This window comes from Sciurus carolinensis, unplaced genomic scaffold, assembly GCF_902686445.1.
Source record: "Sciurus carolinensis unplaced genomic scaffold, mSciCar1.2, whole genome shotgun sequence".
NCBI classification, from domain to species: Eukaryota; Metazoa; Chordata; class Mammalia; order Rodentia; family Sciuridae; genus Sciurus; species Sciurus carolinensis.
In genome coordinates, this window is record NW_025920240.1 from 1 (window position 1) to 144,179 (window position 144,179).

General features: G+C 36.8%; 1 protein-coding gene, 1 non-coding gene and 3 pseudogenes across 2 annotated transcripts; 3 read left to right on the top strand and 2 right to left on the bottom strand.

Annotated features, from left to right (window-relative positions):
• Window positions 1-2,216: 2,216 nt before the first annotated feature.
• Window positions 2,217-66,828, top strand: LOC124975285 (coiled-coil domain-containing protein 138-like; annotated as a pseudogene).
• Window positions 51,032-51,669, bottom strand: LOC124975286 (THAP domain-containing protein 1-like; annotated as a pseudogene).
• Window positions 66,829-74,471: 7,643 nt separating the features above from the next.
• LOC124975294 (U6 spliceosomal RNA) lies at window positions 74,472-74,574 on the top strand. Its single transcript, XR_007106884.1, has one exon. It is a non-coding gene; the product is annotated as a U6 spliceosomal RNA (small nuclear RNA).
• A 32,100-nt stretch (window positions 74,575-106,674) lies between these two features.
• Window positions 106,675-120,888, bottom strand: LOC124975288 (DNA-directed RNA polymerase II subunit RPB2-like; annotated as a pseudogene).
• Window positions 107,532-107,846, top strand: LOC124975287 (renal cancer differentiation gene 1 protein-like). Its single transcript, XM_047538064.1, has one exon. It carries the CDS (start codon window positions 107,532-107,534, stop codon window positions 107,844-107,846), a length of 315 nt encoding a protein of 104 aa, XP_047394020.1.
• Window positions 120,889-144,179: the final 23,291 nt, after the last annotated feature.

A 144,179-nucleotide genomic window follows, 5' to 3' on the forward strand; every position in this document is an offset into this window, starting at 1 on the left:
GCTAGGGCCCTTAAGAGTGGCATAGTAACAAGAGTCATGTTATTTCTCTGTTGTTTCTCAGGGGCTGTAGTAGTCTTCAGTCCACCCCTGTCATCTATGCATACTTGCAGCCAGGTTGTCTGCTGGGTGGTTTTCTCCACCCTATTTTATGTTGAAGGATCCATCAAGGTTTGAGGAAGACTCAGTCCTGGATAGACTATGGTACAATATCTCTCAGTTGGGTCAGGGATAAAGCTCAGTGTCATAACACACCACCATGTTCTAGGTGCTGGACTTAATCCATAGTTCTAGTTTGAGAGGAGAAAATGACCACCAGTAACAACAAACAAATTGAAATCAAATCAGGTCAACATACATAAAAACATAAAAAAAGAACCTCTACAACCCCAATAACCAGAGAGAAGAAAGGGGTACTCATAATATAGAATAGGTTAAAATTAGACCTTAATGAAAGTAAAATTAATATTGAAATAGCTGGGCACATTGACTCACACCTATAATCCCATACTCTGGAGTCTGAGGCAGGACTCTTTCAAGTTTGATATTAGCCTGGTTGTTTAATGATACTCTATATTTCTTTGTTTCTTTCTTTGTTTGTTTGTTTATTTCTTTCTTTCTTCCTTGCTGTACATTGACAGAATTCCTTTATTTTATTTATTTAATTTATGTGGTGCTAAATATCAAACTCAGTGCCTCACACATGTTAGGCAAGCTCTCTGCCACTTAGCTACAGTCCCAGCCCAGATACTCTGTCTTAAAGTAAAAAATGAAAGACTTGTAGTTCAGTGGAAGAGCAACATTTGGTTTGATCTTCAGAACTGTGCAAAAAAAAGTACTTGATAAAATTTTAAAGGGAGGAAACAGAAGAAAGAAGAAAAGTGAAAAGACAGAAAAGGAAATAAAATGAGAAAGTAGAGATAAGAGCAAAACTACAATTAAATAATTAAAACATTAATAAAGTTGGATAAAAGTATTTAAAAATGGAAACAAAACAGTAAAGAACAAAATTAAAATGAAAGTAACACCAAAGAATATCATATTTCTCCATGTCAAGATATTTAAGATGGAGGCACTTCTTTCCAAGACCTCAAATTTTTGTCATTTGCCAGGTATAGGGATGTTGTGGGTGCTGGTGGCAGTATGATGTGTTCCTTTTCAGCTCCAGCTCAAGTAGGCCAAACCAGTTAGGGCAGTGTGGACTGAGCTCAGCCTTCCCTTGCCCCCAACCTAGACTAAGGCAAAGTTACCTACAGCAGGGCTAAATTTATGCCCAGGTCTCTGATTTGCATCAAGAATGGGGTTGCAGTGACAGTTGTAGCCATCCCCCAGCCTCTCAGTCTCCATGCCTGTGAATCAGTCTGGTTTGCTCACCCATGGTCCCAAGATCTTCAGTATGTACACTTGGGCATGTGACAAATATCCAAACTGTAGTGGTTTGTTGTTTGCCTTGAGTGTGGAAGACCAAATCAGGGGAATCTGCACTGGGGTAGGGAGCCTCTTGAATGAACAGATTTACCAGTAGAAAACATGGTCCTCCTGGACCCAGCCCTCTTGTAAGTCCACTCACAGCTGCTGTCCCTCCTTTTCAAGAGATTCAACCATACATTTTATGTAGAAGTGTCTTGTTGCTTCTCTCTGCCTCATAGACCATATTTATCACTGCCTAGAATCTCAGCAGTCAATTCCAGGGCCCAAACTAACTCTCAGAGTAGACACCTGCTGGAACAGAGAAGAAGAGAGGACATTGGATCTTGGAGTTATAAAAAATGCAGGGGTTTCAGATCTCCCATGCAAAATTCAGACATTTGCACCCATCTTTAGATGGCTCCTCAGGACATTGATGAACTTCTTGCAATGTTCAGGGAATCTCTTCTCTCTTGATAGCTTGCTATATAGATTCTGAGCTTTTTTTATATAAAGCACCATATTTGGGTTTTGCCTGATCACTGGCTCCCTGTGTTCACACTCCGGTACTTTTCTATGGCCCCTACATGAACATGCAGCTGCACAGCTTCCATTTTGGTTCAGTCACATAAAGCAGTAGGTAAGCCTTGACTGCCTCTAACCTACCATATTCAGGAGTTCTTGATTTCTGTTTTCTCTAAAATTGCATTTAGGTGACATACAAATAAGATATCATTTGGTGGATGGAGTCTTATTGTAGGAGGATAGGATTAGATAATTAGTATGTAATGTATATATCTTTTTATTGACAGATAATTTAGATATCCACTTCTCTACAGATAAAGTTGGTTACTTGAAATTATCCTGATGAAAGAAAACTTTGTACAACACCTTTTTGCAGTTCATTCAAGCACTTAAATGTGAATTGCTTAAGTATTCTGAATTATTACTGTTATTTTTCACTCAGTAATTCAAGAAACTGATAAAGGAAAAGGGCAAATTGTTCTTGTGTTTGCTTTTCCCTTGAGTATGAATAAGCAGTCTGGGGCACACTGAATAGTTGAAGAGACTAATTTATTAATTTTTGCTGAGAATTTCTTATAAGCATAGACAACTTGTGTTTAATGGCAAAATGGAAAGGTAAATTATTTGCCTAATTTAAGAGATAAAATTACTTATGTATGATTCATCCACACAGAAAATGAAAATGTTCTCTTTCTTTAAAAAAGGAACTCAGAAAAAAACTGCAGTATAGGATTTTGGGGTGGTGACATTCAAGCTAGTGTCTATTGAAGATCCAATAATATTAAGCACTGTACATGAAGTAGTTGGGAGAACCATTGAAGGGATGTAGTAACCAAAAATGTATCATCCAATACTGTGCTAAACAGGGTTATAGTTTTATAAAGGAGATAATGGTGAAAATGAGTGTGCAATTGAATATTTAATGATAACAGTTTGTAGGTAGAAGAAATACAGTAGGTATCAAGAAGAAAAAACATTTTGAAATAATGTAAAACTATAAATATGGTGCATAAACAAAATAAAAGTTGAAATAACAATTGTGCTTAATATCTCTATAATTAACATAACTCTATTTGGAGGTTGAATATTTTAAATAAATTGCCTCATTTTCTCCTTAAATCAGTTGATTCACATAAAGCACTGTGAACATTGCTGGATACATAGTAAAATACTCAATATTAACTGTTTTCATTATTGATAGTACTTTTTTATTTGTCATTCACAAAATAATCAATTCAAGATCAGGACATGAGGTAGATTGAATGTAGAATAAAAAGTGGAAAAATAATATAATAATAAGCTTCATAGAAATTATGGTCTTGTGTTTAACTGATATTTTAGTCATTTTATGTTTATATAAGTGACATGGGTATTTCCAAGTTCTAATTTGAAGGTTTTGGATTATGAAGGTTTCCATCATTGGACCTTTTCACAGTTCCTGTCTATAATCTATCTAGAAGTACCCTGTCCAGCACAGTGGCTACAGACCACATGTAGCTATGAGAACTTGAAATGTGGCTGGTCTGAATTGAGATACTGTAAGTCTAAAATACACATTGGGAGGACTGTAGAGGGAAAAGAGGGGTGGGAGGGGGGGGGGAAGGAAAAATAACAGAATGAATCAAAAATATACCCTATGTAAATTTATGATTACACAAATGGTATGCCTTGACTCCATGTACAAATAGAAAAAAAGTATACCATTTGTTTAATAAAAAAAGCAAAAAATAAAATAAAATAAAATACAAATTGGATCTGAAAGATTTAGCATGGATAAAAGAAAGTAAAATATCTTCTTATAATTTTTATATTGATTTATTTTAAAGTGGTAACATTGTAGTTAAACCAAATTAAACAGAAATATTGTTAAAATTTGCCTCTTTCTTTGTTTTTAGTGTTCTGTTAGAAATGTTAAATGACCTATGTGTCTTGCATTGTACTTCTTTTGAACAGTGCTGCTCTAGAAATTTCTGGTCTAAGATGATCTTTTAAGAGAACCTGGGATTCTAGTTTCATTTCAGTCTTTACTAGTCATGTCACTGTCAGTTACTTCACTTCACTAGAGTTCAGTTTCATCAGGGTAAACTTTATTTCTTACCTAACATACATAATAGTGCTGTATCTCTCTCACTGAAATTATTGGTGGGTAGCAGAAAGAATTTAGCAGTTCTAGAACATTCTACATATATGTCATTTCTAATAAGGCAATGTAATGACTAGAAAAGGTCGAAAGGATGCTAGTGGGTCATCAAAATGAATAATGGTTCATTTAACTTTTTTGTATTTTACATGTTTATTTTTGCATTAAAAATGTTTGCTTTTCATATTTTTTCTCATTGTTATGCTGTTAATATTTATATAGAAATTTTATTCTTTCAAATACTATAGTAAACTTCCAGGTTTCTGTGATAGACTTTTTTAAACCTAGATGATGAACTGGATTTTTTTCATGATTTCAAGAATCAGCAAACAGAAGAAGTGATTGAGAATGATCATAGAGTTAGTACCTCCAAAATAACCAGTCTTTTAAAAAAATGGAAATGTAAGATATAAATATATACATATATTTATTGTATGTGGTGTGTGTGTGTGTGTGTGTGTGTGTGTGTATTTGTTATGTATTTTTCATTTAAATAGTAATTTTGGGGCTGGGGCGGGGCTCATGGCAGAAGCTTTGCCTAGCTGTGTGAGGCACTGGGTTTGTTCCGTAGCACTACATAAAAATAAATAAAATAAGGTATTTTATCCAATCTACAGGTACAAAAATAATTTTTAAAATAGTAATATTTTAGCACATATAAAACTTGCCTCTTAACACTTGTCATTAGGAGTATTTCTGTTTTCTGGGTATTTCTATGTTCTGAATTTTTGTGAACCATGAGATGATTACTGTGCTTGTTATTAACTAGAGAAGAGAAAAGTGAACTTCATTATTTTCCAGTTGTATGCCTGTGCTTTCAACACCTTCTCAAGATAAGTTAGTCCACAATACTTCTGTGATGCCTATCAATTCTTTTTCATGTCAGTGTTTGTTAGAAAGTGAGGAAATGATTGTGGTAGTGTTTTCCTAACCCTGATATTTTGAGAGAATAGTACAGATTACTTATAGTATGGCTTCCTTGACACTGAACTAGTAGCAACTCACTGTGTACCTTCTTCCTTCATAGTTTGTCAGTATTTCATGCAAACAGGCAACCAGTGATGAAGACTTTTGCCTTTTTGGCTATAAGGATTCCAGCACTGTTGTTGATTATCTTTTTTCCTGAAAATAGGTTGCCTGCCCACAATAAATACTCATTTTCCCCCTTTCTCCCATATCCTTCATCCCCTTTGTCATATGGATCTCAGTGTTTGAAGACAATGAAGATTCCTTCAGCTTGGACTTAGTCTTCCCACTAAAAACATAGGTTAAACTATTTTAAAAGCTAAATGTATGTGAAAAATGACCAAAAATGTAAGGAGTGCTCAGACCAGAAATTGGTGAGGTGGAAACTTGGAGAGGCAAGCAAAATACTGAACTGGTGTTACTTTTAGTTTATTTACTGAACTGGTTGATGTGAAACATTTCTTTCTTAAAAATTAATTCAGGTTCTGTCTAGGATGCTGGGCTCCTTTAAGCTAATGCAAGTAAAACCACTGCTAGAGAGCATTTTATGCTCTAATTATTAGAAGAAAATGAATTCTGATGGTATAGTGTTGGCAGGGACCTGAACTAAAAGCAACTTACTTATCCACTGCCTTTGGGAGTAAATTAATGTAACCACTTTGGAAGAAATAGCATCAATAGTAAAATTGAACCTGTGCATATAGCATAGTACATGTATGCTACAGTCATATGCCCCAGAAAAATCTTGAACTTGTGTATCAGATGCATGACTGTGTAGCATCTGTATAGCCAAAGCAGCTCAAATACCTCTCTGTGGGAGAAAGTTTTCATGTATTTATTAAATAGGATAAAGTAGTGAAAGTTTTTGAGCCCATCATTCTGAAATCATCATGGGTAGATTTCAGAGAACTTATTACTACTTAAATAAGGAGGTTATAGAAATTATTATAGACATATAGTTGAAATTGGGAAAAGCAAACAAGTATTGTGTGTGTGGGTATGTGTTAAAATTGTTTTAATATTCTTTTACATTGAACAACTTTTGTTACAAATATTAACCATTAATTTTTTTAAATTTATGGGTTTCACTGACTTTTCCATACATGCATATATCATGTTTTAATTGTGTGCATCCTCCCAACTACTTTCTCTTACCCTGCTCTTTCTATCACTGCCTGCTTTTCTTCTCCTTCCCTAAAATACCTTCTCTACTTCATTTTATCTTTTTTCCTAAAAGTTTCCATGTATGAGGGAAAACATGTGACACTTGTCTTTCTGAGTTTGGCTTATTTCACTTAACATGAGAAACACCAGTACCATCTGCTTTCCTGCAAATGACATGTTTTTTCTTTTCTATGACTGAATAATATTCCATATGTGTATATGTCTTATTTTCTTTACCTATACATCTATTGACAGCACCTAGGGTGATTCCTTAAGTTGGTTCTTGTTAGTAATGCCACAATAAAAATAGGTATGCAAATATCTTTTTTGCATGCTGATGTCATTTTCTCCAGAAATATAGCCAGGAATGGTATATAGTTTCATTATATGGTAATTCTGTTTTTAATTTTTTGAGGAACTTGCTTGTTGTTTTCCATTATGGTTGTACTAATTTACATTCACACCAACAATACGTAAGTGTTCCTTTTTCGCATCCTTGTCAGCATTTGTTAGTTTGGTTTTCTGACTATCTGTTTTGAGTAGGTGGGAGTGGAATCTCAGTGTAGTATTTATTTGCATTTCCCTGATAGCCAAATATGTTGAGAACTTTTTCAGATATTTATTGGCCATTTGTACTTGCTTTTGAAAAGTGTCTGTGCAGGCTCTTTGCCAATTTTTTGGTTGGATTACTTGCTGTTTTGTTAATAACTTTTTGTGTATATAATTCTGAATGTTAATATTCTGTCAGATGAATAGTTGGCAAATATTTCCTGTCATTCTGTAGAATCTCTCCTAACTCTCTTCTTTCTTTTGCTGTGTGGAAGCTTTAAAATTTTGTGTAATCCCATTTGTCAATTCTTGCTACCATTTCCTGAACTATTAGGATTCATTTTGAGTTCATTCATGTACAGGCTGAGAAATAGAGGTCTAGTTTCAATTGTCTACATTTGAATATTCAATTTTCCCAGTACCATTTGTTGAAGAGCCTATCTTCTTTCCAATGTGTTTTTGGCTACTTTGTTGAGAATCAGATAACTATAGAGGCTATGAGTTTATTTTTGAGTCCTCTAATTCCATTGTTTTTTGTATTTTTAAGTTAATACCATGATATTTTTGTTACCATCAAAATGCATTGTAGCATATTTGAAATCAGGAATCATGCTGCCTCTAGCCTTGCTCTATAATTTTTCCTCAGGATTGCTTTGGCAACTTTGGGTCTTTATGCTTTCTTCTGAATTTTAGAATTTTTCCCCCTATTTCTGTGAAGAATATTATTGGTATTTTGATGGGAATTGTCTTGAATTTGTAGATTGCCTTTTGATAGTTTGGCCATTTTAACAATGTTAATTCTCCTAGTATTTGAACGTGGGATGTCTTTTCATCTTTATCTTTTAGTGTCTTCAGTTTCTTAAGCATTTTATAATTTTTACTGTAGAGGTTTTTATTGACTCATAAATAAGGACTTTTTAGATATAAGTGATAGAAATTAAAAAGAAAAATAGGGAATAATTAACATTGCATTTGGACTTGTTAGTTTAGTTACAGAGAAGGGAATGTGTTAAGCTTCTGAAGTAATATTCCATTTCATACTCTAGGCAGTTAATACATATTGTTCTCATGAATTTGAAAATAATTAAATCTGAAATAATTTCATACTTAGAGAAAGTTGCATGAAGGATTCCTGTATACTTTTAACCCAAAATTTCTAGATGTTAACATTTTACTGTATTTGTTATAACATTCTTTCTTTCTTTTCTGAAATTTTTCACAATACAGTAATTTTATACTTAAAATAATTTTTCTGGAAGGTTATTCTGAGACTATTTGGAGCTATAATAAAGTTTAAAATAAAAAATTTATTACTTTGCATTTGACCTGCCAACAGATAGGGCCTCATCAAGACCTCAGACTGAATGTTGCAATGTCAGTGACTCTTCTTTGATAAGTGTCAGCTGTTCAAATCCAAAATGTCAAACAAGCAGACTTTACTCCACATCAGATAAATCATGTATATGATGAGTTATTTCAAATACATCTGAAACTGCAGGTAAGATATAAATACTGATTTGAGAATTCAGAAATATTTATATTCTAGGCACTAAGTATTTGCAAAATTTGAATACAATTTTAATTAGTATAGATAATTGGGTTAAGGGAAGGTCAGAAGGGAACAAACTCAATTTGTAGGAACTGTTCAGTGAGAAAATATAGAGAATGAAAGAAAAATATTGGTAGTAGTGATTTTTTTCTGTGGGCATGTGTCTTAGTCTTCAGATTATCCTATGTTCTACGTTTACCCTCATCCCATTCCATTATTCACAAACAAATATGCAGGTAAAGTGTGCTTTTTGAACTAGGTGTTTGAGATTCATTGTTTTAAGTATTACATAGTAAGAAGTTTCCTTGCCAACTCTAACTAAAATGTATTTTTGAACCTTCTTGCAGTTTATCTTTTCTTTGGTACTAGTTTCTAAAGGGTGTAATTTATATATTTATCACATTTCCACTAGGAGTACAGAAAGAAACACATGTAATAGTTTCTGTTTGCTATTGTTTTCATTGGAAACAATTTATACACTTGAAATATTCCAAATATTTTAAAAACCAGTAGTTCATTTTGTTAAATTAATTCATGTTGTAATAATGTAGCATTTCAGAAAAAAGTTTTTCTTAATCTGAATAACTAGGAAAAAAATTAGAGAAAGACAAAATCTGGTCCTTGACCCAGAGGTACAATTTAGAGAGGAGAACAATGGAAAGATCAATCCAGGTACAAGGAATTAAGAGATGAGAGTCATTTGGAAAGGAGTGATTGTCATATTGTGAATTTAGCTTCCTCTCTGGGAAATAAAATAGTGAAAACTGAGGCTAGCTGTTTTATAGTTTTTTTTAATCAAAGAAGTGACAGTAGAAAGACTTTTGATAATACTCTATACAATGAAAAAGAAGGAAGCTTGCAAGGATAGATCATCTGTAGTAAACAATAAAGAAAAATATTTTTTAAAAAGTAAAGTACAAGGGATTAATCTGATTTCTTTAATCTTTAGACTGACTTTAAAATTTGCTTTGTAGTGTTAAGAGTTGTTAAGCATGTGCTTTTTATGCTTTTACTATTAAAAAGGAGTTTTTTGACAAAAGTTTAATAGGAACATATACATGATCCAATTTTTATGCCATGGTAGAATAGACATCAAACAGGCACCTTTAGAGAGGGTACATGGATTTCTCTGAACAGTCATTATTCATACTCATTCAAGGCTTCTAACTTGACAGTATTTTTCCTCAAGTTGTCACCATTTCATTCTTGTTCTTTTGCCCACTAATTGTCATCTCCCCACATTCATCCCAATATTTAAGGGACCACAGGCCTGCATTAGTTCTTGATCATGTCTGTCACCATTTAATTTTAGTGATAATTTCCTGACTATACATTTTTCAGCTTGATGTCTATTCAACAGACTCAGAAATGCTTTGAAGTGGAATTGGTGGCCTCCAAGCATATACATTTTGTTACACTATTGATTTAATGTATTCAGTAAATATTTGAGTACCTATTAATATGCATTTGTGTTGAGTAAAATATATATACCTGTTGCTACATGTAGCTTATTAGAAGCAGTCATAAGTACCCATATAATTATAATTTTATAAACTTAAATGAAGGAATAATAGATGTATACTGTAAGCACCTGATGAGAGAGATTTTGATTGAGATTGGAGGAGATTGAGGTAAGATTTTTCTGAGAAATTAACATTTAATTTAAATCCTGAAAAATGAGTAAATGTTAGCCCAGTGAAAGATTTAGATTCTACACTGAGACATTCCAGTATGAGAAGTTCCTGAGGCATGGTACATTAACATATTTATTCAAAGAAAATGTAGTAAGTAGCTCTGAAGATTTTTAAAGCATGAAAGTTGCAAAATCTAATGAGTGTTTACTTAAATGTCTTAGAGAGGGACAGGGGTATAAATTGAGATACCAGAGAGCATTCTACTGCAGAATCCCAGGTAAGAAATAAGGGTGACTTGGACTGAGTTGGTAGCAGAAGAGTAGAATAAAGTTTATTGTAGAGGTAAAATATTCTGGACTTGGCATGATGAATTCAATAAAGAATAGGAAGATTAAAGTAAGTAAGTTTATTCTCACATCTCTAGTTTTGCACATTGTGGAGAAAGAATGGATTTCAGGAAGAAGAGCAATATTTCTGTTTGAAATGAGTCAGGTTTGGTAGTAAAACACATTAACCTGGCTATTAGAAAGTAGATAGTGGGTGATTATCTAATTTGGGAGTCATCTATGTGCTACTGTTTTATCACTGTTACACAATACCAGAGATAATCAACTTATAAAGGGAAAAAGTTTATTTTGGCTCATAGTTTTAGAGATTTCAGTTCATGATTGATTGGCTTCATTGCTTTGGGTTGGTAGCAAGACAGTACATTTGGCAGGAACATGGGACAAAAAACACTGTTCACCTCATGGCCAGGAATCAAAGGACAGAGGCATCAGGTTCCCACTCTCCCCTTCAGTGACACATACCCAGTGATCTAAAGATCTTTCTTTAGGACCCAGCTTATAAAGATTCCACAACCTCCCACTTAGTGTCATTCTGTGGACCATGCCTTTAATACATGGGCCTTTGGGGGACAGTAAGCATCCAAATGTGTTAGTGTTTAACATTGTCATCAGTGTGAGAGGTTAGAGAAGTTGGTGTGAAATAATGTTACTAGTCTGAAGTATCTTGTATTAGACTGGGCACCTCAAGGATACAGAAAAGTGGTTGAATTCTGGAGATATTTAAAAGGTGGGTTACATAGGACATAGAGATTATTTGGATGTAGGAGATAGGCTAGAAGTTTTATCAAAGGCAAAATGCAAGTTTAATTTTTGGACAGTTGGATAAATCATGCTGCTTTTTGCATATATAGAAAACTGGAGGAAGAAACTAGTTTATTCCTTTTTAATTCATAACTTAAAAATTAATTTTAGTGTCTAGATAAATTAATTTTTACTATATTCACAGAGTTGTACTATTGTCACTGTAAATTATTTTAGAATATTTCATTATCCCAAAAAGAAACCCCAACACATTAGAGGTTATTCTTCATGTTCTCCAAATTCCCCTCAGCCCTAGGCAACCACTAATCTACTTTCTGTTTCTGTATGTTTGCCTATTCTGAACCGTTCATAATACTGGAATCATATAATATGTGATATTTTAAAATAACTGACTTCTTAGCATGCTATTTTTAAGGTTAATTCATATTATACCGTGTATCAGCCCAAGCTTTTTATTCTTTTCCTTTTAGTACTGGGGGATTGAACCCAGAGGAGTTACATCACTGAGCTACATTCCCAACTTGTTTATTTTTACTTCAAGGCAAGTTCTTGCAAAATTACCAGGTTGACTTTAAATTTACAATCCTTCTTCCTCAACTTTCTTAGTGGCTATAATTATGTGTATGTTCCCTGGTGCCTGGCTAGCACATGCTTTTTATTACTAAGTAATATTCCATTATATAGATATATCCCATTTCTTATTTTACTCTTTAATTTCTGGACATTTGTGTTTATTTCCACTATTTGGCTATCATGAGTAATGCTGCTATGAACGTTTGTATTTACATTTTGTGTGGACATGTACTCCATTTCTTTTGGGTGTATATCTACAGTGAAATGGCTAAGTCATAGAATTAACTGTGTTTAACTTCTTTGAGGAACTTGCATACTGTTTTACATTTCCACTAGGCAGTATACAAGACTTCAATTTTCCCCACATCTTTTCCATCAGTTATTTTTCTGTTTTTGAGAAACACATCCTTTATTTTTCTGGGTCTTTTGTGGCTTTGTTTTGTATGTTTCTGTGATGTCTAGCTGAATTCAGATTTGGAAATGTTTATTTTGTGCTACCTGAAAGTATATAGGTAGAGATGTTAAATAAGCTGTTTAGACTTGAGTTTGGCACTTGAGACAATCAAATGAACAGTTGCAGGTTGGGAACATATGGTAATTTTAGCCATTGAATGGATATAATCAAGCAGAGAATGTAAAGAATGAGAAGAAAAGTAACTTAAACCCAAATCCTGAGCAACCATAGTAGTTACAGGATGGTGGAGACATGGAGCCTACAAAGGGGACTGAGAATTAATGACTAGTGAAGGTGGTAGAAAACCAGGAGGACATGATATCATGTAAGCCATTGGAAGTATTTTAAGTTGAAGGAAAGAGATAGTCATATAACATGCTGCTGAGAGATTCAGTAAAATAAGAACTGAGAAGTTATCTTTAAATTTCATAAGAGGTAAGTCATTTTAGTAGGGCAGTGTGGGCTGAAGGCAGATTAAATTCAATTGAGGAATGACTTGGAGGTAAAGAAGTTTCAGCAAATGTAGAAAATATTTTAGGAGGTTTGGTTGGGGAGGTAATATGGGAAAGAGAAAATATTTTATTTCAGATGTAAAAAGAGAGATTGAAAATGTTTAGAGATAATCAGAGCAGTCTTCACAAAGGGACTTAAGGCAATAAGATCCTGAAGCTATCTGTGTACAAAAGAGAAGGGCATGAAACTGATGTTCCCTTCTGTGGTCTTCCCTATGAATTTACCAGGCCATCCACAGACAATGTTCAAGGTGTTGTGTTTAAAATTAGGAAAGAGTAAAAAGGTTTGAAATAGACATGTGGAGAACAGAATAAAGAGATGACCATGAAAATGTAGCAAGTTTTCTGAATAGCATTGATAACTTAATAGAGGATTGAGACCATGAACAAAAAACAAAATCACTTTACATGGTGTGTGGATTTTCTCTGATGGTTTTTAATCGGTGTTATCCTCAGGACAGGGAAGATGGTAAGTGTGTTAACCCAGGCCTGGAGTCTTTCAGCCCTTGGTGATAGAAGAACAACAAAGTAAGGGAGTGGAGGATATAGGTAAAATAATGGACCATGTGTAGCAACTACTGTAATCCCTGTTTTACATACCAATGCATTTTCAAAAACCACTTGGTTAAACCAGTGTCAGTGGATAAAAATGTAATTTGCAGATTTTGTGAATGTTCTGTTTAAAAGTCATTCATATCTGGTATTTTTATCAGTGTTAAACTGCAGCACAACAGAATTTTGCTGAAGAACTTCAAAAGCAAGAATTTTTTTTAGTTGAAAGAGAACAACTGCTTTTCAGACTTGAAAATCCCTTAAATAAAATTAAAGGTGTTGAAGAAGAGATTCTTAAAAGATTTCAAATTCTAAAGGAGGTACACATAAAGTCATAATTTTTAGAGTAATATAACATCTTTTTTCCTTGATTTGTGTAATAATTAACATTTTGTCACATTTTCTCATTTAACCTTCTCCCTCCTTTTCTCACACGCACACACCCACACAGATCTACACACAACTTATTTTCTGAACGATTTGAAACTACCTTGAAAAATCAATATATAGTATCCCTAAATACTTAGGCATGTGTCTCTTAAGAATAAGTACATTCTGTATAGCATTATATATCATAAAATTAATGCTAATTGAAAAATAAAATTTAATATATAGTCCATATTCACTTTCCCATTTGGTCTCCAACATGACTTTTATTACTTTTTTTTGTTTTGTTTTGTTGTTTTTAATCAAGGACCTACACAAACTCTATGCATTATCTTAGACTTCTTTGAATCTAACATAGTTAACCATTACTATTTTTATTGTTCATGGGACTTTTCTTTGGAGTCTAGGTCAGCAGTGTTGATGAATATATTGCATCCTAGATTTGCCTGAATGTTTCCTAACAATGATACTTGGATCAAATACTTTTGGCAAGAATTTTATATAGTTAGTACAATTTGACAACTATTATACTAACTATAGTTAGTATAATTTATCTTTGCTTAGTATTCATATGTACTATAATATCTCTTGGTGTCATATAGCTTATCTCTTATACACATAATTTACACAGTAAAATTCAATGTTGTACATTTATATTAGTTTTGAAAAATGCTTTTAATTTTGTAATTGCGACCATCCTCACAATAAAATGTAATTCCAGCATTCAGAAAATTTTATTGTATTCTTTTGAAATATTTCTTTTCCCATCCTTAGCCTTTAACAACCATGTGTCTATTTCCTGTCCCTAGTTCTGCATTTTCTGGAATATTCTGTAAATAAGTTCATTTCAAGCTTTTTCTTTAACTTGTGATTTTTAGCAGCAGCTCATTTAGGATGTCAACTTGGCATCATTTTCTTTGACTTTATTCAACTTGTGGTTTATTATTTTTCTTGAATTTGTAAATTTATGTCTTTTGCCACATTTGGGAAATTTGCAGCAACTATTTCTTCAAATATTTTTTATGCTTCAATTCTCTTCTCTTCTCTGTGTCTCCAGACACATATGTTCGTTCTTTTACTGTTAGCCAGAAGATTTCTGAGGCTATGTTCAGTTTTCCTCATTATATTTTTTCTTTTGTGTTCTTTGGACTGGATAATTTCTATTAATATGTCTTTTAGTTCACTGTTTTTCTTTTTCATCTCCATGTTGCTATTGAACCTTGTTATGGTTTAAATATGAGGTGTCTCCTAAAAACTCATATCTGAGACAGTGTAAGAAAGTTTAGAGGTAAAATCATTGAGTTACAAAAACATTAACTTAATCAGCATATTAATCCATTGATAGTTTTTAACTGGGTAGTAACTATAGACAGGTATGGTGTGGCTGGTGAAGAAACATAGTTGGGTTTGATCTTTCATTGCTTCCTGGTATCAGGTGCTGTGATGCTTTCCTCTGCCACTCCTTTCCACCATGATGTTCTGCCTCACCTCAGGTCCAGCAAAGAAGTCAGCCAACTATGGACTGAGACCTCTGAAACCAGGAGCCGCAAACACATTTTGGCTCTGAAATTGTTCTTGTCAGGTCTTTTGATCACAGCTGTGAAATACCTGACTAAATCAAGCTCATTTAGTGATTATTTATTTCTGACATTTTGAAGTTCTAAAACTGCCAATTATTTTCTTTAATTTATTTGCTCATAACAATTTCTGTCTTTACATTTACTTTCACATTTACATTTACCTCATAGAATATGCTTAAAAATTGAGCATCTGGATCATCTCAGGATTGGCATCTGTTGATTGTACTTTTTCTTGAAACCTCATTACATTTCTCAGGTCTTTGCATGTCCAGTGACATTTGGATTGTATTTGAAACATGTTGTATAGATTCTGTGCCTTTTAGAATCCTCTGGAGAATATTGTTTACTTAAAGCATTTATTCAGCCCAGTGACATTAAGGCCTTAGCTCTTCCTGATCTTCTATAGGCTATGATTCTCATTTCAGTTTGTTTTTCAGAGCCTTTGCAGTTTTGCTTCATAATTGTCTTGTGCACATGCCACTTAGAGGATAGTTTGAGACTTGGCAACAGTTTAAAATCTTACTTCAGCACTACAAGCCTTTGGCCTGCTGTGCTTGTTTTGTCCTGTGTCTGGACAACTCAGAGATGAACCCAATTTGTACATCTTAATGTACACCAAATTGAGAGGATGTTTTGAGATTTCTTCTCCAATATTTTCCCCACAATCCAGATCACAAGGTCCCATCTTCCTGATTTCTTTGACTGTCTTTAGCTCAGAGCTCTTAGGAAAGTAGAAAGCTCTACTTCCATCCAGTTTTCCACCCTGGGGCAGAAGTTTGAGAGAAAAAGTAGAAACAAACCAATGAAACAGGAAACTTCACCCCTTTAACATTGTTTCTCCAAATTTTTAATCCCTCTTCTAATTCCTGACTCTTATTTACTTTTCATAGCCATCAGTAGCTGCTATCTGCTATGTCTAGGGTTTTTAGTGAACATCAGTAGGAAAAAGAGAGTGTAGTGGGTTTACTCTGGCATATCTTATTTGGATGTGAAAAAATTAGATAATGGAAATATTAAACTAGTTTTAAAGTAGCTACATATGACTGTATCCTCAGTTATTTAAGGGATCACTTAATATAGTAATAAAATTACATGAAAGTAATTTTTTTTGGATTTTTTCATAGGGCTAAGGAAAAAATGTTTAAATTCACAGATCTCTCCATGCTAACTTTATTCTTGTTTCTCTCTTTAGATTTTTCTACTATTTTTTAAATTATAAACATAATTGCTTTATTTTAATCATATTTATATAATTACTTAGAAGGAAATTTATCTTCTAGATTTCCTGTAGATAATTGCTTGTTTTGATATTTTATGAATAAATGAAAGAATTTTATATCTTAAACCTAAAACATTTTATCCTATTTAAATTTAATTACAGGAAAGTTGATTTTTATCATTTCTGAAACTGATTCAGGAGAGAAATAGGGCTCAAAGAAAATATGTATTTAACATTGAAGTGTAAAACTGACATAAAATTTTAGCTACTTTATGGTAACACACTAGGTAAAATTTACATGTTAATCTATAAAGCTAAGAATTGCCTGTTAGTCTCCTGAAAAAAATCACAAATACTTTGTTGTTTTGCTATTCTTTGATATGAAAAAGAATATACATTGATGACTTTGGGTGAATTTCTCTTAGCAGAATAAAAAAATAGACTTATTTCTACTTAATTTATATGATAATATGTTTGGGTCTTTCACAAATATTTTTGATATTTTACTGTTAATTTGGCTTATTTCACAATTTTTATAAATTATTTGCCACAATATTTATCTATGCTTAAATCCACTGATTAACATTTTTTGTGACTTGATGTGTTCTACTTTTAGTTAATTTATGTTCAGTAGCATTAGTGATATGAGTTCCTTATCTGATTATTAGATTGTATTTTTTCCTTCTTAGCAACATGATGCAGAAGTTGAATACATAAGTGAAATTCTTAAGAAAAGGAATAATGAAAGCAAGAGACTAAGATCCTTTAGATGCATTGAAATAATTGAATGATAACTTAAGAAAAACAAGTAACATCTATTTTAATATATTTTAGTAATAAGACCTTCTAAAAATTATATTTTTATATAATAAATAAGTCAATATTAGAACATTTTGGCTAGAGAAAATTTTGATTGGATTTATGTTAATTTTATTTTGAAACACTTACAAATATAAATAAAATAGTCTTAAACTGCTCTTGTATCCCTTTCTTCTTTATTTGAAAGCAAGTTATACACTTGAAAATTTAAATTTTTTCTTTATTCTTTATGACAGAAGTCTTCCTGTTTCCCAGATTAGTCTGAAATTCATGATCTGCTTGTCTCAACCTTCTGAGTGAGCTGGGACTGCCACTGTGTCCAGCTCTAAAATTTTATTAAAATTTTGAATTTTTTTGTAGTTACTACATCACTAGATTAAAAATACGTGAAAGAAAAAATCCTGATAAGCTGAAATAATTAAATTTTAGACACTGTTAAATTTTAGACACAGTTAAATCTTACTATTTAACTGTAATTACACACCTAATAGATGAGACACAGATGTAGGTAGGATTAGGGAACAGGAACCTTTTCACAAAAAGACTTCAAATTGAAGCATTAAGTAAAGAAAGAATAGAAAATTTGAATGGACATATACGGGACATAGTTAAGTTTAACATATGAGAATTCTAGGAAGAGAAGTACAAGAGAATAGGGCAAAAGCTAAATATGATATTCCAGAATTTTCCAAAACTGGTGAAAGATTCAAGAAACTGTTACTACTGACAAGGATAAATTTTAAAGAAATCATACATAGGCACACTACTTTAAAACTGCTGGAAACTTTAGATGTAGGTTAGAGGGGAAAGAATTAAAAAGCTGTAAAACCAAAGTTTGGCTTTTAAGGAAGAAATACCACTTATCTTAAACCTAGAATAATAAGAGAGACAATTTTCCTTAATTATAAAGCCAGCACAGCCTTCAATCTAAATCTTGACATTATAAGAAGGAAAGAAAATGGAACTAATCTCTTAAGAATATACACACAGGCCTGGGGATATAACTCAGTTGGTAGAGTGCTTGCCTGGCAAGCACAAGGCCCTGGGTTTTTTAAATTAGCAAAGCTTAATCCAGTCATACAAAGAATAATACAGTTAAATGGTATTTAGTTCAAGAATACATGGGTGGTTTAACACTTGAAAATTAACATCTGATTAAAGGAGAAAAATCATATGATAATTTCAATTGATATGAAATTCAGCAACATCAAATGGTAATAGAAGGGAATTTCTTAAATTCTCACACAGTGCCTACAAAAAATCCAACAACAAAATAATACCCAATGGTAAATTATTATTGAAATCTTGTTTTATGAAATGAGAATAAAACAAAGGTGATTGCTGTTAACACTTTGTTGAACACTTTATGATGTTCTTGTTGAACCAGTAAAGAGGAGAAGGGATTGGAAAGAAAAAAAAAATTAGTGATTCACAGATGATATGATTATATACTTACATACATTACATAGATATCCAAAGAAGTATATAGACAAACTCTGAAAGAATAAGAAAATTTATCAGACTCTAGAAGTAAGATTACCATATGAAAATCAAGTGTATTTCTATGTGCCAACAGCAAGAATGAAATATTAAGTGCTATTTACTGAAAGGTCCCATATGTAGTATCATAAAAAAAGAATTGACTACCCAGGAATAAAGCTAAAGAAAGATGTGTAGGACATCTATCCTCAAAGCTACAAACAGTAAATTAAAAAATAAAACCTAATTTGAAGGGTATGTTATGTTCATTAATGAAAGAGTCATTGTTGTATACATTTCAGTTCTTCCCTTTTATTAGATACATGTTATAATCTGGTTATTCATGGTATATAGTTGTTCAATATAAATTTTACTTGAAAAACATTTCTAATTACAATAAATGCCTTTAAGATGTTAGGGACCTTGCAAATTTTTCATAGAATGAAGGAAACTTTTCTGGACAGTACTAATGTTTAGGAGAATATGGTGATTTTTAGCTGTGACCTACTTAATCATGAATGCTGCCTCTGTTTTGCTACATTGTTTGGTTAAGTACACCAGATTGAGAAACTTTTTTTAATATGAAAAAGGTTTTAGTTTTATATTTGAAATATTTAGCTTTTTTCTCCCTAGTTAAATAAAGTAAGTGAAGAAAACAGGAAGACAAAACTTCAGGCAAAAAGAGTTCAAGCTCATCTCAAAAACTTACAGGTAGATTGCTCCTCACAAAATAATTACATTTGGATTTGTTTACTTTTCATACACCATTCTTTAATATGTGGAGATGTACTATTGCAGAGGAAGTATGAATTTATGACATCAAGAGATTGAAAGAAGATTCCCATGCTGCTCATGAAATGAAAAGCATAAAATAAGAAAAAGTACCAGTTTCTAAAACTTCTAAGGTATGATGTGACTGAAAATTTCCTCAGAGAAAAATTTATTTTGTCCTCAAGTCTTTTTCTTTCATTTGGCAAGCATTCTTTTTGGTATTCTTTTAGAGACAGATATCTCTAGAACATTTTTATTTGCAAAAACAAAGTATTTTAGCAGTGTTTCAGGTACAGTAACTCAAATCATAAGATCTTATTGTTAATAATGACCTTATAATTTTGCATATCATGTTAATAGAATTTATAGTATAAAGACAGAAACTTTGTTGGAAAGAAGAAAATATGAATTCCTATAGTGAAATTTCTTTACCTTTGAAAACCTTCAGATTTTTTAGAGTCTCTTAGATATATGATGATTTATACTGTAGAGTTAAAGCCAATTTTACATTTCTGTCTTATCAAACTTGAATCAAGAACATTCATGAAAATTCCTTATTTTGTTAATAAAGTTCAGTTTTTTACCTTCATTTTTATGAGTTTCTTGCTTATCTTAGCCAGCATTAATGTTTTCAATATTAGTTGGCCAGATTTGATTTGGAATTTTTTTACTTGTTTGGAGAAGCTCTGTCCTTAAAAAAATATCTAAAATATGCTAAAAGCATATTAGGTGAATTCTTCTATAACTTTGATGAGATTATAAATTGACATAATTGTTTGATTTAATTTTCACATATAGGTATCACTTAATTGGCAGTATATGAATTTCTAATGGTCTTCATGGACTGGATTTCACACCATCATCTTAGCAAAGTAAAATATGAAGAATTTGATATGGATGGTGAAAAGCCATTACTCAAATCTTCTTCTCAGCAAAATGATATTAAATTGTGTAAAGTTTTGATGATTAAATTTGAAATATATGGTTCAGTAGATTTGAATTGGATAAGGAAAAGCCTTGGATATCATATAAGTGAAAAATATTGAAAGTAGATTTGATAGAAAAATGACCATAGTAATAGTCACCTCAAAAAGTTTCATTTTGGACCCTATCAAACTAATTCACACTTATATTTTTTTGAATGTGATAGGAATTTATCTTTTCAAAAGTAGAGATTAGGCATTAATGGTGAAATAATTATATATTAGATTTATAAATATACAGTTGTGTGGATAATTATTCCTTTCCAAAATTTTAGAATTCAGAAGCTACTAGAACCTACCTGGTCTTTTGTCATGAAGGGCTATAAAGATTTATTTTCAAGAGGATTCTAAAATCAAGGAGAAAGAACTCCTTTTTAATTAAATTCATTTTTATAGTAAAAATATGGGATACTTCTTGTTTCTCTGTACATGAAGTAGAGGCATACCATTTGTGTAATCATACATTTACCTAGGGTAATAATTTTTGATTCATTCTGATATTGTATTCTCCCCCCATCCATCCCACACTTCTTATCCCTCTATAGAGTTCCTCCTTTCTCCATTCCTGTACCCTTCACACCCCCTATATGTGTCATCATCTGCTTATCAGTGAGATCATTCATCCTTTAGTTATTTGAGATTGGCTTATCTCAATTAGCATATTCTCCAACATCCATTTGCCTGCAAATGCCATAATTTTATTATTCTTTATGGCTGAGTAACCACAGTTTCTTTATCCATTCATAAATCGAGGGGCATCTAGGTTGGTTCCACAATCTGGCTATTGTGAATTGAGCAGCTATGAACATTGTTGTGGCTGTATCTCTGTAGTATGCTGATTTTAAATCCTTTGGGTATTGGCCGAGGAGTGGGAGAGCTGGGTCAAATGATGGTTCCATTCCAACTTTACTAAGGCATTTCCACAAAGCTTTCCGGAATGGCTGCACTAATTTGAAGCCCCACCAGCAATGCATGAGTGTACATTTTTTCCCATATCCTCTCCAACATATATTGTTGCTTGTATTCTTGATAATCACCATTCTAATTGGGGTGAGATGGAATCTTAGGGTAGTTTTGATTTGCATTTCTCTTATTACTAGAGATGTTGAACATTCTTTCATATTTTGTTGATTGCTTTTAGATCTTCTTCTTTGAAGTGTCTGTTCATATCCTTAGCCCATTTGTTGATTCGGTTATTTGTATTCTTGGTGTAGAGTTTGTTGTGTTCTTTATATATTCTGGAAATTAGTGCTCTATCTGAAGTATGAATGGAAAAGATATTCTCCCACTCTGTAGGCTCTCTCTTCACATTGCTGATAGTTTCCTTTGCTGAGAGAAAGCTATTTAGTTTGAATCTGTCAAGTTATTGATTCTTGCTTTTATTTCTTCAGCTATGGGTGACCTGTTAAGGAAGTCTGATCCTAAGCCAACAATTTGAAGATTTGGACCTACTTTTTCTTCTATAAGATGCAGGGTCTCTGGTTTGATTTCAAGGTACTTGATCCATTGTGAGTTCAATTTTTTGCAGAGTGAATAATAGGGGTTTAATTTTTTTCTGTTGCATATGGATTTCCAGTTTTCCCAGTATCATTTGTTGAAGAGACTATCTTTTCTCCATTGCATATTTTTGGAATCTTTGTCTAGTATGAGAAAATTGTATTTCCTTGGGTTTGTGTCCATGTCCTCTATTCTGTACCATTGATCTACCTGTCTATTTTGGTGCCAATACCATGCCATTTTTGTTACTAATGATTTGTAGTATAGTTGAAGTTCTGGTATTGAAAAAGTCCCTGCTTCACTCTTTCTGCTAAGGATGACTTTAGATATTCTTGGTTTCTTATTCTTCCAGATGAATTTCATGATCACTTGCTCTATTTCTGTATGGTACATCATTGGGATTTTAATTGGAATAGCATTGAATCTGTATAGCACTTTTGGTAGTATGGCCACTTTGAGAATATTAGTTCTGCCTATCCAAGAACATGGGAGATCTTTCCATCTTCTAAGTTTTTCTTTAATTTCTTTCTTTAGTGTGTTTTAATTCTCATTGTGGAGGTCTTTCACCTCTTTTGTTAGATTGATTCCCAAGTAGTTTATTTTTTTTAAAGCTATTGTGAATGGGGTAGTTTTCCTAACTTCTATTTCTGAAGATTCATCAATTATGTATAAAAATGCATTGGTTTTATGAGCATTAATCTTATACCCTGCTACTTTACTGAATTCACTTATGAGTTCTAAAAGTTTTCTGCTGGACGTTTCTGGTTCCTCTAAATATATATTCATGTCATCAGCAAACAGGGATAGTTTGAGTTCTTCTTTTCCTATTCATATCACTTTAATTTCCTTGGTCTGTCTAGTTGCTCTGGGTAGAGTTTCAGGAACAATCTTGAAAACAAGTGGAGAGAGAAGGCATCCCTGCCTTTTTCCAGTTTTGGGGGGGAATGCTTTCAGTTTTTCACCATTTAGAACGATATCGGCCATGGGCTTAGCATAGATGACCTTTACAATGTTAAGGAATGTTCCTACTATTACTATTTTTCCAGTGTTTTGAGCATGAAGGAATGCAGTATTTTATGAAATGCTTTCTCTGCATCTATCAAAATAATCATGTGATTCTTGAATTTAAGTCTGTTGATATGGTGAATTACATTTATTGATTTCGAGATGTTGAACCCACCTTGCATCCCTGGGATAAAACTCACTTGAACGTGGTGCACTATCTTTTTAATATATTTTTGCATGCAATTTGCTAAGATTTTGTTGAGAATTTTTGCATCAATGTTCATTAAGGATATTGGTCTGAAATTTTCTTTCCTCAATGTGTCTCTGTCTGGTTTAGGTATCAGGGTGATATTGGCATCATAGAATGAGTTTGGGAGGGTTCCCTCTTCTTCTGTTTCATGAAATACTTTGAAAAGTATTGGAATGAGCTCTTCTATAAAGGTTTTGTAGAACTCAGCTGATAACCCATCTGGTCCCAGACTTTTCTTTGTTGTTAGGCTTTTGATGACTTCTTCTATTTCATTACTTGAAATTGATCTATTTAAATTGTGTATGACCTCCTCGTTCAGTTTAGGTAATTCATATGTCTCTAGAAAGCTGGTGATGTCTTCAAGATTTTCTATTTTTTTGGAGTATAGGTTTTCAAAATAGCTTTTAATTATGTTTTGTATTTCAATAGTGTCTGTTGTGATATTTCCTTGTTCATTCTGAATTTTAGTAATTTGGGTTTCTCTCTTCTTCTTTTGTTAGTGTGGCTAAGGGTATATCAATTTAGTTTACTTTTTCAAAGAACCAACTATTTATTTTGTCAATTTTTTGTATTGTTTCTTTTGCTTCAATTTCATTGATTTCAGGTCTGATTTTAACTATTTCCTGTCTTCTGCTACTTTTGGTGTTGCTCTGTTCTTCTTTTTCTAGGGCTTTGAGCCATAGTGTTAGGGCATTTAATTGTTGAATTTTTTCTTCTTTTATTGAATGTACTCCATGTAATAAATTTTCCTCTAAGAACTACTTTCATAGTGTCCCAGAGATTTTGATATGTTGTATCTTGCTTCTCATTTACCTCTAAGAATTTTTTTATATTTCCTTCCTGATATCTTCTGTTATCCATTCGTCATACAATAGCATATTATTTATCCTCTAGGTTTTTGAGTAGTTTCTGTTTTTTACTCTGTCATTTATTTCTAATTTCAGTCCATTATGATCTGATAGAATACAAGATACTATCTCTATCTTCATGTATTTGTTAACAGTAGTTTTGTGGCATAATATATGGTCTATTTTAGAGAAAGATCCATGTGCTGCTGAGAAGAAAGTGTATTCGCTCTTTTTTGGATGGTATATTCTATAAATGTCCATTAAGTCTAAATTATTGATTGTTTTTGAGATCTATGGTTTCTTTGTTCAATTTTTGTTTGGAGGATCAGTCCTGTGGTGAGAGAGATGTATTAAAATCACATAGTATTATTGTTTTGTGGTCTATTTGACTTGTGGCATTGAGAAAGATTTCTTTAATATACATGGATGAGCCACTCTTTGGGGCATAGTTATTTATGACTGCTATGTCTTGCTGATTTATGCTTCCCTTAAGCAGTATGAAATGTCCTTCTTTATCCCTTCTGACTAACTTTGGCTTGAAGTCCACATTATCTGATATGAGGATGGATACTCTGGCTTTTTTGCTGTGTCCATGTACATGGTATGTTTTACCTCATCCTTTCACCTTTAGTCTGTTGGAATCTCTTTTATGAGATGAGTCTTGTGCAGGCAGCAAATTGTTGGATCTTTCTTTTTAATATAATCTGTCAGTCTATGTCTTTTGATTGATGAATTCAGGCCATTAACATTCAGTGTTATTATTGAGATATGATTTGTATTCCAGGTCATTTGGCTCATTTTTTTTTGACAAGACTTGATTTCTCCTTTATTTGGATGTTCCTTTAGGGTAGTTCCTCTCTTTGCTGATTTACATTGTTGTTTTTTTATATTTTCTCATGGAATATTTTGCTGAGAATGTTCTGTAATGCCAGTTTTCTTTTTGTAAATTCTTTAACTTTTGTTTATCATGGAAGGATTTTATTTCATCATCATATTTGAAGGTAAGTTTTGCAGGGTATAAGATTCTTGGTTGGCATCCATTTTCTTTCAGAGCTTGAAAAATGTTGTTCCAGTCCCTTCTAACTTTAAGGTTTGGATTGAAAAATCTGCTGATATACTTGTTGGTTTCCCCCTGAATGTAATTTGATTCTTTTCTCTTGAGCCTTTAAAATTCTGTCTTTATTTTGTATATTAGTTATTTTCATTATAATGTGCCTTGTGGTGGGTCTATTGTAATTTTGTGTATTTGGAGTCCTATAAGCCTCTTGTACTTGATTTTGCATTTCATTCTTCAGATTTGGGAAATTTTATAATTTTATTTCATTGAATAGATTGTTCATTCCTTTCATTTGTTTCTCTAAGCCTTCCTCAATTCTGATAATTCTTAAATTTGGCCTTTTCATGATATCCCATAGTTCTTGTAGATTCCGTTCATGATTTCCTACCATCTTCTCTGTTTGGTCAACTCAACTTTGTTTCCAAGATTAAGTACTTTTTCTTCAATATCTAAGGTTCTGTCTTCCCAAGTGTTCTATCTTATTGGTTATGCTTTCTATGGAGTTTTTAATTTGGTTTATAGTTTTCTTCTTTTCAAGGATGTCAGTTTGGTATTTTTTCAATATTTCTAACTCTATTGAAATGATCTTTTGCTTCCTGTATTTTCTCTTTTATCTGTCGATTGGTGTAATCATTCAATGCCTTCATTTGCCCTTTCCTCTCATCCTTCAGTGTCTGCATTTGCTCTTTCACCTCCTCATATGCTTCCCTGATCATTTTGATTATTTACTTTCTGAACTCCCTTTCTGACATTTCTTCTTCTGCCATGCTGTCATAACATATAACTTGGAATTTTCTTGGTTATCTTTAAAGATATTCTTTTTTATTTATTTTCATTGAAAACAAATAGGAAACATGTTGTTTATCTGGTTCTACATGAAGTAAAGTTGTACCATTTGTGTAATCATACATTTACATAGGGTAATGGTGTTTGATTCATTCTGTTATTTTTTCCTTTGCCCCATGCCTCCCACCCCTCTTTTCCCTCTATACAGTCCCTCCTTCCTCCATTCTTGCCTCCCTCTCACCCCCCATTATGTGTCATCATCTGCTTATCAGCAAGATCATTTGTTCTTTGGTTGTTTGAGATTGGCTTATCTCCCTTATCATGATATTCTCCAATTTCATCCATTTAGCTGAAAATTCCATAATTATATTATTCTTTATGACTGAGTAATATTCCATTGTACATATTTACCACAGTTTCTTTATGTATTCATCAATTGAAGGACATCTAGGTTGTCTTGACTTCATTGGGATTTGTAATTTTTGCTGAGCATAGATTATTATATTTAAAAATATACCTGAATAGAAATACATATATATCTGAAACTAAATATATTGGACTGAGCCTTATCAAAATATTCTAAAAAAATTAAAAATAAAATTTTATGTAGATTTAACCAGTAAGTGCTATCTTTTATACCTTACACCTGGCATAGAGCAACACTGACATTTATAAAACTTACCTGTATCTGTCTGCTTTGACTAAGTCTAATTTGAATTATTAGCACTGTTCCCAAATGTATAAGAGATTTAAGGTTATCACTTATTTTTACTAGTACTGCTAAACTCTGCAAGGCTGTAAATATTTGTGGATTCTGAATTTTACTGTGAAAATTAAACCTAGTTAAGTTAAGAACATCTATATAATGGTGACACTAACTATTAGTTCTTTTTATATTAAGTATACTCATACTCATGTTCTTCTAAGATATACATTATAAATATAAAGATTGGAAGAGTACATTACCGAGCTGGTGTCCTCCAAACTGAAGTTGTCTAAATTGGTAATTTTAAATCATATAGAAATAAAAAAATTGGAAATTTATATCATTTAATATTCTGTAACTGAACCTGTTATCAATAAGATGTATGTAAAATTTTATGTTACTTTTTACACTGGGGTAAAATTTTAAATGTACTTTAAGAAGATAATGAGAGCCTGATCTATTTAAAGGGAGATTTTGTAAAATATGCAAACATTTTGCCACTTTCCAACAAAAAAGGATCTAAAATCTCTTTAGCATTTCTTTGATTCATGTTTCAGATGTAATGTTGTATTGTTATTTGTGAAGAGCCCAACCTAAACTGAGATAAGTCTTTGTCTTCCACCTTACTCCATGTTAGAATGGCTCCCAAATAGATTAGACTTGTGCTCATTTAAAAAAAAAAAAAAAAACCAATGTTTCACCTTACTAATTTGTTAATAAAGGTAAAGCAATCTTAAAGCTTAAGAAAAGTATTAATAGAATAAGAAAAGGGTAAATAGTACAAAATTAATGAATTAGTGAATTGAATACTTATGACCAACATCTGATTTTAAAATAATGCGATCATTTAAAAAAAAAAAAAACTTTTTTTCTTTGGTATGGGAATAACAAGAGTAAAGCATAAACCACTTTGGTGAGTCTTATATTTATTATAAGAATACTACTATAACTCAAAAGTAATTTCAAAGAGTAATCTTTTTTTTTTTTTTTTTTTTGCAGTACTGGTGATTGAACTCAGGGCCTTGTGATTGTGAGGCAAGCACTCTACCAGCTGATCCTTTGGATCCTTCTGACACATTTGGTTATGTATTTTACCACAGTTGTGACCCATTATCATTTAAGTATGGGTTTAATACATAAAAATACAAAAAGCCTCTGGGAACTAAATGTGGTCAATTAGATAGATGATCAGACTAGATATGTCTTACAAAGCTTAATTTTCTTGTGTGATTCAAAAATAGATGAGTGGGATATTTCCAAAGAAATTGAGAATGGAAAAATGTAGTAGCATGAATTAGAGTCTGAAAAGAATAGATGTATTACAACTAATGGTTACAAAATTGTGGTCATAGAACTATGCATCAAGATGTTAATCTAGGAATATCCAAACCCTTATAATCCCCTAGAAACACCAAATTAACTATAATATGTAGACCAGGACATGTTTGTGAGGACTCCAGAGACCAGTTAAAATGCTGTCACAAACAGGTCAATGTGCAGCCAAAAAAGGAACAGGAAAAAATTGTGGCATTTTGCATGTCCATGTCCCACCCCTCCCTATAGTACAAATGCAACCAGGAAGAATCTCCCATATCCCAGATCCTCCTTTGGAATGGAAGCAAAATTATGGACTGTGCAGTCAATGTTTTGACTTATCTGGAGGCTGCTCACAGTACTGGTGTCTTGTCTTGCTTGTTGGATTTTGTCTTGCTGAAAAAAATGATGGCATAGTTTGGAAGCTGCACAAAACAGGTGAATGCCATACCAAGTTAGAGCTTCAGAGATGTGTATTTTTGCACAAAGAAGTCAGAAGAATTATGGGCTTCTGAGAAGAAAAAAGAAAGACTGAGGAATTCAAGACAATATAAAGTATATAGGCCTAGTGAAGACACATCTCTCAGAAAAACCTGAGAGGTCTTACAGTCTCTAGTCAGGCTGATTGATGAAATTCTTCCCTGCATGAAGCTACTTGTATAGACTTGGAAAGGTGGTTGTTTTTCAAATGCCCAAACTGGTGGTAGTGCATTGGGGTTGGTGAGAATCACAAGTCATCCAAAGAAACAAGGACATTAGTTCAATCAATTGAACAAAAACCACATTCCAGATACTGACCTTGAGGAAATGCAGATCTCTGAAGTTTCTGAAGATTTTAAAACTGTCTTAAAGATACTCAGTGGATCAAAAGAGAACACAGACAAAACAAAATTGGGAAAATGATGTATGAGCAAAGTGAGTATCAGCAAAAGGATGGAAATTATAAGAAAGGATCTGTTTCAGTCAACTTTTTTACCACTGTGACCAAAAGTCCTGATGAACAATTTTAGAGGAGGAAAATTTTATTTGGTACTCAAAGTTTTCAGAGGTCTCGATTCACAGTTAGCTAACTTCATTATTCTGGGTCTGAGGTAAAGCAGAACATCATGGTGGAAGGGTGTGGAGTAGACAAACTGCTCAGTACATAACAATCAGAAAGCAGAGATAGCTCCACTCACTGGGGGGAAAATATACCCTAAAGAAAAACCACTAGTTACCTACCTCCTCCAGCCACATCCTAAGTGCCTACAATCACCACCCAGTTAATCCATTCAAGAGGATTAACATGTTGATTAGGTTAATGCTTTTAAAACCCATTGGTAAACTTACCTGTATTGCCTTACACATGATTTTTTTGGGGGGATACTGCATATCTGAACATAACAGAAATACAATGTCTGATCTGAAAAATTCACTATTAGCCTTGATCAAACAAAATAAAGCATCAGGAAACTTGAAGACAGGTCATTTAAAATCATTTAAGAACAGCAAAAGAAAAAACTGAAGAAAGAGAACTTAAAGGACTCATGGGATACCATCATGTGAACCAATGCACACATTATGGGAGTCACAAAAAAGAAGAGAGAGGAAGAAGGGGCAGAGAGCTTAGTTGTAGAACTAATGGCTGAGGAGTGCTTTTTCTGAGAAAAGAAATAGGCATCCAAATTCAAGAAGCTAAAGAAACTCTAGTTAAGAAATCCAGAGAACTATATCAAGACACAATACAATCAAATTTTCAAGTCAAAGACAAAAGAATCGTAAAAGTCAAAGACAAAGTTGCAGGAATAAAGCAGCTTGTCACACACAAAGAAATTTGGGTAAGGATTTTATCAGATTTTCAGCAAAGTCCTTGCAAGCCAGAATACAGTAGAATAGCACATTCAAAGTGAAAGTAAAAAAAAAAAAAAAAACTGTCAAACAAAGTGTACTTTATTCAATGAAGGTGTTTTGCAGAAATAAAGGAGAAAGTCTTTCTTGGATAAACAAAAACATTAGAACTGCCCTACAAGAAGTTCTAAAGGAAATCCTTCAAGTTGAAATGTAAGTACATTAGACATCAAATATAAAGCCATATGAAAACAAAATTCTCTGGTAAAGGTAAATATATGAACAAATATAGTAAGTAGCTGTATTGTAATTTTGGTGCAAAGCATGTACTCTGAAAACCATAGAGGATTATTAAAGAAATTAAACCTTATATGTAAGTTTTGAATTTATATTGTTTCATCCCATGTACAAGCTGTTTTTTTTTTCCTACAAATAATTTTTTTGTTTGCATTGGGAGGGGTGTAAAGGAAAGCAGAATGTTTTATGAGTTTTGCTTCAGTGACTTTAGGAAAAATTAAAAGTCCTAAACTCTGGTTAAAATAAAAAAAATATCTAAATAATGAACAGACATGATCAGGGAGACAATATTCTTAAGATGCCAGTACTCCTCAATTTAATCTACAGTATCATTATATTCTTTATCAAAATCCCAGCTAGCTTCTTTGCAGAAATTGAAAGGGCAGTCCTGAAATTCATATTGAATTGTTGTTGACCCAGAATATCAGCATCAAGTTTAGAAAAGAAGTATACTTTCTTCCTATTTTTAAAGTTAACTATAGCACAATAGTAGTGAATAGAGTGGTACTGGCTTGAAGTTGGACATACTGATCAGTGGACTAGAACCAAAGTCAGCAATGAACCTTCATGTTTACAAATTTATTTTTGCCATAGTACTAAAAGTGTTCAGTGAGAAGGGAATAGATTTTCAAATAATGCTGCTGAGACAGCTGGGTAACTGCATACAAAGAATGATGTTGCACTCCTGCCTTAAACCATATATTAAAAACCTACTGAAATTCATCAAATGTCTCAATGTGTAAAGAGGTTAATGTATAAAATTTGGAAGAAAACATGTAAGTAAATCTTTGTGACCTTGAATTTGGCAGTGTTTTCTTAAGTATAACTAAAAGCATAAGCAACTAAAGAAAAAACTAACAGAATAATGGGACCTTTGAAAATAAGAATTTTCTGTGTTTCAAAAGATATCAAGATCTGTGGTTGTAGCTCAGGGGAAGAGTGCCTAGCATGTGTGAGGCATTGGGTTCCATCCTCAGCATCACATATAGATAAATGAAGGTCCATCAATAACCAAAAAAATTAAAAAGTAAAAGATATCAAGAAAATTTAAAAAGACAACTCACTGAATATAAAAAATATTTTCAAATTACATATTGAACAAGGGACTTCCATTCTGAGTATTTAAAAAAACTGAGTAATAAAAATTCTCAATATGCCCAATAAATTTGAATAGACATTTATGTATAAGAGTTGTGTAAATGGTCAGTAAGCACATGAAATAGTACTCACCATTATTAGTCATCATGGAAATGTAAAAGGAAACCATGATATACCACTTTAAACTTACCAGGAATGGCTTATATAAAAAATCCAAATGATTATACATTTGAAGAAATTGAAACTCTTACAAAATGCTAATAAGATTATAAAATATTATAACTACATAGAGAGATAATTTGGCTGTTCATTCAAAAAAGGATTGTCATGTTACCTTATATCTCAGCAATTCTACTAGGTGTGTGGAAAAGAAAAATGAAGGCATTGGTAGCCATAAAAATGTGTACATGATTGTTCATAGTAACATGACTTATAATAACCAACAAATAGAACTAGCCCAAATATCAACCAAGTAATAATCAATAGATTTTTATATCTATTATAGTGGATTACTGTATTTATAATAATATTACTATTATTAAAATAATGATGTTTTATGCATGTTAAAACATAAATTTTAGCATTATGGAAATTCATCAGAAATCTTAGAATGAACCCACAATTTGACCCAGCTATCCCACTTCTCCATTTATATACAAAGTAGTTAAAATTAGCATGCTACAGTAACACAGTCACATCACCATTTATAACTGATCAATTCACAATAGCTAGATGGTGGAATCAAACTAGATGCCCTTCAATAGATGAATGTATAAAGAAATTGTGGTATATATACAAAATGGAATAGTATTCAGTCATAAAGAAGAATAAAATTTGTAGGTAAATGAATGGATTTGGAGAATATCATGCTAACTGAAATAAGCCAATCCCAAAAAAACAGGCCAAATGTTTTCTTTGATAAGTGGACTATGATATGTAATGGGGGGGTGGGGGGCCAATAAGAGAGGAATTAAGTAACTTTGTTGTGTAGAAGAAAATGGGGGGTTGAGGCAGGAAAGATAGTGAACTGAGACAGACATCATTACCCTATATACCTGTATGATTACATTAATGGTGTGAATCTACATTATGTACATAGATATGAAATGTTGTACTCCATTTGTGTACAATGAATCAAAATGCAGTCTGTTAAAAAAAAACATGAATTTTGAAAACATTATGATAAGTGAAATAATTCTTTCACAAAAGACCATATGATATATCGCATTCCCTGCCCGCAGAGAGACACGACACGTATCCTGGTTCAAAGCTTTATTGTTAAATGGAATCCATCTTGCTTCTTCTAAGTTTCTTTGTCTCCTCTCTTCTCTAAGAATAACAGCAAAGTATATGTATACAACAGCAGCCAATCAAAACACTGTCCATGAGGAAAAAGCATGGACAAGATAGTAAGTTAGCTGGGGCACATAGCAATCATGCACAGAGCACGCATAAGTGCAGACCAATCATAAAAGCTTCCGTATAAGATGCCATTTGTTTTTCACAAAAAAGTCTTATTGGCAAGTCGCCAGTCACCATCTTTAAAGAACAGCCTAAAAAGAGTCTGAGGTTCTGGATACCCTGACAGCTCCCCCTTTTTTCTTAAAGAAACGTCAAGGGACCTTGCCAGTCTTAGGTTGTCCATGGCAAATTACATCCTTACCCGTCATTGGAACTCTGACCTCTAGGCATCAGAGCCCTGTCTTAGGTTGGTATGCATTTCCACAGATCTTACCCATCATTGACTGCCGGTCCAGCATACTTAGCCAAATCGTAGGAGAACTGCCAGACTCTATGGCTGTCATGCCTTGCTTTACCATTTCCATATGTTGTTGATGGCGTTTATCAGATTGGCACAGCCTTTTATAAAGAATGGAAAAGCAAATTATGCATATTATACCAAGAGCTAGTGTACCCGCCCATTTTTTGCCCCAAGAGAGAAGTCTATCTGTGAAATTATTTATGGACGTAGCAATAGCAGGAATATATACTCTAGTCTTATTAATAGCAATAATCTGATTATGTAATGTTTGAGTTAAGTTATCAAATTCATGAGTCCATTGATTAGTTAACATATAAGACAATTGTTTAGGAAGATTCACGGTGTAAGAAAGGTTATCATAGGAAAGTTCTGTAATACAAAGTCCTATAGTAGAATAAGTACATCTCATCACTGTTACTTGTTCTACAATATCGAGTTGTTCTTGGAGAAGATCCACCTGCTGATTAAGTATCATAAGTCCAGTTTTGAGTTGTCATTCAGTTGATTTTGATTGTGTAGAGCTTGTGCAGTCACAGAAGAGAGATTATTAAGAGTTTGTGCTCTAGGAACTGAAGTAGCAAGAGCGATGGCAGTTGCAGTGGCCGCTGCAGCAGAAGCAGCTATAGCAATGATAATAGTAGCTGTATTTCAAAGTCTCTTTTTTGACGAACTGTCACTGCAGTATGAGGGGAACTGATGTCAACCAGAACTGGAATATACTGAGGAATCCGTAGTAAGGTTGCTGTATTGTACTTGGTGGCATTCCAGCATTGAGAAATAAAACAGGAACTAAGAGAACAATTTATACTGGAAACATTATCAGTGGAGCTAAGATTAAGACAAGGAATAAAAATGGAGGAATAACACAAACCGGTGTGGGAGCAAAGCTAATATTTTTCTGATCATCATTATCCCAATTAACTTTAACATGATCTTCCCATGATCCATTAGTGAAATTATAGCTAAAATTTGTATATCGTATTTGTCCTCCATATAAAAAGTCAAAGGTGCTAAATTGACACAGGCAGTACTGTCACATAAAGCCCAAATAGAAAAAGGATTTTGAGGGACAGTTAAAATATCAAAATTTTGGGTAGTGAAATTGTTGCCAAACCAGGTGGAATTTTCCTTAGTTCCAGGTCCTCTATAGGAGAAAGAGGACACACAACGTACTAGATACCAATCAATACAGGAAAACCATACATGAGGCCAATGTGGCTGCCGGCTCTCACAATGAAAAGACCAAGACTGCTGAGAGCATGTGCTTTCAGTAAGTCTAGGTGTAACACCTTGTAACACAAGTATATCTCCCCAACCAACATGATACTTGGTAGGTACCTCCTCTGGTCTTCTATTATCTCTATCGTTCATATGACCCACCATATGATTCTTTAAGAGGACACAAGGAGAGGGTCTGAAACATAAAGTTCCCTATAAATTTATAATAAAAGTCCAATTAACTGATTCTTCTGTAGATTCAAGTGGCACTGAGGGAAATCCTGTAGTTTCATTAGTAGAAAATATTACAGGATATATTTTAGAAGTATTGGTTAAAGGTAGAGTATATGGCCAAGCTTTAAGAATACCACATATGAATCATCCTGTGACTAATGGGATTAATAACAGAAGTATACTTACCTTACTTACCTCATATAGAGTCATCCTGAGGTTTTGCAGTTGGCGTTCTATCCTGAATTGGTGGGGAAGGTACTGGTTGACTCAATCACTCTGGCACCCACACAGGAACTTGTTGACCCTGCGGAAAAACACAAACCAAATCCCGGACCCATCGTGGGACAGGGTCTGGACCCTTCCATGTTCCTGTTAAGATATCTTTCCACATTACATATTGCTTTGGAGAAATATCAGGGGAACAATGGTGGTCAGCAGCTGAATGCCCATCATTGTCTAAGGTTAAAAAATTTAAAATAAAGAGGACTACGTTTAGTTTATCTTTAGGGTATCTAAAGGATGCCCCTATTCCCCCTTTTTTTTGTAAATAATTTTTGAGTGTCAAATGAGTCCTTTCAATGATTCCTTGTCCTTGTGGATTGTAAGGGATACCTGTCACCAATTGAATATTAAAGGTTTTGGCAAATTGCTGAAAGCTTTTAGAAGTGTATGCTGGACCATTATCAGTTTTTATGATTTTTGGAGTGCCCCAGGAGGAGAATGTTTTAAAGCAATGTTGTATAACATCTCAAACCTTTTCTCCGGTAAGTGGGGAGGCCATAATAACTCCCAAGAAGGTATCTACAGAAACATGGACATATTTAAGAGTACCAAATTCTGGTATATGGGTGACATCCATTTGCCAAATATGATTAGGTAACAAACCACGAGGATTTACTCCAAAAGATTGAACTGGAATTAGTGGTGCACAATGTTGACAATTTTTAACTATTTGTTGGGAAACTATCTTGGGTATTTGAAATTTTCTACTTAACATCATAGAATTAACAGGAAAATTATCATGAAATGTTTTTGCTTGTTCTTCTACAGAAAAAATGAATTTTGTATGTGTAATCAAATCTGTCAAATCATTTCCTTTTTGTTAATGGTCCAGGAAGGTTAGAATGTGCCCTTATATGTCCTATGAAAAAGGGATGCTGACATTTTAGGATGTAGGTTTGTAGGCTAATAAAATAAGGAGCAGCAGCAGAAGTGGTAGGGATATAAGGCACAGTTTCTATTATAGATACAGAATTAACAATGTAATTACTATCTGTTAGTAAGTTAAATGGGACATCAGAATATAACTCAAAAGCTAAAATTACTGCTGTTAGTTCAACTAGTTGAGCAGAAGAACCGGAGACAATGGTTGTATGTATTTTATCACCTGCTATAACAGCTTCTGTTCCTTCCTTGGAGCCATCCATAAAAATAGTAAGGCAACCTTCCAAAGGGGTGGTTCTAGTTACTTTAGGAAATATAATAGGAGCATTTTTACAAAATTGAATCCATGGATGTTGAGGATAGTGATTATCAAATTTAGCAGTAGTAGAACAGTAAATTATTGCCCAATCTGTATCATTATTAACAAGCCATTGTATCTGGGCTGCAGTATAAGGTGTGATGATGGTAGCAGGGTGCAACCCAAATACAGACACGCAGTTATTAATTCCTTTGAAAGTAAGTTGAGCCACCACCATAGGATAAGGCTGTAAAATTTTTGATGGCGAGCTGGCTAAATGAATACTTTGTAAGGGTCCCCCGTGCCATATTATACCTCATGGACTATGACTTTCAGGAAGTATAATAAGATATAAGGGATAATTAAGGTCACAACAGCTACCCTGGCATTTTTCTAGGCATTGTTGAACTAAAGAGATGGCTTGCCTAGCTTCAGCGGTTAGAGTTCTTGTAGAATTAAGGCTAGGGTCACCTTTAAGTATATCAAATAAAGTCTTTAGCTCTCCAGTAGAAAGTTTTAAATAAGGTCTAATCCAATTTGTCTCCTAATAATGTTTGAAAATCATTTAAAGTTAGTAAGTGATCTAATCTAATAGTTAATTTAAGAGGTCGGACTGTAGTATCAGAGAGCATAGTTCCTAAATAAGTCTTTAATTCTTCTGTTTGCATCTTTTCTGGAGCTATGATAAGATTTCAAGATTGTAACTCTTTGGTCATATATGTTAAAGCCTCTTTTACAATTGACTGATTAGGATGACATAATAAGATATCATCCATGTAATGGTAGATTAATAAGTCCTTGTATTTATTACGTGGAGTTAAGTGCTTTATCCACATAAATTTGACATAATGTAGGGCTATTGGTCATCCCTTGAGGCAAAACTGTCCACTCAAATCTTTTATCTGGTTTAGAATGATTAAGAGTAGGCAAGGTAAATGCAAACCTCCAGCAGTCATCTCTATGTAGTGGAATAGAGAAAATACAGTCTTTTAAGTCTATTATAATAGTAAACAAATTTTTTGGTAAGGCAGAAACCAATGGCAAACCACATTAAATGGGTCCCATGGGATACATTTGATTATTAACAGCTCTGAGATCATGCAATAATCTCCATTTACCTGACTTCTTTTTGATAACAAATATAGGAGTGTTCCAAGGGGAAGTAGAAGGTTGTAAGTGTCCTGCTTTAAATTGTTCTTGTACCAATTTATGGGCAGCCTCCAATTTTTTTTTAGTTAGGGGCCACTGCGGTATCCATCGAGGCTTATCATCTTTCCATTTTATAGGAATATAGTCTTTTTCAGTGGCCTCTAAGAAAAACCCAAACCTCTAGTATCATTTTTTGGAGCTGGAAGAGGAATAGGCTGTTTATACCCCTGTTGATTTTTTTCCCAATCCCTGATTTTTATTAAATCCCTTAGCGTGCATCATATTTTCTTACAGGAGAACCTTGATAAATTCTGTCTGTGGTTAGTTTGACATCCATTTGTTCCAATACATCCCTCCCCCATAGTGAAATGGGAAGTGTACAAACATATGTTTGAAAAGTCCCTGAGTGTCCTTTTTGATCTTTCTATTGTAGGGAAGCAGCACTTTGATTTGGACTAGTAGCTACTCCCAACCCTTGAAGTGTCTGATTAGCTGTAACTAATGAACAATCTTTTGGCCAATCAGAAAATCTTATTATACTTTTATCTGCCCTGGTATCTAAGAGACCTGAAAACTTTCTTTTTCCTATAAAAAGATCGAAAAGAGGTCTATTACCAAGTTCCATTGTGAAACATGCTAAAGGATCTCCAGAGGAACCAAAACCATTATCTCCTCTTTGTTTCTTTTTTGATGGCCAAAATTTATGTTCACTGGGCAGAATTAACATTTGAGCTATTCGATCCCCGGGGGAAATAACAGTAATTCCCTTTGGAGCTGAGACCAAAATTTTTACTTTCCCTGTGAAGTCTGGGTCGATAACTCCTGGATGTACTATAAGACCTTTTAAGGTAGAAGAGGTCCTTCCTAACAATAGTTCTACTGCATTAACTGGTATAGGTCCCTCCCAATCAGAGTCTACCGTTTGCACTCCCATTTCAGAAGTTAAGACCATTCTGGTGGTGGCACAGATGTCCAATCCTGCACTTCCTGTGGTAGCTCTTCGTTCCTTGTGCCCTGTTCTGTTGGAGGATACCATGTTCTTGGTACTTGTTGTATGACCCTGTACATTTGTTGTGGGTCCTGTGGTGGGCCCATTTTCCCATTTTTTGAGAGGCTAGGATTAGGACACAAATAGTTTCCATCCTTGTCCTTTACTGATTGACAAACACTGGACCAATGATTACCCTTTTTAGATCGGGGACACAGTCCCGGATTTTTATGTGTTTAACCTCCTGTTTTAGGATGATTAGCCCTTTTGTGGCCCATTTGACCACATGAGAAACAAGCCTCTGGCAGTGTTCTATTTGTAGGTGTTTTACCAGATCCCTGTAATAAGACTGAGGCCAAAACTTGACCTTGAATTACTGCATCATTAATATCCTTACAAACCTTAAGATAAGCAGACAAATCTTCATTTTTCCATGGCCTGATTGCCTCTTTACACCATTTGTTGGCTTGTTCATATGCCAATTGTTTAATTAAAGGCATTGCTTGCTCAGCATCTCCAAAAATACGAGAAGCTGTTTGAATAAGACGATAAACGAAATCAGCAAACGGTTCATTGGATCCTTGTATTACTTTAGATAATTGACCTTGCAAGTTGCCTGCTCCCTGTAAGGTCTTCCATGCTCTAGTGGCAGCAGCAGCAATCTTTGGATAAACTCCTGGTGGGTATTGGATTTGTGCCTGTATATTATCATAATTTCCTTGTCCCGTTAACATATCTACATTCCACCCAGGATTGCCTGCAGCTGCATTATGCCTGGCAGTATCTAGACAGTTTTCTTGCCAAGCTGTTTTCCACATCAAATATTGACCACCAGAAAGAGTAGCTCTTGCTAAACTTTCCCAATCATGAGGTACTAGATTAAGTCCTGCAACTGCTTCCACTAGGGATACAGTAAAGGCAGCTTGTGGGCCATAAGTACTAACTGCTTCTTTTAACTGTTTTATAATTTTAAAATATAAACTTTGATGGAATCTTTGTTGAGTTTGTTGATCCTCAAAGACAGGGAAGCATGAGGGGTCTGTATTATTTAATTCTTTCCATCCCTGGGATATGGGATTCTATGGACCCAGATTAACAGATTTATGATAATTAAGGTTTTAGGCAGGAGGTGGCGCTGTAGGTTTAGCTATCTCCCTCACATTCAATTGTTGCACCCTTTGTTCTAATTCTTCATCCGAAAGTTCCTCCCCTGAGTTATTCTCTGAATTATTCTCCGACTCATGAGATGATCGAGAAATAGATCTCAACTCTTTGACTTCCTCTAAAACCTTTTCCCCCTCCTCTAAAGATTGTTTAAATTTATCCTTAGAAGACATGAGACAACCTCTAACCAGCGTCCATATGGCCATGGTGCCAGTAGGTAATTTTGTTTATTCATGAGCTTGTTGCAAATCCTTTCCCAAATGATCCCATTGAGGGATATTTAATAATTCCTCATCTAAAAACCAAGGAGCTTTATCTTCTACAGTTTTTAAAAACTTCCTAGCTGAGGAAGCTTTTAGAGGTGTTCCATTAGCCTTTAATAAAGCCTTTAATAGGCCTTCCATGCGAACTCTAGACACCTCAGAACCCCTGATTAATTTACTGTGATCACCTTTCGCATACCAGTCTCAGTTCACTGGACCACCTTCTGCTTGGTCCGGGTTGATTGATGGCTGCCTTTCGCGCACCACTTTCAGTTTAATGGACCGCTTTTCGCTTGGTCCGGATAGTCACAAAACTGCGAACGTCAAGGCTGCCTTTTCTCCTTTTAATTTTCCCCCTTATTTACAATACTTACATAAACATTTCGATAATACTTACATATATACAAGAGGAAGGTTTCCGGGTTTCGGCACCACTTATCACGTTTCCCTGTCCGCTGAGAGACAAGACACGTATCCTGGTTCAAAGCTTTATTGTTAAATGGAATCCATCTTGCTTCTTCTAAGTTTCTTTGTCTCCTCTCTTCTCTAAGAATAACAGCGAAGTATATATATACAATAGCAGCCAATCAAAACACTGTCCATGAGGAAAAAGCATGAACAAGATAGTAAGTTAGCTGGGGCACATAGTGATCATGCACAGAGCATGCATAAGTGCAGACCAATCATAAAAGCTTCCGTATAAGATGCCATTTGTTTTTCACAAAAAAGTCTTATTGGCAAGTCGCCAGTCGCCATCTTTAAAGAACAGCCTAAAAAGAGTCTGGGGTTCCGGATACCCTGACAATGATATGATTTAATTTGTATGAAAAATCAAGAAAAATCTATAGACAGAAAGTAGTTAGTGGTTGACTGGGAGACTTGGGGTAAACTGTTGGGATGATGCTAATGGTAAGATTATTTTTGGAGTTGGAAAATGTTCTAAATCTGGTTGTGGTGATGGGTTGCACAATTTTATTAATATTCTAAAAATCACTGAATTATACAGTTTAAAAGTTTGGTTGTAGGTGAATCAGATACTGAACCCAAATCCATTTACTCACCTCTGGTAAAGAAGCTCAGTGAACCATGAACAAGTTATTGGAGTGAGGATAAAGATATATTCAGTAAGCCAGCAAAACTGAGAAGATGGTACTAATACCCCAAAAGATCATCTTAACACAAGTTTCAGACTCCATTTATCTTTAGACAAGGGGAAAAGAGGGAGTGGTGTGGTTAGGAATGGATCTATGACTGGGAACATCTAGGCACCCATTTAATGGTGTGGAGTTGGATTTTGCAAAATCTGGTAGTTGGAAATCTGTTCATCATGATGCCTCTGTAAAACTTAAAATATCTTAGATACCCTTTTCTTGTTGCCTTTAGTGTTGAAATGGGAGGAGAAACATTAGGGAAATTTTGGGCAAATCCAACTTTTAATACCAGTTCTGAACAAATATTCCTTAAGCTACTAATGTGTCTATATGTAGAGTTGAACAGAAACAATCTGACCCAAAAAATTAAGGTAGCAAAGGAGACAGATAAAATGCAAAGGCAAGGATGCCAGACTTTTCACCCTGTTTAATCACCCTTTGGATATCTGCATAGACCCAAGTGAACAGTTAGTGCTTTCCTTTTTTTTTTTTTTTTAGTCATAAATGGACACAATGCCTTTATTTATTTCTATGTGTTGCTGAGGCTAGGACCCCGTGCCTCACATGTGCTAGTCAAGTGCCTCACCACTGAGCCACAACCCTCGTCCAATAGTTATTTCTTTTGACAAAAGCAGTCTTCAAGTTCTTGAAAGGTAATATAGGCAACAGTTATCATCATAAACCCACATGTCAGAGGCACTTTCTGCAGCAGAGCTAGTGAAAGACTAATATAATAATATATTGATCAGCTGTGTGATTTGACCTTCAAAATTGGTGATTTTTAAAGTCACCTAGACGTAAGTGAAGCTGGAGAGTTTATTTAGATTTTCCTTCAGTTACAAATTATGTCTCAAAAAAGCTATCGCTAAAAATCCCACTATCACAACAAAAACAATATAACCAGGGATACATGGTGCTCTTGGTCTTTGTGTCTCCTGAGTCTCTATATTTTGGACACTTTACCATCTCCTTTCTCCCCCTTCTTATGTTTTATGTTATTAGGTTGAAGAGTCTGAATTTGTTGAATATCTTGTAATCTTAATTATTCTGAATGCTTACTTGTAGAGTTATGTAACCTGTTTCCTGGAAGGAATGCTTTATAGTTAGTCACATAAAAATGAGGTGGGAAAGTTTAACACATAAGATTTTACTGACATTTGGATCTTAACAGAGTATGTGATTATCAAATTGCATTTATTCATGAAAGTATCCATAAAAGTACTATTTGGATATTTTTCTAATTATGAAATGTCTGTAATTTGTTTTTTTCTGTTTCAGATTTTATTGTTTGAATTATAGGAAATGATACCTTAACACTAGTAGGAAGCCAGTGAAGTACATTGAGGGGGAAAATAGTATCAGGTTTATTCTTTCAAAGGATTGTGCTGTTACATGGAGGTAGGATTGGTGTCAATCACATGACTGTAGTGTGAGAATAATTAGGAAACTCTTATGTAATTAAGGTGAAATAAGGTATCAATTTGGATTGGGAGGTTGGGTATAGAATTAGAGCTGCACTATTTTGAAAGGAGATAAAATTGATCAGACTTGTTAATGGATTCCATGTAACAATTGAAGTGTCAAGGTTGACATTCAGGTTTAAGACTTTTGCAACTGTATGAGTATTGATAGCAGTAACTCAGAGTAGGGACTATTGGGGGAGGGAAATCTCAGTATGTAGGGTAATCTGAGAAGTTTCTTTTGGATATGTTGAGTTTGAGATGACTTTGAAAAAGTAAAGTGGATTGTGTCTAGAAGCTATTGCCATGAGAGACCAAAAACTCTTGGAGAGGTTTATATATATATATATATATATATATATACACACATATATATATATACACATATATATGTACATGTATATATATATGTGTGTGTATATGTACATATACACACATTAGTCATCAACTTATAGTAGCTAATATCAAATATTGAGAAATTCCAATATTTAACAGTCAGGCAAATGAGAATAAATAAGCAAAAGAGACTGGTAAGTTACTGGGGTCCAGCCCTAGCAGAAGTTCATGGGTTCCACAATGGTAATGGGGTGTGGGGAGACAGTGTTGGAGATGGATGGAGAATGAAAGACATAGACTCTAGTTCTGGTGCAATCACTCCCACTTTATTCTGGGGAAGGCTGGGCTTATATACATTTTTCTTCAGGCTATAATGGCAGTCTTGTGGTTCGTGAAATTAAAGAAGTTTCCCAAAGCATAGACAGGAATTGTTCTTAACAAGGAACTGAAAGATTATGAGAAAACAGCAACCTTACAGATTATCCTTATCTAATCACAATTGTTTTTAAAAATATCTAACTATGTCAATGAGCTAATACAATGCTTATTTCCTTAATATCTAAACTCTATGTGACCTAAGACTATTCTTATTATTCTCCCGGTTAAAGCGATGGACAAGTAATCTCATGTGACCATCTCTACTAAGTCCATCTGGTTAATATCTAAATTGCTGAGTTAAGGACTACAGGAGGGTAGCAGGTCACAGTGGTTATTGTGTACCAATGTTTATTATAGGGGTGAACTATTCTTTGTAGGAAGGAAGGTATGTTGTGAAACCTTATTCTTTTACCTCACCACCACACATAAACAAAATCATTATTAGAATTTAACCAGCCTGTTGGAGACAAAGGCAGATCTGTATCTATTTTCTCCAGAGGCTTTCAGGGACTCATTGTATGGTTGCAAAATTATTTTTGACTTTGTTAGTGGTAAAGACCCATCATACTATTAAATATACTTGTTTTTATATTATGAAACATTTGGGAGGCCAAATTATCTGCTGGAACAACCGAGAGATGAGCCTGACTTAACATTTTTATTTGTAGTTGTAAAGCATTGATATCTGGTGCTATATTAGTATTATTCCAAACTCCTTTAAGGTGAGTTTTAACTTGATCCCAATTAATATTATTTTCAACCTTTAAGGGAGTAATACAAATCCATTTGTAGTTAGCATGACATCTAGTGGTCATGCTAGTTTGAATATTTTAATCTCATATCCCATAAACAGAATAGCTTCTTCAAGAACATTAATTCTTGTTTTTAATTTTTTAACAATTTGTCTTTGTGCTGCTAAAGCCACAGAGACATTATGAGATAAATTGTTTACATGTGAAGCAGTATGAATTTCCTGTACAAGCGCTGTGGTCCAGAGAGCTAAAGAAGTGATTATACTGATTAAAGTTGTTATTTCTAGGATCAAAGCTGCAACAAATCTTTTTGGTCTTAAAAGTTCATTAACTGTTTTTAAAATTTCAACACCTGGGTCATCATACCAAAATTCTGTAAGATTAACTGGCAATATAACATAATTAGGCTGATGTACAATTAAAAACACCTTTAAATCTTTAGACATAGTTGAATTAATACAATTAGTAGAAACATAATCATGGCAATAAAAGTTATAAGCTTCCTTATTTTTAGTTATATTGAAATTATTTATGGTAGACATAAGAATAGCATGAGAAGCATTTATAGAAGCACGTACTGCAAAGTCATTAGGTTTACTTAACTTGGGTCTTTGTAATAATACTATATTAGTAGCTGCTAATAGTTTATACAAGTCAGGAAAGTAAGAGAATTTATCATTTATAAGGTCACTCCGATAGATGGGTGTTACCCACCTGGGAGTAAACCATCTATGAATAGACTCATTGGTAAGAAAAGGGTTAAAATTAAAATGTAACATTTTTAATGTCTTGTCTTTAACCAAAGTTTATAATCAAAATCAGGAGAAGACACAGAATAATCTGTAATAGTAGTAGCAGAGACTTGTGGCTTAAACTGTAGTGCAGTATGATGAAAACCACATTCAAACCTTTTTGGGAAATCTGTTTCTAAATTGAGTATATTGCAAGATCTGTCTTTATGACTGTTAACGACATCACACAGTTTAAAAGGAGGCAGTAAAGCCACTGAAATATTTGAATCATTATAGTTAGCATATCCAAGTGAGGTTATCTCTAGGGACCGTATATCTCTTCTGTTGTCTTCTTCTCCTGGAGAATCAGTAATGTAAGTCCTATAACTTAAAGGGAGACATCCCAATTGCACATGTAGATTATCTGTACTAAAGCACATTGGTGTCTCTTCAGTAATTCCATGAAATGTAATTGTAGATGCTATTTTATGTGGTATTAAAGAATCTGAAATCCCTCCAAGTAATTGAGGCTCATTAGTAAATACTTTTATATTAAATCTGCTCCAAGTATTTGGATGCAGTAATGGAGGATTTGGAAAACAGGTCCAGTAAACTTTCCCTTCATTATCAGAAGCATGAATAGGCAGTACCTGAGTCGAAATGAGAGCAATCAATGCAAAAAACAAAACCTCTGGGGTTTTAGGTTTTCCAGAGCCATTCACCATGTGTTCAGCAGTGGCAGTCAGGCGTTTCACTTGTCCCCAAGTGGCAGGTCTGAGTTGCGAGTTGCAGATGATTGTGCAAGATGTAACTTTTTATCTTAAATACTAGCCCATTTTTGTCTATCTGATTGGGTTGGTAAGGGATCCAATACTCCTTGTTCTTCCTCCTTTGAATAGGGCTCATTGTAGTGACGTATCAAACTGTTTAGAATCCACAATGATGTTTCAGTATCCTGTGGAAATACACAAGCATAACCTTGACCGGATGTCAGCAAGACATCAGGTCCTCTCCATTTACCAGATAATAAATCTTTCCATTTTACTAAACTTTGTTTTGACCTTTTACTTTCCCAATGTCTCATCATCGCAGTATTTCCCTCCTTGTCAGTATTTAGATGATTTAAAATGAATAAAGCATGTTGTAAAATATGATGTGAGTATTTAAGCTCTCCCTCTTTTAGCTTATTTATTTGTATTTTTAATCTTTGATGGCTCCTTTCTACTATTGCTTGTCCTTGTGGGTTATAAGGAATTCCTGTAGAATAAAAAATATTAAACCTGGAACAGAAATCTTTAAATGGTTTTGATGTATAGGCAGGAACATTATCAGTTTTTATTTTTTTAGACATTCCTAAAACAGAAAAACAAAGGAATAAATGTTGAATCACATACTTGTAGGTTTCCCAGTTCTGGCTGAGGCCACAATAACAAGAGAAAAGGTATCGACCATAAGATGAACATGAGACAATTTTCCAAATTCTGATATATGAGTTACATCCATTTGCCATAAGACATTAGGTAAAAGTCCTTGAGGATTAACTCCCATCTGTGGAGAAGAAATAAATTTAGGATAAACATGACAATTTTTAACAATAGTTCTAGCTTCTTCTCTAGAAATATGAAATTGTTTTTGTATGGCAGATGAATTTTGATGATGATTTTTGTGTGATATAATAGCTTCTTCTATAGCTGTTAAAATAAAATTTTTAGTTAAGTGATCAGCATGGGTATTCCCCTGAGCAAGGGGGCCAGGTAACCCAGAATGTCCCTGAATATGACCTATAAAGAAATGTGAAGTTCTGTTATGAATTAGATATTAATGTTCTTGTAGCCTACGTACAATTTTAGATGAAAAGGAGAGTGTTGCTGTTTCTATGGTTGGAAACAGTTTAACAATGTATAATGAGTGTGTACAAGTTAAAGGGTTGAGCAACAGTCTTGAAAGCATAGATGACTGCTTCTAATTCAGCTCTTTGTGCAGAAGTTTCTTGTGTCCATTGAACTGTGGGTTGAGAATTAATTATTGTAACTGCTTTTCCATTTGATGACCCATCTGTAAATATTAACATAGCATTGTTAATTGGAGTTGAGGAGCACCATTTAGGAAATATTATTTCTGTTTGAAGTAAAAAATGTAGTAAGTGATTATTGGGCAAGTGGAAAGAAATTATTCCTGTAAAATTTAGAAATGCAATAGCCCATTGATCATCAATTTGTAATAATTGGTCAAATTGTTCTCTTGTGTAAGGAATAATTATTTCATGCATTTCACAAGCAAACAATTCTTTACTTCTAAATCTGTCCTTTAATACCAAAGAAGTTACCATAGTAGGATAAGACATTAATATTTTCTTTCCTGATACTGGTAAGTGTATCCATTCAAGTGGATCTTTTTGCCATAAACAAACTGTTGGAGTATGTTTTGCTTTTAGCACAATAAAAACCCAAGGCAACTTATAATTAACTTGTTGTAAGTAATGTTTTTGAATTGCAGTTTCAACAACTTGTAAGGCTTGTTCTCCTTCTTTAGTTAATATTCTACTTGAGTTAGAATCTGAATCACCCTTTAGTATTTCAAACAAAGGTTTTAAATCTTTAGTTGAGAGTTTTAAATAAGGTCTAATCCAATTTATATCTCCCAATAATGTTTGAAAATCATTTAACGTTAATAGTTTGTCTTTTCAAATTTGTAACTTTTGAGAGCTGACACAATCTGTTTTTATAGTTCTTGCTAAATAATTATAAGGAGATTCCTGTTGAATTTTTTCAGGAGCCACTATCAGACCCCACCTCTGTAAATCTTTAATTAAATCCTGTAATATTATTTGTAACAAATGGCTTTGAGAATGTGCAATCAATATCTCATCCATATAATGAATCATATAGCATTCTGGATATTTTTGTCTACAATTAATTAAGGCTTGATCTACAAACTTTTGACATAATGTAGGACTATTTTTCATTCCTTGAGGTAATACTTTCCATTGAAATCTTTGATAAGGCCTTTGGAAGTTAGGCGATGGTAAACTAAAAGCAAAACACCATCTATCTTATTTAGCTAAAGGAAGAGTAAAGAAGCAATCTTGTAAATCAATGACTATAATATGATAGCCTTTAGGGATAGCCACAGGAGAAGGACATTTCCTACTAGCTTCAGAGTATAAGGGGAAGTATGTCCTAATCTTTTACAGCTGCTTTTAGTTCTTTAAACATTTTAAAAGAAAGAGGCTCTGAATGAGGCTCTCCTCCCTCATCTATAGCCCATACTATAGGGCAACAAATACTAACATCTCCCTGTTTTTGTGCCTCACTAACAGCACCTAGAAATCCTACCTTTTGGACTTTTCTTTTTATTTTATCTGGGGGTTTAGGAAGGGCCGGCACAACAGGCACCAAAGGTGGATCCTCATTATGATATCTGAAAGCGGCTTCTTCCAAGTCCTCCTCATCAGACGGGGAGAGCTGATCAGGTAGACCTTTCTCCTTTTTCCTGTCTTCATCATCATCTGATTCACTTTCACTTTCACTCTGAGTTTCTTCTGTGTATTTTTTAACCGAGTTTGTCAGCAAAGGCTCCTTTCCTGATGTTTTGTATGGTGATCTTACCCTTTTACTTAGCTGATTCACTTTCACGTCTAGGGTCTAAACAGTACCTAAAAAGATTCCACAATGCAAAAGCATCGGCAGGGACTCTTTCATTGCCATATAATCTATGATGCCCATGCATAGCATCGCCTACCTTTTTCCAGGTTTTAACATCTAAAGTACCCTGTTCAGGAAACCAAGGGCCACATTCTTGCACAAAATGAAAAATTCTTTTTAATTGAGCTGTTTCTACTTGCATTCCTTTTTTAGTTAACAAGTGCTTAGCAATATCAATAAATAATGCTCTTTCTTTGCTTTCACTACCTCCCATGGTAGTTGTTCTGTTTATCCCTGCCTCTGCTTACTCGTTCTTCTCTACCTAGGGGATCAGCAGCACCCCAGGCAGGATCCTAGCTGTCTCAAAAAGGAAAGAAATTAATATTAATAAATAGGTGTTTACCAGAGTGCCCCATGTTGGGCACCACTTGCCAGGGTCCAGCCCTAGCAGGAGTCCATGGGTTCCACACAGGCAAACGGGGTGCAGGGAGACAGTGTCGACGATGGATGGAGAATGAAAGACACAGACTCTAGTTCTGGTGCAATCACTCCCACTTTATTCTGCGGAAGACTGGGTTTATATACAATTTTCTTCAGGCTATAATGGCAGTCTTGTGGTTCATGAAATTAAAGGAGTTTTCCAAAGCATAGACAGGAATTGTTCTTAACAAGGAACCAAAAGATTATGAGAAAACAGCAACCTTACAGATTATCCTTACCTAATCACCATTGTTTTTAAGAATATCTAACTACATCAATGAGTTAATACAATGCTTATTTCCTTAATATCTAAACTCTATGTGACCTAAGACTACTCTTATTATTCTCACAGTTAAAGCAATAGACAAGTAATCTCATGTGACCATCTCTACTACGTCCATCTGGTTAATATCTAAATTGCTGAGTTAAGGACTACAGGAGGGCAGCGGTCACAGTGGTTATTGTGTATCAACGTTTATTATATGGGTGACCTATTCTTTGTAGGAAGGAAGGAATGTTGTGCAACCTTATTCTTTTACCTCACCACCACACATAAACAAAATCATTATTAGAATTTAACCAGCCTGTTGGAGACAAAGACAGATCTGTATTTATTTTCTCCAGAGGCTTTCAGGGACTCATTGTATGGTTGCAAAATTATTTTTGACTTTGTTAGTGGTAAAGACCCATTGTTTTTCAGATTGTAGGTAATATTTTCTGGAATTTTTGTTGTATTCCCTTCGTCCCCTTAAGCATTCTGTTCAGTCTGAAATGAGTAATATATTTTCAGAAAAACACAGCAGAAAAAACACCATGCTCTGGAGCAAAACATCTGGCAATTCCCTTTAGGATGAGCCTTTGCAAACATCCTCCAGAGGATCTTTGTCAAGCACTGGATGGAATTCTGTATGCCCCCACAGTAAGTAGTAGCCAGAGAAGTAGAAGGGAAACCAGGAGAAATTGATGTCACAAAATCTGAAGAGGGAGAGTATTTCAAAAGGAGAAAATACCACATCTTGCTTCAAGTGATCAAATATGCATTTTGAAACTAAGGTTCATTTTCATAGCTTATTAGTCATGTTTGTGGTTGTATATTTAATTTTGTATCCTGGATTTGCTTTACTCAATTTATCAATCATGTGTTTCTATTTGCTCATTGTATTCTTTTGTTTTTGAACCAGGAATTTAACTCAGGGGTACTTGACTATTGAGCCACATCCCCAGCCTTATTTTGTATTTTGTTTAGAGACAGGGTCTCACTGAGTTGCCTAGTGCCTCACTTTTGTGGAGGCTAGATTTAAACTCAGGATCCTTCTGCCTCATCTCCCAAGCTGCTGAGATTACAGGCACACTCCGTTTGCATTCTTTTATGATATTCTCATTCAGATGCAGCTACATGAGAAAGCAGAGAGGCTCAGAGGAAGAAAAACAACATAGTTTACATATTCTAAGGTCTTAGAGACAGAAGGCACTGCAGGTTATGCAAAGCCACATGAGAGACACCAGAGTGGTCAAGAGGTGGAAGATAGAAACAAGGGGAAAGCATTAGAAAGGAAAGACTAGGCAGGGTGATTAGGAGTGGTTAGCTAGAATAATTTTCCTAAGGCATGGATCACACAGAGGAGGTTTGACTCTGGATTGGTTAGATCAAACGCATCTTCAAGTATGCTTTTTGTTGTCTCTAAGAATTGGCTAGCTCAGGGAGGGGCAGTCTTTTCCCAGCTAGAGGGCTTTTTAAAAGATATTAAAACATCATAATACTTATACAGAAAATAAGTATACATACAATACATTCATAATCTTTAGTCCATTGGATGTAAAGTTAACTTAAAATTTCCCTGTTAAGCATTATGATATTTCCAGGTTTATGCTTTTTATAAATAAAGGTCTTTGTACATGTGGTTTTGCAGGGGTATATTTTAGATGATTTCTTAGATTGGTTTAAATTCCAGAAGTAGTGTTGCTTTATCAGAGCATTAGGATATATTTTTATGGTCTTTAATGTCATTTAGCAAAATGACCTACTTTTAAAATTTTTAAATTATTTTTACAAACTGACATTAATTATGATAATATAGATGTGTAAAGAGGAAAGTAAATACTAAAATTATTAAAATCCATCTGTTAATATTTTTAGAAAATATTCTTTCACATATCTTTTTCAATATAAATTTAAATAGCCATTTTATATAAATTGGATTTTATTAATAACTCATCTTTATATTTATTGATTAGATACAGAATGACTCTTCATTTCCTATTCTGAAGACAGTCAAATCTTTTCAATTGATTTGCCAGTTTATCCTTTTCAAGTGATTCAGAAAGATAAATGAACCTTCTGACTTTACAGATATCAATGTTTGTATACATACATGGAGATATTATACCCTATGATCTAATCCATGCTTCTGATTTAAAATATAACTAAGCTTTCTCAGTAAAGAGCATTAATTTTTAAAATTAAAACAATCATCTTCACTCTTCTCACTCTCTGTGCTTTTCATTTTTATGTTATTACTATAAATATTCAAACAAAAATCTCCAATCTTGAAACCAACTTACAAAGGCAGTCTGAGGCTTTTTTAAAAATAACTTTTAAAATATTTTTTGAAGTGTAGAAACTCTGAAATTACAATCAAAAAATTTACAATTTTACAGTATATATCTAATTTATTTTTTAAAAAATATTCTGAATTGTTTTTATACAAGTAATCAAGTGTTATTTTTTCCAAATGAAACTCCTATATAAGCTAAAAGAGGATGTGTGGTCTTGCCCTGTTAAAAATCAATACACATTTTATAGTTTTATGCTGGTATTTCAATGATTTCAAAGAAGTCATTTGGTAGGATCACATAACCTCTTTCTGATATGTCATCTTTCTCTTTCTGGAAATGTACAACCTCCTTTAGTTTTTCAAGCTGTTGTTCCTGTCTTCTGCATTGCTGCTGGGCATTCTTGAGCTTCTTCCTGATCTTTCCAACTTGTTGTTCTAGTTGATATATCCTTTTCCTCTGGTGCATTGTAGCCTCCATAGTACAGTTGTAGTCACAGAAAACTGAAAGATTATCAGGGGTCTGAAGAGGCAGCATTAATAACCCAATAGCAGCATCAACATGGGAAATGGGAGGTGTTAAAGGAGGTGGGGAAGCTGTTCTTGTGGTTCCAGAAGATCTTCCTTCTTGTCATGTGGCTCAGTACAAAGAAATATTGTGGGTACAGCATTCTCTTTCCGTAACTTGTTGCACTCCGTCTTAAAGCAGTCTGGAGTAAAATATTCTGAACAAATACTGCTGTACTTGGTGGGCTTAAAGTTTTTTCTTCTGACAGCTGCCTCACACTTTTCACAAAGACTGGATCAAGTAATAGGAAAGTTGTGGGAAGTAACAGGTTTATCCTTATCATATCGGTTCTTGCAGCTGTAGGTGGAACAGGACTGCATCATCCTTCTGGTCCTCAGTCACTTCACCTAAGTTGCACCAGAAGGAAAGTGAAATGGCTCACAGTGTTGCTGAACTCGGTTTTGACACTCTCGTTTCTTCTGTAGTTACAATGATGAAAGCCTCACTAGGGGGCGACTACCATGCCTGTTTTGTTGTTTGCATTAGCAGAAGGACCACAGCCATTGGCCATCTCCCATCTCCAAAATGGAGGAGGCCTAAATTGGATTATTTATTATGCTTGCTATGGAATATTCTATGATAATAAGAATAAATCTACATTATCATTTTTAAAGGATGTATGTTTATTTTACCATTTAAACTTCAAAGAGTATGAATATTAAGGTTAAGCTTTTTAAATACCTTGATGTGCTATTGCTGGATGAGAGCAAATACGCATACTTAAGTTTTTTGAGGGGATAGTAACTGGGGATTGAATCCAGGAGCACATTAGCACTGAACTGTATCCCAAGACCTTTCTCCTTTTTTTCTCTAAACAGGTTCTCACTGCATTGCTTATAACCCCACTGAATTGCTGAGACTGCCCTGAACTTGCAATCCCCTTGCTTCAGCCTCCCAGATCACTGGGACTCAGGTACTTGCCATTGTACTCAGTACATACTTAAAATTTCAAGTGCACATTGCCAAATTCTGCAGCATATGTGGATTTTGAGAGAATTTTTTTAAAAATTATTTTTTCTTTACTTAATTTTTGGAAAATTTTGGTAGTTTATTCCAGACACCTAAAACTGCTGTGTCTTTCTATATTTTATCATTTTATGTTTACCTTTTAACTATGATGACAGAGCAGCTACAGTGGATGCCATTTGTGATTGCCAAACTTCATGAGCCTTTTATACAATTTATATATTGGTCTTTAGGGCAGCTAGATGGTGGAAAACAGGCAAATGACTATAGGAACTTATTTTCAGGTAATATTTCAATTAGTTTTAGTTCCCTTGATTTTCTCTCTCTCTCTCCATATATATACACTGTATTTATAAAATGTCTTTCAGAGATTTTGATAAGAATAGTATTAAAATTGTTTATCAAATTGAGAATTGACTTTTTATTGTGTTGCATCTTCCAATTTATGAACACAAATCATCTCTTCACTTATTTAGAACATTAATTTCTTTCATTGACATTGTAGTTTTCTGCATAGAATTCCTCTTTATGAATTTTCAGCTGAGTATTTAATTTTTATGTGATTTTAATTAGCATTCTTTTAAATTTTGATGTCTGTATGTTTGTCAATAGCATATAAAAATATAATTGAATTTTTTGTTGTTTATTTTGTGTCCTGTGATGTAGACCTTAGTAGTTTTAGGAATTTCTTAACAGACTTCTTGGGATATTCTACATAGAAATTCATGTTATCTGAAATATAAACTCAGTAGCTTTTGTTTTTGTTTTCCTTTATAATATGTAAACCTTTAGTTCCTTTTCATGGCTTATTGCATTAGCTAAAATTTCTAGCACTATACTGATTATACATAGTGGTGAGAGCAAATATCTTTGACTTGTTCTCCACCTTAGGGGGCACCGTTTAGTCTGTTGTCATTAAGTAAACATTAACATAGTATTTTTATAGATGATTTTTTTCAATTTGAGTTAATTCCCCTCAATTCCTATTTTTCAGAGGTTTTATCATGAATGGGTTTATTATTAAATTTTTTCAAATGAATTTATTGTATTGATTGGTAAGGTCATATAATGTTTTTCATCTTTAACTGTTTAATATGGTAGATTCCATAGATTTTTAAGCATTGAATCAGCTGTACATTCCTGACATAAAACCCATTTGGTTGTGATGTTTAATTCTTGATTATTGATGAATTCAATGTTTGTATTTTGTTAAGGATTCTTCATTTACACTCATGAGGAATATTGGTCTGTGGTTTTCTTTGTTTCGAGTTTTGGTTTTGTTTCAGAGCAATGTTAGGTTTATAAAAATGGTATTTATCTCATCTGTAAGCAATTTTGTAGAGTTAGTGTTAATTCTTTAAATATTGGATAGATTTCTGCAAGTGAACTGTTTGGACCTAGAGATTTCTTTTTTGTGGGGGAGTTAAATTTTGAATGTATTTTCCTTAATAGTTATAGGACTATTCTAATTATATAATTATAGAATTATAATTCTATAATTCATATTGGTGACTTGTAGTTTGTGCTTTTTGAGGAACTGAACCATTTTGCCTACACAAATTTATTTGTGTAGAGTTTATCACAATATTATCTTTCTGAAATCTTCAGTGTCTATAGTGATAGCCCTACTGTATTCCAGATATGGAAATTTGGGTTTTCTCTTTTTTTCCCTAGAAGTTTGTCATTTTCATTGTTCTTTCAGAGGTTTATCTATTCATTTTGTTGATTTTTCTGTCTTGTTTTTGTTCTCAATTTTGTTGATTTCTTTTTGCTCTTATTTTCTTGCTTCTCCTTGCTTTGAGTTTATTATGCTCTCCCTTTTCTAGGTTACTGAAGTGAAAACTTGTTGATTCAAGACTTTGCCTCTTTTAATATATATATTTATTAATTTGTGCTATTTTTCCATCCTTTCTGCTTTAATCATGTCCTACAGATTTTGATATGTTTTATTTTCATAACATGACCCATGAATTATTTAGTCTGTTATAGATCTTTCTGTTCTTCAGGTTTGGTTGTTTTGTAGATAATCATAAGTTGTTTTATATCCTCATTGATATTTTATCTAGTTCTATCAAATGTTAAAAGGTGGTTTTGAATATCACAAAATGTATAAATGCATTCTACTCTCATATGCAACTAATTAGAACAAATAAAATTTAAAAATATTGAAAAAAGAAGTATCTAGCATTAGTAGTAAATTTGTGATTCTTCTGTTATTTCCATCCATTTTTACTGCACATAGTGTATCTCTGTTGCTCAGTCCATATACATTTAGGATTGTTTTGTCTTCTTGATAGATTGACCCTTTTATTTTTATATAAAGTTCTTTTTTGGTCATTTTCTTTGCTCATGAAATCACTTTAACTGATATTAATTTAGCCATTTCTGCTTTCCTTTGATTCATATTCTCACGATATATCTTTTTCCAATTTTTTTTTTTTACATTTGACCTGCGTATATTCTTATATTTGAAATGAGTTTTTGTAGGCAGTATAGGATTCGGTTATTATTGCTAATCAGTTTTGTCAATCTTTCTATTTTATTTGGTATTTAATTTGTAAATGGTAGGGCTTAAAATGTCACCTTATTTCTTGTATTTATCTGTTTTTCTTTTTTTTTGTTTATTTCTTTTTCCTACTCTTATGATCGCCCACCGCCTGCAGGGACAATCATAATGCATACACTCTTCTTGATCACAGGAACCAAAAGGAGTTTTTTCCGCAAATCTCAGACTTATATTGAGAACATCAGCCTATTAGAGAGTAGACTACCAGGAAAGTCAGCCTATCAAGGAGCAGTCTCCAGGCAGATACCAGGATCACCTCATGTACAACAGTCAACCAGAGTTACTTCCTAAACCTTGCATATGAGTGCAGCTATGTCTGGCAAGCTGTCAGGCACCATCTTAGAGATCAGGCCACGGTGCAGCTCTGGGCCCCTCAGAGCCCACCCCTGACATCTCCCCATTATTCTTTAAATGAAGAAAAGTTGACTTGGAACCATGCATGTCTTAGGTTGTCCATGGCAAATTATATCCTTACCCGTCATTGGAATTCTGACCTCCAGGCGTCAGAACCCTGTCTTAGGTTGGTATGCATTTCCACAGATCTTACCCATCTTTGACTACTGGTCCAGCATGCTTAGCCATACTTGGGGGGATGTGCCTGTCTCAATGGCTGTCAAAGCCTGTACTATAGCCCATCGATGATGTTGGGCATCTTGGCAAACTCTGATTTGGCTGCATATAACATAGGCTATCCCTAAGCAGATAATAATCAGAACAGCTACTGTTCCAGCCCACTGTTTTGTCAATCCCAGGGCTTTAGATAACAAAGAGAGCATCTCAGATACCGATGCAACTTGAACCCTAGTGGCATTGACTGAGTATTTCAGCTCATAGTTGACTGGCTAAATTATCAAATGTAGATGACCAATTGCCAGTAAGGTAGACAGAGAGATTTATAGATAACATAGCCGCAGAGCTAAAGTTATTCTAAGCAATAGGGGTGACACACACTGCTCTTAAAGGAGAAACACATCCCAGTCCCAAAAGGTCTTGCAAGATATCCACTTGTTCTTGTAGTAAGTCCACTCTTTGATTTACAAGGAGTATGACTGCCTTTAAATGGTTGTTTAGAGCTTCTTGAGTTTGTAAGTCTGTAGCTGTATTTTCGATGAAGTGATTGACTGCTGTTGCCGTCTGTATGGTCGTCGTCAATGCTGCTGCTGCGGTTGCGGCTGCCGCTGCAGAGACTACTGCTGTGGCGACCAAGATTGCTGTGATGCCAAAATCTCTGTCTCTAGATAGTAACACTGGCAATTGCACATCTGTAACAGAGACTGGGACTGGTAGGAAGGTAGGAACACACATTAAGACTGCCAGGTCAAATGCAGAAGCATTCCAGCATTGAGAAAGAGAGCAATTGCTTGACACGTATATTGTGAGGCAGCACCAGTGAACCTAGAACTATTTGTCCACGTAGAGGAGTTCCAAGTACATAGCCAAAATGCCCCTCCTAAGAGACTGAAAACAGATTGTAGGTTAGTATATCCTGAAGCTGCAGTGAAAAGCATCCAAATGTCAAAGGGGTTGACACGTTTCATGCCTAATTGAACATTATTATTAGTGAAATTATCATTAGCAGTGAAAGTGAAATTGGGAGTGAAAAAAAATCCATTTTGTACATCAGTCACTGGTCTTGCATGTTGACAAACCTGTCCATATAGGAGGTGTACTGTGTTTAGGATTACAAGGAGGGAAGATTCTAGGGGTTTTGAAAGTAGTTCCTGTAGCATTATGTCTGTGAGGTACCCATCCAGAAAGTAAAACAGCATCTCCTGTTAAGTTTTTTATGTATTCTTGAAATGTAGAACCATTTTCACCCGGGCAAAAAGAAAGCGTGGCTAAGGGGTGAAAGACTGTCAACAGCATGATCGTCAGGAGTGTCTTTGGCATCTTCATTTTGTTGATCTGAATTACTTGTTGGTAGCATTGCCACTGGTCGAGTCAGCCATTCAGGAACCCAGATAGGTGACATTTTATCCTGTGGAAACACACAAACTGAGCTGCAGCTCCAGTAAAGCACTGGGTCCGGCCCATTCCATTGTCCAGTAAGAACATCCTTCCATTTTACCGTCGCTCTATCATGTTGTTTATGATTGCCATGTCTCTCAGTGGCAGAGCGACCCTCATTATCCAGAGTTAAAAAATTTAAAATAAAGAGGCAAAGAGAAAGTTTATCTTTAGGGTACCTGAAGTTCTCCCCTATTCCCCCTTTTTGTTTATAAAGAGTATTTTTGAGGGTGAGATGTGCACGTTCAACAATATCTTGTCCTTGGGGGTTACAAGGTATACTTGTGGTTAGAGTTATTTCAAATTTAGTGAGAAATTGGTTAAAGGAGGTTGAAGTATAAGCAGGGCCATTGTCCATTTTAAGTTGTTTAGGAAGTCCCCAGGCTGCGAAACCTGGAGACAGAGGGAAATGACATCTTTGAATTTTTCTCCACTGTGTAGTGACACAAAGATGATACCTGAACATGTGTCTACAGATACATGTACACATTTAAGGTTACCAAATTCAGGAATGTGAGTAACATCCATTTGCCATAGATGATTAGGTAACAGTCCTTTAGGATTAACTCCTATAGACAGTGGATGACGGAGGACTGTACCCTGGCCAGAAGATTTAACAATAGCACGTGCATTTTCTTTAGTAATGGGAAACTTCAGTTTTAATGTTGTAGAATTAACATGGAATTGTTGATGATAATTTTTTGCTGCCTCAAACACAGAAAAAATGTGGGGATCCTTCATTGCTACATTATTCCCTAGAGCTAAAGGTCCAGGTAAATTGGTATGAGCTCTAATATGTCCAATAAAGAAAGGATTATAATGATCCCAAATCATTTGTTTTAAAGTCCATAAAGGATGAAAAAGAGTAGAGTTTGAGGCAATAAGCCCTACACATTCTAAGTTACTGAGAGCTTGAACTACATATAAACTATCTGAATAAACATTGAATGGAATATCAGGGAACATTTTATTTATTTATTTACTTTTTGTGGTGCTGGGGATGAACTCAGGGCCTTGTGCTTGTGAGGTGAGCACTCTACCAACTGAGCTATTTCCCCATCCCCTAGGGAACATTTTAAAAACTTCAAGAACTGTTAAGAGTTCTGTTTGTTGAGCAGAAGAGTTAGGGAAAAGGAATGTTTAGACTTTATCTTGATAACAAATAGCTCCAGTCCCTGTTTTGGATCCATCAGTGAAAATCACAGGAGCCTTAGGAATAGGTTGTTGTCTGGTAACTCTTGGGGATATTACAGAATTATTACTACAAAATTGTATATAAGGATGTTTAGGATAGTGAATATCAAAGTTAGCTTGAGTGGAGCATCTAACAACAGTCCAAGAATCCATGAAATTACATAACCAAGAAAGTTGATGCTTATCATAGGGAATAATGATAGTAGCTGGATGAATTCCAAACACTGTGATAGGTGATTTAAGTGCCTTTAAGATTACTTGAGCTACTGCTTCAGGGTAGGGTAAGAGTATTTTATTGGGTGAACAAGCTAGATGGACCCAAAACAAGGGATCCTCTTGCCAAAAGACTCCAGTGGGTAGTTTCTTGTTAGGAATAACAATGAATTGTAATGGCTGAGAGAGATCAATATGATCTACCTGGGCCTCATCTAATCTTTTTTGTATAATATTCAAAACCAGACACGCTTCAGGAGTGAGCTCTCTGGGAGATGTGGGATGGGGATACCCTTGTAAGATATTAAAAAGAGGAAGTAGTTCTCCTGTGGAAAGCCTCAAATATGGATGAATCCAATTTATATCCCCTAGTAGCTTTTGAAAATCATTTAATGTTTTTAGATGATCTACCCTGATGACAGTTTTTAGTGGCTTTACTACAGCCCTGTTTAATTGGGCTCCCAAGAATTCTTGTGTAGTACAAACTTGAAACTTATCAGGGGCTATAATGAGTCCCCATAATTTGAGTTGGTCTATTAATTCAGAGTAAATATCCTTTAAAATATCTTCCTCAGAGTGGCATAATAATATATCATCCATATAATGATAGATAATAAGTTTGGAGTATTTTTGTCATATTGACTTTAATGCCTGATCAACATAAATTTGACACATAGTGGGGCTATTGGCCATACCTTGTGGCAAAATAATCCATTCATATCGTTGGTCAGGTTGTTGATGATTTAGAGATGGGAGGGTGAAAGCGAATCTCTCACAATCCTGAGGATATAATGGAATAGAGAAAAAATGGTCTATTATGTCTATAATTATTGTAGGCCAATCTGTTGGTAAAGCAGTAAGGACTGGAAGCCCTAACTGAGTTGGCCCCATAGATTGCATAGTAGCATTAATAGCTCTTAAGTCATGATGGAGCCTCCATTTTCCTGATTTCTTTTTTATGACAAAAATAGGAGTATTCCGAGGAGAAGTAGAAGGCATAATATGTTTTACAGCTAAATGTTGTTGTACATTTAGCCGCTAGGGCTGCTTTAAGTTTTTCTAATGTCAGGGGCCACTGAGAGACCCACACTGGTGCATTGGATTTCCAAGTTATTTTTACATACTTTTGTTCACTGGCCCCTAGGAAAAACCCAAGCCTTGGCGACCTTGATTGCCCTTAACACTAATTGGCTGGGTATTTCCCTGGCCATAGCGGCCAAGCTTTGTCGCATTCATGACCTTGTTTTACCATTAGATTTTGAGCCTTATGGCTATAATGGCCTTCTGTAGTGAGTACTAAATCCATTTGTATGAGAATATCTCTGCCTCATAAATTAACAGGTAAATGGTCTAAGACATAAGGTTGAAATGTTCCCTGTTGGCCCTCATCATTTTTCCATGTCAATACAGAACTACTCCTTTGTGGGCTAGTAGCTACACCCAATCCTCTCAGGGTTTGTTCCACTACTTGTAGAGGCCATTCTTTTGGCCAATCTTTTAGGGTAATAATGCTAGTATCAGCTCCAGTATCTAGGAGTCCCGAAAATTCTCTATTTTTAATCTTTATTTTAAGCATTGGCCTATTTTTTAAGTCCATGGTAAGACAGGAAAAATCAAGTACAGAAGATCCCAAACCTGCAGTTCCCCTGGTTGCTTTGGTTGATGGAAAATTATTATGAAGGCTGGGAATAATCAAAAACTGAGCCATGCGGTCCCCAGGTGATATGGAGATCCATTGGCCTGGAGCAAATTCTTTAAGGGATCTTCCATGCACATTGGTGACATTTCAGTGCCCATATTTCTCTATTAAATGAACAGAATGCAAAGCCCTTTAACTAGCAAAACAAAAGCGAAAGCACTTACACTCAATCTCCGTCGCTTATTCCACGAACTTTAACTCCGTCACTTATTCCGCGAACTTTAACTTTGTCGCTTATTCCGTAAACTTTAACCTGGCCAGACTGTACTTTACTTACCCTGTATTTACCTGATCAGTTCCTTCTTTGTAACTCGAGTTCCCGGGTTTCGGCACCACATAGGATCGCCCACCGCCCACGGGGACAATCACAATGCGGACGTTCTTCTTGATCACAGGAACCAAAATTAGTTTATTCCACAAGTCTCAGACTTATATCAAGAACATCAGTCTATCAGAGAGTAGACTACCAGGAAAGTCAGCCTATCAAGGAACAGTCTCCAGGCAGATACCAGGATTGCCTCACGTACAACAGCCAACCAGAGTTACTCCTAAAACTTGTTTATGAGTGCAGCTATGTCTGGCTAGCTGCTAGGTGCCATCTTAGAGATCAGACCAGTGTGAGGCTCTGGGGCCCTCAGAGCCCACCCCTCACATACTGTCTTGTGAGTTACTTGAACATTTTTTAGAATTCCATTTTTATTTATCTATATATCTATAATCTTTTGGGTCTCTCTCTCTCTGTCTCTCTCTCTCTCTCTTTGTGGTTCTGGGGATTGAACCCAGAGCCTTGTGCATGTGAGGCAAGCACTCTGCCAACTGAACTATTTCCACAGCCCCTAAGGCATATATCTCTTTGTTTAACTTTTTAGTAGTTCTTGGTATTATATTATATATGAATCACTTATTAGTCTAACTAGTACCATAATTTTACCAGTTTTGAGTAAAATAGAGAGATATGACATATCTTAAACTCCCTCATTTATAATATAATTATGCTAAATATTTCTTCTGTAGCTGGGCACATTGGCCTATGCCTGTATTCCCAGCATGGACTTGAGAGATTGAGGTAGAAGGATCTTGAATTCAAATGCAACCACAGCAACTTAGAGAGGCCCTAAGCAACTTAGTAAAACCCTGTCTCTAACAAAATATAAAAGAAAGGCCTGGGGATGTGACTAGGTGGTTAAGTACCCCTGACCTGGTACAAAAAAAAATTATAAAGAACTGCATGAGATAATGTTATTGTTTTTGTTTCACCCATCGAACAGTTTATAAGCTCAAGAAGAGAATAAAAGTCTAATGTGTATTTTTGTGTTTTGTGTTCTTCTTCCTGATGTTCTTTTAACCTTTCATTTCTGTTAATAGAACTTTATTTTTTTAGAGTAGATATGCTGATGACAGATCCTCCTGTTTTCTTCATTTTGACATCCTGATATTCCTTTACTTTCTGAAGGATATTTGCACTGGGAGTTGGATTTGTGAGAGGTATTTTTTTTCCTCCAACCTTTGGCTTTTTAGAAATGTGCCAGTTCCTTCTCATCTCCATGGTTTCTGATAAGAAATCTATTGTCATTTGAGTTATTTTTCTCGTACATGTAATATAGAGTATCATTTCTCTTTCTCCTTTTTTTTTTGCTAATTTTCATATATTTGACAATGATAGGTCTTAGTTTTAATCTCTTTGGACTTATCCTGTTTGGTATTTGTTCAACTTCTTTAATCTCTATGTATATTTCTGCCATGTCTGGGAAGTTTTTAGCCATTGTTTCTCAAATATTTTTTTAACTAACTGATTTTGCTTTACTTTGAGGACTCTATGACCTCTATGACATGACTATTAAATTTCTTGTTATACTCTTAATTCCTTAACATCCTATTTGTTCATTTTTCAGATTAGTTTGGTTGTTCACATTAACTGTTTTCTGTTTTTTACTTTCTAGTTAACTAATTCTTTCTCTAGTCCCTCCATTCTGCTACACAGGCTATTCACTAAATTTTTATTGTGTTTAATTTATTTACAGTTCTAAAATTTCTACTTGGCTTTTCTTCTATATTTTCTTTGGTAAGACTTTTCAGTTCTTCAATGAGATTTTCTAAAAGTATTTATAAATACTCATTTTATCAGAGCTGTGTTAAATTCTTTGTTGGATACTTGTAATATTTTGTCATATATTGGGATTTGCAGGTCTTGATTCTCTTTTTTCATTTGGTTTTGAGACTTTCCTTATTTTTGGTATGGTGAGCATACGTTTTTGGCTAGTATTGGTTGCAGATATTGGTGAAGCCTCAAAAATAATTTAAAAAAATAAAATTTTTGTGTTTTTTTTTTTTTACTTTTTTCCAATTGAAGAGAAATAGTGTCCACACACTTATTTGAAAAGTAAAGAACAATTTATTTTCTGTTTATAAAAGTAGTAAAAAGCATTAGAAATTTTTTAAACAAAAATAAGTAGAATTCCTTATTCTTGTCATTTTAAAATTTTTACCATACTAATCTTGAAATATTTAATTTCAAATTGAGATTTTAAATCTGTGTATTACTTTTTCCTAATGATATTATACTCTTATTAGCAATGTATTTGAATTAGATTACACTGCTTGTGCCACCCAGTCATTTGGCATTTGATACTCACAAAATCTCAGTATATCTGTTTATAATTTAAAAGTTGAAGCTTGATATATGCATTGCAGGATCAATATTGAGTCAGGAATTGTTCACAAATTCCCATTCAGAGGCAGGTAACTATTATAAACTCAGTGACATGGGATTGAAGAATTAGAATCATAGCAAAGGAAATTTTAAGTTATTTCTCAGTCTTACTTAGCAAAGCATACTCTCTGCAGCAGTCTGAAGTGGTTTTATTTCATTTGATTCTTGGTGAATATATGAAATACCACAAGATTCTTTTATTTTAGAGTTAATTTTTTCTATGCCACTATTCCAGTTTTGCCTACTTTCTTGTTTCAGTTTGTTCTCCATGTGAATTTTCTATGATTCTAACCTAGTGTTTTATTCTTTGGAAATTGTTCAGTTTTCAGAGTCACTGAGGACATTTATAGTCAGATTAAACTGAAAACAGTGAGATTAGAGATGGTCATTTCCTAACCAAATACAGTAAGATACACCTGAAAAACTGGTAATCAGTGATGGTGGAGCAATGGTGAACAGAGAATAGGCGGTCCACCTCTCTTCCTTTGATGAATCTCTGTTCCAGAAATAAAGCTTGATCTTATGTGTTTAGAAAAATATGTGTTTTAGAAAAATAAACATACTTAAGTTTCTTTTCAGTTGATTGTAACCTTCCAGTCTTGCATATTTTCAATTGTTTCATTTTTTAATTAACATGAAATTCATTTACTTTTAGTTCATTTATTTGATTGCAGTATTTAAAACAAATGTTTCCTGAGCATAAACAAATACCCTAAGATTGTACATATTTTAACAGCATTCAACAATGACATCAACATTGAGAAGACGAGGTGAAGACATATTTAAAGGAGTGGTAATTAAAGGAATTCAGGATAGTTCTTCAGAACATTCTGTGGAAAATAAACTAAAGACAGCTGCTTTATTCAAGAACTCCAATTTGCCATTGAGATTTTTGTCAACCTTAATTGTTCTCAAAACAGTCACTCAAGGTAAGCTTTCAAGTTACCTTGAAATGATGAGTTCGATCACCAGTACCAAAAAAAAAAGACTAATAAGGTTGTCTGTTGGATAACCAAGTAACTTTCAGAGTGAAGACTGTTATTGGAGATTAGTGTCATCTCATAGTGATTAAGTGGTCTTATCAAGAAAACATCATAATCCTTTATGTACCAATAACATGAAGCAAAAACTGATAAAACAGATTTTTTTTTTAAATTTTGAGACAAGGTTTATTAAGTTTCCCAGACGGACTTTGAATTTACAATCCTCCTAATAGTAGCTATCTATTATCAATATCAATAGACTTCATTATTGTTTATATTATTTAACTTTAAAGAGTTGAATTAAGGTATATTAAATCACATTAGCTGCCTATGGCTATATAAACAACCAAGCACATATGGGAATACAAAAACCTTTTATTTACTAGTTCACAGATTTTTGGATTGGTAATTTGGGATGGACTCAACTGACAGGTTTTCCTGGGCTGGAATCCCTGTTCTTGGTTGGCCTTTCTCCCATGTGACCTATTCGCATATGGCAGAAAAGTTGGTGATGTAAGAGTTCTTGTGGCTAGGATCCTGAATACACAGCATCATTTCTTCTGCACCTTATTTTGAGCATAGAGTTAGCCTAGGCTCAGAGCTGGGAAGTGGAGCTCATCTGTAGATGGCAATGTGGCAGAGTTTCTAATTGTTTTTTAAAGCTACAATATAGACTAAATAAAGGAAAACCTTATCTTACACTGATTAAGATAAACAGATTGACTTTTGGTAAAGAATATAAAGGTAAAATTTCAATGACAGGACTTTCTTAAAAGACTCAATAATATAACATATTTAGGAAAATAAATGTTTTGAAATAGTTAAAATCAATATTTTAAAAATATTATTTTGGAAGATAAATTGGTTTTGTTTCTAGAAACACCTTCATTACTGGATAAATTCAAATGAGAACATAATTTATCTCTAAGTTTGTTCTTGAAAAAAGTAGTCAAGTACTATTTTTTACTCATTAAAACTATTAAAGAACAATTTCTTCACCTTTAAATTTTAAGAAAAATCCCATATAGCATTCAGCCTATTTAAAAGTCAGATGATATATTAATAAGTGAAGCAATTTGTATTAAATGCAGCAGATGGTGCTGTGATAAAACTTTTGTTCCTTATAGAGTTTAAAATTCATGTATACTCTGCTTGTGTAATTACTAAATATTTATTTATGTATATATATTCTAAACAAGGCAAATATAAAAAATCTAGCAACTACGTTCTATTATTTTTATTTCCAGTGTTTATTTTTTAGCTACAAAATTAAGTATAGTAATGTTAATATTCCTTCAACTAAATTCTACCAAAAAGAAAAAGGAGAACACTATAAAGGGATCCAGATCCTTATTTCTCAAAATAATTTAATATATATTTTAATTTCATATGAGTTACTCTAACTTCTCAATAACTAGGGTTTAGTTGTTTTCTTAATATTTATGTAAGAAAAATCCAACCCAAAACCAAGAAGACAATAAATGTCATTTGGTGATTCTGTTATACTTTCAGTATATTTCAAGTCATTAGAGTAGAAAACTCAATAAAAAAAATAACTCAGTATTATATGAACAGCAGGAACATTTAAAAATTCCTTTTAATAGAGTTTTGAAAGGAGAATTATAGAAAACTGTTTTTAAGAGTAGTGACTTGGGTTTGTTTGGCATATTGAGGTATAAAAACACAAGTATCTAATACTTTATTTGCATTGATTCTAATTAAATTAGTGCTTTTCAATCCTGACTTTATAAACTTCCCAGTTACCTGTGGAACATCTTTAAAATAATTCCTGGCAATCTAATCTGAGAGGTGTCTTCATAGTGCTGGCCTTGGTAAAATCTTGCTGCCATTTTTATTTACAGATATATCAAGAAAAGTAAAACAACAGAGCATATCCAAATTTCTGAAGTTGTCTTTCAGTGCTCTAATATCCAATTTTTAGCCAGAGACAGAAATCCTTGTTTAAAATCCATTTGGCAAGTTTATATAAAGTTACATTTTGAAATAATCATTCAGAAAGAAGTAAAGTAATGCAGTTCAATTTTTGGAAGCATATTACAGTTATAATCAAATATGAAAAATAAACTCTCCTTTTGGTGTTTAATATAAAGCATTTTTTTATTTCTTCATACCAGAAAGAAATAGGTCTTATTTGTTGTTTTAGTTCTAAAATATAAAAATTTTAAAGGAAATTTACCCTATCAAGTTGTAATACCTTTTCTTTCCCTTTCCCAATGAGTTCTAACAAATTAAGGGGAAATTAATCTAAATTTAGTCTGTGATCTCTTGTCATTTAGTTTTTATTTCTCTTTTGATTTTGTTAAAGAGACGATGCTCTCTTTTTATCTTTCTGATTACCAACTTGTCTGTCCACTGATATGCAGATGATTTCACATGTTTTTCAGCTGATTACCTGACTCAGGCATTTCATTCTTTCTCTTTGGATTTGAAGACAGATGAAGGGAAAACATTGTTTTTGCAGTATCAAGCAGTTTCAGTAATATTAGGTCATTTGAGAATATCCAGTAAAGGACTCCTATCCAATATTATTGATAGTTTGCTTCAGATGACATTAGACTCTAGTAAGTCTTTAAATTTTACAAATATAAAAATAATCAAAGTGAAATGTTTTTCTATCCTCCTCTTATCTATAACTTCACATATCAGAGTGAAGTTACTTTACATATCAGACACTATTTTATTTATAATTTAATGGTTATTATAATTTATAAAAATTTAATTATAATTTGTAATTTAAATTCTTAAAAATAATTTTGACAGTTGTATAATTGAATCAGCAATATCATTAAGAGTTAAAAACCCTGGCTGGTGTTGCTTGTCAGTGGTAGAATGCTTGCCTAGAATGTGTGAGGAGGAACTGGATTTGGTTCTCAGTAGCATATAAAATTAAATAAAATAAAGATATTGTGTCCCTACAACTAAGAATTTTAAAAATAAATAAATGTTCACCGACAACAAAAAAATCTTAGAAAAAAACAAAAAATTCCTAATTCTTTGTCCAGATATTCATTAATAACACAATTTCTAGTAGTCATTAGTTTTTGGGCACTGCAAATATTGCATATTTGAGCCTCTTTCTCTATTCTCTATTGTCCTGTTGTCCTAACAGGTACAATCACATAATTCTTGTTTGCTCAGGGGGAGTGAGATTATCAAATATATCTTTAGCTAAAGTGAGAATTATGACAGAGATATATACCTGTTCTTGCCTGTTCTTCTTTACTGTTTTCTTGGGAAGAATTTAGAGCAGGGCAGCAATACTTTGGTGGTATATGTGCCTAATCTGTTTAGCTTGCATTTGTGATATTTTTATGGTCTGTGGGTTTTTTCTTTGTAGTTTTATATTTAACACATTACATAGAAATTCTGAATATAAATGATTTAATTGGGTATTGCTCTTTCAATCTCCTGTAACCTCTTGACATGTGACAGTAGCCATTTTGCTTAAATAATTCTTTTTCATTTGTAGTGTTCTATTTCCTTTACAACACTTCTAAAAATAAAATGTTTATGCCTTCCAGAGGTGTAATCTCAAATTAGAAAGTCATTGATCTTCTTGATAGTAAGTGACCTTTGAAATTGATGCTGCTCTGGTTAACTCCCTAGTGGTTGGGTACAAAATATCATATGCTTCTTACTAGGTGCATTTGATGTATGGCTTCACATTTTCAATTCATTTCTGTATATAGTCCTGCTTTTCTTTGAAGTAGGCCTGGTAGGGAAACTGAAGGCTAGAACAATTGGGTAACTTCTTCAGGGTACCCACAACATTGAAATGTAATGTAAAACTGAGTGTTTGACTCTATACATGAGACTTATTCTACCACAGCAGTGTAATTGGATTTCCAAGGTTTGCTTTTTTCCCCTGTTCCAAAATATCATTTATTTTCTGACATATTTTATCAATATATATAGCCATTGTACCTGTTCAGATATTAGATTTATAGTTCAGGATCTGATCACCTGGATGAGTAATCTTGAAGTTTAGTATGTCAGATTACTAATGTAATAAGTAGAACAAAAAGTTTTAAGATTACTTGTTTAAGTGACTAGATTTAAAACTGCATTGCAGAAATTTTTTGTTTTCATGAGGTAACAAATTCTACCAGACTCAAATGTTTATTTTTTGGAAACACATCTTTTGAATATATCCAGTAGATTAACTCTTTCTTTTTATAGTGAAGGGAAAATGAAATATAATTTTATGAAATAGTTGACCTACTTAGGTGAGATGACTTTGTGGCATCACATTTTCACATTTGGAGAAATTGTATTAGTCAACAGGTGTTCAGCTTTTTGTGTTTGTTTACCTTTGTTCTGGTTACTCTCAAAACTGGTTCTTACTCAAGTTGAGTAAACAAACCAATTTCTTCTGCTGATTTCTATGAAAACACTGTAGTTAGTTTAGTAACAAATTTTTAGAAGATCAAAAATGGCAAATCTTTGATATCTGACTGAAGCATATTTATTTGCTTTGTATAGTCCCCATTTTAAATGGAAATCTAGTACCTGGTATTTGTCAATTAAAGGAATATATCAAAATGGAATAAGTATTTCTTGGTCTTTTCTATTATGATTATTTTGATTCATTGTACACTAATAGGGTACAACTTTCATTTCTCTGGTTGTACACAAAGTAGAGTCACACTGTGCGTGTAAGCATACTTGTACATAGGGTAATGATGCCTCATTTTGTTTTGTTTTCTTCCCCCATCCCCTCCTCACTCCTCATTTTCCTCTATACAATCCATACTTCCTCCATTCTTCCCTTATCTCCCCCCAACCCCCATTATGTATCATCATCCATTTATCAGAGAAATTCTTGACCTTTGGGTGTTTGGGATTGGCTTATTTCACCTAGCATGATATTCTCCAACTCCATCCATTTTCCTGCAAATGCCATAATTTTATTCTTCTTTATGGCTGAATAATATTCCATCGTGTACATATGACACAGATTCTTTATCCATGCAACTACTGAAGGGCATCTAGGTTGGTTCCACAAACTAGATATTGTGAATTGAGCTACTATAAACATTGATGTGTATGCATCACCATAGTAGGCTGACTTTATGTTCTTTGGGTATAGGCCAAGGAGTAGGATAGCTGGGTCAAATGGTGGTTCTATTCCAAGTTTTCTAAGGAATCTCCATACTGCTTTCCAGAGTTACTTCACCAATTTGCAAACCCATCAGCAATGTATGAGTGTACTTTTTTCCCCCACATCCTTACCAACACCTATTGTTGCATGTATTCTTGATAATACACCTTCTACTTAGGGTGAGTTGAAATCTTAGGGTTGTTTTGATTCACATTTCTCATATTACTAGAGATGTTGAACATTTTTTCATGTATCTGTTGATTATAGATCTGTGAATTATCTGCTCATTTATTTAGCCCAATTATTGATTGGGTCATTTGTATTCTTGGTGTAAAGTTTTTTTGAGTTACTTATAAATTCTGGAGATTAGTGAAGTGTGCGTGGCACAGATTTTCTCCCATTCTGTAAGCTCTCTGTTCATATTGTTGATTGTTTTCTTTGCTGAGAAAAGGCTTTTTTAATTTGAATCTATTCCATTTATTGACTCCAACTTTTATTTCTTGTGCTTTGGGAGTCTTGTTAAGGAAGTCTGATCCTAAGCCAACATGATGAAGATTTGGACCTACTTTTCTATTTGGTACAAAGTCTCTGGTCCAGTTCCTGGGACCTTGATCCATTTTAAGTTGAATTTTGTGCAGGGTGAGAGGTAGTGGTTTAGTTTCATATTGTTGCATATGGATTTCAAGTTGGGCTACTGCTTTTTAAATTTTGTTTTGTTTGTCTAGGTTTGAGATTGGAAACTCATTTCACTTTGCATAATTTTTACATAATATTTTATTTAAGATAATAGAGAAAGAAAAGTTGTGGGAAAAGACATGTTAGTGGAGTTTATTTGCAGATGGCTGATGTTGTCTAACTAGTGAGCACTGGGTATCAGCTGTGAGTATCATGTTGGCAGTGCTCCACCCCTGCCCCAACCGGGAAGAGGTATCAGTGTACTGGAATTGCAGTAGGTCAGTACAGAAACTGAAGGTTTTGGGAAACCTGTGGAGTAATTTGAGAGTAATTTCTCTATATATTATGTCATAATAATTAAACATATGAGCTTGTATTTTCTATTCCATTTTTTAAATTTTCTAGTAGTTTTTCAATGATATGTTGTATAAATATGTTATCTGTATTGAGTTGGAAATGTAAAAAGACTGACCATTCACCACACTAGAAGCAGTAGGCTTTTTTAAAATTGTCGATGGACATTTATTTTATTTATTTATATGTGGTGCTGAGAATTGAACCCAGTGCCACACAAATGCTAGGTAAGTGCTCTGCCCAGATCAGCAGAAGGTTTTGAGTTACTCTTATTCATGGTCCTTCAGAGCATTTTTTTTCTCTTCTCTTGTGTTCCTCTCCCAGATGCATCAAGTCAATTATGAGAAATGTCATCAACTGTATAATTGTTGATTTTTCAAAAGGTGCTAAAAAACATTTCTTGGAATATAAATTAAAATTTGCACCTTGATTTACCTAGTTATATATACTATGAGCACTTATTTTTTAAGGTTGAGGGCTTCTGATTTTGTCTACTTTTAGTATGGGTGTATAAAAGGTAATAAGTTTGTGGTGTTGCTTTTGGAAAATTACTTTGTGGTTTCTTTTTCTTCTCAGTGTTTGAAAACTTATTTACTTTTCTAGGTTTAGCTGTATATGAATTTGAGTCATTTTGTTACAAAGAATACTTTCCTTTTCTTGTCACTCTTAGTTCAAACAAAGCAGTTTAAGTTGTATTTAGTTTATTCTCTCATGTGGCCTAGAAATTGCCTTGTCTAGGTGACCATGCCACCCTTAAATGGCAACCATATATTTGAGTATATTTTGCAGACTTCTTTAAAAAATGAAGTTTATTTTTACTATAACAGTAATAGAAATTTGGAAAACTGCAAATATGCAAAAAATAGTCTTGGTGGGGATTAGGAAGATGTTGGTCAAAAGATTCAAATTTTCAGTTAGGAATAAATTCAGTTCTGTTGTGTAATGTGATGAATATACTAATAACAATGTACTGTGTACTTGAAAATTGCTAAGAGAGTAAATTTTTACTGTTCTCACCACACTGCCCAAAAGTGTATGTGACATATATGTTACTGAGCTTGATTTATGGAGTCTGGGGATATAACTCAATGGTAAGAGTATATGTCTAGCTTGTGTGAGGTCCACACCATCTCCAGAGAGGGGCCTTGATTTAGCCATTCCATATTGTATACATATTCCAAAACATCATGTTCTACACCATAAATAATAAAATTTTATTTGTTAATTTTTTAAAAATTACAGAAAAACATCACTCAAAAATGTACACATTTACTTCCTGTTAACTTTGATTTCCTATTTTTTTTGCTATAAATGTTTTTTGTGATGTTGGTTATCTTTCTCTTTCACTTTTCTTTTTCTTTCTTTTCTTTCACATGATTGGATCTTAGGGTTTGTTACCAAAGATTTAGGCTATAGGGTCCTAACTTCAAGGAGTTTCAAAAAATTAGATCTGGCCACTCACTCCAGAAGTCAAATGGGAAAAAGTAATGGAGAAAGAAAATTTAATCAGTAGAGGTAAATCAGAAAGACAATGGGGATCAAAGACCAGCCTGCCTTTTAGGATATTTATATGAGCTTTAAATTCAAATAGAAGAAAAATTGGTGCACAAAACAGGAGATATGCATAATTAGATAGTCTTGGTCAAATTAGTCTGGTTGGTCATTACCTCAGAATTTGTTCTGTGAAGCTCAAGAAGTAATCAGTCTCATTGGGATTTGTGTGTTTCTGGAACATTAAGAACAATGACTGGAGACTCTTTGGTACCATTCTGAGGGACTGGAAGAGGATGGCACAGAAATTGACAGTTAACAGGCTGTTCCCATTACCTTAGTTCTCTTATTGATCTCCCCAGTCTTAGAGAAAATGGAATAGGTTAGGTAAGCTGAGGGCTAATTAAACTTGTACTACCAGTTTTTAAACACTCCTTAAGTGAATAGCATGCCTGTTTGCAGATCTGATCCAAAGTTTAAGGTAATAAAGAGACAATGGAGGCAGAGATGCCAAGATTTTTTTTCTTGCTTTTAGTTACCCATTGGGAAAAAGCAGCCTGTTAGCTTCTTGTTTCTTATGTACAGTTGTGTATTTGGACATTCAGGCAACATTTATTTAAAATACCAAAATGCAAGAAAATCTTTGGAGATGTTGCAAAGAAATGTTTTTGATTTCTTCTGTTTAAATTCTGTTTGGGAATATAGATAAGAAAAAGTAATAAATTTAAAGATGCCAAGGAATCATCAAATATTTTTAACTCTGTTGCATGCATTAAGTGTATCCTGTAGATCTAGAACTTATTTCTAAAACATATTCTTATTTATTAGTGCAGCAACATTTTTCATTGGCAGTTAATTTTCCTTGATTTGGGTAACCTCATTTCTTCCCTTCTTGGCATTTTTAATATATTCTCTTTCTGTGATCTTTTTATTAAGGAATTTGAACCAAGAATAATCTAATAGAATTATACATATGATATTTCCAACAAAACATCAATCTAATGCACACTCACCTGTTTCTAGTCATTACCATTTCTAGTCCATGTACGTACAACATGTTTTCTCAGTATAAAGTTTTCATGTGGGGAAATTCACTTATAAGAAAACAGAGTAAGAAGATTTATTTTTAATAACTAAAGAATATACTCTATGTGTTTAAAGTTTTAAAAAAGCTAAAATGGAAGCCTATATGGGAACTATACTTTTTAACTTCTCTGTGGCTCAGAATTGAAGCAGTTGAAGAACAGCTACACTACCAGGCAAGTGACTGAGGGAGTTCACTATTACAAAAACTTGAAGAGACACAGAAAGTCTGGTCTTTTTCATAGAGGGCAAGAAAGGATACATCAGCACTCTGCCTGGTGGCAGTGACAATACCAAGACCTGGCAGGCAGGCACTGTGTGGTATTACACCAAGGAAAAGAGAGAAATATAGTGGCCATATTTGGCAAAATATAGCTGTAGAGCAGAAAGGCAGTCTGAACTTAACTCACAAGTGATCCACATTTCTCAACTTGTGAGAAGAGGCCTGTGGCAGACAGCCATCTTGTGGAGGTCAAAACTGAGTTCATTGCTGTGAAAAACTTAGAGTGCTTACCATGTGGCCCAGGGTAATTCTGGTGGAATGCTACTGAAATAGGCATGGAGAAGATTATACACAAAGAGATACAGAAGGGAGTGCAGCCTGCTTTCCTTTTAAGTCTGGTAGTAAGGACAACCAGTTGAAGAGGTTGGGAGATTGAATGGGAACAAGTGATTGCTTGAGAGAACTGGACCTTGGAAGGCCATAGTTGTGTGAGTGTACTGCACAGGATATGATGTACCCCCCATCCCTACCACCTGAGATGTTTGGTCACTCCACCCTATAAGTAGAAATCTTAGTAAGTTCCCAAGATCCAGACACACAGCAGTGACAGACATCTGCCAGGCCTTAGTGATATGTCTATCTGATCTGTCTAGAGTAGATTTTAGCCAAGATAATATCTCATGCAGAGCTTGGCACCTGATGCTGAAATTTCCACTTAGAAATCCAAAAATCAGCAGCACTCTGGGAGTGCCTTAATGTGTCAAGAGTAAACTCAAGAGGATGGTACTTTTCTCATTCCATGCTACCAAGTACTGATTAGCAGGAAAGTTGAGAATCATTTAAGTCAGTTTTTGTCCTTGACTACTCCAACTGAGGGCATGGCAAGTGACACAAAAGGAGAAGAGGATTAATAGCCCCAAGCCATTACTCTTTCCATTGGATGAATAGCTGAAGAAGCCATGGCAGAAGTGCAAATTGGTATAGATAGTGAGTCTGCTTTTATCTATAGGTTTGATGGCCTTTATACTAACAACCTGAGCATATTCTAATTACCACATATGCCTGCCTCTCCTCCTGACCCCTGGCCTCCATGCTCACTGACATCATCTTCTGCTCAGTGGTCAGCTACAAGTCTTTTCCTCCTTTGATAGACACGGATAAAGTTTTCCCCTCATGAAACACCCCTAGACTGTGGGTCATGCACAAAATGTTCCTTGCAGAATTTTTGTGAAAAGGAAAATGAAGAATGTGATAGAAAATCATTGGTTTTGTTTGTTTTTTCTACATAGAATTTCAGGGACTCAGACCCACAGAGGATCTAGAGGGTACCTAAAAGGGGTTCCTCTGGTGCTGAAGAAATAGGTCATTTTATAGAGCACTTGCTTAGGATGCTCAAGGACCGCAGTTCAAATCCCATACAGTTCAGGGAAAAAGAAATAAAAAATTAAGAAACTCTTCTGAGTATGCCAACCCTCCCTGGTCTTGACTTTTTCTCCTCTTTTCATCAACTGAATTGGCACAGTTGAAAAAGTACCAGTGGGACACGCAAGCCTTTTCCAATCCAACTTTCAGCATGTCACTGTGGTAAAAGTTATCAGTGCTTCCCCAGTCACCTGCGTTTCTTAAGAGGAGGTGTTCTTGGAGATGAGTCAACTCTCAGGAACTGATAGGTTAGATTGTTCTCATGAGTATGCTTATGGGTGTATATCATCAGCAAGTTCTTGAAGAAGACAATGCTCACCAGGTTGCAATGGCAGGAATCAACTACTCAGTTGTTAAGATCCAGTACATCTGTGCCACAGTCTTTTTGTTTTGGTCATACACAAAACCTTTATACATGTGCTTGCTTTGGCAGCACATACACTAAAATTGGAATGCTACAGATATTAGCATGGCCTTGTGCAAGGATGACACACAAATTCATGAAGTATTCCATATTTTTAATCAGTTAATAAAAAGATGAAAATGCATGCTTTTTATCTTCACTTTCCCAAAGCATTAAAATAAAGATATTTCTCAAAAGCAAATCCACCACCAAAAATTTATACAATTCTTGGATTTCATAAATAAAAGCCAGAGATATTACTTTAACCACTGAATCAAGTTATTACTTATCATAAATTATTAAGATCCATTATTTTTCTGTGTGTGTGTGTGTGTGTGTGTGTGTGTGTGTGTGTGTTTTGTTGCATGTGCTGGGGGCGACACCTCAGTCCTTGCACCTGCTAAGAAAGCATTCTACCACTGAGCTCTACCCTCAACCATTTTTAAGTAAGTAATTCAAAACCTGCTAACATAAGCCATTTTTGCCAGCACTTTGGAGAACTAAAGGAAAAACATACCAGTTATCAATTCTGTCCTTATAAGCATTCATATGAGAAAGATATTGAATTACCTGGTTTTCTATAATGGTAGCAATGTGAGAAATTTCCATTTAAAAAAATTTAACAATGGCTTTGTCATAGAAGAAAATGAAAAGGAAACTACCTCTCTGAAATTTTAAATCCTTCTTAATTACAAAGGTACTAACAACAAACACTCACTTGGTTCTTAAAAGAGGCCTAGGATAGAATAAACAAACATCACTTTCAGTATCTCTTTTTAAAACTTAAAATTTTTGTGCTCTGTAACTGAGTTGCTAAGGAGTACTCATACAGGGACTACAATTTCTTCTGTTTCCCAAAGGGTATAGAGTGAACTTTAAGATGAAGGAGAAAGTAAGGATGGTATTCATTATTGACCTTAAACCAAATGGATTTTCTCTGAATCTATCTTCTGAATATCCTCGTGACATGCACAGAAATAGGTAGGAAGTTTTGTCATAAGAGAACAAGGATAGCAGCATATATTTAACTGGTCTTTTTGGCCTCAGGTCTCCTGTAAATCACTTGATGAATACCTAGCCCTCAGAAAAAAGAGATAGAACTACTTTGGACTCAAGATATTATTTATCCATTCATTAGGCTGTTATACAAAAAGCCCCACGTTACCCAAGAATCAAACTAGCAATGGGAGAGAGTTTGTCTATCTAACATGGCCTACTGGACAAGAAAGGCCCAGCACTGAGGAGAATTTCTAAGGGTCTGGGTGAGTGATAGTAGACAGTGGCAGAAAAGGCTGTCCTCATGAATTCCCCAACCTTGTAGAGAAGTGCATTAGTTTTGGTTAAAACATGCTGCTTAAAGGGAAACAGAGGAAATATAAGAGGACCCCTGTTTTGTAAATATTAGGAACAGAGGAAATATATGAGGACATCTGTTTTGTAAATATTTGGGGAAATAGAACATGTAGGTAAAGTGCTGGTTTTAACCCAGTGAGAATGTCTGATGACCACCTTGTGCAATTCTGGCAATGTAGTCATTTCCCAGTTGATGTTTTGATGCAGAGAACTGACTTTCCTTGTGTTTTTGCACATAAAAAGGAGTCAGTATGGAGTTCAAAGGACAGAACTTTTGCCTGGTGACTGGGAAAATGTGGCCATTGAGACCCAGGGTGGCCCAGAAAAGCATGAAGTAACTGAGTGCTAGTGAGTACCAAGAACTGGCAAGAATTTTGTTCTTAGGATTAGATACACACAGACCTAGCAAAGGTACCCAGTGTTCTGCCAGCCTGAAATTACTTCCTCTTTTGCATCTCTTGGACCAGCCTGACCAAAAAGTCACCAGTGCCATTCAAAGGGAACTAAAGGAAGTGTTGAAGTTGTATGTTTTAGAAACAACCAATGAATTAATGAGAACTCGATTTTTTTCCTAAAATGTCAAAGCAAAATTCTCATGGTAAACTAAATGACACAAGCCTTATTTTGAGTAATGATTAATAAATATTTTATTTGACCTTTGATAATTAGATATTACTCAGAAAATATCACCTATCAAGGTTTCCTTCAAACTGGCTATCCGGTTTTTAGCTTCAACGATATTTCAAAAGTTGACCAAAAGGACTGATGTTGTAGCTCAGTGGTAGAGCACTTGCCTAGCATATTGTCAGACACTGGATTTTGATCCTCAGCACCACATAAAATAAGTAAATAAAAAAATATATTGAGTCCATATAAAAAATTAAATTAAAAAAAAGTTGCCCATGTCATTTCCTCAGAGTATGAAACCTCTCAATAGACAATAAGTCTCCCAGTACAGGATTTGCACTACTTCTAGGAGCATCTTTGCTACAAATCCCTTGGTCATCTTAGGAAATTTCAAAGTCATGGAAACTACTAGGGAAAAAAAAAGACTACCAGAGGAAATAAAGATGCTTCTTTCCTCCACAGATATCTCCCTGAAGTAAGAAACATGATGGAGAAGAGGAGTGCCATCCATCTGATTCCCAAGGACAAGCTTCTGATTCAGAAAAAATTATGTGGTTGATGCTTTACATGAAATACCAGTGAAAAAAGGTAGGTAATTAATCTCACAGTCACTCAAAAGAATGACTAGTACTTTTGCTTAATAAACAGAACCAAGAATCAGAAAATCAAACACAACTATTAATAAAAATTCAGTAAAGTCAGGAATCCCCAAGGAAATTAAGTATACCATTAAAATGTATAAAAAGAGTATTTGGATGGCTGACAAAGGCCAATATTATGACTTAGAGGATTTCAACTTATGTTTTATGTAGAGTCAAAACTCAAACCTGACTGTAATGGCTTCTGTTTCCCATAAGTTTTTCTACCTATGTGGCATTTTTGAATGAGAGCTCAACCACAAAAGAAAATTCCTTAGTCTTGCTGGACCTCATCTTGGTGTTTGTGAGATGTCCTCTTCCAGGCCTATAATAAGGTCCTCTTTTTTTATTTTTCTGCAGTGCTGGGGATTGAACCCAAAGCCTTAGTGCTTGCAAGATAAGCCCTCTACCAACTGAGCTATCTCCCCAGCCCTTAATGTCCTCTTTTGTACATAGGCCAATACAGCATAACTACCTTCAACATCTAACATTGTATAGCTAAAATTTCTCATAGGACTTCAGCATTTCATTTATACTATTATCCATTTTTCCTTTATCCCATTGTTTTTGTTTTGCTTTTTTAAATAAATGGGGTCTTGCTATGTTGCCCAGGCTGACCTTGAACACCAGGGTTCAAAAGAACTTCCTGCTGCAGCCTCCAAGGTAGCTGGGACTGAGTGCAAGTGCACATCACCATGCCCTATCCTTTATTCCTGCATTTTAGCATCTTCATTTATCTGTAACACTGAACTAATTGCTAATCATAAAGTCAACCATATCCATATATGTAACTAATAGTTATCTTATTAACAGGTGAAGGGGCTGAACTATAAACCTAAAAAAATATTACTCAACAATAGCTAAAAGAAGTCACAGATAACTACAAACCTGTTCTTACCTAGTAACAAGTTTTGTAATCCAATCCATTGATGCTTTAGTTATATTCACTTGTATTAACACAGAGAAATACCAATTAAAGAAAACACATCAAGACTATCTAGAAGACTTTATTGCCTATTTACAGAAGAAAAACATGCATATCATAAAAGAAAACAAATAAAATGTTTTCTATCACAACTCAATACATTGTCATTCTTTTAAACCTATATCATAGAAATAAGACAGGTTTTTGTTATTTTTTCTGGTACTATGGATAAAACCCAGGGGTGCTCCACATTGAGCTATATCCCCAGTTCTATGATTGCCCACTGCCTGCAGGGCAATCACAACACGTACGCTCTTCTTGATTACAGGAACAAAAAGGAGTTCATTCCACAAGTCTCAGACTTACATTGAGAACATCAGCCTATCAGAGAGTAGACTACCAGGAAAGTCAGCCTATCAAGGAGCAGTCTCCAGGCAGATACCAGGATTGCCTCATGTACAACAGTCAACCAGAGTTACTTCCTAAAACTTGTTTATGAGTGCATCTATGTCTGGCAAGCTGGCAGGCGCCATCTTAGAGATCAGGCCATGGTGCGGCTCTGGGGCCCTCAGAGCCCGCCCCTGACATCTCCCCCTTAATCTTTAAATAAAGAAAAGATGACTTGGGACCATGCCTGTCTTAGGTTGTCCATGGCGAATTATATCCTTACCCGTCATTGGAATTCTGACCTCCAGGCATCAGAACCCTGTCTTAGGTTGGTATGCATTTCCACGGATCTTACCCATCTTTGACTACTGGTCCAGCATGCTTAGCCATACTTGGGGGGATGTGCCTGTCTCAATGGCTGTCAAAGCCTGTACTATAGACTGTCGATGATGTCGGGCATCTTGGTGAGCTCTGATTTGACTGCATATAACACAGGCTATCCCTAAGCAGATAATAATCAGAACAGCTACTGTTCCAGTCCACTGTTTTGTCAATCCCAGGGCTTTAGATAACAAAGAGAACATCTCAGATACAGATGCAACTTGAACCCTGGTGGCATTGATTCTGAGTATTTCAGCTCGTACCTGACTGGTTAAATTATCAAAATTAGATGACCAATTGTCAGTAAGGTAGACAGAGAGATTTTTAGATAATATAGTCACAGAGCTAAGGTTATTATAAGCAATAGGGATGACACACACTGCTCTTAAAGGATAAACACATCCCACTCCCAAAAGGTCTTGCAAGATATCCACTTGTCCTTGTAGTAAGTCCACTCTTTGATTTACAAGGAGTATGCCTGCCTTTAAATGGTTGTTTAGAGCTTCTTGAGTCTGTAAGGCTGTAGCTGTATTTTTGGCCAAGTTATTGACTGCTGTTGCTGTAGGTATGGCAGTTGCTAGTGCTGCTGCTGCAGAAAGCACTATTGCAGTGACCACAGCCACTGTGATGCCAAAATCTCTCTTGTCTCTAGATAGTAGTACTGGCAGTTCTGTATCTGTAACAGAGACTGGAACTGGTAGGAAGGTAGGAATACGCATTTGCTTGAGGTGCAATTGAGAAGAGAAGAAGTTAAAAACATAAAAAGGGGGGATACACAAACTGGGGTAGGTGGAAAGGTAATATTTCTGGTACACATAGATTGTGAGGCAGCACCAGTGAATTGCGCATCTGTAACAGAGACTGGGACTGGTAGGAAGGTAGGAACACACATTAAGACTGCCAGGTCAAATGCAGAAGCATTCCAGCATTGAGAAAGAGAGCAATTGCTTGACACGTATATTGTGAGGCAGCACCAGTGAACCTAGAACTCTTTGTCCATGTAGAGGAGTTCCAAGTACATAGCCAAAATGCCCCTTCTAAGAGACTGAAAAAGGATTGTAAGTTAGTATATTCTGAAGCTGCAGTGAAAAGCATCCAATTGTCAAAGGGTTTGACACATTTCATGCCTAATTGAACATCATTATTAGTGAAGTTATCATTTGCAGTGAAAGAAGTGAAATTGGGAGTGAAAAAAAATCCATTTTGTACAGGAGTCACTGGTCCTGCATGTTGACAACCTGTCCATATAGGAGGTGTACTGTGTTTAGGATTACAAGGAGGGAAGATTCTAGGGGTTTTGAAAGTAGTTCCTGTAGCATTATGTCTGTGAGGTACCCATCCTGAAAGTAAAACAGCATCTCCTGTTAAGTTTTTTATGTATTCTTGAAATGTAGAACCATTTTTGTCGCGTCCCCTCTGCCCGCAGAGAGAGACACGGCAAACGTCTGAAGCTTTGGAAGTTTATTGTGCACAGTTTCTTTCCTACGCTTCTCTTACCCCTAGCTTCTGCGCACTCTCAGCTTCCCTTTTCCCAGCTCCTTCCAGCTTCCAGCTCTGCTCCAGTCTCCGCCGCCGCTTCTTCCGCTTCTTCCGTCCCTTCCTCAGCTTCTGCCCCGTTCCTCAGCTTCTGCCCCGTTCCTCAGCTTCTGCCCCCTACTCTCCCACCCACCAGGCTTATATACACTTCAGTCAATCAGGGGAGAGTACACGAGATAAACACGGACAGCTGCAGGCACAGGATGGGTGCACGAGGGGGGGGCATGCTGTAGTCACATCGTTAACTAGCCAATTATTGGAATTTGCTGGTTGTTTACTGTATAGCTGGCCGCCTCTGGCTCAGTGTCAGGCGCCATCTTGACCACGCCCGAGGCTGGGGTTCCTGGGAACCCCCACAGATCCCCCTTCTTTAATATTAAACTAAGGCTCGGGACCGTGTCTGTCTTAGGCTGAGTGGTCAGCATATGTCCTTACCCGTCATCAGAGCCTGCAGAGCATGCTGCAGCTCCTGTCTTAGGTTGGTACACAGCCACCTCCTTCATTACCCGTCCTTGACTACCGATCCAGCATCAAGAGCCATACTAATGGGGGGCTGTCGGCCTTTAGGGCGGTCATGGCCTGATGAAAAATAATTTGATCTCTCTATTGGCTAGCTTGCAGATGCATGCCAAAACGAATGAAGAGAAGAAGGCCAAGGCAGAGGAGTACCACCATAGCTCCTAAGCTTGCCCACTGTTTGACGAATCTATAAACAGAAGAGGAACCTTATAGCCATATTAAATACAGAAACAATATACATCCCAATAGAGTTACAATATGGGTAACACAAAGCAGCTCTCAGGGAATAAACACATCCCAGTCCCAAAAGTTCTTGCAAGGCATCCACTTGTTCTTATAATGAGTCCATTCTCTGATAGAGTCTCTATGGTCTGTAAGGCTGCAACTGCATTCTCGGCCGAATGATCGTTGTTGTGGTTGTGTCAATGCTGCTACTGCAAGGACTGTGGTGGCAGTGATCACGGCTGTTGCAATGTCAAAGCCTCTTTTGTTTCTTGATAATAGCACTGGCAATTCTATATCTGCAACAGAAACTAGGACTGGTAGGAAGATAGAAATGTGCAAATTGCACAGGTGGCAAAAGAACCATTCCAGCATTATGAAAGATAGCACACAGCTAGTGAACAGCCAAGAGGCATTATTAGAAATGTTAGTTGGTAGAAACATAAAAGGGAGGAAATACACAAGCTGACGTGGGAGGAAAAGCAATATCACAGCTAGGGTCAGCAGAACAAGTTGCTCTACTCTGGGTCTGATTTGTAGTATGATTCCAACGGCAAAGTACAGAAATTCCTCCTGTTAAAGCAAAGAAAGGCTAGAAATATCCTTGTCACCAAAAAAAGCACGACCTGAAAAATCATCAGTAGAATTGACAGACTTGTAGAGAAATTGGTGAAAAACAAGAAAAGGAAGGATAAAAAATATGTTAGTCAGAAATGAAAAATATGGCCAGGCTAACAATGGCCCATAGGTTCCGGGTTTGCCTTTCCATCTGAGTTTCTGTTATTGGAGGAAGGCTCAGGCTCGTCACCGCGAGGAGGAACAGCATCACTTGCATGTTGTAAAACTCTGACCAGCCTTTCTGGAATCCAGACTGGAGTCAGTTGATCCTGTGGGAAAATACAAACAGACCCTCGGACCCAACGAAGGACTGGATCCGGTCCTTTCCAACAACCTGTCAGGATATCTTTCCATTTTGCCCATACTTGAGGAGTATTATGGGGATTATGATGTCGATCAGCTGCAGAATGGCCGTCTCTATCCAAAGTTAGGAAATTTAGAATGAAAAGAACTAAGTTAAGTTTATCTTTAGGAGACTTGTAGGAGGCTCCTATTCCCCCTTTTTGTTTATTTAGACAATTTTTTAAAGTAAGATGTGCTCTTTCCACAATGCCCTGTCCCTGAGGATTATAGGGGATGCCAGTGACTGATTGGATGTTAAATGTTTGTAAAAACAACTGAAAGCTTTTGGAAGTATAAGCAGGACCCTTATCTGTTTTAATAACTTTAGGTATGCCCCAGCCAGCAAACGCTTGTAGGCAATGTTGAATGACATCTTTTACCTTTTCTCCAGAATGAGCGGAAGCCATAATGACCCCTGAAGCAGTGTCTACTGACACATGTACATACTTAACAGTACCAAATTCAGGAATATGGGTTACATCCATCTGCCAAATATGACCAGGCAGCAGTCCCCTGGGGTTAATTCCAAAGGATTGTACTGGGATTAAAGGAGCACAATGTTGACAATTTTTTACTATTTGTCGAGCCATACATTTAGATATAGGAAATTTTCTGCTCAAAGTAGTGGAATTTACGTGAAATTTTTCATGAAAGAGTTTTACTTGTTCCTCTATGGAAAAAACAAAAATTGATTTGGTGGCCATATCTACCAAGTCATTAGCATTGGCCAAAGGTCCTGGTAAATTAGAATGAGCTCTAATATGTCCTACATAGAATAGATGTTTACGCTGTAGGATAAGGTTTTGTAGCGTAGTAAAATAAGAAGCTACCGTGAACATGGAAGAAATATGGGGTACCGTTTCAAGAACCTGTAAAGCGTTAACGATATATAAGCTATCAGATAGAAGATTGAATGGCTGATTATCTGCTAATTTAAAAGCTAATATTACAGCTGCAAGTTCAGTAACCTGTGCGGAGTTGGGTGGAACTATTATGGTGTGAAGTTGTTTACCGATAAGTACTGCACCTACTCCATTTTTGGAGCCATCAGTAAAAATGGTTACACAGTCTTTAAGAGGCTGGACACTAGTCACTTTTGGAAAAACTATGGGAGTATTTTTACAGAATTGAATCCAGGGATGTTGGGGATAATGGTTATCGAACTGAGCTGAAGTGGTACAATATAATACTGACCAATCATCATCATTATTAATTAACCATTTAATTTGCTGAGTGGAATAAGGAGTTATAATAATAGACGGATGGATTCCAAAAACAGTAATGCAAGATTCTATTCCCTTGAATATTACCTGAGCAATAGCTTGGGGATATGATTGCAATGTTTTAGCCGGAGAGCTAGGGAGATTTATACTTTGCAGAGGTCCTCCTTGCCAAACTATGCCAAAAAGGGGTATGTTTCTCCGAGATTATGATTAAACTTAATGGTTGAGTAGGATCACAACGATCAACGTAACACTGCTGAAGTCTATTCTCTACTAGCTGTAAGGATATCCGTGCTTCAGGAGTAAGTTTCCTAGGGAAATTCAAGTCAGGATTACCTTTTAATATATCGAATAAAGGTTTTAATTCCCCTGTGGATAATTTTAAATAGGATCTGATCCAGTTAATGTCACCTAAGAGTTTCTGAAAATCGTTCAAGGTATTCAATTGATCTGTTCTGATGGTCAACCTTATTGGTCTAACTGTAGTAGCAGTGAGCCTTGTACCCAGATATTCTTGGATCTCCTCTAATTGTAATTTTTCAGGGGCTATCGTTAATCCTCTCTTTTCTAATGCTTGAGTCATAAATTGTAATGCTTCTAACAAAACTTCTTTTTCTGGATGGCAAATAAGTATGTCGTCCATATAGTGATAAATCAACAATCTCTTAAACTTTTGTCTAGTAGTTGTTAACGCTTTATCTACGTATATTTGACATATAGTAGGACTGTTAGCCATACCTTGAGGCAACACAGTCCATTCGAATCTCTGGTCAGGCTGAGTGTGATTAAGAGAGGGCAAAGTAAAGGCAAATCTCCAGCAATCATTTTTGTGCAAGGGTATAGAGAAAAAGCAATCTTTTAAATCCAGAATAATAGTAGGCCAATTTTTTGGTAGTGCAGTAACAAGAGGGAGTCCACATTGGACGGGTCCCATAGGGTACATTTGTCCATTTATGGATCTTAAGTCATGTAATAACCTTCATTTTCCTGATTTTTTCTTTGTTAAGAATATTGGAGTATTCCAAGGAGAGGTAGAATGTTGTAAATGACCTGCTTGTACCTGCTCTTGTACTAACTTATGAGCTGCCTCTAGCTTTTCTTTTGTTAGGGGCCACTGTGCAATCCAGCGAGGCTTATCATCTTTCCATATTATAGGGATTGATGGTTTATCAGTGGCCCCTAGGAAAAACCCAATCCATGAGAATCATTTTTTGGTGGAAGTAAGGGCAGTGGTTGGGTAGATCCTTGGCTATGTCTTCCTGATCCTTTTTTATCATCATAATTCATATTTTGTAACATATTTCTTACAGGAGTCCCTTGGTAAATCTGGTCAGTGGTGAGTTTCATATCCATTTGCTGCAGGACATCTCGTCCCCATAGGCTAATAGGAACATTACAGACATATGGTTGAAATATTCCTGTGTGTCCCTCTGTATCTTTCCATGATAATGAGGAAGCACTTTGATTGGGGCTCTCTGCTACTCCTAAGCCTCTCAAGCTCTGAGCTGCTGTGATCAATGGCCAGTGCTTTGGCCAGACCACTGCACTGATAATACTTTTGTCTGCTCCCGTATCTAATAAACCTGTAAATTCCATATTTCCCACTTTTAATTTTAGGAGGGGCCTCTGTTCCATATCCATAGTAAGGTTTATTAAAGTGGTTCCTGTTGATCCAAAACCTCCTTGTCTTTTATTTGTATTTTCACTGGGCCACAAAGAATGTCGACTGGGCAATATAAGCATTTGTGCAATGCGATCCCCTGGAGAGATGACCGTAATTCCTTTTGGTGAAGAGACCAAGGCTTTTTGTCCAGTGAAATCAGGATCGATAACCCCTGGGTGTACTATAAGTCCTTTTAGTGTTGAGGAACCTCTACCTAGTAATAGTCCTACACTGTTTTGTGGGATTTTTTCATGCCAATCATTATCAATCATCTGCACCCCCATATCTGGGGTTAGTATGAGTCTGGAGGTGGCACAGATGTCCAATCCGGCACTTCCTGAGGTGGCTCTGCGCTCCCCTTCTCTGTGGGAGGATACCACCGTCGGGGAACTTGTTGAATTACCCCGTATATTTGTTGCGGGCCCCGGGGAGGGCCCTGTCTCCCGTTTTTTTGAAGTTCAGGATTCGACCCTAGGAAATTATCCTCCCTATCTCTAATAGGCTGACAGGCACTATTCCAATGACTTCCTCTTCTGCATCTTGGACATAGCCCTGGGGCATAAGGTGTAACAGATTTTACTATAGTTATCTCTTATCTTTTATTAGGGCATTATCTCCTTGCTGCTGATTTTGTGCATCTATTGAAACGTATTGGCCTTCTCCTATTAACATTTCTATAGGGAAACCTTGCCACTATGTTTCTGCAAGCAGTTTCAACAGCTGAGCTCTCCAATTAGCCATTGTTCTCCAAATAACACTGCTCTGCATACCTTAACTGCCTCTTTAAAATTTTTCTAATGGTTGATGGTATCTCCATTTGCTCCTCAAATACAGGCAGGTTCTACAAATTTTGAAGCTCTTTCTATTAGGCTTAGGTTTCTCCTACCTTTTCCCCTTGTTCTTTAGTTTCACTACCACTTGGTTATTTATTTTTGGGGGGTTCATGTTAGACTTAGTTCCCTTTTTTCCCTTGTTCTTAGATTTTTTGAGCAATTATTTTCTAGGTCACCACCACTCAATCTTTCCTCACTTTGTTCTCTTTAAGCGTTCTTTTCTGTTGCTATTAGACCCTGTTCATGAAGATCCCCCTTGTGGCACACTGAGCAGCTTTTCTTACTTTAACTGTTTTTTTTTTTTTTTTTTTTTCTCAATGGCTCCCATTGTTTTTTAATGGTTCCCTGAGGGGTTGCTGCATTCAGACCCCATTGTTACTAATTTGAATAGCTTTAGTTATGGCAATTACAATAACAGTGGCCTAGCTGCCAGGAGCAACGAGATTACTGAAAGGAAAATTATCAAGTGCGCATTAAAATTTTTATAGCGGCTTTTCACGTACTACCTAATTGGACCGCTCCAAGCGTGTTTCTACTTTCACTTTAATTAGACCGCGTTCCACGCGCCAGGACCGCTAATGGCGTGTCCCGATACCGGACCACCTTCCGTGTGTCCTTATTTTTATTTTAATTGGACCGCATTCCGCGTGCCCCCAGGACCGCTGATAGCGTGTCCTGATACCCTTTAACTGGACCGCATTCCGCGTATCCGGATAGTCGCTATATCGCGAACGTCGAGGCGCCTCTCCTTTACCTGTTTACCTTTTTTGACTTCTTTACCTGTTTACCTTTTTTGACTTCTTTATAACCGGTTTAGCTTGTTAAAAAAAAAAAATTTAAGATATCTTACCTTGTCCCTTTTATAGTCCTGGGTTTCGGCACCAGCTGTCGCGTCCCCTCTGCCCGCAGAGAGAGACACGGCAAACGTCTGAAGCTTTGGAAGTTTATTGTGCACAGTTTCTTTCCTACGCTTCTCTTACCCCTAGCTTCTGCGCACTCTCAGCTTCCCTTTTCCCAGCTCCTTCCAGCTTCCAGCTCTGCTCCAGTCTCCGCCGCCGCTTCTTCCGCTTCTTCCGTCCCTTCCTCAGCTTCTGCCCCGTTCCTCAGCTTCTGCCCTGTTCCTCAGCTTCTGCCCCCTACTCTCCCACCCACCAGGCTTATATACACTTCAGTCAATCAGGGGAGAGTACACGAGATAAACGCGGACAGCTGCAGGCACAGGATGGGTGCACGAGGGGGGGGCATGCTCTAGTCACATCGTTAACTAGCCAATTATTGGAATTCGCTGGTTGTTTACTGTATAGCTGGCCGCCTCTGGCTCAGCGTCAGGCGCCATCTTGACCACGCCCGAGGCTGGGGTTCCTGGGAACCCCCACAATTTTCACCCGGGCAAAAAGAAAGCGTGGCTAAGGGGTGAAAGACTGTCAACAGCATGATCATCAGGAGTGTCTTTGGCATCTTCATTTTGTTGATCTGAATTACTTGTTGGTAGCATTGCCACTGGTCGAGTCAGCCATTCAGGAACCCAGATAGGTGACGTTTTATCCTGTGGATACACACAAACCGAGCCACGGCTCAAGTAAGCATTGGGTCCAGACCATTCCATTGTTCAGTAAGAACATCCTTCCATTTTACCATCGCTCTATCATGTTGATTATGATTGCCATGTCTCTCAGTGGCAGAGCGACCCTCATTATCCAGAGTTAAAAAATTTAAAATAAAGAGGCAAAGAGAAAGTTTATCTTTAGGGGACCTGAAGTTCTCCCCTATTCCCCCTTTTTGTTTATAAAGAGTATTTTTGAGGGTGAGATGTGCATGTTCAACAAGGTATACTTGTGGTTAGAGTTATTTCAAATTTAGTGAGAAACTGGTTAAAGGAGGTTGAAGTATAAGCAGGGCCATTGTCTGCTTTAAGTTGTTTAAGGTTACCAAATTCAGGAATGTGAGTAACTGTTGACGCCCATGGCAATTTGTAACCAGCTGCAGCAACACTTTGCATAGGCATAGAGGATAGAGGAACTGAGGTTTCCTTGCTTTAAGAGAAGAGAGAGAGAGAGGCTTTGCATAAGAGAGAAAGACTTTGCTTAAGAGAGAGAGAGACTACACTTTCAGAAATCTAATCTTATGATCATATTATAAGCCTGTTGACTGGCTTTGAGGCCTTTGTAGATGCAGAATAGAATTAATACAAGCACACCCCAGCCTATTAGTGTAAAACCTAAAAATCCCCAAAATTTGCTGCCAAATTATGCTGAAAAAACTATTTCACCCTCTCTACATTTTTCAATATTAACTCCATTAACTTTCTAATCAGTGCACTTCCCTTTACTTATAAACCCTCCTTAAAGGTGAGGTACCAACGGGAAGAACTAAAAAGTTACACAGGATGAAAATAAGCAGCTTGCTTTATTGAGAACAAGATAAAAATCATCTATGTGGCTAAATCAGCTTATGAGGGGCTATGGGTCCAACCAATTCCAATTTGGGAATTGCCTGAGTGATGCAATCACTATTAGCAAAAAGATCTGTTACTCCTTAAACTCTACAAGGGCTATGACAGCTGCTTCCATTTTGTGAGCCTTGAGTTGAAGAACCCTGTGCCTTGTTTCTTAAATGGTTTGGTAACATCTTGCCCTCAACATCAGTAATTTGCACTCGTTAACCCAATGTTTTCCTTTTCTACACTTTGGAGAAAGATCTGGGGCATAAGGTGTAACAGATTTTACTATAGTTATCTCTTATCTTTTGTTTGGGCATTGTCTCTTTGCTGCTGTATATCTGTGCATACACTCCAGGATCATATTGATTTTGAGTATCATATTAGCCTTCTATTAGCTTATCAACATTTCTACCAGGAAACTTGCTACTACGTTTCTGCAAGCAGTTTCAACAGCTATTTTTTGCCACTGAGCTCTCCAATTAGACATTTTCCTCCAGATAACACTGCTCTGCATGCCTGTTTCCAATCACTCTTAACTGCCTCTTTAAAGTTTTTCTAATGGTTGATGGTATCTCTATTTTGGTCCTCAAATACAGGCAGGTTCTACAAATTTTGAAGCTCTTTATATTAGGTTTAGCTTTCTACTACATTTTCCCCTACTTCTTAAGTTTTCACTAGCACTTGGTTATTTCTTTTGGGTGTTCTTTGTATTAGATTTAGCTCTCCTTTTTCCCTTGTTCATAAATTTTCTGAGTAATCATTTTCTAGGTTACTACCACTCAATCCCTCCTCACTTAGTTCTCTTTAAGAGTTCTTTTCTGTTGCTATTAGATCCTGTTTATGAAGATCCCCCTGTGGCACACTGAGCAGCTTTTCTTCTATAAACCTGGGTCTATTTCTACTAGAGTTTGAACATATGATCATACAGTGGTTTCCTTATTTTCTAATTCTTCCCCAGTGTTTGTTTCCTCCCCAGAACTTTCCTGTTTTTGGTTACCCCAGCTAACTTCCTCTTTAATCTCTCCCAGCACTTCTTCTCCTTGAAATATATTTTTCACGCCTCCTTTTTGAATTATCCTTTCAGACTGATTTCGTGATATTTCTGAATCCATCCTTCACTGTACAAAGGCCACACTAACAGCAGTACAAACACTCAATACACATACTTCGGAGCTCCTTTATGATCCTCTTTATATTTCATCACCTGGCCAGCTATCCTGAGTGCCTAACTGCCCTAGGACAGGGGTAACTGCCCTAGAGACAGGGTCCTCAGCTTACCTGAGTACCTAACTGCCTCAGAGAAAGAGACAGGGTCCTCAGCTTACCTCGCTACTTAGAGCAAGACTCTTGAATTTGACAAACACATAAACACAAAATACATGCATTTTTACACTTCAACTGTAGTGTCCTTTGCGAACTTTAGTTTTTGATTGACCCTATTTCTTTTTACTATCCCTTGCCCTTAAACTGCTCTGGCCAGAGACTCCTGCGAGGTTCCTACTTTTCCTGCCGTAACTATTCCCAGAGGCGGATCTTGAATTTTCCCTTGCCCTATTTCTGCAAGATTCCTCAGTTTCCCCACCATGCAGACTAGTAACATCCATTTGCCATAGATGATTAGGTAACAGTCCTTTAGGATTAACTCCTATAGAAGGTGGATGATGGATGACTGTACACTGGCCACAAGATTTAACAATAGCACGTGCAGTTTCTTTAGTAATGGGAAAATTCAGTTTTAATGTTGTAGAATTAACATGGAATTGTTGATGATAATATTTTGCTGCCTCAAATGCAGAAAAAATTTGGGGATCCTTCGTTGCTATGTCTGCTACATTATTCCCTAGAGCTAAAGGTCCAGGTAAATTGGTATGAGCTCTGATATGTCTGATAAAGAAAGAATTATAACAATCCCAAATCATTTGTTGTAAAGTCCCTAAAGGATAAAAAATAGTAGAGTTTGAGGCAATAAGCCCTGCATATTCTAAGTTACTGAGAGCTTGAACTACATATAAACTATCTGAGTAGGGAAAGGGAATGTTTGGACTTTATCTAGATAACAAATATCTCCAGTACCTGTTTTTAATTCATCAGTGAAAATCACAGAAGCCTTAGGAGTAGGTTGTTTTCAGGTAACTCTTGGGAATATTACAGAATTATTACTACAAAATTGTATTTAATATGTTTAGGATAGTGAATATCAAAGTTAGCTTGAGTGGAGCATCTAACAACACTCCAAGAATCCATGAAATTACATAACCAAGAAAGTTGATTCTTATCATAGGGAATAATGATAGTAGCTGGATGAATTCCAAACACTGAGATAGGTGATTTAAGTGCCTTTAAGATTACTTGATCTACTGCTTCAGAGTGGGGTAAGAGAATTTTATTGGGTGAACAGGCTAGATGGACCCAAAACAAGGGACCCTCTTGCCAAAAGTCTCCAGTGGATAATTTCTTGTTAGGAATAACAATGAATTGTAATGGCTGAGAGACATCAATATGATCTACTTGGGCCTTATTTAATCTTTTTTGTATAATATTCAAAATCAGACGTGCTTCAGGAGTGAGCTCTCTGGGAGATGTGGGATGGGGATCCCTTTGTAAGATATTAATTGGGCTCCTAAGAATTCTTGTGTAGAACCAACTTGAACCTTTTCAGGGGCTATAATGAGTCCCCATAATTTGAGTTGTTCTGTTAATTCAGAGTAAATATCCTTTAAAATATCTTCCTCAGAGTGGCATAATAATATATTTGGAGTATTAAAATTAGGGGTATTCCAAGGAGAAGTTAAAAGTCTAATATGATTTGCTTCCAATTGTTGTTGTACCAGTTCTTGGGCCGCTCTAAGTTTTTCTAATGTCAGGGGCCACTGAGAGACCCACACTGGTGCATTGGATTTCCAAGTTATTTTTACATACTTTTGTTCAGTGGCCCCAAGGAAAAACCCAAGCCTTGGTTTCCTCGATTGCCCTTAAAACTAATTGGCTGGGTATTTCCCTGGCCATAGCAGCCAAGCCCCTTGTCCCATTTATGACCTTGTTTTACCATTAGATTATGAGCCTTATGGCTACAATGGCCTTCTGTAGTGAGTACTAAATCCATTTGCATGAGAATATCTTTGCCCCATAAATTAACAGGTAAATAGTCTAAGACATAATTTTGAAATGTTTCCTGTTGGCCCTCTTCATTTTTCCAAGTTAATGCAGCACTACTCCTTTGTGGGCTAGTAGCTACACCCAATCCCCTTTAAGTTTGTTTTGCTACTTGTAGAGGCCATTCTTTTGGTCAATCTTTTAGGGTAATAATGCTAGTATCAGCTCCGGTATCTAGGAGTCCCAAAAACTCTTTATTTTTAATCATTAGTTCAAGCATAGGCCTATTTTTTAGATCCATTGTAAGATAAGCAAAATCAACCCCAGAAGATCCCAAACCTGCAGTTCCACTAGTTGCTGTGGTCGATGGAAAATTTTTATGAAGCCTGGAAATAATCAAGAGCTGAGCTATGCGGTCCCCAGGTGATATGGACATAATTCCTTGAGGAGAATGAGCAAGAACTTTAATTTCTCCTGTAAAATCAGAGTTAATAACTCCAGGGCTAACTAAGTCCCCTGAGTGCACTAGAGCTCCTACCTAATAAAATTCCAACAGTATCAGGAGATAAGGGACCTTTTAGGTCTGTAGGGCAAATCCTTTAAGGGACCTTCCATGCACATTTGTGACATTTCAGTGCCCATTAGCTACTGCTAAACAAACCAAAAGCCAGATCACTTTAACTAATAAAACAAAAGTGAAAGCACACACAAACACTTAGTCTCCGTCACTTATCCCGTGAACTTTAACTCCATCACTTATTCAATGAACTTTAACCTGGCCAGACTCTACTTTATTTACCCTGTATTTACCTGATCAGTTCCTTCTTTTTAACTCGAGTTCCCGGGTTTCGGCACCACTTATGATCGCCCACTGTCCACGGGGACAATCACAACACATATGCTCTTCTTGATCACAGGAACCAAAAGGAGTTCATTCTGCAAGTCTCAGACTTATATTGAGAACATCAGCCTCTCAGAGAGTAGACTACCAGGAAAGTCAGCCTATCATGGAACAGTCTCCAGGCAGATACCAGGATTGCCTCATGTACAACAGCCAAACAGATTTACTTCCTAAAACTTGTGTATGAGTGCAGCTATGTCTGTCAAGCTGCCAGGTGCCATCTTAGAGATCAGGCCACGGTGCAGCTCTAGGGCCCTCAGAGCCCACCCCTGACACAGTTCTTTTTATTCATTTATTTATTCATATAGATTCTTGCTAAATGTTAGAGGCTGACCTTGGGCTTGCCCTTCTCCTGCCTCAGCCTCCCACATTGCTGGGATTGTGGTCCTGTACCACTGTGCCCAGCAAGACATGGGCATTTACAAGAATCTGGTTGAGAATCCTTTAAAGATCTAAACACTCATCATTTGAGGTGCAATGCTCATAGAACTCATAGATATAAGTTCCTGGAACAGTAGCTTGCATGCATAAGGCATTCACACCAAAGAAATTTGAAAAAAAAAATAAGTAGATGATGGCGGACTAGAGGGCGGCTGCATTTCATGTTGCTCCAGCATGCAGGATTCAAAAGAGGAGATAGTGAGAGACTTGGGACCAACTCAAAGCCGACGGGTGAGTCTCTCCCATTGGGGAGGCATCCTGGATGGGGCGGTAGTCCCGGAACGCAGGGAACTTTGTGAAGTAGAGTTGCCCAGAGAGACACCCCTCCCCCCACTGGAGTGGTAAACACGGACCACTGGGAACATCATAGAGGTGGCCGCTCAGCACAGCGCTTGGACTCAGAGCAACCACTGGGGCTCCAGGCAGCTGCCTGAGGAGGAGCCGCATGGTGAGCTGTTTGGACTCAGAGCGATCGCTTCTGAACACTGGGGTTTGTGTGGAGGAAGAGGAGAAGCTTGGCGGTTTGCTTGGCCTAGGAGGGACTGCAACAGAGCTACAGACATGTGCCAGAGGAGGAGCTGTGTGATGAGCTGTTTTGACTCAGAACGACCGCTTCTTAACACCGGGGGACTGCCTGGAGGAAGAGGAGGAATGTGGCGGGTCACTTGGTTTGACTGCATCAGAGCTCTGGGTGGCTGCTCAGAGGAGGAGGTGAGTTGTTAGTTGTTTGGACTCAAAGCGACCACTCAACACTGGTGGCCTGCCTGGAGGAGGAGGGCGGTGGGCCGCTTGGTCTCCTAGCCAATGCTCCTGGAATCCTGGGAGGCTACCCCAAGCAGGAGGAGGAACAGGGCAGGTCACTTGGACTCGGAGTGACTGCCTAGGGCTATGGGTGGTTGGCGGGAGGAAGAGATGCAAAGTGAGTTGCTTGGACTCCTAGTGACTGCGTCGGAAAACCAGGTGGCTGTCCGGAGGAAGAGGTGTGTGGCGGGTCTCTGGGTCTCGGAGATATTGTACGGGGCTCCAGGTGGTGACTCAGAGGAGGGGCTACATAGCCAGGCGATTAGGTGCAGAGTAGGGTCCCTGTATCTAGTCGGCTTCTTGGTGGAAAAGCCGCACAGAGACACGCCTAGGTGTGGAGAGAAGTTTCCAGGTCTGTGGGCAGATTTTCTGAGGAGAGGCAGCTGAAGGAGACTCATCTGCGAAGGGTGAGTCTCCCAGGACCAGGAGGTAGTTCTGGGCCCCTGGGAACGTTGCAGAGGAAGACAGTCCAGCCCAGGCAGTAGTTGTAGATTGAGGGGAACCTCTAGGAGGGGAACTGACCAGGAAGACCTCCCCACCAGGTGAGTTTTCACTGCCAGGTGAGGTTTTCCCACAAGGACACTAAAACCAGAGACACAGGCACAAACAGGCCTTGCCTCAGCCCACAGCCTAGCTCCCCTTGGATGACCATTGGTCAACAAGTGGAGGCACTTTGCCCACTATCAGGGAATATACCCCACCTGAGGGTCACCAAACCTAGAGAGGCAGCTTCCTTGTGGAGCACCACATTATCAACTTCCTCCAAGACTTCAGGCTACTGAAGGATAAGAGGGGATATACTAGCAATCTTCAGGGATATTATAAGTCAATAGAGAAAATCTGCAATATCTTAATGACCCACTGATTCCTGAACAATATGAGAAAACAAGGGAAGAAAATGCCCCAAAGAAATCTAGATGTTACATCAATAAAATCCAGCGATAGCATGGCAGAAGAAATGACAGAAAGGGAGTTCAGAATGTACATAATTAAAATGATCAGGGAAGCAAACGATGAGATGAAAGAGCAAATGCAGGTATTGAATGATGAGATGAAAGAGCAAATGCAGACATTGAATGATCGCACCAATCGACAGTTAAAAGAGCAAATACAGGAAGCAAAAGATCATTTCAATAAAGAGATAGAGATATTGAAAAAAAAAAACAAACAGAAAATCTTGAAATGAAGGAAAAAATAAACCAAATTAAGAACTCCATAGAAAGCACAACCAACAGGATAGAACACCTGGAAGACAGAACCTCAGATATTGAAGACAAACTATTTAACCTTGAAAACAAAGTTGAACAAACAGAGAAGATGGTAAGAAATCATGAACAGAATCTACAAGAACTATGGGATATCATGAAAAGGCCAAATTTGAGAATTATTGGGATTGAGGAAGGCCTAGAGAAACCAACCAAAGGAATGAACAATCTATTCAATGAAATAATATCAGAAAATTTCCCAAATCTGAAGAATGAAATGGAAAATCAAATTCAAGAGGCTTATAGGACTCCAAATACACAAAATTACAACAGAACCACATGAAGGAACATTATAGTGAAAATACTTAACATACAAAGTAAAGACAGAATTTTAAAGGCTGTGAGAGAAAAGAACCAAATGACATTCAGGGGGAAACCAATACAGATATCAGCAGATTTTTCATTCCAGACCCTAAAAACTAGAAGGGCCTGGAACAACATTTTTCAAGCTCTGAAAGAAAATGGATGCCAAACAAAAATCTTATAACCAGCAAAACCTACCTTCAAACTTGATGATGAAATAAAATCATTCCATGATAAATAAAAGCTAAAAGAATTTACAAAAAGAAAGCCAGCATTACAGAACATTCTCAGCAAAATATTCCATGAGGAAGAGATAAAAAACAAAGAAGCAAATCAGCAAAGGGAGGAATTATCCTAAAGGAACTGTCAAATAAAGGAGGAACCAAGTTGTGTCAAAAAATAAATAAATAAATAAAATTAAAAAAATGAACCAAATGGCCGGGAATGCAAATCATATCTCAATGATAACCCTGAATGTTAATGGCCTGAATTCATCAATCAAAAGACGTAGACTGGCAGATTGTATCAGAAAGAAAGATCCAACAATATGTTGCCTTCAAAAGACTCACTTCATAGAAAGAGATACCCATAGACTAAAGGTGAAAGGATGGGGAAAAACATACCATGCACATGGACTCAGCAAAAAAGCTGGAGTATCATCCTCATTTCAGATAATGTGGACTTCAAGCCAAAGTTAGTCAGAAGGAATAAAGAAGGACATTTCATACTGCTTAAGGGAAGCATAAATCAGCAAGATATAACAATCATAAACATCTATGCCCCAAACAGTGGCTCATCCATGTATGTCAAACAAATCCTTCTCAATTTTAGAAACCAAATAGACCATAACACAATAATACTAGGTGATTTTAACACGCCTCTCTCACCACTGGACAGATCTTCCAATCAAAATTTGAACAAAGAAACCATAGATCTCAATAACACAATCAATAATTTAGACTTCACAGACATTTATAGAATATACCATCCAACCAAGAGCGAATACACTTTCTTCTCAGCAGCACATGAATCCTTCTCTTAAATAGACCATATATTATGCCACAAAGCTAATGTTAGCAAATACAAGAAGATACAGCCACTACATTGTATTCTGTCAGATCATAATGAATTGAAGTTAGAAATAAATGAAAGAGTAAAATCAAAAACTACTCCAACACCTGGAGATTAAACAATATGCTATTATGTGATGAATGGATAACAGAAGATATTAGGAAGAAAATTAAAAAATTCTTAGAGGTAAATGAGAACAAAAAAACATCATATCAAAATATGTGGAACACTATGAAAGCAGTACTTAGAGGAAAATTTATTTCATGGAGCGCATTTAATAAAAGAAGTAAAACTCAAAAAATAAGCAACCTAACACTACAGCACAAAGACCTAGAAAAAGAAGAACAGACCAACATAAAAAGTAGTAGAAGACAGGAAATAGTTAAACTCAGAGCTGAAATCAATGAAATTGAAACAAAAGAAAAAATACAAAAAATTGACAAAATAAATAGTTGGTTCTTCAAAAAAATAAACAAAATTGATAAGTCTTTTGCCACACTAACAAAGAGAAGATGAGAGAAAACCCAAATCACTAAAATTCGGAATGAACAAGGAAATATCACAACAGACACAACTGAAATACAAAACATAATTAGAAGCTATTTTGAAAATCTATACTCAAACAAAATTGAAAATTTCGAAGACATCAACAGGTTTCTAGAGACATATGAATTGCCTAAACTGAACGAGGAGGACATACACAATTTAAATAGACCAACTTCAAGTAATGAAATAGAAGAAGTCATCAAAAGCCTACCAACAAAGTCCAGGACCAGATGGGTTCTCAGCCGAGTTCTACATAACCTTTAAAGAAGAGTTCATTCCAATACTTCTCAAAGTATGCCACAAAATAGAAGAGGAGGGAACCCTCCAAACACATTCTACTTAGTCAATATTACCCTGATACCTAAACCAGACAGAGACACATCAAGGAAAGAAAATTTCAGACCAATATCCTTAATGAACATCGACACAAAAATTCTAAACAAAATTTTAGCAAATCACATACAAAAACATACTAAATAGATAGTGCACCATGATCAAGTGGGTTTCATCCCAGGGATGCAAGGTTGGTTCAACATCAGGAAATCAATAAATGTAATTATCCATATCAATAGACTTAAAGTCAAGAATCACATGGTTATTTTAATAGATGCAGAAAAAGCATTTGTAAAATACAGCATCCCTTCATGCTGAAAACACTAGAAAAAATAGGGATACAGGGAACATTCCTTAACATTGTAAAGGCCATCTATGCTAAGCCCATGGCTAATATCATTCTAAATGGTGAAAAACTGAAAGCATTCCCCCTAAAACCTGAAACAAGGCAGGGATGCCCTCTTTCACCACTTCTTTTCAATATCGTCCTTGAAACTCTAGCCAGAGCAATTAGACAGATGAAAGAAATTAAAGTGATATGAATAGGAAAAGAAGAACTCAAACTATCCCTATTTGCTGATGATATGATTATATACTTAGAGGAACCAGGAAATTCCACCAGAAAACTTTTTATCTCATAACTGAATTCAGTAAAGTAGAGGGATATAAGATCAATGCACATAAATCTAAGGCATTTTTATGTATAAGTGATGAATCTTCAGAAAGAGAAATTAGGAAAACTACCCCATTCACAATAGCATTGAAAAAAATAAAATACTTGGGAATTAATCTCAAAAAAGAGGTGAAAGACCTCTACAATGAGAACTACAGAACACTAAAGAAAGAAATTAAAGTAAACCTTAGAAGATGGAAAGTTCTCCCATGTTCTTGGATAGGAAGAATATATATTGTCAAAATGACCATACTACCAAAAGTGCTATACAGATTCAATGCAATTCCAATTAAAATTTCAATTTTGTACCTTACAGAAATAGAACAAGCAATTATGAAATTCATCTGGAAGAATAAAAAACCCAGAATAGCTAAAGCAATCCTTGGCAGAAAGAGTGAAGCAGGGGGTATCGCAATTCCAGATCTTCAACTGTACTACAAAGCAATAGTAACAAAAACGGCATGGTATTTGTACCAAAATAGAAAGGTGGATCAATGGTAAAAATAAAGGACATGGACACAAACCCAAATAAATACAATTTTTTCATACTAGACACAGGGTCCAAAAATATGCAATGGAGTAAAGATAGCCTCTTCAACAAATTGTGCTGGGAGAATTGGAAATCCATATGCAACAGAATGAAACTAAACCCATATATCTCACCATGCATGAAACTAAACACAAAATGGATTAAGGACCTCGTAATCAGACCAGAGACCTTGCATCATATAGAAGAAAAAGTAGGTCCAGAGCTTCAACTTGTTGGCTTACGACCAGACTTCCTCAACAGGACTCCCATAGCACAAGAAATAAAAGCAAGAATCAATAACTGGATAGATTCAAACTGAAAACTTTCTCTCAGCAAAGGAAACTATCAGCAATGTGAAGAAAGAGCCTACAGAGTGGGAGAAAATCTTTGTCAATCATACTTCAGATAGAGCACTAATCTCCAGAATCTATAAAGAACTCAAAAAACTCTACACCAAGAATGCAAATAACCCAATCGACAAATGGGCTAAGGAAATGAATAGACACTTCACAGAAGAAGATCTACAAGCAATCAACAATCATATGGAAAAATGTTCAACATCTCTAGTAATAAGAGAAATGCAAGTCAAAACCACCCTAGGATTCCATCTCACCCCAATTAGAATGGCAATTATCAAGAATACAAGCAACAACAGGTGTTGGCGAGGATGTGGGGAGAAAGGTACTTTCATACATTGCTGGTGGGGCTGCAAACTAGTGCAGCCACACTGGAAAGCAGTGTGGAGACTCCTTTGAAAATTTGGAATGGAACCACCATTTGACCCAGCTATCCCACTCCTTGGCCTATACCCAAAGGACTTAAAATCAGCATATTACAGAGATACAGCCACATCAATGTTCATAGCTGCTCAGTTCACAATAGCCAGATTGTGGAACCAACCTAGATGTCCTTCAATTGATGAATGGATAAAGAAACTGTGGTATATATATACAATTGAATATTACTCAGTCATAAAGAATGATAAAATTATGGCATTTGCAGGCAAATGGATGAAATTGGAGAATATCATGCTAAGTGAGATAAGCCAATCTCAAAAAACCAAAGGATGAATGATATCACTAATAAGTGGATGATGACACATAATGGCCTGTGGGAGTGGTTACTGTTAGGGTTAGACGTAGGGTTAGGAAGAGTGGCAAGAATGGAGCAAGGAAGGACTGTATAGGGGAAAAGAGTGGTGGGAGTGGTGGGGGGAAAGGAAAAAATAACAGAATGAATCAAACAACATTACCCTATGTAAATTAATGATTACACAAATGATATGCCTTTATGCCATGTACAAACAGAGAAACAACATATATCCCATTTGTTTACAATAAAAAAAAAGAAAAACTAAGTAGTAATTAGCAGGACTGTATGCAGTGTCCCCACTTCTCTAGCTCAGAAAAAGGTAAGGATTTGATACTATAGATGACAATTGAACAAGCAGCACTGAAGTGTTCCCTATCCTGCCACCATGCTTCAGGGTACTTCTTTCCCCTAACTAGGCTCTGCGATGTTTTATAGTCTTTTTTTTTTTTTTTTTTTTGGCCAGACACAATTTGTATTCACCCTCCTCAAAAGGTTTAAGAAAAACTTGTTTAATATTCCTGTGCAAGAAAGTCCCTATTATTTCAAAACCATAAACAGCCTGGATAAATTATCAAACTTCCAGTGACTTGGAAAAATCAGTCTTTTTCCTTGTGTAAAACTAGGCATCTTACAGATGCCTATGTTACCAAAGTTAGGATAAGATCAACCTGTTCCACCATATTCAGTCTGTCTGGATCAATAGCCCAACATGATTATATCTTAAAAAAATGACCAAGTCTATACACACCTGGGTTTTATTGTGACAACCCCTGCATTCACATGTATGGGTCCTGGTGTTTGCAACCATCTTTATACCATAAAGATTGCAAACCTGTACCTGATATGGATCTGATGCCTCAAACTTTCTCTTACAAACTGGACTGCTCCATGGACAATCTGACAATCTCTTTCCATTTCTCCAATGCAGGCCATCATCACTATTGAGGGAGAAACATCAGATTATTTTGTACTTATTTTTTTTCTTATAAACACCACCCTGACTAACAGCAAAGTTTAAGGATAATATTAGTAAAGAAAGAGACTTCAGCCTTAATTAATATACCCTAGTGTATGGTTATATGTGGTGTTCCCAAAAAGTTCATGTGTGAGACAATACAAGAAGGTTCAGAGGAGAAACAACTAGATTGTAAGAATCTTAACCTAATCAGTGAATTAATCCCCTAATAGCAGTTATTGAACTGGTTACTGAAGTGGTGGGGTGTGGTTGGAGGTGGTGCGAATTGGGGGTATGGCTTTGGGGTATATATTTGTATCTGGCAAGAGGAGTGTCTCTGCTACCTGCTCACCAAGTAAAGTGCTTCCCCCTCTGCTACACTCTTCTTCCATAATGTACTGCCTCACATTGAGCCTTCAAGCATAGAGATGGCCTTCTAAGGAATAAGACCTTTGAAACTGTGAGTACTCAAATAAACTTTTCCTCCTCTATAATTGTTCTGGTCATATTTTTATTTACAGCAGCAAAAACAGCTGACTAAAACACCTAGAATTTTCTCTGATGGTAGGAAAGAGAGAAGCCTAATAACCATTTGATGTTCATTAGAAGGTACCCAAATTGAATACATACATTATATCTCAAGTACAGCATGTAATTTTCCTCATAAAATACATGATGTATAGGCTCATTGTGCTATCATTTAACATTCTAGAATTCAACTCTACATTCAGAAGTGAATTACAAAAGTAAATCTAAACATAGCAACTTCTCAATGAATGGGTCTCCCAGGAAGGAACACCTGAAATGATAAATGTAATGTTGGCAAATGCAATATAAAAACAGGTGAATGATTAGAGGTTTTCCCAACACAGAAATGAAATACATTGTTCCAGAGAATGATAACAATTTCTTAACATAAAATACATAAAACAAAACAAATGGGTTTACAGTATTTCAAAGAAATAAAAGTTCCTGCTGATGAGCCTCTGTAACAGGAGTCCCCTATGTGTTTCTCAAAAAGAAAAGTCATTATTCAGTTTTGAAGAATACTGAACAATGAGCTCATTATTTTGAAAACTGGCAAATAAAGGAAATGAATCAAGCATTTATCCTGCCTTTACCACAGGAACTACATACCAAGTGCCTACTTAAAGGAACAAGAAGAAAAGCTTGAGAAGTAGTTCAACTAATGTAAAAGGAATAATAAGAATTAGAATCTCATGAGTTTGCAAGCCCTTTTTCATCAAAGAATTAAGGCAATGATCATTAGTAGCTACTAAAATCAAAAAAAGGTGACCAAACACTGTAAGTACATAATACCACCTAAGAGATATTAGTGTCAAAACCTAAAGCCTGAGGCCACGCATGGCGGCACATACCTGTAATTCCAGAAATTTGACACCCTGAGACAGGAGATTGCAAGTTCAAGGCCAGCCTCACCAATTTAGTGACACCCTGTCTCAAAATACAAAAATCTAGGTTGTAGCTCAGTGCTACTGCACACTGAGTTCAATGTCTGATACATTAAAAAAAACCCTCAAACCCTATATATCATCAAACCTTTTGATCAAATTAACTCTTTATAGAACAACATAGCTGTGAGATATAATCAGCAAAACCCAGATTATTTGAACCTTCCAAAATAAATAGTCCTATTTCTTCAAATATCTACAAGAAGAAAAGGATGGAGGTCCTTATACTTAAAAAGGGCTTAGGAAACATATCAATTGCAAAAGAAGACCTTATTTGCATCCTAATTAAAAAAAAAAGACTTCCAATGACATTCCTCATAGAAATAGAAAAAGCAATCATGAAATTCTTTTGGAAAATTAAGAGATCCAGAGTAGTCAAAGCAATCTTTAGCAAGAAGAGTGAAGCAGGAGGCATCACAGTACCAGACCTTAAACTACACTACGGAGCTATAGTAACAAAAACGTCATGATACTGGCACCAAAATAGACAGGTAGAACAATGGTACAAAATAGAAGACACAGAGACAAACCCACATAAATACAGTTATCTCATACTAGACAAAGGCCCCAAAAGCATACATTGAAGAAAAGATAGCCTCTTCAACAAATGGTGGTTGGAAAACTGGAAATACATGTGCAGCAAAATGAAATTAAACCTCTCTCTCAGCCTGCACAAAACTCAACTCAAAGTGGATCAAGGACATAGGAATTAGACCAGAAACCCTGCATCTAATTGAAAAAAAGTATGCTTAAATCTCCCTTGTGTTGGCTTAGGATATGACTTCCTTAACAAGACTCCTAAAGCACAAGAAGTAAAATCAAGGATCTATAAATGGAGTGGATTCAAACTAAAAGTTTCTTCTCAGTAACATGAAGAACAAGTCTACCAAATGGGAAAAAAATCTATACTACACATACAGATCAGATAGAGCAGAATCTCCAGAATATATAAAGAACTCAAAAACTTAACACCAAAAAAAGTCAAATAACCCATTCAATAAATGGGTTAAGGAGTTGAACAGACACTTCACAGAGAAATGCAATCAATCAACAAACAGGAAAAAATGTTCTTCATCTCTTGCAATTAGAGAAATGCAAATCAAACTTGCTCTAAGACTTCATCTCACTCCAGTCAGAATGGAAATTATCAAGAATACTAGCAACCATAAGTGTTGTCAAGATTGTGGGAGAAAAGGAACACTCAGACATTGCTGGTAGGACTGCAAATTGGTGCCACTACTCTGGAAAGCACTGTGGAGATTCCTTCCAAAACCTGGAATGGATCCACCATTTGACCCTGTTATCCCACTCCATTGTCTATACCCAAAAGACCTAAAATCAGCATATTACAGGGACACAGTAACATCATGTATAGCACCTCAATTCACAATAGCTCTTCAATAGATAATGAATGATAAAGAAACTGTGGCATATATTTACCACTATGGAATATTACTCAGTCTTAAAAAAGGATGAAATTATGGCATTTGCAGGTAAATGGATGGAGCCAGGAAATTCATCCTAAGGAAAATAAACCAATCCCAAAACACCAAAAGTCAAATATTTTCTTGTGATATGTGGATAGTGATACATAATGGGAGTGAGAGAACTTTAGATTGGGCAGAGGGGAGTGAGGGGAAGAAGGAGGTATGGGGATGGAAAAGATGGTGGAATGAGACAGACATTATTATTCTATGTACATGTATGATTGCATGAATAGAGTGCACTGTGTATAACCAGAGAAATGAAAAGTTATGCTAAAAAAAGCTGCTTAAAGAATTATGTAATAATTGCAAATCTGATCTCAAATTTAGTAATACTAAGAAGGTTAAGGTCTTCTTAAAATTTACTAATCTTTTAGAATAGAGTCTCTTAAAGTGTGCTCTGTAGACCTCCTGAGAGTCAAAAATATTTTTATACTAATACAATGATGTATTATTTTCCTTTTTTACTGTGTTAACATTTGTACTGATAATGCAAAAGTGAAAAAAAAAACAGTGACACCATAGCATGAATCAAGGCAGTGGAATCAAACTTTACCAGCAGTTCTATTTTCATTCAAGTAAAAGTCAGTTTTACTTAACAATGTCTTTGTGTGTGTATGTGTGTGTATGTGAGGGGGAGGTGCTGAGGATTCAAGCAAGGGCATCATGCATGCTAGGCAAGCACTCTACTAACTGAACTACTTTTCCAGCCCAAGAATGTCCTTAATGAAACAGTAAAAATGATTATCAAACCCTGATCATGGAATACTCATCTTTTTAAATTTTTCAAACAAAAATAAAATCCTCAAAAATGTATCCACTATATCATGAAGATGACTGTCCTGCAGAAAAACACTTGCACAATTCTGAACAAGTCACTTTCCTCATAAGAACAAAACGTCTTTTCGACCTGAAAGCCAGCTGACACCAACAATGTTATCAATAACATTCACAAAAACAATGTTAATTCCAACTTAGATATCTAGCAAAGAAATCAAAGAAATTTAACAAAGTGAACTTTCCACTTCAAGAATCACAATTTTAACTCTTTTCTCATTCTCACTCACTTTCTCTCCTCATTCTCTCACTCTCTCACTTACTCTCACTCACTCTTACTCTCACTCTTACTCTCTCTCTCTCATTTTCTCTTCTCTCTCTTTCACCCAGTGGGCAGACACTCTGCCTGTCCACTTAATAAATTCTCTTGCATGAAAAAAAGAATAACAGTTTTAAGTATCTGCTGAAAAACATGATTAAAAATTGACCTATCAGGTCTGGTGTTGTTGCTCAGTGGTAAAGTGCATGCCTGGCATGTGTGAGTCACTGGGGTTCAATCCTCAGCACCACATAAAAATAAATAAACAAAATAAAGGTATTGTATACATCTACAAACAAAAAAAATTTTAAAAATTTGACCTAAGCAAAAAAAACCCAGAATTTTAGCAAACCACCCACAACAAAGGGCTTGATATTTCTCCATAAATGCTTTTCTAAATGACATCAGTAGTGATATTAACAAATAAATTTTTTTAACACACACACATACATGTAATGAAATGTGTCAACATGTGAAATTCTGTATACCTCAGTGAATCATTATTTTCCAAATGACCAATTATGATGCTTTGAAAGTATGCATTTGAAAAAAAAAACTATATTTGTAAAAGATGCATTCGAAACACACAATAAATCAATGGTGTTTAGATTCTATGTCATGGCTAACCTTTAAGTTACTACAATTTGTAGTGTTGATGTCACATCAAGAAATAAATGCAATTACCTGAAAAAAATCAAAATATCTCTCCCCTTTCTAACCAGGTATCTTTAGGAGAATGGATATTCTTCATGTACTTAAATTTATTTTTAAAATATTACAATACTGTAATGGAATTAATAAAGAAGGGACCAGAAAAATCAAGGTTTGATTTGTGGTGCTGGGGACTGCATATCTTTTTATACAGTTGGGCTTTTTGTTGTTGTTGTTTTTAAAACCAGGTATCTTTTAAAAAGCCAGCTCATTAAAGAAATGTATTCAAAGATGTTATAAAATTTTCTAAAGTTTTTCTGTGAGCTGCTGGTTTTATGCTCCTTTTCACCTTGTGCTGTTTTCCAGTTATGCTTCAAGATTCAGTTCAGATGTTACCACCTAAAGGCATCTTTTCACCCTCTAAAACTGTGATAAAACCTTTGTCCAGCATTCCAACAGAGCATGTGCGGGGGTCTCTTATGTTACTGTACCATGTTGTAATTACCTGCTCACATCCATCTACAAGTGTAGGTAGTAAACTACCAAAGATCAGGGATCTAGTTTTATTCATCTTTCCAGCTCTAAAGTGTAGGAGAGCACCTGAAACATCCCAATAATAATTCACTGAATTGACATTGCAGTGTGACATCATTTATCATACCAAAGCTTAGGGTATAGGAGCTTTATATAAACAAATGTTACTCTGCTAGATGCTGATGAACTACTTGAAGGTTGGTACAGAGACTTATTCACGTTATGAACCCAGCATCCAAAACACCAACTATACCACTGAAATTTTTAATGAATTTAAAGGAACTAGAAACTTAACTTTGCTTTGTTGCAGTTCCTGGAATTTCATAGAGCACTAGAATTTAGGAATTTGAATTTGCTATCTGAATGCCAAATGAATCTTGTAATGCCAATATACCCCAATAGGGATTATATATCCCATAAGCCCATAAAGCTAGATAAGTACATTATAGCTTTAAAAATCTCACAGGAAAAGAAAATATACATGACATGGTGGTGCAGGCCTGTAATTGTGGCAACTTGGGAGGCTGTGACAGGAGGTTCTCAAGTTTGAGACCAGTCTTGACAATTTAGCAAGACCCTGTATCAAATTAAAATAAAACAGAACACTGGGTATAATGTCACATTCCTGAAATCCCAGGGGCTTGGGAGGCTGAGTCAGGGGACCCCAAGTTCAAGACCAGCCTCTGCAACTTAGCAAGGTTCTATCTCATAATAAAAAACAAAAGGGCTTGAAATATAGTTCGACACCCTGGATGTAATCTCCAATTAACAAAAATGAAGAAAGTAAAGCAAATATAAAAAAGTATTTAAAAAATGCCTAATGAGCCTTTTAAAAAATTTTCCTTAATATTCCAGTTGAGATTAGAGACTGCATTCACTACATTAAAAACTCTGAAGTACCATGCATTTTCAACAAATGAAGGGGACACCAATTTTTTCTCTGGATCAGCTTCTAATATAAAATGTTTAATATTTTTCTTTTTTGGAAATTTTTAAATACACAAAACTTTGCTAACACATACTGTCTCACCTCCTATATAGTTACTCTTATTAACTATCTTGAGTTTCTAAACTGTAAGTCAAAAACTTGGTTCCTCTTTGTTATGCTAATAGCTAAAGAAAAATATCAGTTTCATAATTTAGAACTTCTAGTGATTTCATATTGAGAACAAAATAAAAATCAAAACAACTTACAGTAAATAAATTAAAGAAACTACTAATCCTATAACATTTTTTCTATGAATCCTATAGTCATAGTTGACACGCTCACCTAAGATACTCCAGCTCTGGTTTGACAAGCTTTCTTTTGGTCACCCTAGTTTCCAGAAGCTGAAGACTATTTTAAGCCATGAGATATCATTCTTGTTTTAATTGCCAACTCCAAGTTAAAGTCCTTTCCTCGATCAATAAACTTCTATGCATAGATTCCCACTTCTTTCAGCAAATTCCTAAACATACTAACAAAATGGTATTGCTTTAAATGTGTTAATATCTACAAAATTCATTCTTAACAAGGACAATATTGCCCACAAGGGGTTGAAAATGGTAGTGGCAGGGCACAAAACCAAACCAAAACAACAACAACAAAAAAACACCCACACACATATATAGTATATACACCTATGTGGCAATTAAGAAAAGGTGTCAAAAATGTCTCAGTAAGACAATAACAAAAAAGGCTGAAAAATACTAATTTATAACAAACTGACAAAACCTGTGCAAAATACTAATGTTAATAATCTTTTTGTAATGTCTATGTGTTTTGCTATTAAAAATAATTTTTCTGAAAGTTCACTAAAGAAAATATGGGAAATATAGAAACATCAAGATTAAAATTTAAGGCCAAATTACATTGCTATCATGTGTTCACAAAGGAATATGTAACAACAAATATCATTATGTACAACTGTAATGCACCAACAAAAAATATAGGGAGGGTTGGGGTTGTGGCTCAGTGGTGGAGTGCTTGCCTAGCCCTTGTGAGGCATTGGGTTGTATGCTCGGTAACACATAAGAAAATAAATAAGTTATTGTGTTCATCCACAACTAAAAATATTTTTTTAAACATGGGGGAAAGGGTGTCAGTTCTGCTGTTTAAGTCCAGATCTGTGGTACCAGTCCTTCCCCATGACTGACTGTGAGGAGTTTCATGTTTCTTTGCCTCCCCCACCGCCTCCCTCTTCTCCTTCAGATGTTTCATCAGCATCCTCCCCCAGTGTCACAGTGAGTTTGGGTTGGCCAATTTCAAGCAGGAGCAGTGACCAAACTGTGGACCCACTGGGGGAAGTGGAGCTGCAGATCAGAGATGCAGCATTTTCTCTAACCAAACTTTTTGAAGTCACATCTGCAGTATCAGCTCAAGTGGAAGAACTTGCCCTCAAATGTACAGAAAATGCACGTTTCCTTAAAAACTTGGCAGGACCTCTTGAAAGAAGGCTATGATTCTTTAAAACCTAACAACTGATTGGGCCTGATTTGGACAGTGTAACATCCTTTTTAACATAAAATTTTTGCACATGTATTGCAAAATAGGATGATCTCTTCAGCAGTTCTGAATACTCAGAATAAATTTTTTCTGGATTTTATGAAAGAAGAATACTGATATTTTTGATGCAGACCAATATTCATTTAATCTTAAATACTTTCTGCCCTCTAAACTTCTAGAATCCTTTATGGAAGTTAATTCAATCAGTAGATAATTAATGTTAATAGTGCTACCAGTAACATACTACACAGATCAAGATGCAAGAATGGTAGACTTTGAAGTTGAGTTTCATTTTATGGTCCATAGGAGTTAACTAAGTTTGCCTATGCTAGATCCAACTCCATTGGGGTAAACTCTCCAAAACCTATGATTGAGTCTTGCTTTTATATCCTTAGAAACAGTGTCACACAACACTTGCTAAATCCTTGTTGAATAAAAAACTTGACAAACATAATTAAAAGCTTTTTTCCTTCATATATTTAGCATGAAGACTAATTGTTTCTCTAAAATGTATGAATCTGAATTTCATTGACTTGAAGGTAAACATTCTCTTTTTTAATGGGGATTTGAACTTTGTTAGTAGTTTTTAAAAATGTCATTTTTTTAATGTATGAAGGTGCTTTTTAAAAAAGCATGTCAGAAAATGAAATCATGTCAAGAGAGAATGCATATTTTTACCCTATTTATTTCTATGGTTAATTGCTCTCATTGTTAATATTTCTTGTATTTTACATTTTTGTATGTTTGACTGCTTGTTTTAAAATACCTTATCAGGGGCTGGGGAGATAGCTCAGTTGGTAGAGTACTTGCCTTGCATGCACAAGGTCCTGGGTTCAGTCCCCAGCGCCGCAAAAATAAATAAGTAAATAAATAAATAAATAAATAAATAAAACCTTATCAAATTTGTGACTCAGTACTAAGTTGCAAGTTTACATAATAATTCTAAAGAAATTGCTTTGTTTCCAGTGTATCAAATTTAAATGATATATTATTGATCTCAGTGACAGTGTTCTATTTTATGTGTCCTTTATCTTATATTGCTTTTTGGTGGTTTGTGTCATGTGTCAACTATTAAGCCAACTTTGATGCTCTGCTATATTATAATTTTTTAAACATATTTGTTGTGGCATCTTAATTCTTTGTAGATATGGAGATGTGTCCAGAAGTATATTCCTAAGCTCCAGAGTGGGGGCAATGCAAGGGGACATATGAATGGGCAAAGAATAGTTTTGTTCAGCATATTAGGTCATATATCTTCTTTTTTTTTAGTTCAAGATCACACATATTGTGTGATTTTCATACCAAAGAGATGCTCATTTCAGTATTATAAAAATATTTTTCTTTTAAATTTCTGAAAGTTGCAGTTTTAAAATATACAAAAATAAACTTATTAAAAGCAAAAAATAATAACAAAAATGAATAAATAAAAAAATAAATGTAGGGGAGAAATGAAAAGCCAGGTGTGGTGGTGCATGCCTATAATCCCAACAACTTTGGTGGCTAAGATGGTAGGATCACAAGTTTGAGGCCAGCCTTAGCCAATTTAGCAAGACTCTGGGCAATTTAGTAAGACTGTGTCTCAAAGAATTAAAAGGGTTGGGGATATAGCTCAGTGGTAAAAGTCCCCTGTCTTAAATTCTCAGTACCAAAAGAAAAAAGGAAAAAAATGTAAAATCACAATGTTCAAAGAAATGATCACTGCTAACATTTTCATACATTTTCCTCTAGCTCATGTGAGTATACTTTAAGAGAAGATACAAAACAAGACTAATAAAATTTCAGTATCAGCACTTAGAAAATAAATGCATGGCTGGGAATATAGCTCAGTGTTATAGTGCATGCCTTGCATGCACAAGGTTCCAGGTTCAATCCTCAGCACTGCAAAGCAAAAAAAAAAAGAACAAAGAAAATCAAGGCAATGTATTATTTTCTCACACATTCCTCAAGGTTACCAGAGGAATAAAGAAAATATGCACTGCCGGGCACAGTGTCACATGCCCATAATCCCTGTTCCTTGGAGACTGAAGGAAGAGGATCACAAGTTCAAGGCCACCATCAGCAGCTAGCAAGATAAACATAAAAAGAACTGGGAATGCAGTTCAGTGGTAAAATGCCCCAGGTTCCAATCCTAGTATTAAAAAATATAAAGAAACAAACATAAACAAGAAATACACTGTGCTTACAAACATCATTCCCAGATATGAACACAAATTAAATCTGAACAAGTAGCAAAGAGAAAATAGCAAGTTTCAGAGGTACATAATATGGTACCAATATGGTTTAGCAACTCCAAGTGTAATGAAACAATCTATAATCAATCTCCTTATTTCAACAATTTCCTTCTGTAACATCTTACCCTCTAAAAAAGAACTCAAGTAGTGACCAGGCAAGATCCAATCTTTTGTTTCCATAGTGATCTCTTTCATCTATTTCTCTTGTGCCAAAGTGGCTAAAAGTAACCTATGAACCATATATCTTAAAAAAAAGAAAAAAGAAGTGAAAAAAGCATTTGTTTTTGTTTTATCCCCCAATAATATTTATCATAAAACAACATTCTTTACATTTAGCTTTAAGAAAAACACTCTATCTCAACTATATCTTATTAGAGAATTTAAAACAATAAAATTTAAAATATCCCAAGAAATATACTTTTTGGTCTCAAAAAATCACTAACACCAATATGAGGAAGCATTCTTTTTGTTAGACTTCTTTTGCATATTTATTTTTTTTCTCTTCAGTAATGCCAGGCTTTGCCCCTCTTAAACCAATGAAATTTAATGCAACATTCTGCTCTTGAATGACAAAATATTCATCAAGAGAAGGTTTAACCTGTCAAATAATTTATATAGAAATTTTCAAATTCATATTTTCACCTCAAAAGGAGTCAACTCTCATTTAACTTAATAATATGCCAAATATTCTTATAAACCTAATCAAATATGTAAGTGTTTTTAGAAAATCAAGGAATTATAAAAACCTTAGAATTAGAAGAACCACCTCAAAGGGCTGGGGATGTAGTTACTTGTAAAGCACTCCTGGGTTAAATCCCTGGTACCAAAACAAATAAACAACAACAACAACAAAATGCAATGAATGATTCTGACTTGTTTTCTGAACTAAGAAAAAAATACTATTAAAAATGTTGTTGGAACTGGGTGTGGTGGGGCACTCAGGAGGCTGAGGCAGGAAGATTTCAAGTTCCAGGTCAGCCTAGACAACTTTGCTAGGCTGTCTCAAGATATACAAAAAGATGGGAGTTGGGGATGTGACTCAGTGGTAGAATGCTTGCCTACCATGCTCAAGGTCCTGAGCTTCATCCCCAGCACTGCATGTACTCCCTCACTCATTCACTCATGCATACACACAAATGAGGCTGTTGCTCAATAGTATAATGCCCCTGAATTCAATCCCCTACATAAGGGAGGGGAAGAACTAGCAAATACAACTAGCAAATACATGAATAAGATCTGCATATTCATACTGTTACATCTACATTAAATTTCTTGATTTTAGTAATTATACCACGATTATGTAAGTGAATATCTTGGATCTTAGGAAACAGACTAAAGTACTAGGAGTAAAGAGGCATGATACCTGTTAACATACTCTCAAATAGTCCAGAAAAAAAAGTCATGTGTATGTATAGACAGAATAATAAAGTAAATGTAGCCAAGTTAACAACTAAATCTGAGTGAAGAATACAGAACTCTTGGCACTACTCTAGCAACTGTTCTCTAAGTTTGAAATTCCTACAAAAGAAGATTTTTCTTTTCCTCAAAATAAAAAGAAATAAAGGTATCAACTACTCATTTTTCCTTTTTACTAAATTACACTAGACTAGAGTACTTTTATAATTTTTCTTACTGCTTTCTTCATGAGGCTGCCATTGAACTTTTGACTGTCTATACTTTTCATGTCTATTTTGTATGGAACTGTCAGCAGAGAGGCCTAGACAGGGAATACTTTCACTACACATGAAATTTGTAACAGTCAAATTGCTCTTTAGCACCAATTTCTGGTGTTTTAGGGTTTGTTTGTTTGGTACCAGGGATTGAACCCAGGAGCACTTACCCACTTAGCCACACCCCCAGTCATTATTTTATACTTCATTTAAAGACAGGATCTTGCTGAGTTGCCTAGGGTCTCATTGAGTTGCTGAGGTTGGTTTTGGACTTGCCATTCTCTTGCCGCAGTCTCTGGAGCTGCTGGGATTACAGGCATGCACCCCATGCCCAGCTCTTCTATGTTTTAAGGTTAGCAAAATTTAGTACCTCTAAATTTCTTATCAGACACTATGAATATATTCTATTTTCACATTACCATTTCGATCATCACTGGATCTTCAAAATCATAAGTAATATGTTCTAGGATATCTCTATCAGACACAAAACCTAATATTCTGAACACAGTAATGATGGGAACTTCTTGCTTGATATATGGTAGAGTTTCCACAATACACTGAACAATAGCACTTTTTTTGCACCATACAAAAATAAAATACCATTAGAACACAAATATGCAAGATCTCAGAGAGATATAAAAGCACCAAGAAAACCATTTAAATTCCAGCTACTCAGATGGCTGAGGCAGGAGGTTCATAATTTTGAGGTCAGCCTTGGCGAAGTCCAAACCAGTCTCCACAACTTAGCAAAACTTTGTCTCAAAATAAAAAATAAAAAGGAAGAGGGGTATAGCTCAGTGATAAAGTACCTCTAGGTTCAATCCCCAATACCACCAAACAAAAAAATTTAAATCCCCCCAAAAATGGGAGACAGCAAGCAAACCATTTAAGTTTATATATGTCATAAAATCATGTCTTCCCATACTCTGAGGAACCTCCTACAAATTCTTTTCAAAACTGCTTAAGTAAGTTAATAATTTTACAGAAAACCTGGTTATATAAACCATATAGAACTTCCATTCTTATCCATCTGCCTGTCAAGATCCTCTAAGAATTAAACAAATACCACACTTGAAAATGACTTTTGACTGCCAAAGAATACAAATACAATTGATACCTTTCTATCCCCTACTCCCTGGGGGTTGGGGTGTCTTGGGAAGAAAAATATAGACAAGCAGTAAAAGAGCAAGGACATGAATAGACAAATATAGAAAAAGGTAAGTAAAGAATAAAAACTATTAAATCAGAGCCAATCTTTGAGTGCTATGGTTTAGATGTGATGTCCCCCAAAAGTTCACATGTGAGACAATGCAAGGTTTGGAGAAGAAATGATTGGGTTATATCCTTAACCTAATCAGTGAATTAATCCAGATAGGGATTAACTGAGTGGTAACTGAAATGGCAGGGTATGGCTGAAGGAGGCAGGAATTGGGGTTGTAGCTTTGAGTGTCTGGTGAGTAGAGTCTCTCTCTCTGCTTTCTCATCACCATGTAGGATGTTTCTCTTGGCCCCACTCTTCTGCCATAAAGTTCTGCCTCACTTCAAGCCCAGAGGAATGGAGTCAGAATTTTCAGACTAAGACCTCTGAAATCATAAGCCCCCAACATTTTCCTCCCCTACAATTGTGCTGATCAGTCTAGTCACAGCAGCAAAAAAACTGACTAAAATAATGAAGTACCTTCTAGTTTGAATACCACTTAAAAACTAAAAAAGAGCCTCTTACATACAAATTTCTATTTTCCAATTTCTTTCAAAGGACTGGGGATGCAGTTAGTAGTAGAGCACTCTTGGTCCATTCCCAAGTACCACAAAGAAAAATAAAACTTATGATAGAATTCCTAAGTAAGCTAAAAAAGAGTGGTTCCATCTTGCTTATACTAACTAGCTCTTCTGCCAGCCCATACTCACCATACCAGGGATTATGTGGGCCTTTGTGGGCATTCTACCACATCCTTAGCACCAACCACACCCCTTTATTATTTTTGAGATAAGGTCTTCTTGCTAAATTTCTCAGGCTGACCTCGCACTTATGATCATCCTGCCTCAGCCTCCCAGGTTGATGGAATTATACACATATGTCACTGTGCCTGGCTCTATTGCTCTTTGGCTTGCTCTCTGTGTCAGCTACTGAATGGAGAGGACCACATGGCAAGAAACAGAGAGACTTCCAATCAACAGCCAGTAAAGAACTGAAACTGTCCAATGGCCAGTAAGGAACTGAATCCTGTCAACAACCATGTGAATATACTTGGGATGACTACAACCTAGGCAAAGACCTTGACTATCACCTTATGAGAGACACTCAGTAAGAGGACCTAGTTAAGCTGCACCCAGATTCCTGACCCACAGAAACTACAAGATGATAAATGTTGCTGTTGAAGTAATCTGTTACATGGTAATAATAATAATACCTAACACATAATACCAATTACATGCTCCAGAGAAGCTTTTATTGACTAAGAATGCAAAACAAGACACAAAGTAAAGAAAAAATAAAAGCACATCATATCCCAGACCATACCTGCACTGCTCTTGCCAGCATGCTAACCCATATAGTACTGGTAGATCAGGAAGAATTCTCTAGACATGACCTACACTCTCCTGTGGAGGCATATTTAGAATCCTTTTGGCAAACACATAGACTATGTTTTGTTGCCATTTTCTCTAATCAAGCAATATGGGCAATAAGAAAGTTATAACCATGAAACCAAGAGGTCATTGAAGTACAAAGAGTGAAATGTGCACATTAATTTAACTTGATCATAAAGGTTTGCAGAGAAATAGCAATTCTTGAACTTTGCAAACTCCATTTTGCATTAAATGCTTTGTAAAAATATATAACTCTAACAAATGATGAAATGCTAGTTTATGTTTTATTCTTCTAAATAAAGCTTAAGTTTAGCTGTCACACCATAAATAATTTTAAATCCACTTTCTGGTTACCCTGTATGAAAGTCTACTTTTCCTTTTCAAATTTAATAATTTAAATTTTAACTATCATTTTGTAATGTGTTAAAATAATGTTACTATACCTTTTCAGATCCATTAATAATAAAATAGCCACCAGGATCCAAGGGACATTCATTTAACTCACAAAGATCATGATCTGTTAAGTCATTCAACAGGCAGCAAGTTGAATGCAACATAATTAGAATTTTTCCTATAAAAGTTTTCTGATGCTGAGTCTGAAGTTTTCTTCACCTTCTTTAATGACTGTTTTTGTGATGTAAACGTAAAGTGGAGCAGAATACCTTTAAAAATAGAAATATGTCACAGTTGAGCAATAGTAGGATATTTGCTAAAACATAAATCCTCACCTGGTTAACATATATTTTCTGAATTCTAGTTCAGTAACCAATGGTGACAAAAAATATATTTCTTACATGAGATTTCTTAATCTGGTCTCATTTGGCATCATTGGTGAAGGAGCACCATCTTTCCCAATGGGTAGGTTTGGAGAGGTAAATTTGCTCAAATTTCAACAAATACATTGACTAAAATTAAACAAGAAACAGGAAAAGGGCAAATAATTTTTTTCCATAAACACTTTATTGATTCTGATGTTAATTAATGACATTAATATTTTAAGTAAAATTAGTTCTTCAAAGTGGCAAAATTAGTCTATTATTAATATGAGAACTCTTCAAAGTCAACATACACACTACATATATGTATAGTTTTACACCTAATTGCTTTCTTAAGGCAGAAATAAAATGACTTAATATGCCATAGGTACATAAAAACTGCATACAGGTTAATATCAGTCAAAACAAATTTTATTAAAGATCTATACAATTTTATACCCCTCTCTCTGATTAAGGTCAAAAGTACAAAATGACCAGAGAACAAAAATAAATTGATATTTAGAACTTCTCAAATCTAATCAATAGAATATTAGAAAAAATAAACCTAACTCTTCCATTAAATAACCAAAAAATAAAAATAAAAAATAAAAGTGCAGGCACAGTGGTGCATGCCTATAGCCCCAGTGACTAAGGAGGCTGAGACAAGAGGATGGCAAGTTCAAGGACAGCCTCAGCAACTTAGCAAACTCCTAAGCAACTTAGTGAGATTCTCTCTCAAAATTGTACAAAATATTTTAAAAGGCTTGGGATACAGCTCAGTGGTAAAGCACACTTGGGTTAAATTCCCAGAACCAAACACACACACACACACACACACACACACACACACACACACACACATACACACACACCAAAAGAGAAATCCTAATCATTCTCATTCTGTAAAAAGTACTAAGCACTTCCAATCCTGGCTGACTATAGCTCAGCCCACAGCAAAATACAAACAAACAAAAAGTTCTCAATTAAACATCTGCTGCCTAACTAAATAAGATCCATGAATATAACTCTTCAGAGAGAAATAGATACAGGACTTCTCTCTACATCAAATCTCATAGAAGATGGAACTAAGCAGACCCTTTCTTAAGGGATAATTATTGATATCCAAGGCTCCCAAACTGGAATAGATAAAGGGAAAAGAGAATTGGTAGGAGTATTGAACCAAGGGGAAGGAACTCTCCATTCCTTATTTCCATCATCACTCTAGTTTAGGAAACTATCTTAGACTATTCTAAGATTTTCAACTACTTCCAATCTCTTTCCCTTTTAAGTAAATACCACTTTCAAAGTGATCTTTCTTAAATAATGCTTTATGCATATTCTCTGATAATTTTTCAACAATTCCTCACATCATTCAAAATCTCTGACAATCTGGCTCCATTTTATAATCCAAAGAGACCAAAAACAGAAACTGGGCTGGGTGCAGTGGCACACACCTGTGATCCCAGCTACTTGAGTGACTGAGACAAAGACTGCATGGGCAACTCATTAAGACCCTATCTCAAAATGAAATAAAGAGGGCTGGGAATATAGCTCAGTGGTAGAGGACTTGCCTCACCATAGGCGAGGCCCTGGGTTAAATACCTAGTATTATGGGGTGAGAGGTGGGGGAATGTAAACTAAAATTTAGAGGTTGATAGCAGTGGTTCCCATCCCACTCTCAAACCAAACACATCAAATACTTTCTTGTGGAAATGCCTAAGCCTTTTTCTCCTCTGCTCTTCTTTTCTATTAAGCTCTAATAACTAAGCTTTACAGATCACTTCTACTAGAACTTTGAATATACTGTTATACTATTCTCTCTATTTATGCATAAACCATGAAGAAAAATATCATTAAAAAAATCTTATGTTCCTTTTCCCATCACAGTCCCTGAAACATCAATTACTTTTGCTGTTAAGAGCAAAATTCTGTGTAGCATGTCCAATTAGAATGAAAACAAACCAGCCATCTTAATATAACCTATGGAAAAATAAGACTGAAATGGCTACAAATAATCACTTTTCCCACTAACTCTACCTCATTTTGCTTTACAGTTTTCTCTGTCAATCAAAGTCCAACATTATCCCACAGCTGCCTCTCTTCATTTCTAAAACTGGGAATAGTCAATGCATTATTTTGAACTTTACAATTATAATATAAAACTAAAATCATACATCTAAGAATGTTATAATTTAAAGTTATAATTTTAACAATGTTAAAAAATGCACATATGTGATTAAAATTTTAAAGAACTGAAAAAATAAAAAGGGCTAATAAGTTTTGATGATTTTCCTTTTTGTCTTTTATTTGTACTTTGAGAACGGTCTCCCTTTGTTAAATAGGCTGGTCTAAAACTGGAGATCCTCCAGCCTCAGACTCTGAAGTAGCTAGGATTACACACAGGCAACCCCACATTTGGCTTTTTATTTTCCTTTTTTCAGTCTCATATTGTTATGATAATGCATCCCATGTAATAAACAAAAATCAGGAGAAAAAGTCCTCCTAACACTTTTTCTTATCTAGGCATGATGGCACTGCCTGTAATCCTAGCTACTTGGAAGTCTAAGGCAGGATGGTTTTCAGGTTTGGGGACAGCCTTTTCAATGAGAAAGAGTGACTCAATATAAAATAAAAAGGGGTTGGAACATAGCTCAGGTGTCGAGTGCCTTCCTAGCATATGCAAGGTCCTGGGTTCAATCCCCAGAACTGGAAGGTTGGGGGAAAAAAGTAAAATTATTTAAGTAACTATTTCTGGTTTGCTTCTCTTAGCAGCTCATCTGTGAGTTCCTTCTTCCCAAATATCAAATACCCCATCTGCATAAGGATTAGGGTTCTGACTTACTTACAAAAACACATCTCTAGTAACAAAAAAATCAGTGGTTGGCTAAAGATACTGTAAGTACACTGCTAAAAACTCTTAATAACTTTTAACCTTTAAGCCCAGTGCAAGCAGGGCTGAAATTTCAAGCTATCTTTTATCCATGCAACTTATTAGAATAACCATCTTACCAATTCTTTGACTTCTCCACTAGCATGTTGAGTTTTAGCTTGTAGGTCAATAGGTGGAGCATCTTCCAAAATTCTTTGAAGAGACATCTGAATAAACTTATCAAAACAATCCAACTGTTGTCTGACCAAGACTTTTTCATCAAAATAAGAACTAGGAAAATGATTAAGTCCAAAAATCAGTTTCAACTTGGTTTGTTTTCTAGCATATTTCTTCATTCTCATTATAATTCAATTCAAATATTCTTAAGAACCAATCACAATATGCCAACCACTAAACAAGATATCGTGAGGTATCTAAAAAAAGAATAATGACAGCACTAGGTGTTTTATAGACAAATTTTATTCAACCTCTTTAAACATTTCTTGAAAAAAGGGTCAAAGAAAATGGAGAGTGAAAAATAATATTAAAAATGTTAATTTGAATAAAAGGGAGGATGGTGATATTAAACACTAAAATAGGGGCCAGAAACAGTGGTAAATGCCTGCAACCCTAGTGGCTTGGGAGGTAAGGCAGGAGGATTGGAAGTTCAAAACCAGCCTCAGCAAATTAGTGAGGCTATAAGAACCCAGTAAGACCCTGTTTCTAAATAAAATACAGTGGTTAAGTGACTCTGAGTTCAATGCCCATTTCAAAAAATAAAATAAAAAAGAACAAAACTAAAATAGGGAATGTGTATGAATTTTAGGTTAAAAATCATTAGTTCTGGGCTTGGGGATATTGCTCATTAGCAAACACAAGTTTCTGGGTTAGAACCCCAGCACCAAAACAATAACAAAACAAGATCATTAGTTCTCTTTAAAATATGTCAAAGGAGAGATGAGAGTAAGTTATTTCAGTGAAAATACTCAGCAAATGACATGATAAAAATGAAGCATGTGTGAGAGATGAGTTAGTAGTTTAGATACAGAAATTAGAAGGTCCAAGAGGAGGATGGACCTTATTAGTCACAAGGAACAGGCTCTTGTTCAGGAAAGGGACAGGGAAAGAAATACATAAGACAGAAAGAGATAAAAATGCAAGTGAAATCTCAGCAGATGACTCCCTAGAACCAACCAGGAAAGCTACAGTTAGGCATCAGAGGTTGGAGAGTTCTAAGATCTAGTGCAACCCTAAAAACTGGATTGCCTCATCAGCCCTCAGCAGTAGGAAGTACCCCATCACATCTGTCTCAATTCCTCCACATTGTGACAATGACATTTAATACCTGAGTCTTTTTTAGCTTCTACTCCCCACTTCCTAGTAATTACTGACTGACTCTCTTGGATTCTTACATCAATTTTCTGAGATATTATAACCAGCCTCCCATTTTGGCATCATCACATCACCTAGGTCATTGGCAGGAGTACAAAATGGCTGACTCTTTAACAAATTTCTTAACCTGATCAAATCAATTATGACCACCAATAAAAAGATAGGGCCTATGGTAGAGAATAAAGCATACAACCATCCTTGTATTAAGCACAACCTAAGGATGGGTCATTTTCTTTTCTTTTTTTTAATCTTTATTTATTTACTTTTATATGGTAATGAGGATTAAACCTAGTGCCTCAAACATCCGACACAAATTCTCTACCACTGAGCAACAGCCCCAGCTCTGTTCTTTTTCTTTTTCTTTTTTATTTTTTTAAGTGACTGGGACATTTTCTTTGAGTAGAGTGTGGGATTTATAATTTATCAACTATAAGGGACATCTACTGATATATAAAAATCACATGGAAGCCATGGCCTAATATAAGTAAAAATGGTTGTTATGGAAAATTTAAGATGAAACATCTTCATGAAACTATACAAATATTTTATTATTCAGGACACTGAATCATAACTATTTTCATTAAAAACTTAAGAATAGTACGTCATTAAAATGCTGTCCTGTTTGTGAATGTAGACCAGTGGTAGAGCAAACATCTGTCTAGGACACATATGGCTGTGGATTTGATCTGTAGCGCCCTTCTTGCCAACACAACAACAATCTCAATAGCCAGGTGCAGTGGCATGCACCTGCAAGTCACAACTATGGGGGAGGCTGAGATAAGAGCATCATTTAAACCTTGGAGTTTAGAGCCAGACTGGGCAACAGAAAGACAACATTTCTATTTCTTGGGGAAAGATGGAAGAGTACCAGGGTTTGAACTCAGGGACACTCAACCACTAAGTCAACATACCAGTCATATTTCCTATTATATTTAGAGACAGGGTCTTCTTGGAACCTTGGAATTATTGATACTGGCTTTAAACTAGAGATCCTCGTGCCTCAGCCTCCCAAGACACTGGGATTACAGGCATGCATAAGGAAATCAAACAAAAACCCATCTCTTTAAAGAAAAAAAAAAAAACTCTTCAATATGCCAACCCTCCAAGGTCTCAATATTTTTTCATCATTTCATCAACTGGATCAGCACAGTTGAATAAGTACCAGTTGGACATGCAAGCTTACTCCACTTAGATGTTCAGCATGGAGCTGTGGTAAAAGTTAGAAGTGCTTCAATGGTCACCTGCATTTCTTAAGATGAGGTGATTGTGGACATGAGACAACTCACAGGAAAATCATAGGTTAGATCTTTCTCACAAGTATGCTCATGGGGTTATACCATAAGGAAGTTGTTGAAGAAGATGATACTCACCAGGTGGCAAATGGAGGAACTTCAAAATGATACTAAATGAGTCTTTGGCAATTACCAGGCTTCTTGGGCACACTCCAGATGCTGTGAAACTGAAGTGGATGTGCACTGCTCAGCACTTTCCATGTCGAACTCAAAGTCATCCAGAAAAGCAAGAGGTGAGGACCAAAGACAGTCGATTTTGGTCCTGGCTTTTCCCACTCAGTTTTCCTTGGCATCAGGTTGCAAATGACTTGAAGTTCAATTGTACGATTTGGGGATGCATATGTGTTAGCTCTGACAGACAGCATTCAGAAGGAACTGGAGGAATGTGAAACCTAGTTTCCCAGTATCATTGGAAAACCTTTACTCAGAAATCTTGTGCTGAAAAAACTAAAAATCAGCATATACGTCATCAGCTGTCCCTGACAAGCAGACCTCGTGGGGGTTCCCTGTCAACAGCAGGAACTAGGTGACCACACTGTCATGATGCTTGGTGCAGCCAAACCAGCACAGCGCCACTTAGCAGGCATGGAGTATAAGGTGAGCTGTCAGGCTTCAGCAGGCTACCCTGCCCTGCTGGACCCAAAGCAATCCCCAGTCCACTGGCTCCACCACACAAACCACATAGCTCCACTTCAACTGGGTAAACAGTTTAGGATCACATTTCTTGAAAGATCAGTCCCCTGGTCTGGTTCCCTTCCTCTTTCCTCTTACCATCACTGCACAGCTGGTGCTTCTTTTCAATCTCAGTCTGAAGGTGCCAGGATCAGTAGCGTCTCTGGTTGCCATAGAAAACTTGATGCCATCGAGCTGTCATGCCACCACTCTGTGACATCAGGCACTGTCTGAGGTGCAGGCACGAGGTCACAGAAGCCACTCCTCAACATCCAGGAGACCGAAGATATGGAGAAATCCTCTGGGGAAAGAGAAAATGTACGTGATACTAGGGAGCCTGCAACCTCTGTGCCCTTCACAACTGCCATGCCTGAAGCCAGCCCCTTCCACTGAGAATAGAGTAGATCTCCCATCTTTTCCTCTCACGGAATGGGAATACTGGAAACCAAAGGGAGACCATATTCTGAGAGGAAGGGATTGAAGTTGAAGGATTGAGAGATCCAGGATATGACTTTCAGTCACTTATCTGACTCCATTGAAATTTGAGAGAAAGAGCTACAAAACTAACAAGTGGCAGGTGGATATTGCATGAGGAATTTGTGTTTTCTTCCTGCCAGCAAATATTGATCTGGGACCCCAGAACACATGAGCCATCACCTTTTCCCTTATCCTCTTTAGATTTACTGACAGGGTCTGCCTGTATTCCTGAAGTATTCCCTCATTTGGGGAAAAAGGCTTTGTCCAGGAGAAACAACTTTTTCTCCCTCATCCTTAAATAAGATGGTAGGCAAGATCCAGCACCTCCACTGTGTTGTGCCTTATGCCCAGATATCTTCTGGTCAGAAACTGTCCAGGGAAAATACCAGAAGGAGAAAGAGGCGGGAGGAAGGAGTCAGCAATTTGTGATTCGAATGGCTAGGGATCCAGATGTGAATAATACTCCATGTCTCCCTTCATATTGACAACCTGGGCATATTCAGATTCTCACATACACCTGCCTCTCCTTCTGCCTCACCCCCACCTGGCCTCCAGGCTTACTGACTTCATTTTCTGCTCAGTACTCAGCTACAAATCTTTTCCTCCTTCAATAGATAGGGATCACCATTTCCCCTCAGGAAGCACCTCTTGATTGTGGGTCTTGATGTGCATGAAAGGTTTCTTGCAGTATTGCTGTGGAGAGGAAGATGAATATTTTCTAAGGAATTTGGTGGCTGTGTTTGGGGCTGTGTTGTCTGCAGAGAATTTGAAAGAGTCAGACCAGTAAGGAACTTGAGTGTACATTAAAGCACGTCCTGTGAAGTTGAAGAGATAGCTCCCCTTGGAAAGCGCTCACATAGCATGTGCAAGGACCACAGTTCGAGTCCCTAACCTGATCCTCAGGTGAGGAAGGGACAGAAAGACATTTGAATATGCCAACACTCAATCCTCTCATCTTTTTCTTCTTTTCATCAAATAAATTGGCACAGTTGGAAAAGAACAAATTGGACAGGCAAGCATTTTCCAATCAGACTTTCAACATGGAGCTGCGCTCAAAGGTAGCAGTGCATTCCCAGTCACCTGCTTTTCTTAGCAGAAGATGTTCATAGACATGAGTCAACTCACAGCAACTTACAGGATAGCTCTTTCTTATGACTATGCTCATGGGGTTATATCATCAGCAAGTTCTTCAAAAAGACAATGCTCACCAGGTTGCAAATGGCAGGAACTTCAAAATGACAACTGCACTAGTTTTTGAAAAAACAGGCTTCTTGGGCACACTCCAGAAGCTGTGAAACTGAAGTGGACTTGCATTGCTCAGCACGTTGCATGTCAATCTCAATTGATTTCCAGAGCCATGCTTCTCTACTGCATATTGCAATGTGAAGTCATTTACATTGAAGGTCAAAGGAGAAGAGAGTGCGGTGAAAGAAAGCCTTTCCTCAGAAATCTTGTGTGGAAAAAAGTAAAAATCAGCATATACATCATCAGGTGTCCTTTACAAGCAACAGGAAAAGCCAGGATTCAGCACAGGGAATCAGGGTCAGTCATGATGCTTGCCCACACAATGACCTGGCATTGAGTACCTCCTGTACCTGGATGGGATATTGAAACTACAGAAATGTCTGGGAATTGGGACACAGACCTTAAGGAATGCCCATTTATTTAGTGTCCCTTCACTGAAGTTGGTTTTCAACACCAACACTCGTCTACTTCTCATGCTCTTCAAATGTCTCTTCAAATACTCTTCCTTTTAGAGTATTCACCCTTGAAGTCTGTGCCATTCCTCTTTCATTCTGAGGCCTCCTTACTTCTGGTATTCTGTCCTGTGAGAATGTGTTCCCCATACCAAGAGCAGGCTCTCGTTTCATCCACTGGCTTGTGCTCTGCATCTCACAAGGGCTGATAATAGGACTCTTGGCCTTTTCTCAGGGGACCTTGTGCCACAGACAGTAGTCGGGTCAAGGGAATGAACACTTGGGTGAACAGATATGGGCTACATATTTCTTCCTCAGAAGGTGAGTTGCAGGACAGGTGGAAAAATCATGGCAGGGCAAATTCCCAGTGCAGCCCAGTTGTAAGGAAGGACCTTGGTGGTTGGCCCTGGCAGGTGGAGTGAGCACAAATCATATCTCCTTGTCTGGCAGCTACAAATGTTCCTCCTTCCAACATGCTTAGTGAATGACTCCCTGGTCTCCTCATAAGCCATCACAGCAGTCACACACTTGCACTTGGAAGACCAACTCCCCAGGTTCCAGCTGTCTCCTGTTATGTCTACTTCGGAAAGGAGGGGCAACCGATCAGACAGGCTGTGATGTCTCAAAATTCAAGGTGCACCTTAGCCAGAGTCTGTGCTGCACTCTCCCCTGCCCTGAGTTGTCAGCAGCCATTATGCCTTGTGGTTGCTATGACCATAGACAAGTTGTCTGGTTGAGCCAAATCCTGGATGTAGACAGACAAGGATGGGTGGTTTCGGAGTACAATGCTGATGGGGCCCACATAAGCTGGGTGAACACATGACCTCCTGCAGAACTCCATCCCTACCTGGTCGCCAAACCTCGTGAGAGCTCCCTGCCAACAGCAGGAGCCAGGTGACCTCGTTGTCATGATGCCTCCTGCTGCCAAACCAGCACACTGCCACCTAACATTCCTGAGGTATAGTGCAAGCTGTCAGGCTTCAGGGGGATAACTTTTCCTGCTGGATCCAGAGCCATCCCCGGCCCACACGGCTGCACCCCACAAATCCCATAGATCCAATTCAAATGGGTCAAAAGTTTAGGATCCATTTTCTTGAAAGGTCAGGCCCTTAGCCCTGCCTCACTTCCTCTTTTCTCTTACTGTCATCATGCAGCTAGTGCTTCTTTTCAATCTTGGTCTTAAACCGCCAGGATCAGAAGCATCTCTGGTTGCCATGGGAACCATGATGCCACCGAGCTCTCATACCACCCTCTGTGACCTCAGTCACTGTCTGAGGTGCAGGTGTGATGTCACAGAAGCAACTCATCAACATCCAAAAAGCCCAAGGCTCAGAGAAATCCTCTGGGGAGCGAGAGAAAGTGTGTGATCCTAGGGAGCCTTGAACCTCTGTGCCCTTCACACCAGCCATGCCTGAAGTCAGTGCCTTCCACTGACAATAGAGTAGCTCTCCAATCTTTTTCTCTCAGGGACAGAAAAAATGGAAATGAAAAGTGAGGCCATTTTCAGAGGGGAATGGATTGAAGTTGAAGGATTGAGAGATCTAGGATATGACTTTCAGCCACTTATCTCACTCCACTGTATCTTGATAGAGTGAGCTACAAAACTGGGAGCGGCAGGTGGAGATCTCATGAAGAATCTGTGTTTTCTTCCTGCCAGCAAATATCGATCCTGGGACCCCAGACCCTGTGAGCCATCACCACTTCCCTTTTCCACTTTAGATTTACTAACAGGGTCTGGTTGTGTTTCTGAGGCATTACCATTTGGGGAAAAAGGCTTTGCCCAGCAGAAACAACTTTTTCTCCCTCATCCATAAATAGGATGGTGGGCAACATCCAGAACCTCCACTGGGTTCTGCCTTTTGCCCAGATATCTGCTGGTTAGAAATTGTCCAAGGAAAATGCCAGAAGGAAAAAGAGGAGTGAGGAAGAAGTCAGTGGTTTCAGATTTGAATGGCTAGGGATCCAGGTGTGAATGATCCCCAATATCTCTCTTCATATTGACAAACTGCATATTCTGATTCTCACATATGCATTGCTCTACTTCTGCCCCCCCCACGCAGCCTCCAAGCTCACTGACATCATTCTCTGCTCAGTGCTCAGCTACAAACTTTTTCTTCTTTAATAGATAGGGATCAACATTTCCCATCAGGACGCAACACTTGATTGTGGATCTTGATGTACACAAAACGTTCCTTGCAGGATTGATGTGGAAAGGAAGATGAAGAATTTCTAAGGAATTTGGTGGCTTTATTTGGGGCTGGGTTTTCTGTAGAGGATTGGACAGAGTCAGTGTAGTAGAAGATCTAGAGGGTACCTAAAAGTGAGTACTGAGAAGCAGAAGAGAAGCCTGCTCTTTGAGAGTGCTCATCAAGCATGCGTAAGGAAAATGGTTCGAGTCCCACCGCAGGTCCTCAGACAGGGAGAGGATGGAAAGACTTTTAAATATGTCAACCCTCTCCCCTCTTATCTTTTTCTTCTCTTTTCATCAACTCATTCAGCACAGATGAAAAAGAACCAGCTGGACATGAAAGCCTTTTCAATCAGACTTACAGCATCGGGCTGGGTTCAAACTTAGCAGTGCTTTCCCAGTCACCTGATTTTTCCTAGCAGGAGATGTTCCTTGACATGAGTCAACTCACAGCAACTCATAGGTTAGCTCCTTCTCATGACTATGCTCATGTGGTTACATCATCAGCAAGTTCTTCAAGAAGATGCTCACCATATTGCAAATGGCAGGAACTTCAAAATGACAACTGCAATAATCTTTGGCAATTACCAGTCTTCTTGGTGACACTCCACAGACTGTGCAACTGCAGAGGACTTGCATTGCTCAGCACTTTCCATGTCAACCTCAATATGTTCCAGAAAAGCAAGAAGTAAAGACCAAAGACAGCCTCACTTGGCCCTCACTTTTCTGACTCAGTTTTCCTTGGCATCAGTTTGTAATGACTTGAAGTCCAATTGTATGATTTGGGGATGTATACATGTTAACTCCTGCTCATACCATTCAGTTGAACTGGGGTAATGTGCAACCTAGTCTCCCAGTATCAATGGAGTTCCAGTGTCAAGAAGAATGAAGCCCTTTTCTAGACTATTGTTAATTTGGATGGATGATGTGAAGAGATGCAGTGCAGAATTGGCTGAAAGTTATGGTGTTCCCATGTGCAACATGGTTGTGAAAATGAGTGGCTCATGCTTTCCACGCTCAATGATGACACAAGAAGCCCTATAGGAAAGAAGTCGCATGGAGAGAGGGAAAGTGGAGACACTAGGCACATGGCGGTGTGGCAGTGTATATAGTCAATCAAGGAAATAATAAGGATGCTACAATATGAAAATGCTTGAGAATACACTCCTCCTGCTCAATAAGGCCTATCACACTTTGCATGTTTTTTAACGTGTCCTCTTTTGATATTCAGGTTTTGCCCATTCCATTGGGTATTCACTTTTCCTTTCGAACAGAAGGGTTTACACTAAATGTCTGATATTGAGATGAACACATGATGTCCAGAGCCATGTCTCTCTGCTGCATATTGGCATGTGAAAACATTTACATTGAAGGTCAAAGAAGAAGAGGGTGCGGTGTAAGGAAAGCCTTTCCTCAGAAGTCTTGTGCTGAAAAAACTAAAAATCAGCATATACATCATCAGGTGTCACTTACAAGCAACAGGAAAAACAAATAATCAGCAAGGGGAATTAGGGTCAGCCATGATGCTTGCTCACAGAATGACCTGGCACTGACAACCTCCTGTACCTGTATGTTACACTGAAACTACAGAAATTCTGGGAATTGGGACACAGATTTTAAGCAACACCCATTTATTTAGTGTTCCTTCACTGAAGTTGGTTTTGAACACCAACACCCTTCTGCTTCTCTTGCTTCTCAAAGGTCCTTACTCTTCTTTTAGAGTATTCAGCCTTGAAGCTCTGTGCCATTCCTGTTTCAGCACAATGCCTGTTCACCATTGGAATTCTGCCCTGTGAAAATGTGTTCATCATGCCAAGAGCAGGCTCTTGTTTCATCCACTTGCTTGTGCTCTGCATCTTACAAGGGCTGATAATAGGTCTCTTGGTCATTTCTCAGTGCACCTTGTGCCACAGAGGCAGTAGTCTGGTCAAGGGAATGAATTCTTGGGTGAACAGAGATGGGCTGGATATTTCTGCCTCTGAAGGTTAGTTGTGAGATATGTAGAAAAATCAACACAGGACAAATTCTGAGTGCAGGACAGTTGTAAAGCAGCAGCCAAGGTAGTTGGTCCTGGCAGGTGGAGTGAGCACAGGACATCTGTCCTTGCCTGGCAGCTCCCCCCTTCCCTCCTTCCACCATGATGCCTGAATGGCTCCTTGGTCTCCTCATGAGCCACCAGAGCAGCCACACACCTGCACTTGGAAGACCAACTCCCCAGGTTCCAGCTATCTCCTGTTAGGGCTATCTCGGAAAGGAGGGGCAACCGACAAGACAGGCTGTGAAGTTTCACTATTCAAGAAGCACCAAAGCTAGGGAGCTGCGCTGCATGCTCCCCTCTCCTGAGTTGTCAGCAGCCATCATGCTCTGTGGCTGCTGGGACCTGGTCGAGTTGCTTGGCTCGGCCAAATCCCAGGTGTGCCCAAACCAGAAGGAGTTCTTTCAAGTTGATGCCAATGGGGCTGGTGCTGAGTGAGCACATGACCTCCTGTGGACCTTTGGCGCTGTCTGGTCCCACAGACCTCATGAGGTCTCCCTGCCCACAGCAGGAGCTAGGTGACCTCACTGTCATGATGCCTGGTGTGGCAAATCTAGAACACAGCCACCTAGAAGCCTGGATTTTAGTGCAAGCCATCAGGCTTCAGTGGAATACCCTGATCTGCTGGAACAATATCCAGTCCCGGCCCACTCGACCATGCCCCACAAAACCCATAGCTCCATTACAACTGGGTCTACAGGTTAGGATCCCATTTCTTGAATGATTAGGCCTCTGCCCTGGCTCCCTTCCTCTATCCTCTTACCATCAAGGTGCAGCTGGCCCTTTTTGACAATCTTGGTCTGAAGCTGTTAGGATCAGAAGCATCTCTGGTTGCCATGGGAAACATGACACCACCGAGCTCTCATGCTACCCCTCTGTGACCTCAGGCACTGTCTGAGGGGCAGGCTCAAGGTTACAGAAGCCACTCATCCAGGAGGTCCAATGCCCGGAGAAAGGCTCTGGGGAAGTAGAGAATGTGGGTAATCCTAGAGAGCCTGGAACCTCTGTGTCCTTCACACCTGCCATGCCTGAATCCAGCCCATCCACTGAGAATAGAGTCGCTCTCCCATCTTTTTTTCTCAGGAAACTGAAATACTGTAAATTGAAATTGAGGCCATTTTCAGAGGGGAAATGAATGAAGTTGAAGGATTGAGAGATCCAGGATATGACTTTCAGACACTTATCTCACTCCACTGCATCTTGATAGAGTGAGCTACAAACCTAAGGTGTGGCAGATGGAGACTGCATGAGGAATTTGTGTTTTCTTCCTGCAAGCAATTCTTGAAACTGGGACCCCAGAACTGGTGACACATTGCAACTTCCTCTTTCCTCTTTAGATTTACTGACAGATTCTGGCTGAGTTCCTGAAGAATTCCCTCATGTGGTGAAAAAGGGTTTGTCCAGGAGAAATAACTTTTTATCCCTCATCCATAATTAAGATTGTAGGCAAGATCCAGCACCTCCACTGGGTTGTGCCTTTTGCACAGACATGTGCTGGTTAGAAATTGAGCATGGAAAATGGCAGAAGGAAAAAGAGGAGTGATCAAGTAATCAGTGGTTTGTGATTCCAATGGCTAGGGATCCAGTGTGAATAATACCCAATGTCTCCCTTTATACTGACAACCTGAGCATATTTTTATTCTCACATGTGCCTGGCACTCCTTCGGATTCCCCCTCCCAGCCTCCACACTCACTGAAATCATTCTCTGCTCAGTTCTCAGCTACAAAACTTTTCTTCCACCAATAGATATGGATAAACTTTTCCCCACAAGACACCAATTGATTGTGTGTCTTTATGTACAGGAAAGGTTCATTGCAGGATTGCTGTGGAAAGGAAGATGAAGATTTTCTAAGGAATTTGGTGGCTTTGTTTGGGGCTCTGTTGTCTGCAGAGAATTTGCAGAGTCAGACCACTAGAGGATCTAGAGGGTAGCAAAAAGTGGCTCCTGGGAAGCTGAAGAAATGGCTCCTCTTGGAGAATGCACACCTAGCATACGCAAGGACAGTGGATCCAGTTCTTCCCCAGTCTGTCAGATGGAAAGGCTTCACAATATGCCAATCCTCCATCTTCTCATTTTTCTTCTCTTTTCTTCATCTCAATTGGTACAGTTGAAAAAGAACCAGTTAGACATGCAAGTCTATGCTCAAACATAGCAGTGCTTTCTAGTTCACTTTCATTTCCTAGCAGGAGACATCCGTCAATTCATAAAAGCTCATAGGTTAGCTCCTACTCATGACCATGCTCATGGGGTTATATCAGTATCAAGTTCTTCAAGAACATGAGGCTCACCAGGTTGCAAATGGCAGGAACTTCAAAATGACAACTGCACAAGACTTTGGCAATTACCAGGATTCTTGGGCACACTCCACATGCTGTGCAACAGAAAGGGATTTGAATTGCTCTCCATGTTTCATGTCAACCTCCATGTCATCTGGAAAAGAAAAAGGTGAGGACAAAAGAGAGCTGCCCTTGGGCCTGGCTTTTCTCTCTCAGTTTTCTTCAGCATTGGGTTGGAAATGACTTGAAGTCTAATTGTATGATTTGGGGATGCATTCTTGTTAGCTCCTGTTGAGAGCATTCAGGAGGAGCTGGGGAATGTGCAATGTAGTCTCCTAGTATCACAGGAGGACCAGTGTAAAGAGGAATGAAGCCCTTTTCTAGACTGTTTTTAGTTTGGGTGGAGGATCTGAACAGTTGCAGTGCAGAATTGGCTGAAGGTTATGGTGTTCTCAGGTGCACCATGGTTCTGAAATTGAGTAGCTCGTGCTTTGAAGTCTCAAGAATGACACAAGAAAATGACACAGGAAAGAAGTCACACTGAAAGAGGGAAAGCAGAGACACTAGGCACCTGGTGGGGTGGCAGTGGATAATAGCCAATCCAGGAAATAATAAGGATGCTCCATTTGAAGATGTTTTAGAATACACTTTTCCTGCTCACTAAAGACTATCAGACTTCTGCATGTTCTTTAACGTGTACTCTTTGATATTCAGATTTTGCCCATTCCATTGGGTATTCAGTTTTCTTTGAACAGGAGGGTTTGCACTAAATGTCTGATATTAAGGTGAACTCATGTTTTCCATAGCCATGGTTCTCTGCTGCATATCGCAATGTGAAGTCATTTACATTGAAGGTCAAGGGAGAAGAGAGTGCGGTGAAAGGAAAGGCTTTCCTCAGAGATCTTGTGCGGAAAAAAGTAAAAATCAGCATATATATCATCAGGTGTCCTTTACAAGCAACAGGAAAAGCCAGGATCTGGCAAAGGAAATCAGGGTCAGTCATGATGCTTGCCCACACAATGACCTGGCTCTGAGTACCTCCTGTACCTCAACGGGATATAGAAACTACAGAAATGTCCGGGAATTGGGACACAGACCTTAAGGAATGCCCATTTATTTAGTGTCCCTTCACTGAAGTTGGTTTTCAACACCAACACTCGTCTACTTCTCACGCCCTTCAAATGTCCTTGCTCTTCCTTTTAGAGTATTCACCCTTGAAGTCTGTGCCATTCCTCTTTCATTCTGATGCCTCCTTACCTCTGGTACTCTGCCCTGTGAAAATGTGTTCCCCATGCCAAGAGCAGGCTCTTGTTTCATCCACTGGCTTGTGCTCTGCATCTTACAAGGGCTGATAGTAGAACTCCTGGCGATTTCTCAGTGAACCTTGTGTCACAGGGGAAGCAGGCTTGTCACGGGAACAAACCCATGGGTGAACAGAAATGGGCTGGACATTTCTGCCTCTGAAGGTTAGTTGCAAAACATGTGGAAAAATCATGGCAGGACAATTTCTGAGTGCAGCCCAGTTGTAAGGCAGCAGCCAACGTGGTTGGCCCTGGGAGATGGAGAGAGCACAGAACATCTCTCCTTGCCTGCCAGCTCCCCACTGTCCTCCTTCTAACATGATGACCAAAGGACTCTCTGGTATCCTCATGAGCCATCAGAGCAGCCACACACCTACACTTGGAAAACTCCCCAGGTTCCAGGTGTCTCCTGTTAAGGCTCTCTCAGAAATGAGGGGAAACCCACAAGACAGGCTGTGATGTTTCCCAATTCAAGGAGCACCTAAGTCAGGGAGCTGTGCTGCACGCTCTCCTGGCCTGAGATTTCAGCAGTCATCATGCTGTGTGGCTGCTAGGGCCCTAGGCAAGTTTCATGGCTTGGCCAAATCCCGGGTGTGCCCAGTCCTGGAGGAGTTATTTTAGAGGGCGATGCCGATGTGGCCGTTGCTAAGCTGTGTGAACACGTGACCTCCTGTAGCCATTCATCACTGTCTGGTCTCCCAGATATCTTTGGGGCTCCCTGCCCACAGCATGAGCTCAGTGACCTTGCTGTCATGATGCCCGTTGTGGTCAAACCAGAACAGTGGCACCTAGCAGGGCTGCAGTGTAGTGGGAGCTTTCAGGTTTCAGCGGGGTACACTGCCTTGCTGGAACTGGAGCCATTCTCAGCCTGCTCGCCTTCACACCACGAAACCCATAGCTGCACTTCAAAAGGGTCTTCAGGTTAGGATACTATTTCTTGAAAGCTCAGGCCCATGGCCCTGGCTCCGTTCCTCTATCCTCTTACCATCACCATGCACCGGGCGCTTTTTTTCAATCTTTTTCTGAAGCTCCCAGGATCATAAGCGTTTATGGTTGCCATGGGAACCATGAAGCCACCAAGCTCTCATGCCGCCCCTCTGTGACTTCAGTCGCTGTCTGAGATGCAGGCACGAGGTCACGGAAGCCACTCATCAACATCCAGGAGACCCAATGCCTGGAGAAAGCCTCTGGGGAATGATAAAATATGTGATCCTAGGGAACCTGGAACCTCTCAGCCCTTCACACCTGCCATGCTCAAAGCCAGCCCCTTCCACTGAGAATGGAGTCGCTCTCCCTCCTTTTTTTTCCCAGGGAACAGAAACACTGGAAACCGAAATTGAGGCCATTTTCAGAGGGGAAAAGAATGAAGTTGAAGGATTGAGAGATCCAGGATATGACTTTCAGCCACTTATCTCACTCCATTGTATTCTTTTTTTGCAACAGAGTAATATTTTAAATATTTAAAGTAAAAGAATAAGAAAATATTGCTTACATCTAGTAGTATAACATTCTGCAAGTCAAAGTAGTCTAGAGAAACAGAACAAATATATGAGGAGAATTATTATACAAATTTAAATACTCATTTTATTTTTAAAATATATTCATATGATTATATGAATCAGCTCATGCAGTTGTGAAATCCAACAGTTATATAATCTATTATTTGCATGTTATAGAATCAAGAAAGTATGTGGTATGATTTAGTCTGAGTCTAAAGGATTGAGAACATGGGAGCCAGTGGTGTAAGTCCCAAATCCAAAGGCTTGAGAACCAGGAACAGAAATGACAAAGGACAGAAGATGGATGTCTCAGCTCAAGCACAAAGAGTGAATTCACTATTCTGCCTTTTTGTTCTATTCAATTCTTCAGTGGATTGGATGGTGCCCACCCACATTGGTAAGAGTGAAACTCTGTATTCAGTTTACCAATTGAAATGCTAATTTCCTCTGGAAATACCGTCATAGACCCACCAAGAAATAATGTTGTACCAGTTATATGGGCATACCTTATCCAAATTAAGTTGTTATGTAAAATTGAAAGTCATAGGAATATATACAGAGTAGAAAAGGAAGATAATTTTGTGTTATCTCTTGGATGAATGCATGGAATCTGGGAGAAGTGAGAAAGGTGTTTCAATAATTTTGCCATTGTTCAGTTCATTGATGGTCAAGTTCTCAGACTTCACTTCACTGTTATACTTTGTAAATTACATATTCATTGCATGTATCCCTTTAAAGGTATCAAAGGTTTTTTGTTTATTTTTTATTTGTTTTAATTTATTTTTTTGTAAACAAATGGGATACGTGTTGTTTCTGTTTGTACATGGAGTAATAGCATCCATTTGCATATCATTTGCATAATCATATATTTACATAGAGTAATGTTGTTTGACTCATTCCGTTATTTTTCCCATCCCCCCACCCCTCCCACCTCTCTTTTCCCTCTGTACAGTTCCTCCTTCCTCCATTCTTGTCCCCCTCCCACCCCCCATTATGTGTCATCATCTGCTTATCAGTGAGATCATTTGTCTTTTGGATTTTTGAGATTGGCTTATCTTACTTAACATGATATTCTCCAATTTCATCCTTTTGCCTGCAAATGCCATAATTTTATTATTCTTTATAGCTGAGTAATATTCCATTGTATATATATATATATATACATTATATATATATATATATATGATATATATATATCATAGTTTCTTTATCCATTCATCAATTGAAGGGCATATAGGTTGGTTCCATAGTCTGGCTATTGTGAATTGAGCAGCTATGAACATTGACGTGACTGTATCTCTGTAATATGCTGATTTTAAGACCTTTGAGTACAGGCCGAGGAGTGGGATAGCTGGGTCAAAAGGTAGGTCCATTCCAAGTTTTCTAAGAAATGTCCACACTGCTTTCCAGAGTGGCTGCACTAATTTGCAGTCCCACCAGCAATGTATGAATGTACCTTTTTCCCCACATCCTCTCCAACACCTATTGTTGCTTGTATTCATGATAATCGCCTTTCTAATTGGGGTGAGATGGAATCTTAGGGTAGTTTTGATTTGCATTTCTCTTATTACCAAAGATGGTGATTTTTTTTATATGTTTGTTGATTGCTTGTAGATCTTCTTCTGTGAACTCTCTGTTCATATACTTAACCCATTTGTTGATTGGGTTATTTGTATTCTTGGTGTAGAGTTTTTTGAGTTCTTTATATATTCTGGAAATTAGTGCTCTTTCTGAAGTATGAGTGGCAAAGATATTCTCCCATTCTGTAGGCTCTCTCTTCGCATTGCTGATAGTTTCATTTGCTAAGAGAAAGTTATTTAGTTTGAATGTATCCCAGTTATTGATTCTCGCTTTTATTTCTTGTGCTATGGGAGTCCTGTTAAGGAAGTCTGATCCTGAGCCTATAAGGTTAAGATTTCGACCTACATTTCCTTCTATAAGATGCAGAGTCTCTGGTCTGATTTCAAGGTCCTTGATCCATTGTGAGTTGAGTTTTGTGCAGGGTGAGAGATAGGGGTTTAGTTTCATTCTGTTGCATACGGATTTCCAGTTTTCCCAGCACCATTTGTTGAAGAGGCTATCTTTTCTCCATTGCATATTTTTGGGAAATTTGACTAGTATTAGAAAATTGTAATTACTTGGGTTTGTATCCATGTCCTCTATTCTGTACCATTGATCTACCTGTCTATTTTGGGGCCAATATCTTGCTTTTTTGTTACTATTGCTTTGTAGTATAGTTGAAGTTCTGGTATTGTGATACCCCCTGTTTCATTCTTCCTGGTAAGGATTGCTTAACTATTCTGGGTTTTTTATTCTTCCAGATGAATTTCATGATTGCTTGCTCTATTTCTGTAAGGTACATCATTGGGAAATTAATTGGAATGGCATTGAATCTGTATAGCACTTTTGGTAGTATGGCCATTTTGACAATATTAATTCTACCTATCCAAGAATATGGGAGATCTTTCCATCTTGTAAGGTTTTCCTTAATTTCTTTCTTCAATGTTTTGTAGTTTTCATTGTAGAGATCTTTTCCCTCTTTGGTTAGATCAATTCCCAAGTATTTTTTTTTTTTTAGCCTATTGCAAATGGAGTTATTTTTCTCATTTCCCTTTCAGCTGTTTTATCGCTTGCAAATAAAAATGCTTTAGATTTATGCATGTTGATTTTATAGCCTGCTATTTTGTTGAATTCATTGATGAGGTCTAGAGGAGGTTTTTGGATCATCTAAATATAGAAGCATGTCATCCACAAATAGTGACAGCTTAAGTTCCCCTTTTCCTATTCGTATCCCTTTAATTTTGTTAGTCCACCTAATTGTTCTGGCTAGAGTTTCGAGGACGATGTTGAATAGAAGTGGTGAAAGAGGACATCCCTGACTTGTTCCCATTTTTAAAGGAATGCTTTCAGTTTTTCTCCATTAAGAATGATGTTGGTTATGGGCTTAGCATAAATAGCCATTACAATGTTCAGGTATGTTCCTGCCATCCCTTTTTTTCTAGTGTTTTGAGCATGAAGGTGTGTTGTATTTGTCAAACGCTTATTCTGTGTCAATTGAAATAACCGTATGATTCTTATCAAGTCTATTGACATGATGGATTACTTTATTGATTTACGAATGTTGAACCATCCTTGCATTCCAGGAATGAACCCCACTTGATCGTGGTGCACAATTTTCTTAATATGTTTTTGGTTATGGTTTGACAATATTTGTTAAGGATCTTTGCATCAATATTCATCAAGGATATTGGTCTAAAATTTTCTTTCCTTGATGTGTCTTTTTCTGGTTTGGGTATGAGGGTGATATTATCTTCATAGATTGAGTTCGGTAGGGTACTCTCCTTTTCTATTTCCTGGAATACATTGAGAATTATTGGAATGAGTTCTTCTTTGAAGGTCTTGTAGAATTCAGCTGAGAATCCGTCTGGTCCTGGGCTTTTCTTGGATGGTAGATTTTTAATGACTTCATCAATTTCATTGCTTGATATTGATATGTTTAAATTGTGCATGTCCTCCTGGTTCAGTTTGGGAGGAGCATATGTCTCTAGAAATTTGTCAATGTCTTTTGCAGTTTCTATTTTGTTGGAATACAGATTTTCAAAGTAGCTTCTCATTATGTTCTGTATCTCAGTGGTGTCTGTCATGATATTTTCTTTTGCATTATGTATTTTAGTAATTTGAGTCCTCTCTCTCCTTCTCTTTGTTAGTGTGGCTAAGGGTTTGTCTATTTTGTTTACTTTCTCATAGAACCAACTTTTTGTTTTGTCAATTTTTTGAATTGTTTTTTTTTGTTTCAATTTCATTGATTTCAGTTCTGATTTTAATTATTTCCTGTCTTCTACTACTTTTGCTGTTATTCTGTTCTTCTTTTTCTAGGGCTTTGAACTGTAATGTTAGGTCATTTAGTTGTTGACTTTTCAATCTTTTCTGGAATTCGCTCCATGCAATGAATTTTCCTCTTAGTACCGCTTTAATAGTGTCCCAGAGATTTTTATATGTTGTATCATTGTTCTCATTGACCTCTAAGAATTTTTCTATCTCCTCCTTATGTTTTTCATTTCCATGTTTCATTTAATGGTATATTATTTAGTCTCCAAGTGTTGGAGTAATTTCCCTTTTTTATTTTGACATTGATTTCTACTCTCAGTCCATTATGATCTGATAGAACACAAAGCAGTATCTCTATTTTTTGCATTACCTAAGGGCTGCTTTGTGGCATAACATATGGTCTATTTTCGAGAAGGTTCCATGTGCTGCTGAGAAGAAAGTGAATCTGCTCATTGATGGATGGAATATTCTATATATATCTATTAAGTCTAGGTTATTGATGGTGTTATTGAGTTCTATGGTTTCTTTGGTTGGATTTTGTTTGGAAGATCTATCTAGTGTTGACAGCGGTGCTTTAAAGTTGCCCATAATTATTGTGTTATGGTCTATGTGATTTTTGAAATTGAGAAGGATTTGTTTGATGTACAGGGATGCACCATTGTTTGGGGCAAAATTATTTACTATCGTTATGTCTTCCTGATTTATGGTTCCCATAACCAGTAAGAAATGTCCTTCTTTATCCCTTCTGACTAACTTTGGCTTGAAGTCCACTTTTTCTGATATAAGAATGGAAACCCCCACTTTATTACTGAGTCCATGTGCATGTGTAGGTTTTTTCCCATCATGTTACCTTTAGTCTGTGCATGTCTTCCTGTATGAGATAAGTCTCTTGCAGGCAGCATATTGTTGAGTATTTCTTTTTAATCCATTCTGCCAGTCTTTGTCTTTTGATTGATGAGTTTAGGCCATTAACATTCAGGGTTATTATTGAGAAATGATTTGTATTCCCAGTCATTTGGCTTATTTTTGGTTTTTAAGTTGGTTTGGTTTCTTCTTTGGGTGTTTTTCTCTAAGGTAATTCCTCCCTTTGCTGACCTACATTGTTATTTTTCATTTCCTCCTCATGGAATATTTTGTTGAGAACATTCTGTATTGCATGCTTTCTATATGTAAATTCTTTTAACTTTTGTTTATCATGAAAGTATTTTATTTCATCTTCAAATCTGAAGGCTAGTTTTGCTGGGTATAGGATTCTTGGTTGGCAACCATGTTTTTTCAGAGCTTGAAATATGTTCTTCCAGGCCCTTCTAGCTTTCAGAGATTGGGTTGAGAAGTTGGCTGCTATCCATATTGGTCTCCCCCTATATGTAATCTTATGTTTTTCTCTTGTGGTCTTCAAAATTCTATCTTTATTTTGAATGTTAGGCATTTTCATTATAATGTGCCTTGGTGTGGATCTGTTGTGATTCTGTGCATTTGGTCTTCTGCATGCCTCTTGTATTTGATTTTCCATTTCATTCTTCAGGTTTGGGAAATTTTCTGATATTATTTCATTGAATCGGTTGTTCATTCTTTTGGTTTGTTTCTCTGTGCCTTTCTCAATCCCAATAATTCTTAAATTTGGTCTTTTCATGATGTCCAATAGTTCTTGGAGATTCTGTTCATGATTTCCCACCATCTTCTCTGTTTGGGCAACTTTATTTTCAAGATTAAATATTTTGTCTTTATTGTCTGAGGTTCTGTCTTCCAAGTGGTCTAGTCTGTTGGTGATACTTACCATTGAGTTTTTTATTGGGTTTATTGTCTCCTTCATTTCAAGGATTTCTGTTTGGTTTTTTTGAGAATCTCTATCTCTTTGTTGAAATGATCTTTTGATTCCTGTAGGTGCTCATTCAGCTTATTGGTATTATCATCCATTGCCTACATTTTCTCTCTTATCTCATCCTTTGCTTCGTGAATCATCTTAATCGTGTATAATCTGAAGTCCTTTTCTGACATTTCTTCTAACATACTGTCATTGGATTCTATTAATATAGAATCTAGATTTGTTTGGATCATTTTCTTCCCTTGTTTTTCATGTTTTTCATGTATCTTCCCCTCTAGCAGTGCAGATCTGGGGAATTGCAGATTTCCCCCTATAGGCTTATAGTGGCCCTGTAGGTTTCCAAAACCCTTTCTTTAAGTGGAGATCAATATTAGCAGTGCCCAAATCAGACACTCTGCAATCCTAGACCAAATAGCCCCTATTGGGATAATAACAAAATTGTCATAATAAAAAAAAATGAGTTAAAATATTATCTTCAGTAAAACAACAGGTTTGCAATAAGGTCTGCAGTTTCTAGTGGAGGTCAAAGAGGATGCAGAGGAATGTAGAATGTGGCTGTTAATAGGATAAGAAAAGAATATTCAGAAGTTCTAGAAAATAGAAAGTGTGAGAGTATAATCAAAAGAAATCGGATGTTAGCATGCAAAAAAGGGAGAAAGAGACTCTGAGGGAACAGGTAAACAAAAGGAAAAGAGAGCAAGAAAAGTACAGAAATAAAAACTTACATTTTTTAAAAAGTAGAAAAAAGAAAATCTACTGTATAACAGTCATATACTAATGAAACCTCCGTTCAGTAGCCTGATGCATGAGAGGTACCTGACAATGAGCTTCAAGCCTCCAGCAGGCGTGGCAGGATGGGATTTCCCCCACCCAGAGATTGGAGCTAAGGCTCTCAGGATTATCCAAGATGGCTTCTCCGGCTTTGAAATTTGTTGGCAAATGGGGAGCTGCAGCTCAGGAGTGAACGTGGTCAGCTGGAGGTCCTTGAGATGGGATGCAGTTGGTCTGGCAGGGGTCCTGGAGGTCCAGTGTGTTTGGTGTGGCTGTGGGATCCTGGAGGTCAGGTGCAATCAGTCAGTCTGGGGTCCCTGTGAGAGGGCACAGTCAGTTGGTCTGGGGGTCCTGGCGGCAGGGAGCAGTCAGTCGATGTGAGGGCCCCAGAGGCAGGAAGTGATCGGTTGGACTGAGGGATACTGGAGACGGGGCTCAGTCATTCCGGCCAGGGGTTCTAGGGGGCCTGACTGTTGTCTCACAATGGTTGCAGCCACGTGAAATCAACCCTGCAGGTACTGTAACAGTGAACTTCCAGGCAGCAGCAGGCAGCTGGTGCTCCACTGGCAGTTGGCGATCAGTTTGCTGACTGTTGTCAGATGATCAGGAGGTGAACCTCGCGCATTGGGTGATGGATAGGAGTAAGGCAGGCAATGGACCGGCAAGAGGCAGCCAAATGGCGAATGATAGGCACCTGACAGTGAGCAATCTGCTCTCAAAAAAGGTGTCGATATGCTGGCAGACTGCAGGTAATCACAGGAGACAAATGGGTAAACACTAGGGGATTGATAAGCATCAAAAACTGTCTCACAGAGAAACAGTTATCCTCTGCTTCAAACCAGAGTTACAGAGCGACAAGAAATGCAGCCTCCCTCTAGTGCACCATCTTGGAACAAAAGCTCTGCACTTTATCTTCATAGAGCGAGCTACAAATCTAAAAAGAGGCAGGTTGAGATTGAACGAAGAACTTGTGTTTTCTTCCTGCCAGCAAATATTGAAAGTGGGACCCCAGACCCCTTGACATATCACCACTTCCCTTTTTGACTTTAGTTTTACTGACAGGCTCTGGCTGTTTTACTGACAGGCTCTGGCTGTGTTCCTGAGGAATTCCCTCAGTTGGGGAAAAAGGGTTTGCCCAGGAGAAATAACATTTGTTCCCTCATCCCTAAAAAAGATGGTAAACAATATCCAGCAACTCCACTGGGTTGTGCCTTTTGCCCAGATATCTCCTGGTTAGAAATTGTCCAAGAAAAATGGCAGAAGAAAAAGGGGAGTGAGGAAGTGTTCAGCAGTTTGTGATTCAAATGACTAGGGATCCAGGTGTGAATGTTCCCCGATGTCTCCCTTCATACTGACAATCTGAGCATATTCTGATTCTCACATGTGCCTGCCACTCCTTCTGCTTCCCCACACCCAGCCTCCACACTCACTGACATCATTCTTGGCTCAGCACTCAGCTACAAACATTTTCCAACACCAATAGATAGGGTCCAAGAATTCCCCTCAAGATGCACCAATTGATTGTGTGTCTTGAGGTACAGAAAAGGTTCCTTGCAGAATTGATGAGGAAAGGAAGATGAAGATTTTCTAAGGAATTTGGTAACTTTGTTTCAGGCTGGGTTGTCCACAGAGAATTTGGAGAGTCAGACAAATAGAGGATCTAGAGCGTGAAAAAAAAAAATGGTTTCTGTGAAGCTGAAGAGATGGCTCCTCTGGGATAGAACTCACCTAGCATACAAAAGGATGACGGTTTGAGTCCCGCCCAGTTCCCTCAGAAGAAAAGACCTTTGAATATGACAAACCTCCCTCTTCTCATTTTTTTTCTCTTTTCATCATCACAATCGGTACAGTTGAAAAAAAATCAGTTGGACACGAAAGCCTTTTACAATCATTTTTCACATTGGAGATGCGCTCAAACATAGCAGTGCTTTCGCAGTCACCTGCATTTCCTAGCAGGAGATGTTCCTTGATATCAGCTGATGCATAACAACTCATAGGTTAGCTCCTTCTCACATCCATGCTCATGGGATGTTATAATCAGCAAGTTCTTCAAGAAGATGATGCTCACCAGGTTGCAAATGGGAGGAACTTCAAAATGACAACTGCACAAGATATTGGCAATTACCAGAATTCTTGGACACACTCCAAATGCTGTGCAACAGATGGGAAATTGCATTGCTCTGCACTTTTCATGTCAACCTCAATGTCATCCCGAAAAGCAAGAGGTGAGAACCAAAGACAGGCGCCCTTGACTCTGGCTCTTCTCACTCAGTTTTCCTCAGGATTGTGTTGCAAATGACTTGAAGTACATTTGTATGATTTGTGGATGCCTACGTGTTAGCTCCTGCTGCTAACTTTCAGAAGGAGCTGGGGGAATGTGCATCCTAGTCTCCCAGCACCATTGGAGGTCCAGTGTCAAGAGGAATGAAACCCTTTTCTAAACTATTTTAGTTTGAATGGAGGATCTGAACAGATGCAGTGCAGAATGGTCTGAAGGTTATAGTGTTCTCACATGCACCATGGTTGTGAAAATGAGGGACTCCTGCTTTGCAGGATTAAGAATGACACATGAAGCCCTATAGGAAAGAAATCACACTGAAAGTGAGAAAGAAGAGACACTAGGCACCTGGGGGGTTGCAGTGGTTATAGACAGTCCACGAAATAATAAGGATGCTCCAATTTGAAAATGCTTGAGAATACACTCCACCTGCTCACTAAGGATTATCACATTTCTGCATGATCTTTAATGTGTCCTATTTTGATATTCAGGTTTTGCCCATTCCATTGGGTTTTCAATTTTGCTTTTGAACAGGAAGGTTTGCACTAAATGTATGATATTGAGGTGAACTCATGACTTCCAAAGCCATGCTTCTCTGTTGCATATCGCAATGTGAAGTCATTTACATGGAAGGTCAATGGAGAAGAGAGTGTGGTGAAAGGAAAGCATTTCCTCAGTGGTCTTGTGCTGAAAAAACTAAAAATCAGCATATACATCATCAGGTGTCCCTTGCAAGTAACAGGAAAAGCCAGGAATCGACAAAGGGAGTCAGGGTCAGTCATCATGCTTGTCCACACAATGACCTAGCACTAACAACCTCCTGTACCTGAAGGGTATATTGAAACTGCAGAATTGTCCAGGAATTGGGACACATACCTTAAACAATGCCCATTTATTCAGTGTCCCTTCACTGGAGTTGGTTTTCATCACCAACACACTTCTAGTTCTCTTGCCCTCAAAAGTTCTTACTCTTCCTTTTAGAGTATTCAGCCATGAAGCTCTGTACCATTGCCCTTTCAGCCCAATGCCTCTTCACACCTGGTATTCTTCCCTGGGATAATGTGTTTCCCATGCCAAGAGCAGGCTCTTGTTCATCCACAGTCTTGTGCTATGCATCTTCCAAGGGCTGATAATAGAACTCCTGGCCATTTCTCAGTGGACCTTGTGCCACGGAGGCAGCAGTTTTGTCAAAGGAATGAAACCTTGGGTGAACAGAGAAGGGCTGGACAGTTCTGCCTCTGAAGGTTAGTTGCAAAACATGTGGAAAAATCATGGCAGGACAATTTATGAATGCAGCCCAGTTGTAAGGCAGCAGCCAAGGTGTTTGGTCCTGGCAGGTGGAGAGAGCACAGAACATCTCTCCTAACCTGGCGGCTCCCCAATGTCCTCCTTCTAAAATGACGACAGAAGGACTCCCTTGTATCCTCATGAGTCAACAGATCAGCCACATACATGCACTTGGAAGACCAACTCCCATGTTTCCAGCTGTCTCCTTTTATGGATTACTCAAAAATGAGGTAAAACCGACAAGACAGGCTGTAATGTTTCCCAATTCAAGGATCACCTAAGTCAGGGAGCTGTGCTGCATGATCTCCTGGCCTGAGGTGTCAGGAGTCATCATGCCCTGTGGCTAGGAGGGCCCTAGGGAAGTTGCCTGGCTCGGCCAAATCCCAGGTTTGCCCAGACCTGAAGGAGGATTTTCGGAGGGCGATGCCAATGGGGTCGGTCCTAACTGAGTGAACAGGTAATCTCCTGCTCCACTACAACACTGCCTAGTCCCCCAGATATCTTGGGGACTCCCTGCCCACAGCAGAAGCTAATTGACCTCGCTATCATGATGTCTGGTGCAGCCAAACCAGAACAGCACCACCTAACAGACCTGCAGTGTAGTGCGAACTGTCAGGTTTCAGAGGGGTACCCTGTCCTGCTGGAACTGGAGACATTCCCGGCGCCCTCACATTCGCACCACAAAACCCATAGCTTCACTTCAACTGGAACATCAGGTTAGGATACCATTTTTTGAATGATCATGGCCCTGGCCCTGTCTCACTTCCTCTATCATCTTACCATCACCGTGGAGCTGGCATATTTTTTAAATCTTGGTCTGAATCCGCCAGAAGCAGAAGCATATCTGGTTGCCATGGGAACCATGATGCCACCCAGCTCTCATGCCGCCCCCTCTGTGACCCCAAGCACTGTCTGAGCTGCAGGCACTAGGTCACAGAAGACCCTCATCAACATCCAGTAGGCCCAATAACCAAAGAAAGTCACTGGGAGAGAGAGAATGTGCTTGATCCTAGGGAGCCTGTGCCATTCACACTTGCCATGCCTGAAGTCAGACCCTTCCAGTGATAATAGATATGATCTCGCTTCTTCTTTTCTCAGGGAACAGGAACACTGGAAACCGAACTTGAGTTGGTATGCAGAGTGGACCAGAATGAAGATGAAAGATTGAGAGATCCAGGAAATGACTTTCAGCCACTTATCTCACTCCGCTGTATCTTGTTAGAGCAAGCTACAAAGATAGGAGCAGCAGGTGGAGATTGCGTGTGGAATTTGTGTTTTCTTCCTGCCAGGAAATATCCAAACTGGGAACCCAGATCCTGTGATCCATCCCCACTTCCCTTTTCCTCTTTAGTTTTA

Bases quoted from the DNA above. Each gene is read 5' to 3' on its own strand.
- LOC124975287 (XM_047538064.1), top strand. From the start codon at position 107,532: ATGACTGACTGTGAGGAGTTTCATGTTTCTTTGCCTCCCCCACCGCCT.